This window comes from Hemiscyllium ocellatum, chromosome 21, assembly GCF_020745735.1.
Source record: "Hemiscyllium ocellatum isolate sHemOce1 chromosome 21, sHemOce1.pat.X.cur, whole genome shotgun sequence".
NCBI lineage: Eukaryota > Metazoa > Chordata > Chondrichthyes > Orectolobiformes > Hemiscylliidae > Hemiscyllium > Hemiscyllium ocellatum.
The window spans coordinates 21,113,029-21,257,207 of record NC_083421.1 but is presented as its reverse complement, the minus strand read 5'-3'; the positions used below and the strand labels follow the sequence as shown (position 1 = coordinate 21,257,207).

Sequence of the window (144,179 nt, the reverse complement as noted above, 5' to 3'; positions counted from 1 at the left end):
CCTGTTTCTCTGGATCACAATGACAAGGATGCTGGTTAAGAGAGGATTCTCCTCCATTCACATCCATTATGACTAAAATCCATACCCTGGTCTCTCCTGACAGAACTCCTTTAAACTTTGTGAGTAACCTTGTTGAGTATCCTCATTGTCCTGCATCTATGTATATTTGCTCGTTCATGGGATATGGGCATCTCTGGCTCTGTCAACATTGATTGCCCTGGAATAGGTGAGCTGCCTCCTTGAACGACAGTGGTCCTTGCACTGTGGGGATAGCCAAAGGGCTGTTAGGGTGTTCCTGGATTTTAACTCAGCAACAGCAAGGGAGCAATGATTTTAGATTTAGATTTTAGATTTAGATTATCTACAGTGCGGAAACAGGCCCTTCAGCCCAACAAGTCCACACCGACCCACCGAAGAGTAACCCACCCCTACATTTACCCCTTCACCTCACACTAAGGGCAATTTAGCATGGCCATGATATTGGTCCAAGTCAGAATGATGAGTGACTTAGAGAGGAAATTGCAGCTAGTGACATTTCCTTGTATTTGTTCCCCTTTGTCTTTGCTAGGTGATAGAGGTTGTCGGTTTGGAAGATGCTCTCAAATATGAAAGCATGGTGTCTAACCTCTCTGCAGATTAATGTTATCAAACTGGATAGTAGGAGGAGGCTTAATTTGAGAACTTTCCAGGCCAGCTTCTCCCTCTTGCTCACCATCTCTTCTGTCCCCCACTTGGCTTAATGCCTACACATGCACATCAAGAGATAGAAAGACTGCTCTAATATAATAATACAGCACAGCCAACACCTTTTCCAGTGATCTGGAGTGTCAATCAAATTACCGGTCATTTTAATAACACCATATGGCCCACCAAACTGTGCTTTCCACGCTGTAACCTGTAAAGGCAGTAATACTAACACCTCGTTGCCTGACTGACATTTCTTCATGTTTGTTTGCAATGTTCTAAGATATTCCTGAACATAAAGTGACATAAAATTGGAACTTTAATCTCCATCCATGTCAAGTGAAGAATCGGGTTAATTTCTCCACTGCTAACTTAGCTGTAACTGTTTTCAAACGAATGCCCCCTATGCACTGAGTAATCATAATCATAAGGTTATCCTGGCATTCTGGGTCAAAGCAAGGGCTGCAGATGCTGGAAACCTGAGTCTAGATTAGTGTGGTGCTGGAAAAGCACAGCAGGTCAGGCAGCATCCGAGGAGCAGGAAAATCGACGTTTCAGGCAAAAGCCCTTCATCAGGAATACAGGCAGAGAGCCTGAAGGGTGGAGATGTCCTCCACATCTACTAACACCCTTCCATTAAAGGTTCCTCAAATGCTGCTATAGGAATTAGAGTGCACTTTGACTGCGCATTCCCATAATCCAGCATATATGAGCTATTTTACAAAACTGCACCATGTCCCCGGGGTCTGGTACAGGCAGTCAGACCACATGTAGAGGCCCTGCCCTGAGTTGCTGCAATGTAACGTCAAGTTGAAATTCCCTACCTTAATGTCAACCCTTTGATGAGACCTATTTTTAACTTTAAGTGATGCAATTACATTTATTCCACTGCTGTATCCAAGATTTGTACTGAGGTACTTGTACCTAAGATGTCGCCATAAGAAGATGGACATTGTAAAAACTTTTCACTGAACTCCTACAACAGAGTGTATGGGACATTAAAAGGATATTCTATCTGTTATATTCCATAGAACCTGACCAGTAGACATGACGACTGCTACATGCTTGGATATTCCACATTCCCACATGTCCAATCATAGGAATTTCAGGAGATTACCTAAACATTTCCTGGTAATATCTGGGCAGTCCCACTATCTAGCAGACCACTGTCTCCTCTTTAGATTGGCTCGCACAGATCAATCTGAGAAGGCTTGGCTGAACACTTGCAAAATCCCCAAAGAATCGATTGTTCCCTTGGGGGCCATTTTCACCTCTGATGATAGATTCGGTCAGATTGCTACAAATGAAGGAAAAATCTTTTCCAGTAACTGCTGTGATTCCTTGACCACATTTGGCCTTTCTGTGACTCCTGGTGAATCCTACCCCTACAAAACCGTTCTGTGAGATCAAGTCAACTTTGTATTCGCATAAGCTGTATACTACCATGTTGGTTACAGTTGGTCACAATCCAGGTGCACCCAATATAAAACTGTGGGTATGGACTCTCGGCCAATACCATTTATGCCTTTCCCCAGTGAAAGGGTTTGGGTGAATCCTGTATAACAAGGTTCCCTCATTTGAGGATAAAGGAATTACCTTTTCTTTTGAGGAGATTTCCCTGCAGTTCTCTGGTGTCTTGTTCACCTTCCTCGCACTCACATCAGTTTTAATACTTGGCGTTAAAGCTGCAGTCAGAGTTACAACTCTGTCTTACTCCCACTCAGAGACTATTCTCTGTATTGACCTTGAGTTGCCCAATAAGTCCCTGGGATTGCCTTGCAACTGTCTTCGAACTAATTCAACTGACTCACCAAATGACTCGCCTTGACTCTCTTCCAGTTTACAATCCTGTGCTATTACCCCAAATATATTTGCTTTATATTTGGGGTAATAGCACGGAATTGTAAACTTATTGGAGTAAGAGGTCCCTGACTTGGGCTGTTACAATCAGGAAGCCCTGGCTGACAGATATAAACAGGAGTGTCAGAGATTCTCCTTCCTCTAAGGGCTGGCACTGAGCTGGCTGGTCAGAGTCCACATATTGAGCACCTGCAAATAAAGGGTGACTAAGTGATGGGATATTGGCCTCTGTGCAGTTATTTCACTGACGCTGAGAGAAAACAATATGCTTCTGAAGAAAATTCACTTGCAACAGTCGGCTTTAAGTTGGGGGAAGCATTTCTGGCCTCATGCTTTCATTTGCAAAACTCGACTCTTTGATCCTGTTGTCAAAGACTGGGCCCAGACATGTGCCATAATTAGCACCAATAAGGGTTTATACCAATGTGCAAGACTGCCATTTGGGGTAAGCATCAGCCTGTGCCCCTTGCCAGCAGATGATGGAGAACATTTTACAAGGGCTACCTCAGGTTACCATTTATCTGGATGACATGCTAATAACTGGGAAGGCCAATAAACAGCACTTGGAGAATGTGGTTAAATGGTTGTATCAGACAGGCGTATGCTTTAGAAGGGAAAAATGTATGTTCAATGCACCCCACGTGGCCTGATTGGGAGACAGTGTTGATAAAACTGGGTTACATCCATTTGAAGTGAAGGTGAGGATAGTCAAAGAGACCCCACCCGCTCTCACGGCTGTACCTGAGCTTAGGCCTTTCCTCTGGTTGGTGAATTATTACGGAAGGTCCATGTCTAAGCTGGCCTCCACCTTGGCACCCTTACACCTGCTATTGAAAAAGGATCAGCCTTGGAAATTGTCATGTGATCGAGAGGTAGCCTTCAGGGAAGTGAAAAGGCAGCCATTGTCATCGAAGGTGTTGTCCCACTACAATCCCAAGCGAGAGGTGGTGCTGACATGTGACGCCTCCCCACACAGTATCAGGGTGCTGTTGGCTCACTGATGTCCCAGTGGAGAGCAACGTCCAATAGCGTATGCTTCCTCGACCCTGGCTGACGCAGAATGCAAATATGCCCAAGCAATCATCATTGGTATTAGAACGCTCCACCAATACCTTTAGAGACGCAAATTTGTCATAGCAACAGATGACAAAGTCCTGCCAGGGCTACTTAAAGAAGACAAGGCAGTGCAGCCCATCGCTTCTGGTCAAACACAGTGGTGGGCCCCTATTCCCAGTGCATACAGTTACCAGTTGGAACGCTGTCTGGGAGGTCAAGTGGCAAATGCGGATGTCTTGGACTGCCTCCCGCTGGCTGATACTTCACTGGTGGTGCGTCCCCTGAAAAATTCCGTTCTGGTTTTAAACCTTCCAGTCACCACTGACAATATCTGACATAAAGGTCCCGTGCGAGTGAAACTAAGACAGCTGGTGGTGATGGGAGCTACAGAAGGGCCACTACAACCAGGACTGGCGAGATTGGAGAGGATGCCATGTTATTGTGGGGAGCAAGAGCAGTTACCGTGAGCAGCTACTGACTGAACACTCCACCACCAGGGTCATCCCCAAAATAAAAATGCTGGTGAGAAGTTATGTCTCGCGGCCAGGGTTGGATGGTAGGGAAGCAGCGCCAACAAGGACAGGAATTACCCCCAGCAGCTCCCCCACGTTCCTGGGAACGCCTGGGTAATACCTGAATTTGGTTACATGTCGTGTATGCTGGTCCTTTCATGGGTTCAATGTACTTGGTCATTGCGAGTGCCCATTTGAAGTGGTTGGACATGCATAGAGTTCACTCAGCAAACTCAGGGATAACGGTTGAGAAGCTGCGAGCTTCAATCATGATACACAGACTCCCAGAAGTATTGGTTACGGACAATGGGACATCATTTACCAGCAGGGATTTCGAGTATTTCCTCAAGCTGAATGGCATTCGGTCTGTAAGGACAGCTCCATCTCATCCGTCATCCAATGGTCAGGCAGAAAGAGCAGTCCAAATGTTGAAGGCAGAGTTAAAAAAAACAGCCTACAGTTTCACTTGGCATCAGACGTCCCAATTCCTGTTTGAGTAAAGGATCACTCCTCATGCAACTACAGGGATAACACCAGCAGAGTTGCTGATAGGAAGGAGACTCCACGCCTAATTCCTGGACATGGAGGGGAGAGTGAAACAGCAGCAGCAACACCAATGCTGGCCACATGCCTCCTCTGAGCGAGAAAGACAGGTGACTTCAGGGGATGAGGTTTGGTGTCAAAACTACAGAAATGGCCCTGTATGGCTGGGAGGTAAGGTCACTGCGAGGTCAGGTCCCGTGCCATACAAAGTAGGTGAGGCGGTTCTGAACAGCTTTTCAGATCACAAACGGGGGCAGGAGCAAAACATTCCCGACCCCTCAGAACAGCCAGAAACGCTGCCAGAATCCGTGTGTTCACCCCCTTCATCTTGCACTGAAGAAACCTCAGAGGCTGAGACAGATACTGTCACCACCAGAAAAAGAGGAGGAAACTCTCCTGAGACACCCTAGACACAAGGGATCGTCATAACAGATCACGGCAGACTCCTTCTCCCTGACCTGACACTCATCCCCGGAACATCTGGGTAACACAGATACCTATGTCGTATGTGTGACAATAATAAATCAAATCAAAGAGACAGGCAGCAGTCCAGTATACACTGCCCGTGTCCAAGTCACAGTCAGAGGAACCGGGCCTGGGGTGCAAATATCCCAGGAGAAGCTACCAGGCCTCCATCCCCAGGTATGACGGGGAGGGGAGGGGAGGAGTGATTGGAATGAGGGCTGGATGAATCTCATTGAGAATGAGATCCTTGATTGGGGTTGTTACCCTGATCTGACCAGGCTGACAGATCGAAACAGGAGTCTCCGAGATTCTCAGTACTGTAGAGAGTGGCACTGAGCTGGCTTGTTAGAGTCCATGGACTGTACTTATGGAAACAAAGGGTGACACGGTGATGGGATACCAACCCCTGTGCAGTTATTTCACTTTCCTAACCCCTACGTTTAATTTAAACGTCAGTTTGCCTGGCAATTCTAATAACCCAGCCTTGGATTTTTTTTTTGTACTAATTTACAAAAATATCAAAATTCCCCATTTCCAGAAAATTCCTGATAAATGCTGCCAAGCCACTTTGGCATCTTTTCTTTTATCATATTCCAATTATTATTCTCTCATTTCTACTTACATATTGTCAGCATTGGGTACCCTGCTGTGAACCCCAATTTTATTTTATAACCAAGGTGGATGGAATATACTGTCTACCTCACAAAGGTCATCAAATAAATGTAATTTTCCCAGACCACGGGAATCGAAAACCTGAGGGCATAGGTCGAAGGTGAGAGGAGAAAGATAAAAGGGACCTCAGGGTCAACCTTTTCACACAAGAGTGGTGTATGTATGGAACAAACTGACAGAGGGAGTGGTGAAGGCTGGTACAATTACAACATTTCAAAGGCACCTGGGTATGTAAATATGGGTTTAGAGGGAAATAGGCCAAAGGAACTAGATTCATTTAGGATATTTGGTCAGTATGGATGAGTTGGACCGAAGGGTCTTTTCTGGGCTGAACAACTCGATGACTCTAACTGTTTTGTCCATTTCAGTCTGCCCAATTGTATTCTTTCCTCATACTAGTGAGTGTTGAGAAGATTTATAGCTCAGGTTGAGGTTCTGGATGTAGGTTTGCTCGCTGAGCTGGAAGGTTCATTTTCAGACGTTTCGTCACCCTACTGGGTAACATCTTCAGTGGGCCTCCACACGAAGCTTCATCCAGAGGCTCACTGAAGATGCTACCTAGTATGGTGACGAAACATCTGAAAATGAACCTTCCAGCTCAGCGAGCAAACCTAGATCCTTTCTTCATACTGGACAGAATATAAAGATCCACCAACCCAGGTTTCTTCAATAAATGTAAAACTACTGATTTATATTAATCAAAATGTATTCAATGAAGATGCAAAACTGCTTAACAGCAGTTTGTAATGTGACAGAATAAATGCTTATTCCTTTAAATAAGCCAAAGTGTACACATATACACACTGAGGCAAACATCAGGTGAAGGGGGGAGAAAACAGATCTCTCCCTGCAGAGTTAATTCGAACAAAACATTTTTGGACAATTAGTTCGTGAAGGGAAAAAGAATATTTATGCAAGGTGCAGATGGCTGTTGACCTGGCACTCTGCTGCATAGACCAAACACATGCAGTTATCTCTGAAGTCCTGCCAGACACAACTTGCTCAGACTGTAACAGGAGTCTTCCAGGTATTGTTCAAGAGGACAATAAGGTTTCCAACTGGACTCTCACTTCACAAAGAGGGAGAGATGAACTGAATAGCCTTTTCCTCAGTAGGCTTTTCCACAACTGAAAACCCTGCCAAACCTATCCTTTTACCCCGTCATCAACTCAGTCACTTATATCCCAAATGTGCATCAAAGCAATTCAATTAAAGCATGTGACTTCCAAGAAATACCTTGTAAAGAAAAGATATCTCAAAAGAAATTGAAATAAATTATTTTTTCCACAATAGCTTTAAACACTTTAAGTATTCAAAAAGTATAGAATAGGAACCCTTCAAAATAATCAACACACACCTTTCACATACTCCACCTCCCTTATGTGGTGACAGACAGACACTGGAATACGTTAAGCACTTGATATAGCTTAGCAACTGCATCCCACCAAAGGCCACCATTGAAGAGGAGATTGAATATCAGATCAGCTATCTCGGCCTTCTACAAATTACAACAGTGATTGGCAACAAAGATCACCACGAGGTATCAAAGTCCTTGAGCATATAACGATTGTCGAATCCATGCTCTGGGGCTGCACTGAAACCTTGTCACCACTGTATTTAAGTGATGATTACTGTTGACTTTACAATGTTCAATGCCATTCCTGATTCATCAGATATCGAAGCCACTACTTTCACGCCCGGGCTGATAAGGAACAAGGGACAGTTGTGCCTCACCAGTGCCAGCTAATGACCATCTCTAATGAGAACAATAATTCCACCTCACCTTGCATTCACCAACACTGCCAGCAATGAATGCTACTTTGGTTCAATAATGGCATTTCTTTCCTTTTATCTTTTTCCAATTGTTATTACCCCACTTCAATGACATGTTGTCATTGTCTCCTCGATCTGAGAGACCATCAATGATCAGAAATTAAAATCAATTATAATTGCCCCTCACTGAGCAATTCAGTTGGTCCCCAATACCCCACTCGATCCCTGCACCCTGCCCACTCAATCCCCTTTTTGAAAGTTTTGGTCATTTCTGCTTCCACCATCCTTGTCAGCATCATTTTTCTGGTCTTTATCACTCATTGCATTAAAAAAATGTTTTTTAATCACTATATTTCCCCTATATTTCCTGCCCACATCCACTTGTCTTTGTTCCAAGCCAATGGGAATAGCTTCCCCTTGCCTTCCTTATCTGAACCAGTCACTGGCTCCTCTTAACCTTCTTGGATCTGAGAAGAACAATGCTAACCTCTTTAAATTAACCTTACAAGTACAATTCCCTGCATTCCCGAAGATAACCAGATATATTTGCCAAAGAAGAAGACAATCAGAGGCTCACTATTCCGATTCCAGGGATAGTAGGACTGTCCTACGAGGAGAGATTGAGGGTCATTATTATCGTGACTTTAAAGAATGGCAGATAACCTGACTGAAACTTTCAAAATACTGAATGCACTTGAAATGCAGAAAGAATGTTTCCCTGATGGCCTGAGGGAACAGGTTAGCATTTTGGAACTGGAGGACACACCAGGCCATTAGACTGAGATGTGGAGGAACGTCTTCATGCAGTGACGGTAGTGAATGTTTGGAATTTTCTCCTGTAGATGGTTGTGGAGCCTCTATCCTCAGCACATGCTCAAACTGCAGATTTCAGACTTGTTAATGAATCATCAGGACAACATGAGAATAAGGAAGTGCAGTAGATGCCCTAGCTTTAATCTGATTGATTAGATTACTTACAGTGTGGAAACAGGCCCTTCGGCCCAACAAGTCCACACCAACCCTCTGAAGCGCAACCCATCCATACCTCTACATTTACCCCTTTACCTAACACTACGGGCAATTTAGCATGGTCAATTCACCTGACCCGCACATCTTTGGACTGTGGGAGGAAACCGGAGCACCCGGAGGAAACCCACGCAGACACGGGGAGAACGTGCAAACTCCACACAGTCAGTCGCCTGAGGTGGGAATTGAACCCGGGTCTCTAGCGCTGTGAGGCAGCAGTGCTAACTGCTATGCTACCATGCCGCCGGTGAATGTAGAGGACATTGGTGAGGCCACTTTTGGAATACTGCGTTCAATTCTGGACTTCCTGCGATAGGAAAGTTAAACTTGAAAGGGTGTGGAAAAGACTAATAAGGATGTTGCCGGTGTTGGAAGGATTGAGCCACAGGGAGAGGCTGAACAGCCTGGGGCTATTCTCCCTGGAGCGTCAGAGGCTGAGGGATAAACTTATACAGTTTATAAAAGAATGATAGGCATAGATAGAGTGAGTAGCCATACCCTTTTTTCCAGAGTAAGGGAGTCCAAAACTAGAAGGCAAATTCGGTTCTGTGATAATGTGCGCTTCTTCAATGTGAATCGGCTGTAACGTGATTGAAGAATTTAGACCATTGTTTGGTGAACGCGAACTTTCTTTACCTGTATAGGCTATAACGTGATCCGGGTTCCATTAGTTTAAATGGTGCTGCTATTACACAATCTTCTTATAACACACGATCACAGGGGAATAGAACTGTCGTCTTATATCAGAACAGATTGTATATGTTTAAGGTGAAAGGGGAAAGATTTAAAAGGGACCTAAGGGGCACCGTTTTCCTGGAGATGGTGGTGAGTGTATGGGCATGAACTACCTGAGGAGGTGGTGGTGGCTGGTAGAATTACAACATTTAAAAAGCATCTGGATGGGGACATTCTTCTAGCCCGAGCACCACCCACTCCCTCCACCTCCTCCAAGACTTCCGTTTCCCTGGCCCCCAACGCCTCATCTTCACCATGGATATCCAATCCCTCTACACCTCCATCTGCCATGACCAGGGCCTCCAAGCCCTCCGTTTCTTCCTCTTCTGATGTCTCCACCGAACTGGTCCTCGCCCACGACAATTTCGCCTTTGAATCCTCCCACTTCCTCCAGATCAAAGGGTTAGCCATGGGCACACATATGGGCCCCAGCTATGCCTGTCTCTTTGTTGGCTACATAGAACAGTCGATTTTCCGTAGTTACACCAGCACCACCCTCCACCTCTTCCTCCGCTACATTGATGACTGCATTGGCGCCACCTTGTGCTCCCGCGAGGAGGTTGAGCAATTCATCAACTTCACCAACACATTCCATCCCGACCTCAAATTTACCTGGACCATCTCTGACACCTCCCTCCCCTTCCTGGACCTCTCCATCTCCATCAATGGTGACCGACTCAACACGGCCATTTTCTACAAATCCATCGACTCCCACAGCTACCTGGATTATACCTCCTCCCACCCTGCCTCCTCAAAAATGCCATCCCGTATTCCCAATTCCTCTGCCTCCACCACATCTGCTCCCAGGAGGACCAGTTCCACCACAGAACATACCGGATGGCCTCTTTCTTTAAAGACCATAATTTCCCCTCCCACGTGGTTGAAGATGCCCTCCAGCACATCTCATCCACGTTCCGCACATCTGCCCTTAAACTCCATCCTTGCAACCACAAGGACAGAGACCGTCTGGTCCTCACCTTCCACCCCAACAACCTCCGTATATTTCGCAACATCCTCCACCATTTCCGCCACCTACAAATGGACCCCACCACCAGAGATATATTCCTCTCCCACCCCATTCACTTTCTGTAAAGATCATTCCCTCCGTGACTACCTGGTCAGGTCCACGCTCCCCCCCACCCCCACCTCACAACCCACCCTCCCATCCTGCCACCGCAGGAATTGCAAAACCTGCGCCCACACCTCCTCCCTCACCTCCATCCAAAGCCCCAAAGGAGCCTTCCACATCCATCAGAGTTTTACCTGCACATCCACCAATGTCACTTATTGTATCCGTTGCTCCCGATGCGGTCTCCTCTACATTGGGGAGACTGGGCGCCTCCTAGCAGAGCGCTTTAGGGAACATCTCCGAGACACCCGCACCAATCAACCACACCGCCCCGTGGCCCAACATTTCAACTCCCCCTACCACTCTGCCGAGGACAAGGAGGTCCTGGGCCTCCTTCACCGCCGCTCCCTCACCACCAGACGCCTGGAGGAAGAACGCCTCATCTTCCGCCTCGGAACACTTCAACCCCAGGGCATCAATGTGGACTTCTTACCGGTTTCCTCATTTCCCCTTCCCCCACCTTATACCAGTTCCAACCTTCCGGTCAGCACCTTCCTCATGACCTGCCCCATCTGTCCATGTTCCTTCCCACCTATCTGTTCCACCCTCCTCTCCGACCTATCACCTTCACCCACCTCCATCCACTTATTGCACTCTCAGCTACCTTCTCCCCAAGCCCCACTCCCTCTCCCATTTACATCTCCACTCCCCCCCGAACCGTCAATTCCCCTGCTCCTGGGATGCTGCCTGACTTGCTGTGCTTCTCCAGCACCATACCCTCGACTCTGATCTCCAGTATCTGCAGTCCTCACTTTCACTTAAGAAAGATATGGACCAAGTGCTGACAAATGGGCCTAGATTAATGTAAGGTATCTGGTGGGCATGGACAAGTTGGACTGAAGGGTCTGTTTCGGTGCTGTATGGTTCTATGACTCTATGAAGGGAATGAAGGGCTGAATGGCCAGGTTCTGCTCCTCTGTTAAAGCAGCCAATTGGCCCATTGCATTTGTTCTGGCCCTATAAAACAACAAACCACTACTTGGTCTTTCATTGGAGCTTAGGAGGTAGAGATGTGATTGTAGAGAAGTTTATAAAATCATGTGGAGTTTGAATAGTTAATGGTAGTTGTCTTTGCCCAAGGATGGCAGATTTCAGGACCAAGGGACACATTTTTAAGGTGAAGGGAGAGATATTTCAAAAAGACATGGGGGCAGATTTTTTTACACAGAAGGTGGTTCGCGTGTGGAATGAACTTTCTTGAGGAAGTGGTGAATGGTTGATTGGTGCGGGGTGTCTCGGAGATGTTCCCTGAAGTGCTCTGCTAGGAGGCGCCCAGTCTCCCCAATGTAGAGGAGACCGCATCGGGAGCAACGGATACTATAAATGATATTAGTGGATGGGCAGGTAAAATTTTGATGGGATGTGGAAGGTTCCTTGGATGGAGGTGAGGGAGGAGGTGTGGGCACAGGTTTTGCAGTTCCTGCGGTGGCAGGGGAGGGTGCCAGGATGGGAGGGTGGGTTGTAGGGAGGCGTGGACCTGACCAGGTAGTCACGGAGGGAACGGTCTTTGCGGAAGGCGGAAAGGGGTGGGGAGGGAAATATATCCCTGGTGGTGGGGTCTGTTTGGAGGTGGCGGAAATGTCGGCGGATGATTTGGTTTATGCGAAGGTTGGTAGGGTGGAAGGTGAGCACCAGGGGCGTTCTGTCCCTGTTACGGTTGGAGGGGTGGGGTCTGAGGGCGGAGGTGCGGGATGTGTACGAGATGCGTTGGAGGGCATCTTTAACCATGTGGGAAGGGAAATTGCGGTCTCTAAAGAAGGAGGCCATCTGGTGTGTTCTGTGAACCTGCCTAGCTCCTTTTCCACCTATCCACTCCTCCGTCCTCCCTGACCTATCACCTTCATCCCCTCCCCCACTCACCTATTGTACTCTATGCTACTTTCTCCCCACCCTCCTCTGGCTTATCTCTCCACCCTTCAGGCTCACTGCCTTTATTCCTGATGAAAGGCCTTTTACTGCTTTTCCTGCTCCTCGGATGCTGCCTGAACTGCTGCGCTCTTCCAGCACCACTCTAATCTAGAATCTGGTTTCCAGCATCTGCAGTCATTGTTTTTACCTGCTTTCGGAACCTGTCCTGCCACCTTCAATGATCTATGCACCTGTACACTCAGGTCTTTCTGCTCCTGCATTCCCTCTAGAATTAATTGTGCCTTTTTTCATGTTTTTCCAACCAAAATGAATCACTTCATACATCTCTGCATTAATTCATCTACTGACTGTCCACCCATTCCAACAAGTTGTCCCTGTCCGTTCGAAGTTCGATATCTTCCTCCTCACAGTTCACCATCTTTCCCAGTCTTGCATGATCTGAACATGTTGATACCATGTCCTGTACAATGAGATCTCCTCACATGTCCTCTCGCTGAGGGACTGAGTTTTAGTGCACAGGTACAAGGCTTTGCTGCTTTTTAACCTCAAAGTGTCAACCCTAAGCAGGATTTCACTTGGTTCCAGTGCGTCATTGTTATTGTTTCAGTGCGTCATTGTTATTTCTCCAGTCCTAAATGTCACCCTTCCTTACTTTTATTGGTACTTTGGGATGGAAATATTGCCACTTTTGGATTGGAACCTGCAAGATTTTGTTCCTTTTCTCCTTTTGCAGGTTGTGGGTCCCATTGATGATTTTTGGTCCAGTCCTATTTGCCTCTGAACTCAATGGCTTGCTCAGAGCTATTTCAGATATGGGCCAACTCCACATTGCTGTGGGTCTGGAGTCACATGTAGGCCAGACCTTTCTAACCCTAAAATGGCAGTAGTGAACCAGGTGGGGTTATAGTCAGACTGGCGTGCACTTTAGTCTATGGCTTGTATGTGATGCAACTCTTTTAAGAATGAGTTCTCTTTTTAACAAAAAGTTTTTATTTCATTCTCGAGTTTAGGGACAAGTACCCTCAGCTTTTTTTCTCTCTCTCTCATTGTGTGCCGAATTCTCATCCATCTCTTTGTAAATGCTGTTGCGTTTTACTCCAAGCCCCTGATTACACTTTCTGGCCCTTCACAATTTGACAACATCTCAGGAAACTCTCTCTCTCTCTCTCTCGGATAATGGAATGCCGACCAAAGTTTTAAATTCAGTACCTTTAGCAACCTGGGTGTATATCGTTAAAAGTCACACAACACCAGATTATGTCCTTGGACCTGGTGTTGTGTGATTTTTAACTTTGTACACCCCAGTCCAACACTGGCATCTCCAAATCATGGGTGTATATAGGGGGGTTTATATCCACAAAGTTAGGTCTCGCAGTTAGGAATTATAATCCTTGCCTCGCTCACATTCACCTGGTCTCCCAGGTAAATATTTCCTATTCTGGGATTCATAAGGTAGCCCTTATTCTCTGTTTTATTTCTAACACTAGAACCCAGTTTCTCTGGAGATTTCTCCTCCTCATTTCACTCCAGCCTGGTATTTCTAATTCCCCTGGGTATGTACCTCTTACCTGGATATTATTGATCACTTCTCTTCCCGAGGTATCCTGTGTTCAGACTCCTGGGAGGGTGCCTACACTCTCTGCCCTGAACTCACCGTCATCTGGCTCGTCACTATCGCCTGGCCCCTCGTCACTATCGGGCCGGCTCATTATCATTCTCAGCAGCTCCCTCGTCCACATCACAACCAGCACCAACAGGCAATAATAACTCACCACCACACAGCTCTCTCAATACCCCTCCCCTGTTAGCCAGCTCAGGAGGATGTGTGTGCCTTTCAGACTGGGGATAATTCCCACCATCCCCACTCCCATCCAGGTAAAACAGACCCACTGGGGAGTCTCGGAGCTGCTGCTGCAGTTTAAACCCCAAGGGCCAGTTTCTAAACCATTGGTTCCCATTTCACTGTCTCCCGGGATCCCAGGCGTTAAGTGAAGTCAGTGGGTTTGCTTGGCCATTCCCAAAAGACAGATCAAAGTTAATCCCGTTCCTGGCCGGGTAGGGACGGCCGTTATCCCCCTCCCTCAGTGAAATAAGATTGTTTTTGACATCATTGAGCGATGGTTGTCATTGTCCCAATGACAGAGACTTGGCTGTATATCCCCAATTGTACAGGCTAGTTGTATCCTGTCCATCACAGAGACTAGCTTTATATTCCCAATTACAGACACTAGCTTTATACTTTCTCATACGGAAACTAGCTGTATATTCTCTATCAGAGAATAGCTGTATATTCCCAATTACAGAACCCACTGTATATTCCCGATCACAGAGACAGTCTACATATTCCCCATTGTAGAGACCACCTGAATATACCCAATACAAAGATTTGCTGTGTATTCCCTATTACAGAAACAACTGTATTTCCCAGTATAGGGACTAGCTGAATATTCCCATTGTAGAGACTAACTGTACATGAAACATTGCCCAGACTTTCTGTAATATTCCCCATTACAGAGACTTGCTATATAATCCTCATAATGGAGACTACTGTATATTCCCCATTACCTGCTGTATAATTCTCATAACAGAGACTACTTTATATTCTATATTTCAGAGACTCGCTCCAATTACAGAGACTAGATGTATATTGCTAATTACAGAAATTAACCATGACAGACTTGCTGTATACATTATTATAGAGACTAGATGCATATTCCCTATGACATAGACTACCGTATATTCCCTATTATAGGCTACTGTACATCCCCCATGACAGTGGCCTTTTATATATTCCCCATTACAGAGACTACTGTATATTCCCCATTGTCGAAACCAGCTGCATATACCCCATTACAGAGACTAGGTGTCTTTTCATAATTACAGAGACTGTTTGTACCTTCAGCATTGTAGAGACTAGCTGTATATTACCTATTACAGACCATATATTGCCCATGACACAGGCCTTCTGTATATTCCCTATTACAGAGACTAGCAGCATATTCCCCATTGTACAGCCTGGCTGTATATTCCTATTTTAGAGACCATCCATATCTTACCTATTACAGAAACTTTCTGTGTATTCATTATGGAGACGTGCTGTATATTCTCTGTTACAGACACTACTATATTACCTGTTACAGACTACTGCATACCCACCATGACAGAGGCCTTTTGTGTATTTCCCATTACGGAGACAAGTGACATATTCCCCATTGTAGAGTGTAGCTGCATATTCCCAATTACTGAGATTAGCTGTATATTCCCCATTGTAGACACTAAATGTATATTCCCCATTACAGAGATTAGCTGTATATTCCCTATTACAGAGACTACTATATTGCCCACTACAGTGACTTTCTGTATATTTCCCCTTATAAATGCTGGCTGCATATTTCTATTTTAGAGACAACCTGTACATTAACATTACAGAGACCAGCTGTGTATTCCCGATTACAGAGATTACTGTATATTGCCTGTGATAGACGACTGTATAACCCACATCTCACAGATCGTGTATTCCCCATTATGAAGGCTAACAGAATATTCTCCATTGTAGATATTAAAATATATATTCCCAATTACAGAGACTAGCTGTATATTCTCTATTATAAACTACAGTATATTCCCCATTGTAGAGACTAGTTCTGTATTCTTCATTACAGAGCCTTTCTGTATATTCCCCATTATAGAGACTACTGTATATTCTACATTACAGAAACTAGTTGTATGTTCCCAATTAGAGAGACGAGTTGTATATTCCCAATTATAGAGACTACTGTATATTCCTCATAAAAGGGACTACTGTACAAGGTACATTTCAGAGACTCACTGCACTTATGGAGGCTAGCTGTATATTCCCAATTACAAGAGACTACTATATGGCAGATATAGACTGTAGGGAAATAGATGGTGACACCTTGAAAATGTCCATATTACAGAGGAGGAGGGCTGGATGTCTTGAAATGCATAAAAGTGGATAAATCAGGTGGTACCCTAGAACTCTGTGGGAAGCTAGAGAAGTGATTGCTGGGCCTCTTGCTGAGATATTTGTATCATCGATAGTCACAGGTGAGGTGCCAGAAGACTGAAGGTTGGCAAACATGGTGCCACTGTTTAAGAAGGGCGGTAAAGACAAGCCAGGGAACTATAGACCGGTGAGCCTGATGTCGGTGGTGGGCAAGTTGTTGGAGGGAATCCTGAGGGACAGGATGTATATGTATTTGGAAAGGCAAGGACTGATTAGGGATAGTCAACATGGAAAATCGTGTCTCACAAACTTGATTGAGTTGTTTGAAGAAGTAACAAAGAAGATTGATGAGGGCAGAGCGGTAGATGTGATCTATATGGACTTCAGTAAGGTGTTAGACACTGATTAGCAAGGTTAGATCTCACAGAATAGAGGGAAAACTAGCCGTTTGGATACAGAACGGGCTCAAAGTTGGAAGACAGAGGGTGGTGGTGGAGGGTTGTTTGTCAGACCGGAGGCCTGTGAGCAGTGGAGTGCCACAAGGATCGGTGCTGGGCCCTCTACTTCTTATCATTTAGTGGACGGCGAAGAGGATTACCTCAGATAACACAGAATCTGGACCAGATGGGCCAATGGGCTGAGAAGTGGCAGATGGAGTTTAATTCAGATAAATGCAAGGTGCTGCATTTTGGGAAAGCAAACCTTAGCAGGACCTATACACTTAATGGTAAGGTGCTAAGGAGTGTTGCTGAACAAAGAGACCTTGGAGTGCAGGTTCATAGCTCCTTGAAAGTGGAGTCGCAGGTAGATAGGATAGTGAAGAAGGTGTTTGGTATGCTTTCCTTTATTGGTCAGAGTATTGAGTACAGGAGTTGGGAGGTCATGTTGCAGTTGTACAGGACATTGATTTGGCCACTGTTGGAATATTGCGTGCAATTCTGATCTCCTTCCTATCGGAAGGATGTTTGTGAAACTTGAAAGAGTTCAGAAAGGATTTACAAGGATGTTGCCAGGGTTGGAGGATTTGAGGTATAGGGAGAGGTTGAACACGCTGGGGCAGTTTTCCCTGGAGTGTCAGAGGCTGAGGGGTGACCTTATAGAGGGTTACAAAATCATGAGGGGCATGGATAGGATAAATAGGCAAAGTCTTTTCCCTAGGGTCGGGGAGTCCAGAACTAGAGGGCATAGGTTTAGGGTGAGAGGGGAAAGATATAAAAGGGACCTAAGGGGCAACTTTTTCACACAGAGGGTTGTACGTGTATGGAATGAGCTGCCAGAAGAAATGCTGGAGGCTGGTACAATTGCAACATTTAAAAGGCATTTGGATGGGTATATGAATAGGAAGGGTTTGGAGGGATATGGGCCGGGTGCTGGCAGGTGGGACTAGACTGGGTTGGGATATCTGGTCGGCATGGACGGGTTGGACCGAAGGGTCTGTTTCCATGCTGTACATCTCTATGACTCTATTCCTCATGACAGAGAATTTCTGTGTATTCCCATTGTAGAGTCTAGCTCTATATTCCCCATCACAGAGATCACCTGTACATTCCCAATTACAGAGATGACTGTATGTTCCCTGTTTTTTTTATTCATTTGTGGGACTTGAGTGTCACTGGCTGGTCAGCATTGATAGCCCACCCTTATTTGTCCCTGAGAAGATGGTGGTGAGCTGCCTTCTTGAATCGCTCCAGTCCACTTGCTGTGGGTTGACTTACAATGCCAGTAGGGAGGGAATTCCAAGAGTTTGACCCAACTACTGTGAAGGAACGGCAGTATATTTCCAAGTCAGGGTGGTGAGTGGCTTGGAGGGAAACTTGCAGGTGGTGTTCTGGAGTACCTACTGCCCTTGTCCTTCTAAGTGGAAGTGGTCTTGGGTTTGGAAGGGACTGTCTGAGGATTTTTGGTGAATTTCTGTAGTGTATCTGTAGTACAAACAGCTGCTACTGATCGCCTGTGGGGGAGGGATTAAATGTTTGTAGACGTGGTGCCAATCAAGCGGGTTGCTTTGTCTTGGACGGTGTCAAGCTTCTTGAGTGTTGTTGGAGCTGCCCCCATCCAGGCAAGTGGGGAGGATTCCCTCACACTCCTGACTTGTGCCTTGTGAATAGACTTTGGGGTGTGGGGAGGTGAGTTACTTGCTGCAGTATCCCTAGTCTCTTACCTGAGTTTGGAGCCACTGTGTTTATGTGGTGAGTCCAGTTGAGTTTCTGGTCAATGGTAACCCCAAGGATGTTGACAGTGGGGGATTCAGTGACTGCAATACCATTGAACGTCAAGGGGCATTGGTTAGAGTGTCTCGTACTGGTGATGGTCATTGTCTGGCATTTGTGCGGCGCAAATGTTACTTGCCACTTGTCAGCCCAAGCCTGGATATTGTCCAGATCTTGTTGCATTTGAACATGGACATCTTCTGTATTTGGGGGAGTCGTGAATGGTGCTGAACACTGTGCAACATCATTGGCGAACATACCCCACTTCTGACCTTATGTCTGAAGGAAGGTCATTGATGAAGCAGCTGAAGATGGTTGGGCCCAGGACATTACCCTGAGGGACTCCTGCAGAGATGTCCTGGAGCTGAGATCACTGACCCTCCACAACCACAACCATCTTCCTTTGTGCCAGGTATGACTCTAACCAGCGGAGTGTTTGCCCGTGATACCCATTGATTCCAGTTTTGCCAGGGCTCCTTGATGCCACACTCAGTCAAATACAGCCTTGATGTGAAGGAGTGAATCGGATTGGCCAGAGACGGGTATCTGTGATGCTGGGGACCACTGGAGGAGCCTGAGATGGATCATCTGACTGAAGATTGTTGCGAACGCATCAGCCTTATCTTTTGCACTGATGTGCTGGGCTCCTCCATCATTAAGGATGGGGATATTAGTGGAGCGTCCTCCTCCAGTGAGTTGTGTAATTGCCCATCACCATTCCTGACTGGATGTGGAAGGACTGCAGAGCTGAGATCTGATCCATTGGTTGTGGGATTGCTTAGCTCTGTCTATCACTTGCTATTTATGCCGTTTGATCTGCAAGTAGTCCTGTCTGGTAGCTGCACTAGGTTGACATCTCATTTTCAGGTACGCCTGATGCTGCTCCTGGCATGCCCGCCTGCCCTCTCCATTGAACCAGGATTGATCCCCTGGCTTGATGGTAATGCTTGAGTGGGGGATGTGCTGGGCCATGGGGTTGCAGATTGTGCTGGAGTACAGTTCTGCTGCTGTTGATGGCCCACAGTGTCTCATAGATACCCAGTCTTGAGTTGCTAGATCGGTTTGAAGTCTGTCCCATTTAGCACAGCGATAGTGCCACACAATACAATGGAGGTTATTCTCAATGTGAAGGTGGGACTTCATCTCCACAAGGACAGTGCGGTGGTCACTTTCACTTACACGGTCATGGACAGATGCTTTTGCAGCCAGCAGATTAATAAGAGTGAGGTTAAGTATGTTTTCTTCCTCCTGTTGGTTCCCTCACCACCTGCCGCAGACCCAGTCTGGCAGTTATATCCCTTGGGACCCGACCAGCTCCATCAGTAATGCTGCTGCTGAGCCACTCTTGGTGGTGAACATTGAACTCCCCATCCAGGGTACACTCTGTGCCCTTGCCAATCTCAGTGCCTCCTCTAAGTGTTGTTCAACATGGAGGAGTACTGATTCATCAGCCGAGGGAGGATGGCACATCGTAATCAGCAGGAGGTTTCCTTGCTCACGTTTAATCTGAAACCATGAGAGTTCATGGGATCCGGAGTCGATGTCAAGGACTCCCAGGGCCACTCCCTCCTGACTGTATCCCACTGTGCTGCCACCTCTACTGGGTCTGTCCTGCCCCAATGGGACAGGGATGGTAATGGTGGTGTCGGGGGTGTTATCTGTAAGGTATGATTCCGAAAGAATGACTACATCAGCCTGTTGCTTGACTATTCTGTGAGACAGCTCTCCCAATTTCGGCACTGTTCCCCAGTTGTTGGTAAGGAGGGTGTTACATGGTTGACGGGGCTGTTTGTGTTTTTGTCGTTGACTTTTACGGTTCCAAGGTCAATGACAAGTTTTCCATCTGGTTTCACTTCTTTGTTGTGACTTTCCAGAGGGCATTGCTGTGGCTCTGGAGTCACATGGAGGCCAGACCAGGTAAGGATGGCAGATTTCCTTCCCTGAAGGGCATTAGTGAACCAGATGGGTTTTTTCATGGTCATCGGTCGACTCTTAATTCCAGATTTCTTTTTTATTGAATTCAAATTCAACGTTGTGGGGTTCGAACCCAGTCCAAGAACATTATTCCAGGTTTCTACATTAATAGTTAAGCGATAATAATACCACTGGGCTATTGCTTCCCCTGACAGGCTACTGTATATTCCTCATGGCAGAGACTTTATTTTCATTCCCCATTGTACAGACAAGCTGGATATCCCTCATTAGAAACTGTCTCAATATTCCCCATTTTTGAGACTAGCTGCATATTCCCCAATACAGAGACTTTCTGTATAATCCTCAATACTGAAACATGCTGTATATTCCCAATTACAAAGTCTCGCTGTATATTTCCCATTGTAGAGATGACCTTGTGTATTCCCCATTGCACATATGCCTGATGCTGCTCCTGCACTCTCCATTGAACCAGGGTTGATCCCTGGCTTGATGTTAATGGTTGAGTGAGGGATATGCTTTCCACATATTCCCCATCACAGAGAGTTTCTATATATTTCCTATGGTAGAGTTTACCTAAAAACTCCCCATTTACTAGGTTTCTGCATATCCCACATCACAGATATTCCCCATTATGTAAACTTTACATTACTTTTTGAAAATTCCCCATTACAGAAACTTGCTGTAGAATCCTCATAAAGGGAATACTGTAGATTGTACACTTCGCACACAAGCTGCAATTACAGAGGCTAGGTGTATATTCCCCATTACAGATACTACTGTCAGGTTGTGATTGTGCTCACTGAGCTGGTAGGTTAATTCTCAGACGTTTCATCACCATGCTAGGTGACATCATCAGTGATGAAAATGTATTGCTGGAAAAGCGCAGCAGGTCAGGCAGCATCCAAGCAACAGGAGAATCGACGTTTCGGGCATGATCCCTTCTTCAGGAATGTGCAAGTGAGGACGGCAGATGCTGGAGGTCAGAGCTGAAAATGTGTTGCTGGATCATCAGTGAGTCTCTGATGAAGCGCTGGTGTTCTGTCCCGCTTTCCATTTATCTGTCTAGGTCTGTTAAGGGTGGTGTTACCACTTCCAGTTCTTCTTCTGAGGGGTTGGTAAATGGTGTCCAAATCCATATGTTTGTTAATGGAGTTCCTGTTTGAAGGCCAGGCCTTCAAAGACCAGTTTGTTGGTCTTTGTTTAGCCTGTCCTCGAATGGATGCATTGTCCTTGTTGAACTGGTGTCCCTCTTTGTCTGTATGTATGGATACTATTGATAATTGGTCAGGTCTTTTGGTGACTGGTTGGTGTTCATGTATCCTGGTGGCTAGTTTCCTGCCCGTCTGTCTGACGTAATGTTTGTTCAGTCCTTGCAGGGTAGTTTGTAAATGATGTTCATTCTGCTGGAGAGACAGATGACTGGTGGGGTTTGAACCTGAGGGTCACCACACCTCAGGTGAGGGGTAAGGTGGAGGAATCCTTCGCAGTAACCTCAGTCAATGGAGGAACGAAACTCTCACTGTTGGTGGAACTTTGCATCATAAACCAACCATCCAGCCGACAGTAAATCACTGGCTGTTGGTCACTTTAGAAATGTCCTGAGGATGCAAAGGTCCCTGCCAAAAGGCAAGTCTTTCTCCATATAAACTCACCCGCACGAGTCAGAAAGTGCTTAGCTTACTCTTCATTAATGATGAAGAGACAAAGAGATGTCAGAACATGGGCCTGGAAATTATTCTGTGCAGGAGGAATCAGGAATTACTGCATGTTTGCATCAACCCCAATGGCGAGGAACTCTCTGTCATTTACACAGCATGAGGTGGGCTTTCATAGGCATTATCGAGTCAGGGAAAAAGGGGTTGAAAGGGTTGGACTGATAGCTGAAAATAATGACATGGCATTGCTTACCTTGATTCACCCCCGTCTCTAAAGACTTGATGGCAGACCAACATTCCGCCCACAACATCTTTGTGGCATCCTTAAATACAGGTGAGCTGCCAGAGGACTGGAGGCTTGCTCATGTTGTCCCCCTGTACAAGGAGGGTAGTAGGGATATTCCAGGTAACTACAGACCAGTGAGCCTGACGTTGGTGGTGGGAAAGTTGTTGGAGAAGGTACTGAGGGACAGGATCTATTTATATTTAGAAAAGAATGGGTTTATCAGTGATAGGCAACATGGTTTTGTGCGGGGGACATCGTGCCTTACCAAATTAATAGAGTTCTTCGAGGAAGTGACCAAGTTGATAGATGAAGGAAGGGCTGTTGATGTCATATACATGGACTTTAGTAAAGCGTTTGAGAAGGTTCCCCATGGTAGACTAATGGAGAAAGTGAAATGACATGGTGTGCAGGGTGTTCTAGCTAGGTGGATAAAGAACTGGTTGAGCAACAGGAGACAGAGAGTAGTAGCTGAAGGGAGTTTCTCGAAATGGAGAAAGGTGACCAGTGGTGTTCCACAGGGGTCTGTATTGGGGCCACTGTTGTTTGTGACATACATAAATGATCTGGAAGAGGGCACTGTTGGTATGATCAGCAAGTTTGCAGATGACACGAGGATTGGTGGAGTGGCAGAAAGCATAAGGGACTGTCAGAGAATACAGGAGGATATAGATAGACTGGAGAGTTGGACGGAGATGTGGCAGATGGTTTTCAATCCAGACCAATGTGAGGTGATGCATTTAGGCAAGACCAATTCTAGAGCGAATCATACAATGAATGGAAGAGCTTTGGGAAAAGTTGATGGGCAGAGAGATCTGGGAGTGCAGGTTCATTGTACCCTGAAGGTGGCTGCACAGGTGGACAGAGTGGTCAAGAAGGCGTATGATATGCTTGCTTTCATTGGACAGGATATTGAGTATAAGAGCTGGCAAGTCATGTTAAAATTGTACAAGACATTGGTTCAGCCGCATATAGAATACTGTGTACAGTTCTGGTCACCACATTATCAAAAGGATGTGGATGCTTTGGAGATGGTGCTGAGAAGATTTACGAGGATGTTGCCTGGTATGGAAGGTGCTAGATATGAAGAAAGGTTGAATAGGTTAGGTTTATTTTCACTAGAAAAAAGGAGATTGAGGGGGGACCTGATTGAGGTTTACAAAACCATGAAGGGTATAGACAGGTTAGATAGAGATGAGCTTTTTCCCAGGGTAAAGGATTCACTCACGAGAGGTCACCCTTTCAAGGTGAGAGGTGAAAAGTTTAAAGGGGATACACGCAGCAAGTACTTCACACAGAGGGTGGTGGGCATTGGAATGCGTTGCCAGCAGAGGTGGTAGAGGCAGGCATGGTAGATTCATTTAAGATGCGTCTGGACAGATCCATGAGTAGGAGGGGAGCAGAGGGATACAGATGCTTAAGAATTGACCGACAGATTTAGACAGTACATTTGGATCGGCTCAGGCTCGGAGGGTCAAAGGGCCTGTTCCTGGGCTGTAAATTTTCTTTGTTCTAACACTAAGTGTGAGAAGTTCTGCCTTTCAGGTGAATGATTAATCTCTCAGGTGGACGGAGGAGATCCCACGGCCCACTTTCGAAGATGGCATAGGGATTTCTCTCCAATGTCATAGAGATCATTTCAAGTCCATAATGTTCAAGGTTGATCAGAGAGCTTGTTGCTTGTTCAGCGATTGTGTAAAGCATGCTCATCAGTGAACGGTTTCTGCCTGTCAGGTGTGTCAGAGATGGGAGCATTTGAGAGAAAGGTTACCGTTGAGGTACTGTAGGGTGAGCTGGAGAGTGGTCGGAGCGATGAGGTGAGGAAGGAGCAGTGTGGCAGAATTGGGACCAGTAGAATCAGGGGAGCAGAGAGATACGTGCAGGGGTCAATAAGAGATTGCGATGTCCGGACAGGCAGCCACGATTTCGCACGGTCATTCAGTCGGCGTAGATGGCCAGAGAACAGCACGGATAGCAGAAGGAGCTGTGGTCACGGTGCGATCCGATGAACTGAATTTCTTCCCTGTACAATGGGTGCCAACAGCTCATCACCTGCCTAGTCCTCCCCTCCAAAACCCCCCGATGGTTATATTCAGCCTAACCTCTGACTGCTTCAGGGCAGTTAAAGTAACAGGCCACACATATTTGAGGAAACACTGCATTCGAGCAAACCTTGGAGGGTCAGAGCTCACCTTAATACAGGACCTACCACAACCCTTCACCTGAAAATGTGCCTTACACTCAGCTAAAAGCCAAACCAAAACAGTTGCAGGGTCATAGCACATTTACCTCCTCAGCAGTTAAGGAAATGGAGCTGATCAGGGAGGAGGAATTAAACCATAACAAATGAGGGCTCCCTGTAAATATTCTTTTAAAAGGGAATTGGAGAAATACATATAAACAAAGGGTTTGCTGGCCTTGTGAAGAGCACTTGTGAGATAATACTACCAAAGGGCTAGTAAGGGCACAGTGGGCTGAATGATCTCCTGTGTTGCAAGATTGGTGAGTCTGCGTGCACTGGTGCTGGCTGAAGCTCACAAGGAGCCAGGCCCCCTCACACACCACAGGCCTGCTCTTGACCCCAGTGAGCTCATTGTCTATGCTTCTCTCTCACTTCATTCTCACTGCCCCAGAGTTGGAGGGTCACTGGTTAGTGCAGCATGTGCTATACAGATGGGATCACTAGCCGAGGGCATGACCAGTGATGCCTGTGCTCAGTATTACAGCTCATCACGGCCTCAGTAAAGTTAGCATATTGGATTGGATATACCCCACTATCAGACTTACCACAGACTACTCTTCAGAATCAGAGTTGACATCAGAGTGGTGCTGGAAAAGCACAGCAGATCAGTCAGCATCCAAAATCAACGTTTCGGGCTAAAGCCCTTCATCAGGAATGGAGGCAGGAAGCCTCCAGGATGGACAGATAAATGAGGGGTTGGGTTGGGCTGGGGAGAAGGTAGCAAAGAGTGCACTAGGTGAATGGGGGTGGGGATGGAGGTGATAGGTCAGTGAGGAGGGTGGAGTGGATAGATGGGAAGGGAGATTGGCAGGTAGGACAGGCCATGGGGACAGCGCTGAGCTGGAAGGTTGGAACTGAGGTAAGGTGAGGGGAGAGGAAATGAGGAAACTGGTGACGTCCACATCAATGCCCTGGGGTCGGAGTGTTCTGAGGTGGAAGATGAGGCGTTCTTCCTCCAGGCGTCAGGTGGTGAGGGAGCGGTGGTGGAGGAGGCCCAGGACTTGCATGCCCTCAGCAGAGTGGGAGGGGGAGGTGAAATATTGGGCCACCAGGCGGGGTGGTTGATTGGTGCGAGTGTCCCTGAGCTGTTCCCTGAAGCGGTCTGCGAGGAGGCGTCCAGTCTCCCCAATGTAGAGGAGACCGCATCGGGAGCAACGGGTACCATAAATGATATTGGTGGATGTGCAGGTAAAACTTTGATGGATGTGGAAGGCTCCTTTGGGGCCTTGGATAGAGGTGAGGGAGGAGGTGTGGGCACAGGTTTTGCAATTCCTGCAGTGGCAGGGGAAGGGACCAGGACAGGAGGGTGGGTTGTTGGGGGGATGTGGACCTGACCAGGTAGTCACAGAGAGACCCAGCTTGACAGGGTTGTTAAGAAGACATACGCTGTGTTAGCTTTTATTGGTAGAGGAACTGAGTTTCGGAGTCACAACGCAATGTTGCAGCTGTATACAACTCTGTGCGGCCACACTTGGAGTATTGCATACAGTTCTGGTCACTGCATTATAGGAAGGATGTGGAAGCTTTGGAAAGGGTGCAGAGGAAATTTACTGGGATGTTGCCTGGTATGGAGGGAAGGTCTTATGAGGAAAGGCTGAGGGATTTGAGGCTGTTTTCATTCGAGAGAAGGTTGAGAGGTGACTTAATTGAGACATGTAAGATAATCAGAGGGTTAGACACGGTGGACAGGGAGAGCCTTTTGCTTCGGATGGTGACGGCGAGCAAGAGGAGACATAATTTTAAATTGAGGGGTGATAGATATAGTACAGATGTAAGAGTTAGTTTCTTTACTCAGAGAGTAGTAAGGGCGTGGAACGCCTTGCCTGCAACAGTAATAGACTCACCAGCTTTAAGAGCATTTAAATAGTCATTGGATAGATATATGGATGAAAATGGAATAGTGTAGGATAGATGGACTTCAGATTGGTTCCACAGTTCCATGCAACATCGAGGGCCAAAGGGCCTGTACTGCACTGAAATGTTCGATGGAACGATCTCTGCGGAAAGCGGAAAGGGGAAATAGATCTCTGGTGGTGGGGTCCGTTTGGAGGTGGTGGAAACGTCAGCGGATGATATGGTTAAGGTGAAGGTTGGTAGGGTGGAAGGTGAGCATCGGTGGTGGGTTCTGTCCTTGTTACGGTTGGAGGGGTGGGGTCTGAGGGTGGAGGTGCGGGATGTGGATGAGATGCATTGGAGGGCATCTTTAACCACGTGGGAAGGGAAATTGCGGTCTCTAAAGAAGGCCATCTGGTGTGTTCTGTGGTGGAACTGGTCCTCCTGGGAGCAGATACGGCGGAGGCGGAGGAATTGGGAATACGGGATGGCATTTTTGCAGGAGGTAGGGTGGGAAAAGGTGTAATCCAGGTAGCTGTGGGAGTCGGTGGGTTTGTAAAAAAATGTCAGTGTCAAGTCGATCGTCACTAATGGAGATGGAGAGGTCCAGGAAGGGGAGGGAGGTGTCAGAGATGGTCCAGGTAAATTTAAGGTCAGGGTGGAATGTGTTGGTGAAGTTGATGAATTGCTCAACCTCCTCGCGGGAGCACGAGGTGGCGCCAATGCAGTCACCAATGTAGCGGAGGAAGAGGTAGGAAGTGGTGCCGGTGTAACTACAGAAGATGGATTGTTCTACGTAGCCAACAAAGAGACAGGCATAGCTGGGGCCCATACGTGTGCCCATGGCTACCCCTTTGGTCTGGAGGAAGTGGGAGGATTCAAAGGAGAAATTGTTAAGAGTGAGGACCAGTTCGGCCAAACGAATGAGTGTGTCGGTGGAAGGGTACTGTTGGGGACGTCTGGAGAGGAAGAAACGGAGGGCTTGGAGGCCCTGGTCATGGTGGATGGAGGTGTAGAGGGACTGGACGTCCATGGTGAAGATGAGGCGTTGAGGGCTGGGGAAACGGAAGTCTTGGAGGAGGTGGCTGGTGTCTCGAATGTATGTGGGGAGTTCCTGGACTGGGGGGGATAGGACAGTATCGAGGTAGATGGAGATGAGTTCGGTGGGGCAGGAGCATGCTAAGACAATGAGTCGGCCAGGGTGGTTAGGCTTGTGGATCTTGGGAAGAAGGTAGAATCGAGCGGTGCGGGGTTCCTGCACTATGAGGTTGGAAGCTGTGGTTGGGAGATCTTCTGAGGTGATGAGGTACTGTATGGACTGGGAGATGACAGTTTGGTGATGGGGGGGTGGGGTCATGGTTGAGGGGGCGGTAGGAGGACGTGTCTTCAAGTTGGCATCTGGCTTCAGCAGTGTAGATGTCAGTGCACCCCCTTTATGCGCTGGCTTAATGGTGAGGTCGGGATTGGAGCAGAGGAAGTGGAGGGCAGCGCGTTGTGAGGGTGAGGAGTTGGGTGGGGATGGGGGGTAGACAGGTTGAGGCGGTTAATGTCCCGGCAGCAGTTGGAAATGAAGAGGTCGAGGGCAGGTAATAGACCAGCATGGGATGTCCAGGTGGATGGAGTGTGTTGGAGGTGGGTGAAGGGGTCCTCGGAAGGTGGGCGGGAGTCCTGATTGCGAAAGTAAGCTTGGAGGCGGTGGAAGAAGTATTCGACGTCACAGCATGTATTAAATTCATTGATGCGTGGGTGGAGGGGGATAAAGGTAATGCCTTTGCTGAGGACTGATTGTTCGTCCTCAGTGAGGGGAAGGTCTGGGGGGATGGTGAAAACTTGGCAGGGCTGGGAGCTAGGACCTGGTTCAGAATCAGTTTCATTCTTGGACAGACTCATCTCCATCAAGGATGGAAACCTTAGCACTTCACTCAACTGCAAACCCACAAATAACCTCAAGATGCTTCACTTTTCTAGCTTCCACACTAATTATGTCAAAGCAGCCATCCCCTAAGGGTACGTCCTGCGTTTACACAGGATCTGCATTGAGGAGGAATGCCTCCGACAGATACCTACAGATGCTGAAAGATGCCCTCATAAGAACAGGATACTACGCTCAACTCATTCATCGACAGTTCTGATGTGACACAGCGAAAAAGCTCAATGATCTCCTCACAAGACAGACATGGGACACAACCGATAGAGTACTGCTCACCTTCCAGTACTTCCCGGGAGCAGAAACATTATGCCATGTCCTTTGCAGCCTTCAGCATGTCATTGATGATGACCACCTCACCAAGGCTATCCCAACACCTTCACTACTTGCCTTCAAACAGGTGCCCAACCTCAAACACACCATCGTTCATAGCAAACTACTCAGCCTTCAGGAGAACAGTGACCACAACACCACACCACCCTGCCAACCGGCAAAACATGTCAGATCATCGACATAGATATGACCATCAGATGTGGGAACCTCACCCAGCAGGTACGCCGTATGTACTCATGTGACTCGGCCAATGTTGTCCATGTCATACGGTGCAGGCAATGATGCACCGAGGCATGGTATATCAGCGAGACCATGCAGATACTACCACAAAGGATAAACGGACACCGTACAACTGCCAGGCAGTAACGTTCCCTCCCAGTCAGGGAATACTTCAGCTGCTGATCTTTGGGTTAGCGCCCTCTAAGGTAGCCTTCAAGATAGCATCTCGATCTCATTCCCAGCGCAGAATCGCTGAGCAGAAACTGATAGCCTAGTTCCATAGCCATGAAGACAGCCTCAACCGTGATGTCACACTCCGTGTAACCCCACCATACTGCTGTGTTTGGAAAATCTTCCTTTTCGTTCTGTTTTAATACCACAACCTTGTTTACTTGTGATTATCTCTCTAATTAGTTTTGAGTGTTTTGGATTACTTGTTCCATTGGTTAGACCCTCGTCATGGCACTCTGATACCTACTCATACTACTCCAGCCATTTGGGGTGTTTCTAGCATCATCTTATTTTTGATTATTTATAAATGTCTTTCTGCCTTAATTAATTGGTTTGTATTGTTGTGTAATCATTTCAGTGACTATTCAGGAACATCCCAAAAGGGAAATTGTTATAAATGACCTGGATGCGGGCGTAGAGAGAGGAGTTAGTAAATTTGTGGATGCCACAAAGGTTGGTGGAGTTGTGGACAGTGCGGAAGGATGTTGCAGGCTACAGAGAGACATAGATAAGTTACAGAGCTGGGCTGAGGGGTGACAAATGGAGTTTAATGCAGAAACATGAGCTGATTCACTTTGGAAGGAGTAACAGGAATACAGAGTACTGGGCTAATGGCAAGATTCTTGGTTGCGTCGATAAGCAGAGAGATCTCGGTGTCCATGTCTGAATGTCGCCACCCAGATTGATAGAGTTGTTAAGGCGGCATACGGCGTGTTAGCCTTTATTGGTAGAGGGATTGAGTTTTGGAACCATGAAGTTATGTTCCTGCTGTACAAAACTCTGGTGCAGCCACACTTGGAGCATTGTGTACAGTTCTGGCTGCCACATTACAGGAAGGATGGGGAAGCTTTGAAAAGGGTGCAGAGGAGATTTACCAGTACATTGCCTGTATGGAGGGAAGGTCTTATGAGGAAAAGCTGAGGGACTGGAGGCTGTTTTTGTTAAGAGAGAAGGTTGAGAAGTGACTTAATAGTAACATACGTGATGATAAGAGGATTAAATAGAGTGGCCATTGAGAACCTTTTTCCTCAGATGGTGATGGTTAGCACAAGGGGACATAGCTTTAAACTGAGGGGTGATAGATATAGGACAGATGTCAGGTAGGTTCTTTACTCAGGGAGTGGTAGGTTCTTTACTCAGGGAGTAGTAGGACATAGAATGCCCTGCCTGCAACAGTAGTGGACTCACCAACTTTAAGGGTATTTAAATGGTCACTGAATAAATATATAGATGATAATGGAACAGTGTAGGTTAGATGGGGTTCAGATGGGTTCCACAGATCGGCACACCATAGAGGGCTGAAGGGCCTGTACTACATTGTAATGTTCTGTGTTCATATTGGCAATTCAAAACTTTCTTTAAAATGATGTTTGAACACTTGTTATTCAGCTGTCGACACTTTACCCGCACTGTTTGATGCTCTTTTCACCTGCAAAGACTTGTTATTCAGCCTGTCACTCCAATCACACATCCTTCACTCCACCTCACAACGAAACAGCGCTCCAAAACTTTGTGATCTTAAGTAAACCTGTTGCTGTATAACCTGGTGTTGTGAGATTTTGACTTTGTCCACTCCAGTCTGACACCAGCATCTCCACCTCCTGGGGATGTTGGCTGTTCTTTCCAGAGATTAATTTTTAATTCTTGGTGAACCTGGAGAGTTCACAAGCATAGACTTGAAATAACTGTGGCATAGATTCCTGAATGAGGAACAAAAGCCATTGCAAACATGAGTGTGATGAAAATTAATTTTTATTTATTTCGCTTCAGAGATCAAAGGCAGTGAGAATTCTGTAGGAATTGTCCCAACAATGTCGATATATTACTGTACAAATTTGCAATTCACAGTTCAAACTCCACGGTTTGAGCCAAGAGCATTAGCTCCCTCACAGAGACTCAGTGGGCTCTCATTCACACGGTGTTTCACTGAGGACTGGAGGAGGAATGACAGCAACCCCACACCCAGTCTGGCAGATGAGTTCACATAGGCCCAAGGCTGAGTGAAATTCAAAGATGGTTAAAACTCAAAGGATTGAAATTAATTTCAATGAAGAAGTGAATTTACTTCTCACAGGCATTAAAAACATAAACACATTTCATTCCAGTCCCTTCTCTTAGACCTCACCCTTACAGACGACTGTCGTGTTGCCACTCCCCAGGAATTCCCCTTGATAAACTTGAAAAATGAATGAGTCACCTCCCCCACTGAATCAGAAGCACAATATCAAACAACTTACTCCCCACTCCTCAACCCCCCAAAAAAATCACATAGTACCCGGAACTCCACTCCCCAATGAAGCCCAGTGCACTAAACTTCACTCTCCAATCATGGGCGGCACGGTGGCTCAGTGGTTAGCACTGCTGCCTCACAGGGTCCCAGGGTCGATTCCAGCCTCGGGTGACTGTCTGTGTGGAGTTTGCACATTCTCCCCGTGTCTGTGCGGGTTTGCTCCGGGTGCTCCGGTTTCCTCCCACAGTCACAAAAAGATGTGCAGGTTAGGCGAATTGGCCATGCTAAATTGCCTGTAGTGTTAGATGCATTAGTCAGAGGGAAATGTAGGGGAATGGGTCTGGTTGGGTTGCTCTTCAGAGGGCGGTGTGGACTTGTTGGGCCAAAGGGCCTGTTTCCACACTGTAGGGAATCTAATCTAAATCCCTTCTACACTGACACCTGACCCCCTACACTCCACCACCCCCAAGACTGGCACCTAACCCCCTACACCCTGCCCCTGTAGGCAGACACCCAACCCCCTACACACTCCCATCAACTGACACCTGACCCCCTACACCCCACTACCCCCAAGACTGAGACCCTACCACCCTGCCCCCGGGGACAGACACCCAACCCCCTACACCACCACTCCCCCCCCTGCCAGACTGACACCCAACCCCCTCCACTGCCCCCCAAGGCTGGCACCCGACCCCCTACCTCCGAGTACTGACACTGGGCTGCATCAACACTTGATACCCAGCCCCTCCATGCTGACCCCCAACTCCCAGCCCCTCTGTGCTGACCCATCTTACCCCAGTGCCTCACTCCGCATCTGCCTTATTTCCCCCCACCCCAATGCTGAATACCCCCATCAGACGCACATTCTGGGTGTTTCCTGCAACGTCCATGGCTCCTGGAAGTTTTTCTGGGGAACATGCCAAGGAGAGGATGAGCAAGTGGTCACCCCCCCAGCCCCCTGCACAACCCCAAGGTAAAGAAAAGATGGCTGTGTGGGTGAGCCAGGAATAATCACCCAGCACTGAGACCACATCACATCAACACAGATACAACATGCATCCAATGTCTGGGAAAGTGTTGGCCACCTCGGGGGATACAGCATGCAGTTATGGGTGGGGGATGGGTGGGAGGTACAGGTACAGCACCCAGCATTTGGGGGAGGAGGGGGTAGGGCACATATAGCACCCAGCTCTGGCAGGGAGAGGGGGTACAGTGCACACGATAATAGGGATACTGCACTCTGTCCCTGCAGTGTAGGCAATGAGGGAGAAAGTCGTGGACCATGGGGGATGTATTGTCCACGCTGATGTAGGGGGGCTATAGACAGCTTGCCTCCTGCAGATTTGGTGGGGAAGGGTGTTAACAGTTGGGGGGGGGGGGGAGAACGGGGCAAGTACAGCATTCAATCTGGTGTCAATGGGGTCACTGTACACTGCACAGGAGTCCACCACATTTAACCTTAAAACATAGTGACCACACCACACTGATGTACTCAGTTGATTGTGGTGTCTACATTCTGATGTATAGTGAAGTCACCTCCCTCCCCTCTGCCTGGGCCTCTCTGCCCAGTTGTTAGTGTTGACCTTGCGTACCCTAACGTCAGTCTGCAGAAGCAATGACTGAACTAAGAAAGCAGTGCTCGTAAACGCCACAGGGAATGTTAGAGAAGTCATCTCGTGTACTCAAGCTACGGCCTTGTGCACGTCTCTGGGAATTCAAGTGTCAGACCTTGCAGGCTCGTCCAGCCTTGGCCTCTCCTGCATTCTCAGTGTCTTGGAAGCCACCTCGTCGTGCAGTTGCTTGCAGCCCCTGGCACCAGTTCCCCACCCAGAGGGGAACTGCCACGGGTCAGCGGACAGCTTGGCGGCCAGGAAATGCCGTCAGTGGAGAGGCCTGAGACGGAAACATGCGCTCATTACATGAGCAGTCACCACGGGCCAATCCTACGGCAGAAATGGCAGGAAGGCCAAGAGGCTGAGTCATTCACGGGCATACAGAAGCATGGCACAACGGCAGCAACCATCGCATCAGCAAGAAGACCCAGTTCCATCCCAGTCTGGAACCACTAGGCTGCATTGACAAACTGCTGCTGCTGCAGCAAGTGGTGGATCTGCAGAAAGCTGGGCCTGTCCTTGATGTCTCTACTCCAACAGCTAAGCATTAAATCAAAGATCTGTTTTGGACACACAGTTGGCTGTGACAGATAGACCTGTGGAGAGAAAGAGAGAGAGAGAGAAAGAGACAACAGAATTGTAAGAAATCCTTGGCAGCTCAAGAATTGCAGCCCCACAGTACCTGACACACAGACCGCACGCCCTGAACTAGTACCAGCTGTGGGTACAGCTGACAGAGGGATCGCTGGTGACCAGTGCAGTACTGACGGAATGCTGTACTGTCAGTGGTGCTGTTTACCAGTTGAGACATTACACTGTGTCTTGCATAGACGATCCCATGGCTAATACTCATCCAAGTCAGCATCACAATCAAATGATCTGATTGCTGTTTGTGGGATCCTGCTTTGTGCAAATATGTTGCTGCAGTTCCTACGTTTCATTATTGATGACATTTCAAAAACACTTCATTGGTGGTGACATCCTAAGGGTTTGGAAATGCTGACACAAAATCTATTTCTTTTGTACCCTTGTTTTGGGGAGAAACCAGTTCAAGCAGGGCCTGCCTTTGTGCTGCTCTTACCTGTCGCCCCTGATTTCGGAAGAACTCGCCTGTATTCTCAATGATCTGCTCATCAGACTGCTGAGAGTACGGCTGCTCCTTACAGAAGGTGAACATCTCCCACATTGTAACTCCAAAGGCCCAGACATCACTGGCTGTGGTGAATTTTCCCTGAAATGACAAGCAGGTGAGGCTAAGTGTCTGATATTGCTTCGCCCACAAACTTCCTTCCTTCCATCACTACACACAAACTGACAGCTACACCGGGAAATCCTTACTTGTACCCTCTACTTGACTATTCAGATGGCGTCCTATCTAGTTCTCAACTGTCATGCTCTGGATACATAACTCTTACCGCCCACATCCCCACCTTCCACTAAGACCGTTCAGTCATTACTCGACTTCTAATCCAGCAAAGCTCCAAAATAATCATAATCAAATCCCTCCGCAATCTCATCTGTTCCTGTCACTGGAACCTTCTCCAGCCCAAACAACTCTGAAATTCTTTGCTCTCCATTCGTTGTTGGTCATCCCAAATTTCCATCGCTCTATCATTTGTGGCTTTGCCTTAAGCTGCCCATATCTAAGCGCAGGAATTCCCTCCCAAAAACTCCTTTTCTCTCTCATCTCCTCCTTGCAAGCTCTCTCTCTGACCAGCAACGTCTGTCTGAAAACTCTCCTGTTAAGCACCGGCGGGGGGGGGGGAGCCTTTGAATGTTAAAGGGACCACATGAATGCACCGTGTTGTAAATTCAGGATGGAAGGGCAATTGCAGCTGGTTACGGTACCAACACTCACCAGCAGGATACTTTCCCACGCCATCCAGCGGATGGGCAGCACAGCGCGGCCCTGGATCCGGTAGTAGTCACCGCTATACAGATTGCGGCTCATGCCAAAATCGGCTATCTTGATAGTGCAGCGGTTCCCCACCAGGCAGTTACGGGTGGCAAGATCTCGGTGGACAACGTTAAGTGAGGAGAGGTACTTCATGCCCGAGGATACCTGGGTCATCATGTGCAGAAGGCATCGATAGCTGCGGGAGGGAAATAGAGAGAAAGTGAACAGCCTGATCTCGAGCGATCTAAAACAATTGTTCGCATTGCTTTTCTTTCTCCTTTGCAAATTCAACAAATGTCTGATTTGATTTCTTTATCATGGTCCTAAGCTTTAGTAAAAGCCACATGAGGATTGAGTATTGCCGACACTGTCATATTCTGGGATTATTGTTCTGATAAACTGGCGTTTGTGGTGATAGCTCTACCTATCAGAACACTCTGTAACATTAAGGAGTCTGTGGTCACATCATCTGTCCAGTTACTGATTCAAATTGTTTGTGATATTCATAAATAGAACCATTGAAATGAGAGAGCACAGAAGGGAACTATTCAGCCCATCTTGTCCATGCCAACCCAAAGACACTCAGATGCCCTTTCTAATCTCATCTTCCTGCACACAGTCATAGCTCTGCAGCTTACAGCACTGAAGGTGCAGATCCAGGGACTTGTTAAGCAGAGTTTAGGGTCTCTGCCTCCACCACCAACTCAGGCAGCAAATTCCTGACACCCACCACCCTCTACACAAAAAAAACGTTTCCCTTCACACCCACTCAAATCCTTCTGAAACTTAGCTGGACTCTGTGACCCCTCGTTTTTGAACTCTCTGCCAAGGGAAACAGGTTCCACCTGTCTGTTCTCTCTCTATCCCTCACAATTTTGTACACCTCAATTGTGTCACTCTTCAGTTTTCTCTATTCCAAAGAAAACAGCCCCAACCTCTCCAATCTCTTCTCGTAGCTCCAATCCTGCAGCCCTGGCCACATTCTGGTAAATCCTGTAGGTGAGAATGTGGTGGGGGGGTAATGATAAGTCAGTTTTGGATGCCACAAAGATTGGCCAAATGGTTGACACTGAGGTTACAGGAAGATTATGAACAGACTGCTCAGATGGGTAAATCAGCAGGTGGTGAGCTAACGTCTTGAACTGCTATGGTCCATGTGCTGTAGGTAGACATTAGGGAGAGAATTCCAGGATTTTGATTCCAGGATATTTCCACGTCAGTAGGGTGAGTGGCTTGGTAGTGAACTTCCAATCCCCATGCATGTGCTGCCTTGTCCTTCATGATGGAAGTGGTCATAGGTTTGGAAGGTGCTGTCAAAGGATCTTTGACAAGTTTCTGCAGTGCATCTTGTAGATTGTACACCACTGCTACTAAGTATCAGTGGTCGGAGGAGCAAATGTTTGTGGATGTGGTGCCAATCAAGTGGGCTGCTTTGTTCCTGGATAGTGTCAAGTTTCTTGAGTGTTGTTGGAACTGCACTGATAAGACTCCTGCCTTGTGGGTCAAGATCAGAGTGGTGCTGGAAAAGCACAGCAGGTTAGACAGCATCTGAGGAGCAGGAAAATCGACATTTCAGGCAGGAGCCTTTCACTCCTGCCTTGTGCCTTGTAGACAGCAAACAGCTTTGGGGAGTCAGGAGGTGGGTTACTCACCACAGTATTCCTAGCCTTTGACTTGCTCTTGTAGTCACTGTGTTCATATGGCTAGTCCAGTTCAATGTCTGATCATTGGTAATGCTCAGGATGTTTATAGCAGGAGATTCAGTGATGGTAACAACATTGAATACCGAGAGAGGATGGTGAGATTGTCTCTTATTGGTCGTGATCATTGCCTGGCATTTGTGTGGTGTGAATATTACATAACATTTCAGCTCAAATCTAGGTACAGCCCAGGTCTCACTGCATTTGAATATATCTGAGTCATGAATGATGCTGAACATTGTGTTATCATTGGCAAACATTCTCAATTCTGACCCATGCTGGAGGGAAGGCCATTGATGAAGCAGCTGAAGATGGTTGGATCTAGCTAATACCCTGCAGAGATGTCCTGGAGCTGAGATGACTGACCTCCAACAACCATAACCATCTTCCAATGTACCAACCAGCAGTGTGTTTGCACCCCCGGTACACACTGACTCTCGTTTTCCTGGAGCTCCTTGACACTGCACTCAGTTGAATGTGCCCTTGATGTTAAGGGCTGGAATAAGGTTAGGAGCTGAGTGGTCCTGACAGATCCCAAACTGAGCATCACTGAGCAGGTGCTGCTTAATAGCCCTGTTAATGACACCTTCCATCTCTTTACTGATAACTGAAAGTAGCCTGATGAGGCAGCATTTGGCTGGGGGTTGGATTTGTCCTGCTTTCTCTTTTGCACAGGGCATACCTGGGCAAAATTTCACATTGTCAGGTAGATGCCAGTATTGTAACTATACTTGCAAACAGTCAGGGATATCGCCTTTATCTTCAGGATTTGTTTAGCTGCTTCCATTTATCTTTTACCATTTAAATCAGACCCCTCATTCATCTCATATTGTTCACATTCAAAGCCTGGGACCAAGGCCTCAAACCTGAACTGTACCTCTTTAAACCCACACATGGGCATATTTGTTCACAAATAGGATGGACAGGAGAGATAAGACCAACAATCTTTTTTGAGGGATTACACAGAGAGAAATTGATGGAGAAACTCAGCAAGTCAGGTAGCACCTGTGAAGACAGAAACAGAGTCAACGCTTCAAGTCTAACATGATTCTGAAGAGCAGAATCAAATTTCAGACACTGAGGTTTTATTTCTGACTTCCAGCATCTGTGGTCATATTGTCATAGTCATTGGGTCACACAGTATGGAAACAGAGCCTTGGTCTAACCACTCCGTGCCAAACGTAAGCCCAAACCAAACTAGTCCCTCCTGCCTGCTCCTGGCCCATATCCCTCCAAATCTTTCCTATTCACGTATTTTTCAAAATGTCTTTTAAATATTGTAATTCTTCCTGTATCCAGCACTTCCTTAGGAAGTTCATTCCACATGCGAACCATCCTCTGTGCAATAAAATTTGCCTCATATCTTTTTAAAATATCTCTCACCTTAAAAATGTGATCTCTAACCTTGAAGTCATCCATCCTACAGAAAAGATGACCACCACTAAAAGCCTATCTGTCCCCCGATACGTACTGGTGTAGAGTTCCTGGTTGCTTACTCCTACCTGACACTCGGGATGTTCTTTGCCAGGGTGAAGTGGTTTTCCAGCTCCCTCTGGGACAGGAACTGATTGAGGTCCCCATTCTCCATGTACTCGGTGACCATGCAGAGTGGATTGTCACGGATACAGACTCCGAGAAGCCGGATAATATTGGGGTCCTTCAGCCGTGACATGATCTTCATCTCTTTGAGGAAGTTATTCCTGGAAGTGACGTACAGGGCTTGGTTGTCATACCTGTGCGTCTCTGATACAGCAGCATGTCATCCATCAACAAAAACAACTTCCCCAGGCATTCTCTGTCACATCACCTCTGGTACCTTGGAACTCCTGCAGCAAGCTGCGAGGGAGGTGCCAGCTTGTGCCAACCATACAGATCACATGACAGCATGATATGCCATTTATGGTGTCATGTGGGATGACAGGATATACCCTACACAAACAGGCATTTCCTCCCATCCAGCCTACACCAGCGTTCATTATCCACTCCAGTCACTCCCATGCCTTAACTTTCTTTAAATGATTCTGATTGAGACATATAAGATTATGAAAGGATTGGACACTCTGGCAGTAGGAAACATGTTTCCACTGATGGGTGAGTGCCGAACCAGAGGACACAGCTTAAAAATACGGGGTAGACCATTTAGGACAGAGATGAGGAGAAACTTCTTCACCCAGAGAGTGGTGGCTGTGTGGAATGCTCTGCCCCAGAGGGCAGTGGAGGCCCAGTCTCTGGATTCATTTAAGAAAGAGTTGGATAGAGCTCTCAAGGATAGTGGAATCAAGGGTTATGGAGATAAGGCAGGAACAGGATACTAATTAGGAATGATCAGCCATGATCATATTGAATGGCGGTGCAGGCTCAAAGGGCTGAATGGCCTACTCCTGCACCTACTGTCTATTGTCTATTCTCTCATCGTCACCCTGCACTCCCTTCTTCGTCCTATACTTGCCTCGTTTCTCCCCCAATGCCTCCACTCCATCCACATTGACCACTCTTGTGGTGTAGCGACTCATATTCTCTCACTCTTCTTTAGGAAGGTTTCTGCACAATTCTCAACTGGTTCTCTGGCTGACATGTTTATACGGATGGCCTCTGGTTAGGCTCAACCACACAAGAGGAAACCTCCTCTCTGTTTCCAATAGAAAGGAGGAGGAGTTGGTCATTCAGCCCATTAAGCCGGCCTGGGCAGCACGGTGGTTCAGTGGTTAGCACTGCTGCCTCAAAACGTCAGGTTTGATTCCAGCCTCGGGTGACTGTATGGAATGTGTATATTCTTCCCACGTCCGTGTGGGCTTCCTCCTTGTGCTCGGGTTTCCTCCTACAATCCTAAAATGTGCAGGTTAGGGTGGATTGGCCATGCTAAATTACCCATAGTGTCCAGGAATGTGTAGGTTAGGTGGGAAGCCATGGGAAATGCAGAGTTACAGGGATAGGGGAGGGGTGGGTGGGTTGATCTTCGGAGGATTGGTGTGGACTCAGTGGGCTGAATGGCCTGTCTCCAAACCGCAGGAATTCAATAATTCTGTGAATTAATCAAAACCTTCAAACCAGAGCCAGGAATGAATCCCTGCAGGGCATTTTGCTCGGGCTGTTGGGAAGGGCTTGGCCAAAAGGAGAGAAGATTTTGAAAGTGATTCCATGATGCACAAAATGCAGGGAGCAGCAGACAAACATTAAAGTAGAAACTGGTACATTAACAAGCAGAGATGGGGAAAGGGAGAATTATACCAGCCAGAGAGTTCACAACAAAGGATCACTGTCTCGGATACAGGGGAGGTGCATTCCAGAGTCAAAGAGTGCTGGAAAAGTACAGCCGGTCAGGCAGCATCCGAGCAACAGGAGAATCGACATTTCAGGCATAAGCTCTTTATCAGGAAGAGATGTTGTTGAATGATCTGTTGAATAGCAAAACAGACTTGATGGGCTGAATGGCCTAGTCCAGCTCCTAGTTTGTGTTTCTAAATCAGTGTTATACAGTATGCAGTACAGTGAGGAGGCCTGAGGAATTCACAGACACATCAGATGTGGGATTATCATGTGGTGATCATGGAGACATGGCTTAAGCAAGGAGGAATTGGGTGTTCATTATTCTTGGTTGCTCTGTGTTCAGAAACGACAGGAAAGGAAATAAAAAAGCGGGGGGTCGGGTAGTGTTTTATGTAAAGGAGGGCCTTGTACAACTGGAGAAAGAGGATGCTTCAGAAGTTGAAGAGTAGAAATGATGCAGCTGGAGCGAAGGACCAAGAAGGATGCAATTACATTGCTTATTGTAATCGACAGAGTACCAGCTACTGGGAACAGGAGAGGGACAAATCTCGCAGGGAAATTACAGAGAAGTGCAAACAACATCGAGTAGTTATACTGGGAGATTATACAGAGATGGTGGTAATGGCAAGGGGGCACTCAGGGGCAAGTATTCCTAGATTCAGGAGAATCTCTGACAGCAATTTGAAAGGAGGCACTGTTAGACTGGATTCTTGGGTAAAGTGGATCGAGTGACAGTGGGGGAAGGTTAAGGGGACAGCAATCATTGTATCAGCAGATTTAGAAAAGTGGTAGAAAATGGCAAAACTGGTGGACAGCAACTTCAACTGGGCAAGAGTGGGTCTGGAATGCACTGCCTGGAGATGTAATGATGGCAGGTTCAACTGAGGCATTCAGGACCCCATAGGATGATTATTTAAACAGAAACAGGGTGTAAGGTAATGGGGATAACACAGGAATATGGCATTAAGTGTTCAGAGATCCAGTGCAGTCTTCAGGGGGTGAATGGCCCCACCATAACAATTCGGAGATTCTGTCACCATTTTAAAAAGTGTCTATTATGCCATCCCCTGACTTTTCCCCAAGGCAAAAGAGACTGATCCATTCTGGACAGATATGACATCTGAAGTCTCAGGAGATCAGGCTCTAGGAGAGCATCTGGGACCGTTCTGCACACCTTTCATTGAGAGCCGCACGTATGAGCTCACTCCTGCAGCTACCCACCCAGTTTACTCACTGGATTCCCACGTGCAGCAACTCCAGTGAGAAGCAATCTCCCCCAAAGGGGCACCTACCTGGCACTGGTTGTGGCATCTGACCGCAGCATCTTCACTGCCACCAGGATAGGCCTGTGGCCCGTGTTGAAGAGGAAGTCTGGGCGATGGAACTCGTGCAGACTCACTGCCTCACACAGGTGAACCTGGAGGAGGAGGAGGAGTACAAGCATCATCACAACGTGCCAGTGCCAGTCCCAGTGCGAGACACGCACACTCCCTCCGAGTGGTACTCCTCTTCCCCCACCCCAGTCAGAACTACCCTCTGAGTGAGACACCACTCCTACCCTGACTGAAACCCCAGTCCATACCCACTGAACCCCTTCACTCCCTCCCCAACTGACCCTCATCAGGAGCACTCCTGTTTCCTGATCCTCAATCTCTCACTGTTTCCAATTAACATGGACACCTCCAGGATTAATCCTCTCATTCAATAACCCTCATACACTCAGTCCCAGTAGCTCTCATGACTGGAGATGTCAGCAAACTCCCATCATGTCTCGTTGGTACAAGGCACAGGCAACGAGCACATGCAAGCCGTACCTAAAACAGATTGGCAGACCATGTTAAAAAGCTCCTTACCTCCCCAAACTGTCCCTCTCCCAGTTTCTCCTTAAAGTGCAGCTGATGGCGGGAGACTTCCTCCACAGCGAGTTCCATCTTGACCAGAGAGTCCACGGTGAGTGCAGGAACAGCGTACGTGTTGTTTCCAGTCACCCCCTGAAGATTGACAATATCAGCCTCTGCGTAATGTGGCACATTACTCTGGAAACCCTGGTGCGGAGTGGTTTTTGTGAGGTCAGGTTCTGCATAGTCGCCACTACACACTGGGAAAAGGACACAAGGAAAGTTAGGTTGGCAGATGGAGAGAGGGCAATGAAAGATACAGCTTTATTAGCCCCACTCACCTCCTTCATTCCCTCTCAACTCACTCAATGTCCCTTTCAGTGAACCCGAGCCAATCCACTCCAGCAAACATCAACAGGAGGGTCAGGAGGCAGAGATTGGGCTGCAAGGGGGTCAGGGATAAGGAATGGATTGCGGCGAAATCAGGGTGGTCGCGCTGTGATAGGGTCAGGAGAGCAGAGGATCGGGCTGTGATGTGGGTGGTCGGGCTGTGATGGGAGAGGGAGGGCTGTGATGTGGGTGGTCGCGCTGTGATGTGGGTGGTCGGGCTGTGATGGGGGAGGGAGGGCTGTGATGTGGGTGGTCGCGCTGTGATGGGGGTGGTCGCGCTGTGATGGGGGTGGTCGCGCTGTGATGGGGGTGGTCGCGCTGTGATGGGGGAGGGAGGGCTGTGATGTGGGTGGTCGCGCTGTGATGTGGGTGGTCGGGCTGTGATGGGGGAGGGAGGGCTGCGATGGGGGTGGTCGCGCTGCGATGGGGGTGGTCGCGCTGCGATGGGGGTGGTCGGGCTGCGATGGGGGTGGTCGGGCTGCGATGGGGGTGGTCGGGCTGCGATGGGGGTGGTCGGGCTGCGATGGGGGTGGTCGGGCTGCGATGGGGGTGGTCGGGCTGCGATGGGGGTGGTCGGGCTGCGATGGGGGTGGTCGGGCTGCGATGGGGGTGGTCGGGCTGCGATGGGGGTGGTCGCGCTGTGATGGGGGAGGGAGGGCTGTGATGGGGGAGGGTGGTCACGCTGTGATGGGGGAGGGTGGTCACGCTGTGATGGGGGTGGTCGCGCTGTGATGGGGGTGGTCGGGCTGTGATGGGGGTGGTCGGGCTGTGATGGGGGTGGTCGGGCTGCGATGGGGGTGGTCGCGCTGTGATGGGGGTGGTCGGGCTGTGATATGGGTGGTCGGGCTGTGATATGGGTGGTCGGGCTGTGATATGGGTGGTCGCGCTGTGATGGGGAGGGAGGGCTGTGATATGGGTGGTCGCGCTGTGATGGGGAGGGAGGGCTGTGATATGGATGGTCGGGTTGTGATGGGGAGGGAGGGCTGTGATATGGGTGGTCGGGCTGTGATGGGGAGGGAGGGCTGTGATATGGGTGGTCGGGTTGTGATGGGGAGGGAGGGCTGTGATATGGGTGGTCGGGCTGTGATGGGGGTGGTCGGGCTGTGATGGGGAGGGAGCCGTGATATGGGTGGTCGGGCTGTGATGGGGAGTCGGGCCGTGATGGGGAGTCGGGCCGTGATGGGGACAGGAGATGGGCCAGGTCATTCGCAGGACAAGTTTTTCCCACCAGTCTTAGCCTCAGCCAACGTTCTGTTACAGTGAGTGCTCCCTAAATATCTTTCTGTCACAGTGTGATGCACAAATGCAGCCAGCAACTTAAACTGGCCCTGACAGGACAGGCCTCAGGCAGTGTCAGCACCTATGTCTGTCACATCACCCTCTGCCCATGTGAGACAGAGCAGGCGACAGAGGCTGGCTGGCTGCCCAGTGTGGTCCTTGGGTGGGTGGGGAACCTGAAAGTGCTGAGCCTATCATATGGTGAAGTTATTTGTCTAGCACTGACAGGGAGACATCCAGGATCATGACCAATAACAAAGAGATAGCTCATTTCGAGGCCTCTCCTCAGATGGGAGAGATTTATAACTCTCCTCATGCCCAAATCAACTCCAAACACCTGCCACTGAAGAACATTCTTCCTCATGAGCACAAATCAATATGGTTGCTAGAACCTGAGACACTCCGGAGTGATTTAGAATCATAGAATCCCTACAGTGCGGAAGTGTGCCATTCGGCCCATTGAGTCCCCACCAACCCGCTGGAGAGCATCCCACCCAAACCCACCATATCCCTGTAACCCTGCAGTTCCCATGGCTAATCGCCCTAACCTGCACACCCCTAGACACTATGGGCAATTTGGCATGGCCAATCCATCCAACTTGCACATCTTTGGTCTGTGGGAGGAAACAAGCCAAAACCCACAGAGACACGGGGAGAATGTGCAAACTCTACACAGACAGTCGCCTGAGGCTGGAATCGAACCTGGGTTCCTGGTGCTGTGAGGCTGCAGTGTTAAGTACTGACCCACCTTGCTGCCCCTTTACCCTACACCACCTGCATGCCCACCTCTACTAGCCCAGAATATCCAAATAGAGCCACCCAAACTGTAAGTCACAACCCGCACTGAATTCAAGATTGTGTGGGCACTACGGCAGCAGTTGTGGGGTTGTGAGGGCAGAGTGGGGGGATGGGTAATGGTGAAGCATGGGGAACTACGGAGCACTTAGCACTTTCCCCACATTGCCCTCCGACATACTAGAAGCGACCTACATGCTCAATTTCCGCAGCACCAACCTGAGTCTTCTGCACTCTGAGAAAGCTCTGGAAGCTTGCGTAGCAGCCTGGCAGGTTCCTGATATTCCAGGTCAAATGGAAAGACGCGCTCATAAGTGGGGTTGGTCTGAAATATCTGTGTCTGGTTACTAATGACGATAGTATCATTGTACAGGGATGGACGCATAGTCACATCCTCCTCCAAAATTCTCCGTGGAGCCTTAGCAAATAGCAGAGCGTGAACAGCATTAGACCTTAACAACCACAGACTAAGCCACCAGTCCTAACATGCTAAAGACCATAATAACTGCATACTCTGACGCCCTACACTCAACAGGTTACAGAGCTGGGAATAGAAAGCTGGAGGGCTTAAAGGCACTGAGGTGAACTGCAATGGTCACAGATGGCAGTTAAATACTGGCACCACACAACTCCATTCAACAGTAGGCATGTTGCAGGAGAAAAGGGCTCTGCTGCCGAGGTGCACGGAGTTTCGGAGGTGAATGGCCACAGATAAGGCTGGAACAGGAGGGTACATGTACAGGGAAATGAGACTGTGAGAAGGGTGAGAAAGTGGGAGATACTGTGACAGTATGAACAATTCCAGGATACTGAGGTTGTGAAGGCAGCACACATGGAGAGGAAGGGCCAGCTGTCACGGGACTGGTAGGGCTGTTGTTAAAGTGGCAGAGGGGGCTGTGCAAATTGGTGGTGTACACAGGATAGTGATGGGATGTTGTTAAAGAGAACACCAGAGGTGAAAGTTGGTAGACCAGACTTTAAATACCTACTTTTCTAGGCAGTTTTATTCCAACACAGACCTTACAAATCTCCAACACATTCCTCAGATCTCCACCCACCTCACCCAACAGCCATCTGTAACCGTCACCTGTTCACTGGTCCCCTTTGGTCTCAGGCAGCCCTCCTGGATGACAACAGATTCCCCCTTTATCTTTTAACAGTTTACCTTAGAAATGATTAAAAAGACTAAAATACAAATACAATTTAGTGTGCAGAATGTCAACAGTTATCTTCCTGCTTTAGTGTGTGCATGAGAGTTCTAAATGTTCTTAAAAGAAAATTCCTAATAATTTCTGAGAGCTTACTCCTTCCTTTGTAAAGTGACCAGATAGCTAACTGCTGTTTTCCACCCAATTCATAAAAAGATTTCTCTATTCTCTGTTTTAAAACTGCTATATAAATCCTTGAATGAAAAGTGTGTTTTTGAATTCCCACATTTTGTCAAATGTATCTGATCCCGTCGTGATTTATTTTTGATATAACAATAAATGTTGAGGTGAATCCCTTTTATAGAATTTCTTTCAATATTTTCTCTAAAATAAATGCCATATCCACCACTTCATTGAGAGTGAGTGTTTCGGTTGCTAAGGTTACTGCTATTCTGGTCTTTTTAGCTTCCCAAACAAAAGGAGAACATTTACCCCCTTTTCCAACAAGAAAAAGTATAAATCTTCCTGCACTTGAGAACTCGTCAGAGAGAGGTGCACAAGGACCATCACCAAAAACAAGCAGGTTCATGCTGCTGGCATCTCCCAATGATGGGCATTTCAAAACACTGCTCTATTTTACTTGCTCAATGTTTTGTTCACCCGAATAGGAATCTACCTAGGGATTTTTCGTAATCGTCTCAACTCGAAAACTTCTTGCTTAGATGTTCAGCTAATTCAGCTGTCCAATTTGCATTTCCTCTTTTTCAGTTTTGGAAGACGTCGCACCTTCTGAGGTCTTACTTTCATGGTTAACAATTTCCAAATGAGACTGCTGATGCAAATAGACACTCTTGATCCATTTCCAGTCCAATTAACTTAAAAACCTCACTTCCAATTTTGAACTCTGCATAAAGGCCATTAGTGACTATGTTTTCAAACTCACTGCTGCCATCCTACAAAAGATCAGACAGGGCTTTAGAGGATTACATGGTAGCTGGGAAGGAACTGAAGAATGGACTTAGGAGAGCTACGGGGGCATGAAAAAGTTTTAATGGGTAGGATTAAGGAAAACCCTAAGGCATTCTATACGTATGTGAGGAACAAGAGAACAGCCAGAGTGTGGGTAGGGCCAATCAGGGATAGTGGAGAGAACGTGCACCTGGAATCAAAGGAGATGGGGATGTCCTCAATAAATACTTTGCTTCAGCATTCACTTCTGAGAGGGACCTTGACGCTTCTGAGGACAGCGTGAAACAGATTGATAAGCTCGAACAGGTTGCGGTTAAGAAGGAGCATGTACTGAAAATTTTGAAAAATGTAAGGATAGATAAATCCCCTGGGCCAGACGGGATATACCCAAGGTTACTACAGGAAGTGAGGGAAGAGATTGCTGCACCTTTGGCGATGATCTTTGTGTTTTCACTGCACATTGTAGTAGTACCAAATGATTGGAGGGTGGAAAATGTTATTTCCCTTGTTCAAGAAAGGGTATAGGGTTAATCCTAGGAATTACAGGCCAGTCAGTCTTATGTCTGTGATGGGGAAAGTATTGGAGAGGATTCTGAGAGACAGGATTTATGACTATTTGGAAAACAATAGTTTGATTAGAGATAGTCAACATGGCTTTGTGAGGGATAGGTCATGCCTCACAAACCTTATAGTTAGCGAGTTTTGAGAAGATTTGTAGCTCAGGTCGAGGTTCTGGATGTGGGTTTGCTCACTCAACTGGAAGGTTCGTTTTCAGACATTGCATGAGCCTCTGAATGAAGAACTGGTGGTGTAGCCCGCTTTCTATTTATACGTTTGAGTTTCCTTGGGCTGGTGATGTCATTTCCTGTGGTCACATCATTTCCCATGGTGATGTCATTTCCTGTTCTTTTTCTCAGGGGGTGGTAAAAGGGATCCAAGTCAATGCGTTTGTTGGTAGAGTTCCCGTTGGAATGCCATGCTTCTGTTTGGCTTGTCCTAGGATGGATGTGTTATCCCAGTCGAAATGGTGTCCTTCCTCATCTGTATGTAAGGATATGAGTGAGAGGGGGTCATGTCTTTTTGTGGCTAGTTCATGTCATGTCTCCTGGTGGCTAGTTTTCTGCCTGTTTATCCAATGTAGTGTTTATTACAGTTCTTGCAAGGTATTTTGCTTGCACTATAACACACTAAAACAGCAGCTAATGAACTTGAAAGACCCTATACTGACAACAAGCAAAATTAATGTCATTTATAAATACCTTGCAAGATCTGCAACAAACATTACATTGGAAAAACAGGCAGAAAACTAGCCACCAGGATACATGAACATCAATTAGTCACAAAAAGACATAACCCACTTCCACTAGTCTCCTTACATATGGATGTGGAAGGACAACAGTTCGACTGGGGCGACACATCCATCCTAGGACAAGCCAACGGGAACTCTATCGATATACACATTGATTTGGATCCCATTTACCACTCCCTGAGAAAAAGGATCAGAAATGATGTCACCACAGGAAATGACATCACCAGCCCAAGGAAGCTCAAACATATAAATAGAAAGCGGGCCATGCCACCAGTGCATCATTCGGAGGCTCACTGAAGATGTTATCTAATATGGTGACAAAACATCTGAAAACCAATCTCCTAGCTCAGCGAGCAAACCTACATCCAAAACCTTATTGAATTCTTTGAGGATGTGACAAAACTCATTGTTGAAGATAGAGCAATGGATATGGTGGATGCAGATTTTAGCAAGTTGTTTGATAAGGTTCCCCACGGTAGGCTCATTCAGAAAGTAAGGAGGCATGGGATACAGGGAAATCTGGTTGGCTGGATACAGAATTGGCTGGCCCACAGAAGACACAGAGTGGTGGTAGGTGGAAAGTATTCAGCCTGGAACTCGGTGACCAGTGGTGTTCTGCAGAGAGTGGTTCTGGGGCCTCTGCTGTTTGTGATTTTTATAAATGACTTGGATGAGGTAGTGGAAAGGTGGGTTAGTAAGTTTGCCGATGGCATGAAGGTCGGAGGAATTGTGGAGAGTGTGAAGGGCCGTTGTAGGTTGCAATGGGACATTGACAGGATGCAGAACTGGGCTGAGAAATGGCAGATGGAGATCGACCTGGAAAAGGGTGAAGTGACTCACTTTGTAAGGTCAAATTTGAATGCACAATGCAGGGTTAAAGACAGGATTCTTGGCAGTGTAGAAGAACAGTGGGATCTTGAGGGTCCATGTCCATAGATCCCTCAAAGTTGCCACCCAGTTGATAGGGTGTCAAGAAGGCCTATGGTGTTTTGGCTTTCATTAGCATGGGGATTGAGTTTAAGAGCTGTGAGGTTATACCTCAGCTCTATAATGCCCTGGTTAGAGCACACTTAGAATAGTGTTTTCAGTTCCCATTACCTCATTAGAAGGATGTGGAAGCTTGAGAGAGTGTACAGAGGAGATTTACCAGGATGCTTCCTGGACTGGAGGGCATGTCTTATGAAGAAAGCTAGGGATGTTGAAGGAGTTAGGGCTTTTCTCATTGGAGCGAAGAAGGATGAGAGGTGATTTGATAGAGGTGTACAAGATGATGAAAGGCTTAGATAGAGTGGATAGCCAGAGACTTGTTCCCATGCTGGAAAAGTGGGCATAATTTTAAGGTGATTGGAGGAAGGTTTAGGGGAGATGTCAGAGATAGGTTCTTTACACAGAGAGTGGTGGGTGCGTGGAATGCACTGCCAGCAGTGGTGGTAGACTCAGATACATGAGGGACATATAAGTAACTCTTGGATAGGTACAATGAAGGAAATGTAGATTAGTCTAATCTTTGAAGTCCATTTCCTGTGCTTACCCACTTCTGTGGTAGGGCTGGCTGTCCCTTATTTGGTACCTCTGTCTACATCCCAAACTCTCTCCAGTTTTATAACCCTTTCTGCTTTGGCAGCTATTATTAATTTCTTACCTAACCTGCTTGTAAGCCATCAAGACTGGCCAAAACTTGAGCTTCTGTTCCTGGTGGCAGTCCTGGTCTGTAGCTTATTCCTTGATCTTGTCAACTACACCTTTTACCTTGCCTTTGACCTCATTATGTTCTCTTACTGTTTGACCTCACCCTCTCCCATTAAAAGAATTCCTTTCAACAGTCCCTGAATCTCTCTCCAGGGACATGTTCATTCCTAAAACCACTTTCCCCAGCTTACAAAAATAGAAGGAAAGAAAACAAGTTGTATGTTATGTTCACAATCCATGGATCTAACAGCTTTCCCCCATCCAGTGATATTATATTATATTTCCCAATGATTATCCCCACTCTGCTTCTAGTATGTTAATTTCTCCACTGACTAGGGCTTCTAGAAAATAAATGATTTAATTTCCCACATTTGGTATTTGGTCTCTGCGACCAATGAACACAGACCAGTGGCGAAGGGCTGTTAGATTAGATTAGATTAGATTACTTACAGTGTGGAAACAGGCCCTTCGGCCCCACAAGTCCACACCGACCCGCCGAAGCACAACCCACCCATACCCCTACATTTACCCCTTACCTAACACTACGGGCAATTTAGCATGGCCAATTCACCTGACCCGCACATCTTTGGACTGTGGGAGGAAACCGGAGGAAACCCACGCAGACACGGGGAGAACGTGCAAACTCCACACAGTCAGTCGCTTGAGGCGGGAATTGAACCCGGGTCTCAGGTGCTGTGAGGCAGCAGTGCTAACCACTGTGCCACCGTGCCACCCACGGTTAAAGCAGACTTGACCCAGGGGGCGGGTTGTTAAAGGGGGCATACCTTCTCGAGGATCCTCTTCCAGTGCTGCCTCCACAGGATAATGATGATGATGAGGAGGAGGAGGAGAATGATGGTTACCAAACAGCCAATCAGAATGGAGGTGCTGCTGTCCTCAACCTTGTTAATAGGTCTGCTGATGGTGTGAGGAGGGAAGCTGTCTATGGGGGCTGGGGGGAGAGAAAGAGAGAGAGAAAATGTGAGACAGACACAGAGTGCGAGAAAGAGGGAGAGAAAGAGGGAGAGAGTGGAGGAAAGAATGTGGAAGAGACAGGAAGAGAGACAGACAGAGCAGAGACAGACAGGGAGGGAGCAGAGACAGACAGGGAGGGAGCAGAGACAGACAGGGAGGGAGCAGAGACAGACAGGGAGGGAGCAGAGACAGACAGGGAGGGAGCAGAGACAGACAGGGAGGGAGCAGAGACAGACAGGGAGGGAGCAGAGACAGACAGGGAGGGAGCAGAGACAGACAGGGAGGGAGCAGAGACAGACAGGGAGGGAGCAGAGACAGACAGGGAGGGAGCAGAGACAGACAGGGAGGGAGCAGAGACAGACAGGGAGGGAGCAGAGACAGACAGGGAGGGAGCAGAGACAGACAGGGAGGGAGCAGAGACAGACAAAGAGAGCGAGACAGGAAGAGCAAGAAAGAGAGAGGGGAAAAGTGTGGGAGAGACAGAGAGAGGAGAGAGGAGACAGAGAAGGGGGGGTGGGGAGAGGGAGAGAGACAGACAGACAGAAAGAAAAAGAAAAAGAGAGAGAGAGTAGGATAAGGGGAGACGGAACATAGCAATGGTGAAGTTTTGCAAATCCCAGAAGCTCTTTACCAAGGGTGAGGGTAATGAGGTTGTTGACAGTATCATTCAGCGTGGGGCTAAGAAAACTGGTCGCGCTCAGTGTTGGTGAGAGGCTGGGCCTGGAGCCCAGGTCAAGGCCGGCATTTGGTCTGGGAGTACTCAGAACCGCTGGGATTTGGGAAGGATCCTCTCTCCAGGAAGGCTGAGGGTGTTCCAAAGGATTCGCTCCCCCTACATCTGTCAAAAGGCAAAATATCCAATTAAAAAGTTAATGACGAAGCAAACTCTGCAGAAATACATTGCTGCCTGCTCCCTTCAATTTCCCAGGCATTCTGTGTGCCTCCTGGGACTTTCCCATGATCCCTGGGACTGCCATTGCCAATGTTTAGGGCCTGACACTCCCAAATCACCTGGGAGCCAAAGCCTAGAGGAAACTCCTCAACAGGAACTAGAACTGCACCTTACAGCCTCCCCTCTAAAGATATATATTGGGAATTCAAAACTGCACTGCATGTTTTATCCACTTGATTCTACCATACCTACATGTACCAGCAAAGGGAGTCTACTACAGTGGTGGTAATAGAAGAAACAGCTGTCATCTAATCTGCTCTGAAGGAGTGCTGAACATCCAGTGGAACAATGGAACAGGTTAACCAAGGTTTGGGGGGGGCGAAATGGTTGTATAATTATAGGGAGTTAATCATCAGCAGGGGAGTGTTTTACCAAGTATCTTTAATTGAAATAAAGTTCTCAGCATAAAAGTGTTATCTTTTCACTCAAGTGTAGGAGATTGAGATTGAGAGGAGAAAGTGAGGACTGCAGATGCTGGAGTATCAGAGCTGAAAATGTGTTGCTGGAAAAGCGCAGCAGGTCAGGCAGCATCCAAGGAACAGGAAATTCGACGTTTTGGGCATAAGCCCTTCATTCATGCAGATTGAGATTGAGGCGCAACCTTCTATAAGTTTATAAAACAATGAGGGGGGCTAGATAGAGTTAATGGTAGTTGTCTTTTCCCTGGAGCAGGGAATTTCAAGACTAAGGAGCACATTTTTGAGGTGAGAGCAAAGAGATTTTAAAAAGACACAAGGGGAAGTTTTTTATCCAGAAGTGGGGTTCGTGTATGGAATGAACTTCCCAAGGAAGTGGTGGAGTACGTTTAAAAGATGTTTGGATAAGTAGATGAATAGGAAATGATTGGGACCAGGAACAGGCAGGTGGGACCAGTTTAGTTTGGGATTATGTTCAGCATGAACTGGTTGGACCAAAGGGTCTGTTTCCGTGCTGTATGACTCTATGATTATAAATAGTTTGTGCAGTTCCAGTTGCGAATGACTCTGGCTGATTATAAAACTTGTTTGTATTTGAAGAACCGCTCCCCAGTTGCTCCCTTTCAGACTAATATTCAGGACCCAATGACATCAGTGAACGCTGATCTTAATGGTCAAAAGGATTCTGGCTGTCTACCTATGAGACTGAGATAAAGGACAGGCCTTGGTTGCTGATGGAGTGGTGACAGTCATTACCTGCGACTGATGACTGGAAGGAGATCTCACTGAACAACATCCAGCGGTCTGCAAAGTAGAACCGGCAGCGGATCGCCTTACCCAGCCTCTGGCCTAGGGGTACAACAACGAACCGCGCACTTGGGTTCTTGTCGTCCATCACTGTGGTTACCCCGACCGACTCGGGCTCCCAGTTTGCCACCAGCTGCTGCTTGAAGTAACACTCAACCCGGTGGAAAATCTTCACCGATTTTGTGTACAGATTGTTACAGTGAACCTGTGGGAGAGACCGAGTCAGTCAAGGGAGAGACAGGCAGACAGAGAGAGAGGAAAAGGCAAGTGGATGAGAGGGAGAATACGACAAAAGGGTCAAAGAGGGAAATGAGAGGACAGAGGGATTCAGTCCGTCATAAAGACAAAGTCAGAGAGAGCGTCAGAGGAAAGAAAGAGAGGGAGCCCATGTGATTGAAAAAAGAGACCGTGTGGCACATTGAAAGGAAAAGGACAGGAACGGGAGGAGTGATCATGGAGAGTGGGTGAATTGGGGGTGGGGATGGGGATGATGGAGGATGAGGAAAGGTGGGGAAAGAGGATGGGAGACGAGAGGGATTGAGAACGGGGGTAAGCGATGGAGGACGGGGGGTTGACAATGGAGGACAGGAGAGAAGTATGGGGGGAGAGAGATGGAGAATGGGGTGACCATGTACAAAAGCTGAACTTGACGAGGTGGAGGGTGGCCTGTGGAGATGGTGTATCTCCTGAATTTATTTCACTTATTGTATTATGTGGGGGAGGGGGAGAAAGACAATTATCTGCTTAACTGGGAGTTTGGAACTTCAATCTGAACTCACGGTGTTCCCAGGCTTTCTGGAAGGTGTCAGTGAAAGCAGTTGAAGAACAGTGAGGTCATGGGGTGCTGAATAAATGGTCAGCAAAATAAATCCTCCAATCACTGAGACTTAAGTGACAGGTTTTGACTCTCAATGTTTTTTTAATTATTCATTCACAGGATGTGAATATTACTGGTTTGGCCAGCGTTTACTGTACTGAAAATGTCAGCTCACTGGTTTGGAGGTGGTTTTGTATATCTGATCAACAGCCTCCACGTGATAAACTCTGCCACGTTACCTTGCGCTACTTGCCACTCTACAGGATGAACAGAGAGAGACAGCTCAAAGGGAGCAGTGAACCAAGCACAGCGTTAACACACAGATTCTCAGTTCCTGAACAAGGCCAAATATTAGCACCCTGGAATGTACCTGTACAGGGGGAGACTGCTTTACCTTCCCCAGGTAGAATCATAGAATCCCTACAGTGTGGAAGCAGGCCATTCAGCCCATCAAGTCCCAATGAAGTTGAGGGTTAAATGAGTGAATTAACAACATAGCAGGAGACAATGATTCTGAGCATTACTAACTCCTGTTGATGCTGCTGAGCACTTTACTGAGGGAAAGCATGTTTCAGAAAGATCCCAGGATTCAGGAGGAGGTTGTAATGGGGAGGTACTCAGGAGAGTGGGCACAGGAGGTGAGAAATAGATCGAGGACCAGCCTGACAGTCAGCAGACCACTGGCTTCTTGCACACTGACCTTCATGCTGGAGAAGTTCCTGCATTGGTCAAACTCAAATTCCAGCTCCACATATTGGCCAGCGAAGGTCTCGTTGCTCCAGCCAATGTAGTCGTAGCCTGGCCACACACGGTACTCATGGCTCTGGGTGAAATCATCCAACCCCAGGACCCCGTCTGTCAGCTGACCCAGACCATCCTGACTGCGCCTAGGCAGAGAGTGGCATCAGTCAGACCTCAGCCAAGATCAGACCCAAGGTGAGAGCTAACAAGACGTTAACCATCCATCCAGCCCTCCCACCCATCTCTTGGAGCTGCATCACTGAGGGTGAGAAGCCTGATCACACACTGTGTAGGCAATGGATGCTGTTGAAGTCTCTGAAGTTAGGTAGTATACGGATTACAAGGTAACCAGAACCAAAAACTACTCCAACAATTTCTCAACATCTTTACTCTGCATTGACCAGACATTGGCACAATCAAACCACTTATGAATGACAGGAACAAACAAGTGCATTCAATACCCGATGTATCCAGACACTAATCTTGGGTCATATGATAAGTACTGGTTAAGACATCTCTATTATCACTTCTTCACTACCGTAGCATAAAGGCTCACCTGGAGTCTTGAACACCGTCATAGGTGGAGTCATTGAGGTAGACGACTGCTGCCCCTGGCTTTCCGATGGTCTGTCCCACAGGCCCACTGTACGAATACAGGCCATCTGGACACAGATATCAATGAGAAAATCAGCTTCTCTCTCTCTCTCTCTCTCACTCACACACACACACACACACACACACACACACACACACACACACACACACACACACACACACACACACACACGTATGCACTCACATTCACTCTCAGGGGAACCGGGACCCAGGAAAAGAATTCCACTTGAAATAAACAGATTCTAACCATTATCTGAATGGCCTGCTTCAACAGAAGAACAGGAAAAAATAGGGGCAGGAAGAAATCATTTGGCACCTAGCTTCAATAAGATCATGAACCAACTGGAATTGTGGCTTTAACCACCTCCCTGCCTGTGCTCCTTGGCTCCCTTAAAGAATACTTATCTGACTAACACAGCCTTCAATATCCAGTGAATGAACCTCCACTGCTCTCTGTGGAAGAGAATTTCAGAGCTTACCAGCTCAGAGCAAAGGAATCCCACACCCACTCCCCTTGTAACACATTTCCATTACTTTCCTAATCACTTGTCGTGCCTGAATACTAACCTGTTGTGATTCATGTCCAAGAACACCCAGGTCGAGCTGCATTTTGCAGTCTCTCTCCGTTTAAATAACTATCTGCTTTTCTTGTCTTCCTGCCAATGTGGACAACTTCACATTTTCCCAAGTTGTACTCTATCTGCCAATTTGCATATTTATCACCCCAAAATAGCATGCACCTTTTTCCTGGATTGTGACCTTTTATAGTTTGTGAATCAAGATGCACTACATCTATCGGCTCTCCTTTATCCACCCTGCTCATTTCATCCTCAAAAAATTCCAATAAATTTGTCAAACCATGTTGACATTTTTAAATAAAAACATAACCCACTGAAACAAAGTCCAGTTATTATTTGTTTAATAATAAACTATTGCAATTTCTCAATGCTAGATATTAGACCAGCTGGAATTTAGTTTTCTGCTTTCTGACTCCATCCCTTCTCATGCTGTTACATTTGCACTTGATGTATATTAAATAAGGAGCCCAGCAACCCTGGACATCACAGAGGGAATCACAAACTGTTTGGAATAATGTTACAGCTCACTGTAACACAAGGAGCGTTAGATGCTTTAAACTACAGGCAGGGACATGATGGGGGGGTGTTGGACTGGGGGGTAGACAAAGTCAGGAATCACACGACACCAGGTTATAATCTAACAGATCCAACCTGACGAAGGGGACTACTTGTGATTTCAAATAAATCTGTTGGACTATAGACTGGTGTCGTGTGATTTCTGACTTTGCAGGGAGGGAAGATCAAGGAAGACTCACCAGCCCAGGCACAGCCGTACAGCTCAACCCGCATACACACACTCGATGGCTGCTCAGTCACTGGGATCACCCGCACGTAGCGGGCAATGATCGGAGGCCGTAAGTCCTTTAGTACAATATCATAAGTGTTGACATTTCCAGGAATAATCTGTAAGATAAAAGGACATGCCAGAGATTAGAAGGCTGCAGGTTGGTACAGGGCTTGTACCTGTATAGAAAAGCAGCAGAGAGGGTGAAGCTGCAGACTGAGCAAACACATTTAGCTCAACATTTCACCAAAGTCTACTGACCTATTCCCCTCTCATAGTGCACGCTCCAACCCCATCGCAGTGAGGCATCATGGGTCATTGACAGCGCTATCAAATAGCACTTTCTCAGCCACGGAATTATAAAAGAGGTGGCAAATGAAGCAGTTGGTGCATTGCTGTTAATTTACCAAATTCACAAACTTTTGGTAAGGTGCCAACAGGCTTCAAAGTAACAGATGTAACTCCCCTACTCAAGAAAGGAAGGAGGGAGGCAGCAAGCTATAAACCATTTAACTTGGCATCTGTCACGGGAAAGGTGCTAAAACTGATCACTGAGGAGGTTATAGTTGGGCATTTACAAAAAAGACAAAGTAATCGAGAAAAGTCAGCACAGTTTTTGTTTTATGAAATATAAATCATTCTTAACTGGTTTATTTGAGTTCTTTGAAGGAGTAATGCAGTGTGGATAAATGGAAGCCTGTAGACTTATTATACATAGATTTCCAGAAGACATTCTAAAGGTATCACACAAAAGAGTTGTGCAGAAAGGAGGAGTTCACAGTGTGAGCAGTAACAAGTTATGTAGCTAGGAATAAACACACACTGAAACTGCTGGAAAAACTCTGCAGGTCTGGCTGTATCTGCTGAGAGAAAGCAAAGTTTACATTTCAGGTCGGGTGAGGCCTTTTCAGAACTAGAAGCATCTCGGTGGTATCCATACTGATGACAGTGGGGGGTGGGAGGCAGGAGGACTGATGGATAGGTCGACGCACAGAGAGAGAGAGAGAAAAGGTAGGCAGACAGAAGGATTGTTGATAAGAAGCCATGGAAACAACAGAGTCCTTCAGTAGTTTTAAGGCGGAGGTGGATAGATTCTCGTTAGGTACAGGAATCAAAACTTCTCAGAAGTAGATAGGGATGTGGAATTCAAACCACAAACAGTTCAGCCTCCTTCAGGGTTGGAGCAGATGGTATGGGTAAGTATTTAATTCAGGGATGGGGGGATTACAATGCCATTAGGCAGGAACGGTGGAGCACAAATTGGGAACAGATGTTCTCAGGGAAATGTCCAACAGAAATGTGGAGGTTGTTTTAGAAGCACCTGCTAATAGAGCTGGACAGGTTTGTCCCACTGAGGCAGGGAAGGGGATGGTAGGGTGAAGGAACCTTGGATGATAAGGGATGTGAAACATTCGGTCAAGAGGAAGCTTACTTAAGGTTGCAGAGGCAAGGATTAGACAGGGCTCTAGAGGGTTACAAGGTAGACAGGAAGGAACTGAAGAATGGTCTTAGGAGAGCTAGAAGGGGGATGAAAAAGCCTTGGTGGGTAGGATTAAGGAAAATCCTAAGGCATTCTACACTTATGTGAGGAACAAGAGGATGGCCAGAGTGAGGGTAGGGCCAATCAGGAGAGGACTTGCGCCTCGAGTCAGAGATAGGGGAGGTCATTAATAAACACTTAGCTTCAGTATTCACTAGTGTGAGGGACCTTGACGTTTCTGAGGACAGCGTGAAACAGGATGATATGCTAGAACAGGTTGACGTTAGGAAGGAGGATGTACAGAAAACTTTGAAAAACATAAGGATAGATAAGTCCCCTGGGCCGGACAGAATATACCCTGGGTTACTACAGGAAGTGAGGGAAGAGACTGCTAGGCCTTTGGTGATAATCTATGTGTCCTCACTGTCCACTGGAGTAGTGCCAGATGATTGGAGGGTGGCAAATATTATTCCCTTGTTCAAGAAAGGGAATAGGAATAATTCTGGGAATTACACACGTGTCAGTCTTATGGCCGTGATGGGCAAAGTATCGGAGAGGATTCTGAGAGACAGGGTTTATGATTATTTGGAACACCATAGTTTGATAAGAGATAGTCAGCATGGTTTTCAGAGGGACAGGACATCCCTCACAAATCTTACTGCATTATTTGAGGATATGACAAAACACATTGATGAAGGCAGAGCAGGTAAGACTGATAAGGTTCCCCGTGGTAGGCTCATTCAGAAAGTAAGGAGGCATGGGATACAGGGAAACCTGTCTGTGTACAGAATTGGCTGTAATCTTCGAGTAAAAAGTGAGGTCTGCAGATGCTGGAGATCAGAGCTGGAAATGTGTTGCTGGTTAAAGCGCAGCAGGTCAGGCAGCATCCAAGGAACAGGAAATTCGACGTTTCGGGCATAAGCCCTTCATCATGCCCGAAACGTCGAATTTCCTGTTCCTTGGATGCTGCCTGACCTGCTGCGCTTTAACCAGCAACACATTTTCAGCACAGAATTGGCTGGCCCATAGAAGACAGAGGGTGGAAGTAGATGGAAAGTATTCACCCTGGAGCTTGGTAATCAGTGGTGTTCCACAGGGATCAGTTCTGGGGCCTCTGCTCTTTGTGAATTTTATAAATGACTTGGATGAGGAAGTGGAAGGGTGGGTTAGTAAGTTTGCCGATGACATGAAATTGGTGGAGTGGTGGATAATGTGGAGGGCTGTTGTAGGTTACAACGAGACATTGACAGGATGCAGAACTGGGCTGACAAGTAGCAGGTAGAGTTCAACCTGGAAAAGTGAGAGCTCATTCACTTTGGAAGGTCAAATTTGAATGCAGAATACAGGGTTAAAGGCTGGATTCTTGGCAGTGTGGGGGAACAGAGGGATTTTGGGGTCGATGCCCATACATCCCTCAAAGTTGCCACCCACGTTGATAGGGTTGCTAAAAATGCATATGCTGGTTTTTATTAATAGGGGGCTTGAGTTTAAGAGCTGCGAGCTTATGCTGCAGCTCTACAGGGTCCTTGTTAGGCCACGCATGGAATATTGTGTTCAGTTCCCATTGCCTCATTATAGGAAGGATGTGGAAGCTTTAGAGAGGATGCAGAGGAGATTTACCAGGATCCTGCCTGGACTAGAGAGCATGTCATATGAAGAAAGGTTGACAGAGCTAGGAACGAAGGAGGATGAGAGGTCACTTTATAGAGATCTACAAGATGTTGAGAGGCTTAGATAGAGTGGATGGCCAGAGCCATTTCTGCCCTGAGAAAAAGTCTATCATGGGGGGGCATAATTATAAGGTGATTGGAGGAATGTTTAGGGGAGATGTTAGAGGTAGGTTCTTTACAAAGAGAGTGGTGGGTGTGTGGAATGCACTGCTAGCAGTGGTAGTAGAGTCAGAGACATTAGTGACATTTAAGCAACTCTTGGATAGGCACATAGATGATAGTAAAATGAAGGGTATGCAGGTCAGTCTGATCTTAGAGTTGGATAAAAGGTCGGCACAACATCGAGGGCCGAAGGGCCTGTACTGTGCTGTACTGTACTATGTTCTGTGATCCTACTGAATGGACAGCAGAATTGAGGGGCAGGGTTGGAGGGCTTGTGCTATAGGGTGAGGCTGAATAAGCTGCAGCTATTTTCCCTGGAGTGTCAGAGGCTGAAGAGTGACCTTATAAGTAGTTTATAAAATCATGGAGGGCATTGACAGGGTGAATAGCCAAGGTCTTTTTCCCAATGGTAGGGGAGTCGAAAACTAGAACATCGGTTTAGGGTGACAGGAAAAAGATTTAAAACGGACCTAAGGGTCAACTTTTTCATGCAGAGGGTGGTGCGTGTATGGAATGAGCTGCCAGAGGAAGTAGTGGAGGCTGGTACAATTACAACTTTTGAAAGACATCTGGATGCGTACATGAATATAAAGGGTTGAGGGGGACATGGGTCAAATGCTAGCAAATGGGACTAGATTAACTTAGAATATCTGATCGGCATGAATGAGTTGAACTGAAGGGTCTATTTCCATGCTATCCATCTTTACGACTCTCTAGAGCCAATTCCTGCTCCTAGTTCATATATAACCTTCTCACCGACGCTAAACTTGGGTTCCATTCAGCTCATGCCATCATTATAGCCTTGGTGTAAACGTAGATAATGAAGCTGAATTCTACAGGCGAGGTGACTGATATTTATGCTGCATGTGACCAATTGTGGCATCGAGAGATCCTTCAAATCTAGAGTCAATGGGAATTGGGAAACTCAGCACTGGAGTCAAAGCTGGATATAGCAAGATAGTTGTGGTTATTGGAAGTCAATCACCTCAGCTCTAAACTATCACTGCAGGAGTTCCCCAGGATAATATTTTCTAATCAACCTGTCTAAAGGTGTTATTAGAAATGTGTGAAGCAGGTGGGACTTGAACCCAAGTCTCTTGACCCAGAGTAAGGACACTATCACAAGGTGAGATTTCCTCAAAGGAATACTCAAGCTCTGACCATTTTCAGCTGATTCATCAATGACCTTTGTTCCATCAGAAGGGCAGAAGTGGTGGAATGTTCACGATGACTGCCAAACGTTCTGCACTACTCACAACTCCTCGGATTCTGAAACAGTCCATGTTCAAAACCAACAAGACTGGGACAACCTGCTGATTGAGCTGATAAATGGCCACGAGCAGTTTTTTTCTCAAAATTCATGTGTGGGATGCTGTCTGGCCAGCATTTATTGGCCGTCTCTAGTTGCCCCCTGAGAAAGTAGTGGTGAGCTGCCTTCTTGAACTGCTGCAGTCCACCTACTGTGGGGTGACCCACACTGTCCCTTAGGGAGGGAATTATAGGATTTTGACTCAATGACAGTGAAGAAACGGCGATATATTTCCAAGTCAGGATGGTGAGGGGCTTGAGAATGCCACAAGTACCAGGCAATGATCATCTCCACAGGAGAGAATCCTTGACATTCACGGTATGACCATTGCCTAAACTGGGTTAGCACTGCTGCCTCAGCGCCGGGACACGGGTTCAATTCCTGCCTTGGGTGACTGTCCGTGTGTAGGTTGTACATTCTCCCCGTGTCTGCGTGGGTTTCCTCCGGGTGCTCCAGTTTCCTCCCTTGGTCCAAAGATGTGCAGGTCAGGTGAATTGGTCATGCTAAATTGCCCGTAGGGTTAGGCACTTTAGTCAGAGGTAAATATAGAGTAGGGGAATGGGTCTGGGTGGGTTACTTTTCAGAGGATCAATGTGAACTTGTTGGGCTGAATGGCCTGTTTCAATACTGTAGGGAATCTAAACCCTCCACTATGAAGATCATGGAGGTTAACATTGGTCACAAATGATACTGGACGAGCCACATAAATACTGTGACTACAAGAGGCTGGGAATCACGCAGCGAGTAATTCACCCAGACTCCACAAAACCTGACCAGCATCTGAAGGAACAACATAGGAGAGTGAGGAAATTCTCCGTACTTGCCTGGATGAGCACTGCTCCAACTACACACAAGAAGCTCTACATCATCAATTAGAAAACAGCCCACTGATTGACACCCTCTCCACCACATTCAACTTTCCCTCTCACAACCACTGAGGCCCAGTGGCAGCTGTGTGTACCATCTATAAGATGTACAGGTGCAACTTACCAAAGGACCTTCACAAACTACGTTAAACCTGACTTCAACCACTTGGAGGAACAAAGGCAGCAGATGCATACACATACTAGTATTTGCAAGCTCCCTTCCACACACTGTCCTGACTTGCAAACAGATCACAGTTCCTCCAGTATCGCTGGAACAAAGCCCTAGAACTCCCTGCCTGACGGCATTGTGGGTTAATCTACAGCAATGTGGACTGCAGCAGGTCAGGAAGGCAGCTCGCCCTCACAGGGGAAATTAGGGACAGGTATTAAATACTGGCCCAGCCAGCGATGCCCATGTGCCTTATGTGTTTGAGGTTCCATGAGGAAGCAGGTGTGTGGGTGGAGTGGGCAGCGTTTTCTTCACCTGTTTCCCCTGGCGATCCTTCCAGGTTATCCAGCGCCTCCCATCCCGGCTGTAATCCAGTTGGTAAGCACGGGCAAACTCATTGCCATTTCCGTAAGCGTGACGCCCCTGTGTGCCAAGCAGTGTGATGAAGGTGAGGGCATGAAGGTCAATCTGCAGGTATTCCACACTGTCAGGGTACAGGAGGTCGACTGGACACCAGGCTCCATCACCCCGCTCCTTCTCCAGCCTGAAAGACAACACAAAACACTTACATCACTGTCACAGTACCAGGAGGGGGCAGTAAGACACCACACTAACCCACCAGCAGCACTTGCAGTTAGTCAGCATGGATTAACAGGCCCTTATAGCTCTCACATTTATTGCACAGTATCTGCAACCAGGGCAGCTGGCATGGCACCTACCAAGCAATGTGGAAGTTCTCCAACAATCCTCACCACCAGCACCGCCTGTTACAGCAGAGTTCAGCACGAGTGGCATGCCAACACTAAGTCCAGGTGAACATACACCGTATGTGATACCGGGCAGGCAGAGGATTTGACTGAGAGAGCAACAAAACCAAGCCTCAAACTTGGGTGAGTGCTCACAAAGGGGTAGAGTTACACACACGTGCGTACAGGCAGAGTAACAAACATGGGCCACATGAACACAAAGTAACACACATGCACACAGAAAGACAGCATCATTTATATTTACTTCTCAGCTCTCCCTCATCAACTCTTATGTACACATACACATCCAATTCCCTCACACACACACACACACCTTCAACTCTCCCTCAAAAACACACACCCACTACTCTACCTCACACACATGCACCCCCAACACCCCCACAAAAACACACACCCACTACTCTACCGCACACACACGGACCCCCAACACCCCCACAAAAACACACACCCACTACTCTACCTCACAAAAACACACACCCACTACTCTACCACACACACACACACACACACACACACACCCTACTCTCCCACAAAAACACACACCCACTACTCTACCTCACACACACTCACCCCCAACTCTCCCACAAAAACACACACCCACTACTCTGCCTCACACACATGCACCCCCAACTCCCCCACAAAAACACACACCCACTACTCTACCGCACACACACGGACCCCCAACACCCCCACAAAAACACACACCCACTACTCTACCTCACAAAAACACACACCCACTACTCTACCACACACACACACACACACACACACACACACACACACACACACACCCTACTCTCCCACAAAAACACACACCCACTACTCTACCTCACACACACTCACCCCCAACTCTCCCACAAAAACACACACCCACTACTCTGCCTCACACACATGCACCCCCAACTCCCCCACAAAAACACACACCCACTACTCTACTTCACATACACACATCCCCTGCTCTCCCACAAAAACACACACGGACCCCCAACACCCCCACAAAAACACACACCCACTACTCTACCTCACACACACTCACCCCCAACTCTCCCACAAAAACACACACCCACTACTCTACCTCACGCACACGCACCCCCAACACCCCCACAAAAACACACACCCACTACTCTACCTCACACACACACACACCCCCAACTCTCCCACAAAAGCACACACCCACTACTCTACCTCACGCACACGCACCCCCAACACCCCCACAAAAACACACACCCACTACTCTACCTCACACACACACACACACACCCCCAACACCCCCACAAAAACACACACCCACTACTCTACCTCACACACACTCACCCCCAACTCTCCCACAAAAACACACACCCACTACTCTACCGCACACACACGAACCCCCAACACCCCCACAAAAACACACACCCACTACTCTACCGCACACACACGAACCCCCAACACCCCCACAAAAACACACACCCACTACTCTACCTCACACACACTCACCCCCAACTCTCCCACAAAAGCACACACCCACTACTCTACCTCACGCACACGCACCCCCAACACCCCCACAAAAACACACACCCACTACTCTACCTCACACACACACACACACACCCCCTACTCTCCCACAAAAACACACACCCACTACTCTACCTCACACACACGCACCCCCAACTCTCCCACAAAAACACACACCCACTACTCTACCTCACGCACACGCACCCCCAACACCCCCACAAAAACACACACCCACTACTCTACCTCACACACACACACACACACACCCTACTCTCCCACAAAAACACACACCCACTACTCTACCTCACACACACGCACCCCCAACACCCCCACAAAAACACACACCCACTACTCTACCTCACACACACACCCCCTACTCTCCCACAAAAACACACACCCACTACTCTACCTCACACACACACACCCCCAAACACCCCCACAAAAACACACCCACTACTCTACCTCACACCCACACCCCCTAGTTTCCCTCAATAACACATGCACGCCCGCTCTCCCTCATATATGCACATTCTCTCTCCCCTCTCATACACACACCCCCACTCTCTGTCACACACACTCCCATTCTCCAACGCGCATGCGTTACCCCACTCTCTCACGCTCACATGCGCTGTCCCCTCATGCTCACATGCTGCACCTCCCACGACCCTCTGGTTGCCCACTCTCGCGCACACACACACACACACACACACCCACTCTCTATTACTCCCTCTCTCGCACCCAATTTCTATTACCCCCCTCTCATATACGTGCCCACTCTCTATTACCCCCTCTCACACACACACACCCATTCTCTATTACCCCCTCTCTCACACACGCGCCCACTCTCTATTACCCCCTCTCACACACACGTGCCCACTCTCTATTACCCCCTCCCACACACACACGCCCACTCTCTATTACCCCCTCCCACACACACACGCCCACTCTCTATTACCCCCTCCCACACACATGCGCCCACTCTCTATTACCCGCTCTCACACACACGTGCCCACTCTCTATTACCCCCTCTCTCACACACGTGCCCACTCTCTATTACCCCCTCTCACACACACGTGCCCACTCTCTATTACCCCCTCCCACACACACGCGCCCACTCTCTATTACCCCCTCTCTCACACACGGCCACTCTCTATTACCCCCTCTCTCACACACACACGCCCACTCTCTATTACCCCCTCCCACACACACGTGCCCACTCTCTATTACCCCCTCTCACACACACGCGCCCACTCTCTATTACCCCCTCTCTCACACACGCCCACTCTCTATTACCCCCTCCCACACACACGTGCCCACTCTCTATTACCCCCTCTCTCACACACGTGCCCACTCTCTATTACCCCCTCCCACACACACGGCCACTCTCTATTACCCCCTCCCACACACACGTGCCCACTCTCTATTACCCCCTCTCTCACACACGTGCCCACTCTCTATTACCCCCTCTCTCACACACGTGCCCACTCTCTATTACCCCCTCCCACACACACGGCCACTCTCTATTACCCCCTCCCACACACACGTGCCCACTCTCTATTACCCCCTCCCACACACACGTGCCCACTCTCTATTACCCCCTCCCACACACACGTGCCCACTCTCTATTACCCCCTCCCACACACACGTGCCCACTCTCTATTACCCCCTCTCACACACACGCGCCCACTCTCTATTACCCCCTCTCTCACACACGCCCACTCTCTATTACCCCCTCCCACACACACGTGCCCACTCTCTATTACCCCCTCTCTCACACACGTGCCCACTCTCTATTACCCCCTCCCACACACACGGCCACTCTCTATTACCCCCTCTCTCATACACGTGCCCACTCTCTATTACCCCCTCTCTCGCCCACACGCACCAATCTCCATTACCCCCTCTCACGCACACATGCCCATTCACTATTACCCCCTCTCTTGCACGCACACACCCATTCTCTATTACCCCCTCTCTTGCACACATGCACACACCCATTATCTATTACCCCCCTCTTGCTCTCACACGCCCACTCTCTATTACCCCTCTCTCGCGCACACGAGCCCACTCTCGATTACACCCTCTCTCGCACACACGTGCCCGCTCTGTATTACCACCTCTATCGCACAAACATGCCCATTCTCTGTTACCCCCTCTCTCGCACACACCCGCGCACTCTCTATTACCCCTCTCTCACACACACGCCCACTATTACCCACTCTCTCACACACGCCCACTATTACCCACTCTCTCACACACGTGCGCGCCCGCTCTCTATTACCCCTTCTCATGCACACATGCACCCACTCTCTATTACCCCCCTCTGACGCACACACGCGCCACTCTCTATTACTCCCTCTCCTGCACACATGCGCCCATTCCCTATTACCCTCTCACACACATGTGCCCACTCTCTATTACCCTCTCATACACACACGCACCCACTCTCTATTACCCCCATCTCACACACAAGTCCGCTCTCTATTACCCCTCTCTCACGCACACGCGCCCATTCTCTATTGTCCTCTCTCTCGCACACACCCATTATGTATTACCCCTCTCTTGCTCACACACACCCACTCTCTATTATACCCTCTCTCGCGCGCACACACGCCAACTCTCTATGACCTCCTCCCTCGCACACACACGCACACTATTACCCCTCTCTCACACACACACGCACACTATTACCCACTCTCTCTCACATACGCACCCACTCTCTATTACCCCCTCTCATGCACACACGCGCCCACCTACTATTACCCCCCTCTCGCACACGCGCCCATTCTCTATTGTCCCCTCTCTCGCACACACCCATTATCTATTACCCCCTCTCTCGCTCACACATGCCCACTCTCTATTATCCCCTCTCGCTCACACACGCCCACTCTCTATTACCCCCTCTCTCGCACACACACGCCCACTCTCTATTACCCCCTCTCTCGCACACACACGCCCACTCTCTATTACCCCCTCTCTCGCACACACACGCCCACTCTCTATTACCCCCTCTCGCTCACACACGCCCACTCTTATTACCCCTCTGTCGCTCACACACGCACCCACTCTCTATTACCTCCTCTCTCGCACACACACGCCCACTCTCTATTACCTCCTCTCTCGCACACACACGCCCACTCTCTATTACCCCCTCTCGCTCACACACGCCCACTCTTATTACCCCTCTGTCGCTCACACACGTGCACTCTCTATTAGTAAAAAGTGAGGTCTGCAGATGCTGGAGATCAGAGCTGAAAATGTGTTGCTGGTTAAAGCGCAGCAGGTCAGGCAGCATCCAAGGAACAGGAAATTCGACGTTTCGGGCTAAAGCCCTTCATCAGGAATGAGGAAAGTGTGTCCAGCAGGCTAAGATAAAAGGTAGGGAGGAGGGACTTGGGGGAGGGGTGATGGAGATGTGATAGGTGGAAGGAGGTCAAGGTGAGGGTGATAGGCCGGAGTGGGGTGGGGGCGGAGAGGTCAGGAAGAAAATTGCAGGTTAGGAGGGCGGTGCTGAGTTCAAGGGAATCGACTGAGCACCCGCATGGGTCCCAGCTATGCCTGTCTCTTTGTAGGATATGTGGAACAGTCCATCTTCCGCAACTACACTGGCACCACCCCACACCTTTCCCTCCGTTACATCGATGACTGTATCGGCGCTGCCTCGTGCTCCCACGAGGAGGTTGAACAGTTCATCCACTTTACCAATACCTTCCACCCCGACCTCAAGTTTACCTGGACCGTCTCAGACTCCTCCCTCCCCTTCCTGGACCTTTCCATTTCTATCTCAGGCGACCGAATCAACACAGACATCTACTATAAACCAACTGACTCCCACAGCTACCTGGACTACACCTCCTCCCACCCTGCCCCCTGTAAAAACTCCATCCCATATTCCCAATTCCTTCGTCTCCGCCGCATCTGCTCCCAGGAGGACCAGTTCCAATACCGTACAGCCCAGATGGCCTCCTCCTTCAAGGACCGCAGATTCCCCCCAGACGTGATCAACGATGCCCTCCACCGCATCTCCTCCACTTCCCGCTCCTCCAACCGCCACCAGGACAGAACCCCACTGGTTCTCACCTACCACCCCACCAACCTCCGTATACAGCCTATCATCCGCCATCATCCCCACTCTCTATTACCACTTCTCTTACACATGCGCCCACTCTCTATTACCCCCTCTCTCGCGCTCACACACACCCGCGCACTCTCTATTACCCCCTCTCTCACACACACGCACACTATTACCCACTCTCTCACACACGTGCGTGCCCCCTCTCTATTACCCCTTCTCATGCACACATGCACTCACTCTCTATTACCCCCTCTGACGCACTCACGCGCCCACTCTCTATTACCCCCTCTCATGCACACACCCGCCCACTTACTATTACCCCCTCTCGTGCACACGCACCCACTCTCTATTACCCCCATCTCACACACAAGTCCGCTCTCTATTACCCCTCTCCCATGCACACGCGCTCATTCTCTATTGTCCCCTCTCTCGCACACACCCATTATCTATTACCCCTCTCTTGCTCACACATGCCCACTTTCTATTACCCTCTCTCTTACTCACACACGCCCACTCTTTATTACCCCCTCTCTCGCGCACACACATGCCAACTCTCTATTACACCCTCTCTCGCACACACGTGCCCGCTCTCTATTACCTCCTCTCTCAAACACACACGCCCACTCGCTATTACCCCCTCTCTCTCACACACACACACGCCCACTCTGTATTACTCCCTCTCGCATACACACAGGCCCACTGTGTTACCCCTCTCTCGCACACACACCTCCACTCTCTATTACCCCCTCTCTCGCACACACATGCCCACTTCGCCAATACCCCCTCTCTCGCACACATGTCCGCTCTCTATTACCCCCCTCTCGCACGCACACCCACTCTCTATTACCCCCTCTCTTGCACACACGGGCCCACTCTCTATTAACCTCCCCCACACACACATGCCCACTATTACCCCCTCTCTCACACACATGCGCCCGCTCTCTATTACCCCCTCTCTCGCGCACACCCACGCCCATTCTCTATTGCCCCCTCTCTCGCATACACAAGCACATTCTCTCTATGCTCCACTCAAATGCCCACATGCTCCCCAACACACCTCCCCACACCCCTGCTCCTGAGCACATATGCCTCCGTCATATGCACACATGCCCCACCTGACACGCACTAATGCCGCCCCCACGTCCCGCTCTCACACACGTGCACACATGCCTCCCCCACATCCTGCTCCCACACACGTGCACACATGCTTCCTCCACGTCCCGCGCTCACACACGTGCACACATGCCTCCCCCACGTCCCGCTCTCACACACGTGCACACATGCCTCCCCCACGTCCCGCTCTCACACACGTGCACACATGCTTCCCCCGCGACCCGCTCACACACGTGCACACATGCCTCCCCCCCGTCCCGCTCTCACACACGTGCACACATGCCTCCCCCACGTCCCGCTCTCACACACGTGCACACATGCTTCCCCCGCGACCCGCTCACACACGTGCACACATGCTTCCCCCGCGACCCGCTCACACACGTGCACACATGCCTCCCCCCCGTCCCGCTCTCACACACGTGCACACATGCCTCCCCCACGTCCCACTCTCACACACGTGCACACATGCCTCCCCCACGTCCCACTCACACACGTGCACACATGCCTCCCCCACGTCCCGCTCTCTCACACGTGCACACATGCCTCCCCCACGTCCCGCTCTCACACACGTGCACACATGCCTCCCCCACGTCACACTCTCACACACGTGCACACATGCCTCCCCCACGTCCCGCTCTCACACACGTGCATACATGCCTCCCCCACGTCCCACTCTCACACACGTGCACACATGCCTCTCCCACGTCCCGCTCTCTCACACGTGCACACATGCCTCCCCCACGTCCCGCTCTCACACACGTGCATACATGCCTCCCCCACGTCCCGCTCACACACACGTGCATACATGCCTCCCCCACGTCCCGCTCACACACGTGCACACATGCCTCCCCCACGTCCCGCTCTCACACACGTGCATACATGCTTCCCCCGCGACCCGCTCACACACGTGCACACATGCCTCCCCCACGTCCCGCTCTCTCACACGTGCACACATGCCTCCCCCACGCCCCGCTCACACGCACACATGCCTCTCCCACGCCCCGCTCACACGCACACATGCATACATGCGCCCACTGTCCTTGTCCCCTCTGTTGGACACACACACCTACTCTCCCTTGGACACACACACCCATCTTCTCTCGACCCTTCTCACAGACGCACGCTCACTCTCTATCTCTCCCCCTTAAGTGCATAAACACACCCCTCACATGCACACCCACTGTCTCAAGCCCCATCTCATGCCCAGTCTCTCCCTCTCCATCACACACACATGCCCACGCTCTCTGACCCCGTCTCTCAATCAGCCACACGCCTACCCTCTCTCGATCAAATACATGCTCCCACTCTGTCGCGTGCACACATATTCTGCCCTCTGTCACATGCAGGCAACCCCCACTCCCCTACTCTCTCTCACGCCTAGCCCCCCACTCAAGCACACAGCCGCCCCATTCTCTCTCTCTCACACACAGCTTCCACACTCTCTCTCTCCCTCACACACACAGCTCCCCCACTCTCCCTCACACGCGCAGCCCACTCCACTCTCTCTCACACGCAGCCCCCTCCACTCACTCTCTCACACGCGCAGCCCCCTCCACTCACTCTCTCTCACACAGCCCTCTCCACTCTCTCTCTCTCACACACACAGCCCTCTCCACTCCCTCTCTCACACAGCCCTCTCCACTCTCTCTCTCACACAGCCCTCTCCACTCTCTCTCTCACACAGCCCTCTCCACTCTCTCACACACACAGCCCCTCCACTCTCTCTCTCTCACACACACAGCCCTCTCCACTCCCTCTCTCACACAGCCCTCTCCACTCTCTCTCTCACACAGCCCTCTCCACTCTCTCACACACACAGCCCCCTCCACTCTCTCTCTCACACACACAGCCCCCTCCACTCTCTCTCTCACACACACAGCCCCCTCCACTCTCTCTCTCACACACACAGCCCCCTCCACTCTCTCTCTCACACACACCCCTCCCCTCTCTCTCTCACACACACACCCCCCTCCACTCTCTCTCTCACACACACAGCCCCCTCCACTCTCTCTCTCACACACACAGCCCCCTCCACTCTCTCTCTCACACACACAGCCCCCTCCACTCTCTCTCTCACACACACAGCCCCCTCCACTCTCTCTCACACACAGCCCCCTCCACTCTCTCTCACACACAGCCCTCTCCACTCTCTCACACACACAGCCCCCTCCACTCTCACACACACAGCCCCCTCCACTCTCTCTCACACACAGCCCCCTCCACTCTCTCTCACACACACAGCCCCCTCCACTCTCTCTCACACACACAGCCCCCACCACTCTCTCTCTCTCACACACACACAGCCCCCTCCACACTCTCTCTCTCACACACAGCCCCCTCCACACTCTCTCTCTCATACACAGCCCCCTCCACTCTCTCTCTCTCACACACAGCCCCCTCCACTCTCTCTCACACACACAGCCCCCTCCACTCTCTCTCACACACACAGCCCCCACCACTCTCTCTCTCTCACACACACACAGCCCCCTCCACACACTCTCTCACACACAGCCCCCTCCACACTCTCTCTCACACACAGCCCCCTCCACTCTCTCTCTCACACACAGCCCCCTCCACTCTCTCTCTCACACACACAGCCCCCTCCACTCTCTCTCTCACACACACAGCCCCCTCCACTCTCTCTCTCACACACACAGCCCCCTCCACTCTCTCTCACACACAGCCCCCTCCACTCTCTCTCACACACAGCCCTCTCCACTCTCTCACACACACAGCCCCCTCCACTCTCACACACACAGCCCCCTCCACTCTCTCTCACACACAGCCCCCCACTCTCTCTCTCACACACACAGCCCCCTCCACTCTCTCTCACACACACAGCCCCCTCCACTCTCTCTCTCACACACACAGCCCCCTCCACTCTCTCTCTCTCACACACAGCCCCCTCCACACTCTCTCTCTCACACACAGCCCCCTCCACACTCTCTCTCTCACACACAGCCCCCTCCACTCTCTCTCTCTCACACACAGCCCCCTCCACTCTCTCTCACACACACAGCCCCCTCCACTCTCTCTCACACACACAGCCCCCACCACTCTCTCTCTCTCTCACACACACAGCCCCCTCCACACACTCTCTCACACACAGCCCCCTCCACACTCTCTCTCACACACAGCCCCCTCCACTCTCTCTCTCACACACACAGCCCCCACCACTCTCTCTCTCTCTCACACACACAGCCCCCTCCACACACTCTCTCACACACAGCCCCCTCCACACTCTCTCTCACACACAGCCCCCTCCACACTCTCTCTCACACACAGCCCCCTCCACTCTCTCTCTCACACACAGCCCCCTCCACTCTCTCTCTCACACACAGCCCCCTCCACTCTCTCTCTCTCACATACAGCCCCCTCCACACTCTCTCTCTCACACACAGCCCCCTCCACACTCTCTCTCACACACAGCCCCCTCCACTCTCTCTCACACACAGCCCCCTCCACTCTCTCTCACACACAGCCCTCTCCACTCTCTCACACACACAGCCCCCTCCACTCTCACACACACAGCCCCCTCCACTCTCTCTCACACACAGCCCCCCACTCTCTCTCTCACACACACAGCCCCCTCCACTCTCTCTCACACACACAGCCCCCTCCACTCTCTCTCTCACACACACAGCCCCCTCCACTCTCTCTCTCTCACACACAGCCCCCTCCACACTCTCTCTCTCACACACAGCCCCCTCCACACTCTCTCTCTCATACACAGCCCCCTCCACTCTCTCTCTCTCACACACAGCCCCCTCCACTCTCTCTCACACACACAGCCCCCTCCACTCTCTCTCACACACACAGCCCCCACCACTCTCTCTCTCTCACACACACACAGCCCCCTCCACACACTCTCTCACACACAGCCCCCTCCACACTCTCTCTCACACACAGCCCCCTCCACTCTCTCTCTCACACACAGCCCCCTCCACACTCACTCTCACACAAAGCCCCCCTCTCTCCCTCACACACACAGACCCCCTCTCTCTCTCACACACACAGACCCCCTCTCTCTCTCACACACACAGCCCTCCCTCTCCCTCACACACATAGCCCCCCTCTCCCTCACACACACAGCCCCCCTTCCCTCTCTCCCTCAGACACACAGCCCCCCTCTCTCCCTCACACACACAGCCCCCCTCTCTCCCTCACACACACAGCCCCCCCTCTCCCTCACACACACAGACCCCCCTCTCCCTCACACACACAGACCCCCCTCTCCCTCACACACACAGCCCCCCTCTCTCCCTCACACACACAGCCCCCCTCTCCCTCACACACACAGCCCCCCCTCTCCCTCACACACACAGCCCCCCTCTCTCCCTCACACACACAGCCCCCCCTCTCCCTCACACACACAGCCCCCCCTCTCCCTCACACACACAGCCCCCCCTCTCCCTCACACACACAGCCCCCCCTCTCCCTCACACACACAGCCCCCCCTCTCCCTCACACACACAGCCCCCCCTCTCCCTCACACACACAGCCCCCCCTCCCTCACACACACAGCCCCCCTCTCCCTCACACACATAGCCCCCCCCTCTCCCTCACACACACAGCCCCCCCTCTCCCTCACACACACAGCCCCCCCTCTCCCTCACACACACAGCCCCCCCTCTCCCTCACACACACAGCCCCCCCTCTCCCTCACACACACAGCCCCCCTCTCTCCCTCACACACACAGCCCCCCCTCTCCCTCACACACACAGCCCCCCCTCTCCCTCACACACACAGCCCCCCCTCTCCCTCACACACACAGCCCCCCCTCTCCCTCACACACACAGCCCCCCCTCCCTCACACACACAGCCCCCCCTCTCCCTCACACACACAGCCCCCCCTCTCCCTCACACACACAGCCCCTCTCTCCCTCACACACATAGCCCCCCCCTCTCCCTCACACACATAGCCCCCCCTCTCCCTCACACACATAGCCCCCCCCTCTCCCTCACACACACAGGCCCCTCACACACACAGGCCCCTCACACACACAGGCCCCTCACACACACAGGCCCCTCACACACACAGGCCCCTCACACACACAGGCCCCTCACACACACAGGCCCCTCACACTCTCTCTCTCTCACACACACTGCTATCCCTACTATCTCTCTCACACACAGCTCCCCCACCCTCACACACAGCTCCCCCACCCTCACACACAGCTCCCCCACCCTCACACACACAGCTCCCCCACTCTCTCTCTCACACAGACGCCACTCTCTCTCTCTTGCTCTCACACAGCCCCCTCACACTCTCTCTCACACAGCTCCCCCCTCACACAGCCCCCCTCCCTCTCTCGCACACAGCCCCCCTTTTCTCACACACTATCCCCCCTCTCTCTCTGACAGCCCCCCCTCTCTCACACTGCTATCCCCTCTCTCTCACACAGCCCCCTCACACTCTCTCTCACACACACACACACACACCTATCCCCTCTCTCTCTCTCTCTCTCAGCCCCCTCACACTCTCTCTCTCACACACACACAAACACTGCTATCCCCACTCTCTCTCACACACACAACCCCCTCCCACTCTCCCTCACATACACAGCCCCCACTCTCTCTCTCACACACACACTGCTATCCCTACTCTCACTCACACAGCCCCCCTCTCTCACTCACAGCCCCCCCGTCTCTCACACAGCCCCCCCTCACACACACAGCCCCCCCACTCTCTCACACACATCCCCCCCACTCTCTCACACACACCCCCCCCACTCTCTCACACACACATCCCCCCCCACTCTCTCACACACACATCCCCCCCCACTCTCTCACACACACATCCCCCCCCCACTCTCTCACACACACATCCCCCCCCCACTCTCTCACACACACATCCCCCCCACTCTCACACACACACATCCCCCCCACTCTCTCACACACACATCCCCCCCACTCTCTCACACACACATTCCCCCCTCTCTCTCTCTCACACAGACCCCTCCTCTCTCTCACAGACCCCTCCTCTCTCTCTCTCACACACACAGACCCCCCTCTCTCACACACACAGCCCCCCACTCTCTCTCATACACACAGCCCCCCCTCACACACACAGACCCCCCTCTCTCTCTCTCACACAGACCCCCCGCTCTCACAGCCCCCCCTCTCACAGCCCCCCCCACACACTATCCCCTCTCTCTCTCACACAGCCCCCCTTTCTCTCACACAGCCCCCCCTTCTCTCACACAGCCCCCCCATTCTCTCACACACACAGCCCCCCCTCTCACATACATATCCCCCCCTCTCACATACATATCCCCCCCTCTCACATACATATCCCCCCCTCTCTCTCTCTCTCACAGACCCCCCCTCTCTCACACACAGACCCCCCTCTCTCTCTCTCTCTCTCTCACACACAGACCCCCCCTCTCTCACACAGACCCCCCCTCTCTCTCTCACACACAGACCCCCCTCTCTCTCTCACACACACAAACCCCCTCCCTCTCTCCCTCTCTCAGCCCCCCCTTTCTCTCACACAGCCCCCTCTCTCTCACACACAGCCCCCCCACTCTCTCTCATACACACAGCCTCCCCTCTCTCTCTCACACAGACCCCCCCTCTCTCACACACAGACCCCCCTCTCTCTCTCTCTCACACACACAGACCCCCCTCTGTCTCTCACACAGACCTCCCCCTCTCTCTCTCTCACACAGACCCCCCTCTCTCTCACACACAGCCCCCCCTCTCACACACACAGCCCCCTCTCTCTCACACACACAGCCCCCTCTCTCTCTCACACACAGCCCCCTCTCTCTCACACACACACAGCCCCCCCACTCTCTCTCATACACACAGCCCCCCACTCTCTCTCATACACACAGCCCCCCCTCACACACACAGACCCCCCCTCTCTCTCTCACACAGACCCCCCGCTCTCACAGACCCCCTTTCACAGCCCCCCTCTCACAGCCCCCCCACACACTGCTATCCCCTCTCTCTCTCACACACACATCCCCCCCACTCTCTCACACACACATTCCCCTCTCTCTCTCACACAGACCCCCCCTCTCTCTCACAGACCCCTCCTCTCTCTCACAGACCCCTCCTCTCTCTCTCTCACACACACAGACCCCCCCTCTCTCACACACAGCCCCCCACTCTCTCATACACACAGCCCCCCCTCACACACACAGACCCCCCTCTCTCTCTCACACAGACCCCCCGCTCTCACAGCCCCCCCTCTCACAGCCCCCCCACACACTATCCCCTCTCTCTCTCACACAGCCCCCCTTTCTCTCACACAGCCCCCCCTTCTCTCACACAGCCCCCCCATTCTCTCACACACACAGCCCCCCCTCATATACATATCCCCCCCTCTCTCTCTCTCACAGACCCCCCCTCTCTCACACACAGACCCCCCTCTCTCTCTCTCTCTCACACACACAGACCCCCCCTCTCTCTCTCACACACAGACCCCCCCTCTCTCTCACACACACACAGACCCCTTCCCTCTCTCCCTCTCTCAGCCCCCCCTTTCTCTCACACAGCCCCCTCTCTCTCACACACAGCCCCCCCACTCTCTCTCATACACACAGCCTCCCCTCTCTCTCACACAAACCCCCCCTCTCTCACACACAGACCCCCCTCTCTCTCTCTCTCACACACACACACAGACCCCCCTCTGTCTCTCACACAGACCTCCCCTCTCTCTCTCTCACACAGACCCCCCTCTCTCTCTCTCACACACAGCCCCCCTCTCACACACACAGCCCCCTCTCTCTCACACACACACAGCCCCCCCACTCTCTCTCATATACACAGCCCCCCCCTCACACTCTCACACAGACCCCCCGCTCTCACAGACCCCCTTTCACAGCCCCCCCACACACTGCTATCCCCTCTCTCTCTCACACACACATCCCCCCCACTCTCTCACACACACATTCCCCCCTCTCTCTCTCTCACACAGACCCCCCCTCTCTCTCACAGACCCCTCCTCTCTCTCACAGACCCCTCCTCTCTCTCTCTCACACACACAGAACCCCCTCTCTCACACACACAGCCCCCCACTCTCTCTCATACACACAGCCCCCCCTCACACACACAGACCCCCCTCTCTCACACAGACCCCCCTCTCTCACACAGACCCCCCTCTCTCTCTCTCACACAGACCCCCCGCTCTCACAGCCCCCCTCTCACAGCCCCCCCCACACACTATCCCCTCTCTCTCTCACACAGCCCCCCTTTCTCTCACACAGCCCCCCCTTCTCTCACACACACAGCCCCCCCTCTCACATACATATCCCCCCCTCTCACATACATACCCCCCCCTCTCACATACATACCCCCCCTCTCACATACATATCCCCCCCTCTCACATACATATCCCCCCCTCTCTCTCTCTCACAGACCCCCCCTCTCTCACACACAGACCCCCTCTCTCACACACACAGACCCCCCCTCTCTCTCTCTCACACACACAGCCCCCCCTCTCTCACACACACAGACCCCCCCTCTCTCTCTCTCACACACACAGACCCCCCTCTGTCTCTCACACAGACCCCCCCTCTCTCTCTCACACACAGACCCCCCCTCCCTCTCTCCCTCTCTCAGCCCCCCCTTTCTCTCACACAGCCCCCTCTCTCTCTCACACAGCCCCCCCTCTCTCACACACAGCCCCCCCTCTCTCTCTCATACACACAGACCCCCCTCTCTCATACACACAGACCCCCCCTCTCTCTCACACACACAGACCCCCCTCTCTCACACACACAGACCCTCCTCTCTCTCACACACACAGACCCCCCTCTCTCTCACACACACAGACCCCCCTCTCTCTCTCTCTCACACACACAGACCCCCCTCTGTCTCTCACACAGACCTACCCCTCTCTCTCTCTCACACAGACCCCCCTCTCTCTCACACACAGCCCCCCCTCTCTCTCACACACAGCCCCCCCTCTCACACACACAGCCCCCTCTCTCTCACACACACACAGCCCCCCCACTCTCTCTCATACACACAGCCCCCCCCTCACACACACAGACCCCCCCTCTCTCTCTCACACAGACCCCCCGCTCTCACAGACCCCCTTTCACAGCCCCCCCTCTCACAGCCCCGCCACACTGCTATCCCCTCTCTCTCTCACACACACATCCCCCCCACTCTCTCACACACACATTCCCCCCTCTCTCTCTCTCACACAGACCCCCCTCTCTCTCACAGGCCCCTCCTCTCTCTCACAGACCCCTCCTCTCTCTCACAGACTCCTCCTCTCTCTCTCTCACACACACAGCCCCCCACTCTCTCTCATACACACAGCCCCCCCTCTCTCACACAGACCCCCCTCTCTCACACAGACCCCCCTCTCTCACACAGACCCCCCTCTCTCACACAGACCCCCCTCTCTCTCTCTCACACAGACCCCCCGCTCTCACAACCCCCCCTCTCACAGCCCCCCCACACACTATCCCCTCTCTCTCTCACACAGCCCCCCTTCTCTCACACAGCCCCCCCATTCTCTCACACACACAGCCCCCCCTCTCACATACATATCCCCCCCTCTCACATACATATCCCCCCCTCTCTCTCTCTCTCACAGACCCCCCCTCTCTCACACACAGACCCCCCTCTCTCTCTCTCTCACACACACACAGACCCCCCTCTGTCTCTCACACAGACCTCCCCCTCTCTCTCACACACAGCCCCCCCTCTCACACACACAGCCCCCTCTCTCTCACACACACACAGCCCCCCCACTCTCTCTCATACACACAGCCCCCCCTCACACTCTCACACAGACCCCCCGCTCTCACAGACCCCCTTTCACAGCCCCCCCTCACACTGCTATCCCCTCTCTCTCTCACACACACATCCCCCCCACTCTCTCACACACACATTCCCCCCTCTCTCTCTCTCACAGACCCCTCCTCTCTCTCTCTCACACACACAGACCCCCCTCTCTCACACACACAGCCCCCCACTCTCTCTCATACACACAGACCCCCCTCTCTCACACAGACCCCCCTCTCTCTCTCACACAGACCCCCCGCTCTCACAGCCCCCCCTCTCACAGCCCCCCCCACACACTATCCACTCTCTCTCTCACACAGCCCCCCTTTCTCTCACACAGCCCCCCCATTCTCTCACACACACAGCCCCCCCTCTCACATACATATCCCCCCCCTCACATACATATCCCCCCCTCTCTCTCTCTCACAGACCCCCCTCTCTCTCTCTCTCACACACAGACCCCCCTCTCTCTCTCTCTCTCTCACACACAGACCCCCCATCTCTCACACAGAGCCCCCCCTCTCTCTCTCACACACAGACCCCCCTCTCTCTCACACACACACAGACCCCCTCCCTCTCTCCCTCTCTCAGCCCCCCCTTTCTCTCACACAGCCCCCTCTCTCTCTCACACAGCCCCCCCCTCTCTCACACACAGCCCCCCCACTCTCTCTCATACACACAGCCCCCCCTCTCTCTCACACACACAGCCCCCCCTCTCTCACACACACACAGCCCCCCCTCTCTCACACACACAGACCCCCCCTCTCTCACACACACACAGACCCCCCTCTGTCTCTCACACAGACCTCCCCCCCCTCACACACAGACCCCCCCCTCTCTCACACAGACCCCCCTCTCTCACACAGACCCCCCTCTCTCTCACACACACAGCACCCCCCCTCACACACACAGCCCCCCCCTCTCACACACACACAGCCCCCCCTCTCTCTCACACACACACAGCCCCCCCTCTCTCACACACACAGCCCCCCTCTCTCTCTCTCACACACAGCCCCCCTCTCTCTCTCTCTCACACACAGCCCCCCTCTCTCTCACACACACACACAGCCCCCCTCTCTCTCACACACACACAGCCCCCCCTCTCTCTCACACACACAGCCCTCTCTCTCTCTCAGACACACAGCCCCCCTCTCTCTCTCACTCAAACACACACAAACCCCCCTTTCTCTCTCTCACACACACACAGACCCCCCCTCTCTCACAGCCCCCCACTCTCTGTCTCACACAGCCCCCTCAAACTCTCTCACAAACAGCCCCCATCTCTCTCTCTCTCTCACACAACCCCCCACTCTCTCCCTCTCACACACAGCCCACCCACTCTCTCTCACACAGCACCCCCTCACACAGCCCCCCCCTCACACACAGCCCTCCTCTCTCACACACTGCTATCCCCCCTCTCTCTCACAGTCCCCCCTCTCACACACAGGCCCCCCCTCTCACACACAGACCCCCTCTCTCTCTCACACACACAGACCCCCTCTCTCTCTCACACAGACCCCCTCTCTCTCTCACACACATAGACCCCCTCTCTCTCTCTCACACACACAGACCCCCTCTCTCTCTCTCACACACACAGACCCCCCTCTCTCTCACACACACACACAAATCCCCCCTCTCTCACTCACACACACAGACCCCCCTCTCTCTCTCAGCCCCCCCACTCTCTCTCATACACACAGCCCCCCCTCTCATACACAAAGCCCCCTCTCTCTCTCTCTCTCACACACACACACACTCACAAACCCCCCCACACACACACACACACAGACCCACCCCTCTCTCTCTCACAGCCCCCTCTCACACAGCCCCCCCCTCACACACACAGCCCCCCTCACACACACAGCCCCCCCACTCTCTCTCTCACACACACACAGCCCCCCCTCACACAGCCCCCCCACTTTCTCTCTCTCTCACAGTCCCCCCTCTCTCTCTCTCACAGCCCCCTCCCCCTCTCTCACACAGCCCCCCTCTCTCACACAGCCCCCCCCCTCTCTCTCACACAGCCCCCCCTCTCTCTCTCACAGCCCCTCCCCCCCTCGCTCTCACACAGCCCCCCCTCTCTCTCTCTCTGTCACACAGCCCCCCCCTCACTCTCACATAGCCACCCCCTCTCTCACACACTGCTATCCCCCCTCTCACAGCCCACCCTCTCTTCTCACACACACCTCTCACTCTCTCTCACACACACACACTGCTATCCCCCCCTCTCTCTCTCTCAGCCCCCTCACACTCTCTCTCTCACACACACTGCTATCCCCTCTCTCTCTCAGCCCCCCTCTCTCTCACACACACACAACCCCCTCACACTCTCCCTCACACACTCTCTCTCTCTCTCACACACACACACCGCTATCCCTACTCTCTCTCTCTCTCACAGCCCCCCTCTCTCACACTGCTATCCCCTCTCTCTCACACACACAGCCCCCTCTCTCTCACAAGACCCTCTCAGATACTGCTATCCTCTCTCTCTCTCTCTCACAGCCCCCCCTCACACAGCACCCCTTCTCTCACACACACACAGCTCCCCCTCTCTCTGTCACACACAGCCCCCCCCACTCTCTTACACACACGCACAGCCCCCCCCACTCTCTCTCTCAGCCCCCCTCTCTCTCACACACACAGCCCCCCCTCACACACTGCTATCCCCCCTCTCTCTCTCACAGTCCCCCCTCACACAGCTCCCTCCTCTCACACACTGCTATCCCCCCCTCTCTCTCACAGCCCCCTCACACTCACTCTCTCACACAGCCACCTCTCTCTCTCTCACACACAGCCCCCCCCTCACACACACACACACTGCTATCCCGTCTCTCTCTCTCTCACACACAGCCCCCCCACTCTCTCTCTCTCTCACACAAACCCCCACCTCACACACACACACAGACCTCTCTCTCTCTCTCTCACAGCCCCCATCTCTCTCACACAGCCCCCCCCTCTCTCTCAGCCCCCCCCACTCTCTCTCTCACCCACAGCCCCCCCACTCTCTCTCACACACAGCCCCTCCTACTTTGTCACACACAGACTCCCCTCTCTCACACACAGACCCCCCCTCTCTCTCACGCACAGCCCCTCCCTCTCACCCACAGCCCCTCCCACTCTCTCTCACACACAGCCCACCCACTCTCTTTCTCTCACAGCCCACCCACTCTCTCTCACCCAGCCCCCCCTCTCACACACTGCTATCCCCCCTCTCTCACAGTCCCCCCTCTCTCTCACACACAGACCCCCTCTCTCACACACACAGACCCCCTCTCTCTCTCACACAGACCCCCTCTCTCTCTCACACACACACAAACCCCCCCTCTCTCACACACACACAGACCCCCCTCTCTCTCTCACAGCCCCCCCACTCTCTCTCAGACACACAGCCCCTCCACTCTCTTACATACACAGCCCCCCCTCACACACAAAGCCCCCCCTCTCTCTCACACACACACTCTCAACCTCCCCCTCACACACACACACAGACCCCCCTCTCTCTCACAGCCCCCCCCACACACACAGCACCCCCTCTCTCACACAGCCCCCCACTTTCTCTCTCTCTCACAGTCCCCCCCCTCTCTCTCTCACACTGCCCCCCTCCCCCTCTCACAGCCCCCCCTCACACACAGCCCCCCCTCTCTCTCACACAGCCCCCCTCCCTCTCTCTCACACAGCCCCCCCTCTCTCACACACAGGCCCCCCTCTCTCACACACTGCTATCCCTCTCTCTCTCACCCAGCTCCCCCCTCTCTCTCACACACTGCTATCCCTCTCACTCACACACACATCTATCCCCACTCTCTCTCTCAGCCCCCCCCACGCTCTTTCACACACACAGCACCCCCCCTCACACTCTCTCTCTCACACACACACACTGCTATCCCCACTCTCTCTCTCTCACACACAGCCCCCCCTCTCTCTCTCTCACACACAGCCCCCCTCTCACGCAGCACCCCCGCTCTCTCACAGCCCCCCCTCACACACTACTATCCCTTCTCTCTCACACAGCTACCCCCTCTCTCTCACATAGCCCCCCCACTCTCTCTCTCACACACACAACCCCCCCACTCTCTCACACACAGCCCCCCCCACTCTCTCACACACACAGCCCCCCCACTCTCTCACACATACAAACCCCCTCTCTCTCTCTCTCACACACACACAGACCCCCCTCTCTCTCTCACTCAGACCCCCCCTCTCACACAGACCCCACTCTCTCTCTCACACAGCTCCCCCCCTCACACACTGCTATCCCCTCTCTCTCTCTCACAGCCCCCCACTCACTCTCTCACATAGCTACCCCATCTCTCTCACATAGCCCCCCACTCTCTCTCACACACACAGCCCCCCCACTCTCTCACACACACACACACCCCCACTCTCACACACACACACCCCCACTCTCACACACACACACACCCCTCTCTCTCACACACACACACACCCTCTCTCTCACACACACACACACCCTCTCTCTCACACACACACACCCCCTCTCTCTCACACACAGACCCCCTCTCTCTCACACAGCCCCCCTCCCTCACACAGACCCCCCTCTCTCACACACTGCTATCCCCTCTCTCTCTCACCCTGCCCCCCCTCTCTCACACACTGCTGTCCCTCTCTCACACAGCCCCCTCACACACACACACACATCTATCCCCACTCTCTCTCTCTCAGCCCCCCCACGCTCTTTCACACACACAGCCCCCCCCTCCCACAGCCCCTTCACACTCTCTCTCTCACACACACACTGCTATCCCCACTCTCTCTCTCACACACAGCCCCCTCTCTCACACACAGCGCCCCCCTCTCTCACACAGCCCCCTCACACACTACTATCCCTTCTCTCACACAGCTACCCTCTCTCTCACACACAGCCCCCCACTCTCTCTCACACACAGCCCCCCACTCTCTCTAACACACACAGCCCCCCACTCTCTCTCACACACACAGCCCCCCACTCTCTCTCACACACACAGCCCCCCACTCTCTCTCACACACACAGCCCCCCACTCTCTCTCACACACACAGCCCCCCACTCTCTCTCACACACACAGCCCCCACTCTCTCTCACACACACAGCCCCCCACTCTCTCTCACACACACAGCCCCCCACTCTCTCTCTCACACACAGCCCCCCACTCTCTCTCTCACACACAGCCCCCCACTCTCTCTCACACACACAGCCCCCCACTCTCTCTCACACACACAGCCCCCCACTCTCTCTCACACACACAGACCCCCACTCTCTCTCTCACACACACAGACCCCCCACTCTCTCAGACACACACAGACCCCCCACTCTCTCAGACACACACAGACCCCCCACTCTCTCACACAGACCCCCCTTCTCTCTCTCACACAGCCCCCCTTCTCTCTCTCACACAGCCCCCCTTCTCTCTCTCACACAGCCCCACCTCACATACTGCTATCCCCTCTCTCACAGCCCCCCACTCTCTCTCACACACAGCTCCCCCCACTCTCTCTCACAGCCCCCATCTCTCTCTCTCTCACACAGCCCCTCCCACTCTGTCACACACAGACTCCCCTCTCTCTCTCTCACACTCACAGACCCTCCCCTCTCTCACACACAGCCCCTCCCACTCTCTCTCTCACACACAGCCCCTCCCACTCTCTCTCTCACACACAGCCCCTCCCACTCTCTCTCTCACACACAGCCCCTCACACTCTCACTCTCTCTCACACAAATCCCCCCCTCCCATCTCTCACACTGTTATCCCCCCTCTCTCTCTCACAGCCCCTCCTCACACACTGCTATTCCCCCTCTCTCTCTCACAGCCCCCCCTCACACACTGCTATTCCCCCTCTCTCTCTCACAGCCCCCCCTCTCACACAGCCCCCCCTCTCTCTCTCTCACACAGCCCCCCCTCCCTCTCACACAGCCTCCCCCTCACACATCCCCCCCTCACACTCTCTCTCACTCACACACACACAACTATCCCCACTCTCTCTCACAGCCCCCTCACACACACTGCTATCCCCTCTCTCTCTCTGACCCCCCTCTCTCACACACACACAAACCCCTCACACTCTCTCTCACACACACACTGCTATCCCTACACTCTCTCTCTCACCCACAGCCCCCCCACTCTCTCTCTCACACAGACCCCCCTCTCTCTCTCTCACACAGCCTCCCCTCTCTCTCTCACACAGCTATCCCCTCTCTCTCTCACACAGCTATCCCCTCTCTCTCTCACACAGCTATCCCCTCTCTCTCTCACACAGCTATCCCCTCTCTCTCTCACAGCCATCCCCTCTCTCTCTCACAGCCACCCCCCCTCACACACACTGCTATCCCCCCTCTCTCTCTCTCAGCCCCCCCCCTCTCTCTCACACAGCGCCCCACTCTCTCTCACACACTGCTATCCCCTCTCTCTCTCACAGCCCCCTCACACACACACTCACGTACACACTTCTATCCCCACTCTCTCTCACAGCCCCCTCACACTCTCTCTCTCTCTCTCTCTCACACACACACACTGCTATCCCCACTCTCCCTCTCACAGCTCCCTCACACACACTCTCACACACACTGCTATCCTCTCTCTCTCTCACAGCCCCCTCACACACTCTCTCTCTCTCTCTCTCACACACACACACACTGCTATCCCCAGTCTCTCTCTCTCTCTCTCACAGCCCCCTCACACACTCTCTCTTACACACACACTGCTATCCCCTCTCTCTCACACACACGCACAGTGCTTTCCCCACACTCTCTCTCTCTCACACTGCTATCCCCACTCTCTCTCTCACACACTGCTATCCCCACTCTCTCTCACACACTGCTCCCCTCTCTCTCACGCATACAGCCGCCCATGCACGCCACCCCGCTCTCTCTCTCCATCACGCAAACGAGCCCACTCACTCTCTCCCTCACACACACGACCCTGCTCTCTATCCCTCACGCATGCGACCCCACACTCTCTCTCTCTCCCTACCTATCTCACGCACACAACCCCACTCACTCTCCCTCACACACGCGACCCCGCTATCTCTCTCCCTCACGCACGCGACCCTACTCTCTCTCTCCACCTCACGCATGCGACCCCACTCTCTCTCTCCCTCACGCACGCGACCCCGCTTTCTCTTTCCCTCACGCATGCGACCCTACTCTCTCTCTCCACCTCACGCATGCGACCCCACTCTCTCTCTCCCTCACGCACGCGACCCCGCTTTCTCTTTCCCTCACGCATGCGACCCTACTCTCTCTCATTTCTCCACGCAACCCCACTCTCTCTGCCTCACGCACGCACGCGACCCACTCTCTCTCATTCCCTCATGCACTCGACCCCACTCTCTCTCTCCTTCACGCATGCAACCCCACTCTGTCTCACTCTCCCTCACACATACGACCCCACTCTCCCTTCCTCACGCATGCGACCCCACTCTCTCTCTCTCCATGACGCACACGAGCCCACTCACTCTCTCCCTCGCACACGCGACCCTGCTCTCTACCCCTCACGCATGTGACCTTGCTCTCGCGCTCTCCCTCACGCATGCGACCTCTCTCTCTCTCTCTCCCTCACGCATGTGACCCCACTCTGTCTCTCTCTCCCTCACGCATGCGACCCCCCTCTGTCTCTCTCTCCCTCACGCATGCGACCCCACTCTGTCTCTCTCTCCCTCACGCACGCAACCCCTCTCTCTCTCTCTCTCACCCTCATGCATGTGGCCTCATTTTCTCTCTCACTCATGCACGCGACCCCACATTTTCTCTCTGTGAGACCCTCCCTCGTGTGCGCGGCCCCTGGTTTTTCCCTTGCGTGCGCACCCCTACTCTCTCCCTCGTGCGTGCGGCCCCTTGTCCCTCACGCCCCTGGCAGACGCTCCTGCCCTCACCCTCTTTCAACCTCCCCCCGCCTTCTTGCCTCCTTGATCTCTACCCGGCGCAAATTCTCCTCAGCCCTCACACGGCGCCTCACAATTCTCTCTCTCACACATACGTTCATACACATGAACTCTTAGATACAGCCCCTTCATTCCTCTCTGTGGTACACACACATCAGCACACAGATATGACCACATGTCCTGTTTTATGGAGTCACTGGCTAGGATAGCATCAGGAATGCCAACTGAGAACAGCTGTACCAGTCCTGTAAGGAGAGGCAAGACCATTTGTCTTGTAATCATCCTGTTAGAGATCCCACCAACTCAGTCACAAAACACACGGGTGGCAAAATTCCCTTTCTGAGCTTGCCATCCCACCCAATTACTGGAATGGAGGGAAATTCCAGTGTTTAAGGAAAAAGGATGCAGTCAGACCCCTGTCTCCAGATTAACTCAATCCAAATGCTCGCAGTCCTCAAAGCTCGAGGGAGGAGCCAAGCCACACTGAACAGTTGTGTAAAGTGTGGTTACGGGAAGGACTGTGCTTCCCAGTGCAATGTAACTGACTGCTTTACCAGTAACAGCTCAACCAGTAAACATTAATGCTTTAAGTATAAACGCAGACAGTATGATTAAGAATTTGCCGATGATTCCAAACATATACATAGAAAATACACACAGAAACAGGCCATTCAGCCCAACTAGTCCATACTGTTGTTTATGCTCCACAACAGCTATCTCTAATCTTTCCTCACCAATCTCTGCTATCATGCTCCTTTATTCCCTTCTCTCTAACAGACATGTCTGTGTCCCACATAAATACTATTTACTTCTTGAGTAATGAGTTCCACAATCTCACTATTCCTTGGCTGAAGGGGTCGATTCTGAATGCCTGAAGAGGTTTCTTCCTGACTGTTTTATATTGACAGTTTCTGTTTATGCTGTTCCCATACATTCACTCAGGATCCACAACTTTAAAGACCCCAATTAAGGCTTCAGCCATTTTAATTACAAAAACAGGTCCTGTTGAGTCTGTTGTGAAACCAACTCTGCACTTTTTCCAGCACCTCCATTTTCTTATAATGTGACAACAGGAAGTGTGAGCAGTACGGCAAAAGTGAGGACTGCAGATGCTGAAGACCAGAGTCTACATTAGAATGGTGTTCAAAAAGCACAGCAGCTCAGGCAGCATCCGAGAAGCAGGAAAATCAACATTTTGGGCAAAAGCCCTTCTTCAGGAATGTGAGCAGTACTCCAAGTGTGTTATAACTGACGTTTGACAAAGGATTAACACACATTCCCTACTTTTCAATCCTATCCTTCATTTTATCTTTAAGGTCTCAGAACCTTCACAAAACACAGGAAATTCAGTCTGTCAAGTCTACGCTATATGAAAATATAAGTAGAAGTTGAAGTCTGTTATTCAGCCTTTTAAAGTGACTCTATGGGTGATCCTCTTCAACATCTTGACTTGCACTAACCCCATGTATAGCCCTTGATACTTTCAACAAATCTCTTGATCGCAGTCTCACACAGATTCAAAACCAGAGCCTCTGCAGCCCTGTGGTGCAGTGAACTTTGTAAGTTTCAGCACTCTTTCCGTGAATGAGTTCTCTCATTTCAGTCCTAAACATCTTGCTTTTTATTGTGTGTGTCACGGAATCCCTGCAGTGCAGAGAGACCATTCCACCCATTGAGTCTGCACTGACCTTCTGAAAAGCATCCCTTGTAGACTCAGCACCCCCCACCCCATCCCTGTAATTCCACATCGGATTTTTTACCATGGCTAACTCACCTAACCTGGACATCCCTGGACACGATGGGACAATTTTTTTTAAAGCATGGTCAATCCACCTAACCTGTGGGAGGAGACCGGAACACCTGGAGAAAACCCATGCAGACACATGTGGGCGGCACGGTGGCACAGTGGTTAGCACTGCTGCCTCACAGCGCCTAAGACCCGGGTTCAATTCCCGACTCAGGCGACTGACTGTGTGGAGTTTGCACGTTCTCCCCGTGTCTGCGTGGGATTCCTCCGGGTGCTCCGGTTTCCTCCCACAGTCCAAAGATGTGCAGGTCAGGTGAATTGGCCAGGCTAAATTGCCCATAGTGTTAGGTAAGGGGTAAATGTAGGGGTATGTGTGGACTTGTTAGGCCGAAGGGCCTGTTTCCACACTGTAAGTAATCTAATCTAATCTAAACATGGAAAATGTGCAAACTCTGCACTGAAAGTCACCTCAGGCTAGAATCAAAACTGAGTCTCTGGTGCTGTGAGGCAGCAGTGTTAACCACTGAACCACCGGGTCCCCTGGTTCTAGATCTCCCCAGCCAGGAAGAAACATCCTTCCTGTATCTACCTTGTTGAGCACTGTAAGGATGTTGTGTGTTGAATGAATCACCTATCATTCCTCTAAACTCCCAAGAATATAGGCCCAGCCTAGTCATTTGTCCTCATATACAATCATCCATCCCAAAAATGTGTATAGTGAACCTTCACTGCACTCTCTTCATGGTGAGCAGCAGCAAAATTAGAACCACATGCAAACTCAGTGTGTTCTCACTAAGACTCGGTAGAGTTTTTTTTTACATTACTTACAGTGTGGAAACAGGCCCTTCGGCCCAACAAGTCCACACCGACCCGCCAAAGTGCAACCCACCCATACCCCTACATTTACCCCTTACCTAACACTACAGGCAATTTAGCATGGCCAATTCACCTTTGGACTGTGAGAGGAAACCGGAGCACCCCGAGGAATCCCACGCAGACACGGGGAGAACGTGCAAACTCCACACAGTCAGTCGCCCGAGGCGGGAATTAAACCCGGGTCTCTGGCGCTGTGAGGCAGCAGTGCTAACCACTGTGCCACCGTGCCGCCCACAAAGTTGTAGTAAGACAGCTTTAAACTATCCCATACGCAAACCTATTTGTGATAAAGACCAACATATGATTTGTCGTCCTAATCGCTTGTTGTATTATACACCTGTATATTAACTTGAAGTGATTCATGAACAAGGATATTCAAATCCCTTTGAAGTTCAACATTTCCAACCGTTCATCGTTTAAAAAACACTTGGTGTTCCGTTGTTCCTACTAAAGTGGTATGACCTCACTTTTTCCACACTGTATTCCATCTGCCAAATTTTTGTCCGCTCACTGTCTAAATCCTCTTGCAGCATCTTTTCACAATCCTCACTACTCACATCCAGCTCTGTGCCACCTGCAAATTTGGAAATATTACATTTAATCGTCACACCCAAATCAGAATGCTAGCACTGGGCAAGCAGCACAGCCTTCTGTATTCTTGCTGTCAACTGCACAGTATAATCTCCACCTCTCTGAATACACTGTCTCGAATGCCATTACATTCCTTTTAATTCTCTCTGTGAATGGCGTTGAGTACTAAGATGCCATGGTCAGTCTGCTCAGCCACACTGCAGCCCTCGCTCTTATCCGTGCAAGCTACAAGAACCTTGGATTTATTGTTCAGTGCAAGGTCGAAGGCTCCTTCCGCCTCACGTTCTTGATCTTCTTACTTGCCTGACTCAGAGTTAGGCATTCCTGTTCCTGATCACCGGCCAAATCAGAAAAAACACTCAGAGTGGGAGTACCTCCTGGAAGAAAGGGTCCAGGCAATTTTCCCAATGTCTGTAGCTCAACATCCAGCTGACTGACTTGAAGGTGAAGCTCTTCAAGGTACAGACACTTCCCACAGATGTGGCTGCCTTGGATTTCAATGCTGGCTCTCTCCAGAAGCAATTCACTGAGCACCACTTCTATCTTTCCCCATTGGTATACACATTCACAATACTCCAATTACCTCTCGAGTATCTCAACTGACCTTGCCTCCAAACACACTCTGGCAGTGCATTCCTGATCCTAACCAATACTGCCTCATAGCTTTGTTGCTTCTTTTACCAATCACCTCAAATTTGTGCCCTCTGGTTCTCGATCTTTCCACATCTCAACTCATTTTTCTCTCAACCTGGTCTTCTCAAAGAACAATATTCCTGGATGAGAGAATCTATCCATGTAACTAAAGTCCCTCATACCTGGAGCTATTCTCATGAATCTTTCCAGCACCATTTCTAATATCTAACCTTTGTTAAAGTGGAGCCCAGAACTAGACACAATACTCCAGCTACACAGATTTAACATAGTTTTCTTGTTTTTGTATTGTTTTAGTGAACCCAGGATCCTAGATGTTTTTATTAACTTCTCTCCCAATCTGTCCTACTTCCTCGGAGGATTGATGCACACATATATCCAGGTCCCTCAGTTCCTCCACCCCATTTACAATAGTGCCTTTATTCTATATTGGCTCCAAACTCTTGTTCTTCCTCCCAAAATGAATCACTTCTTGTCACCTGTGACACAACGTTGTGATTGCTGACTATGTATCGTGTCATCCCTTCATTCCTTTACCCCTACCCCTTCTCCCCCTACATGGACTTGCACCTTCCAAGTAATACGACCTCCCTATTCTCCCCATTAAAATGTGCAACCTCACATTTATTGGTGTGGAACTTAATTTGTAAGTTTATTCTCTAGTAAGTTGATGCAGTCCTCCTCAGTACTCCCAGTCCCTCAAGTGGGTGTCATCTTTAAACATTGAAATTACAAACATAATTTCTATGTGTAAATTGTTAAAATAAATGGTGAATGGCAGTGGTCCCAATGCTGATCCTTTATGGAACACCTCACTTCCCACCTCCTGCCACTCTGAGCAACCACCCCTTCCTCTCACTCAGCTCTCAAGGGCCAGTTGACAATCCATTCTATGTCTTGCCCCAAATCCACATTCTCAACTTTATTTGTTATTGGCACCTCATCAAAGGCCTTTAGAAATCTGGATAAATTACAACAACCACTCAGGACAGTTGACCAGGCAACAGCTGTCACTTTTGAAACCCACACTGACCATACATCATTATGTTCTCATTTCTAGATGTTCTTTCATTCTGTTTTTCAATGAGAATTCCATTGTTCATGTTTGCACTGACGTTAAGACGACTGGTCGATGATTTCCCGAAAATATTCTATTCACCCTCCTAAAACTCTCAGAATTACATTAACTATCCATTAGACCTCTCCCTCCACTCTTACTGAAACAAGGGTAAACAGGAGTAGCAATATCCTGCTATCACTACCCTAGATCTTTGAAAAATACATGGATGCTGGTTATCTGTGAATTTATCCTGTGTTTATTTAGCTTATTCAATACATCTCATTTTACAAACATTTTAAATACACTCATATCATGATTCATTGTTACATCTGATCATTCTACTTCCTTGATAAATACCACAGTAAAATAAATATTTAATATTTCTGTCATCTTTCAAAACGGCCCTACTCCCAGGCTTATGCCCGAAACGTCGATTCTCCTGCTCCTTGGATGCTGCCTGACCTGCTGCACTTTTCCAGCAACACATTTTCAGCTACTCCCATCACAACCTTCCTTCTTTTATCAATTTACTTTGAAATATTTTACTACTTGGTTTCATGTTGCTTGATAAATTACTTTATTCGCTCCTTTGTCTCATTTTTGTCTTAACTCCTGATCTCTTCACTTATCCTCTCACTCCTCAGCTCTGTGTGTACTTCATGTTTATCATTTTTCTAACCTTCACTATTCCCTTGTATCTTTACCTATCGTGTCACACTGGTGTTTAGTTTGTTCTTTTGTTTTAGCACATTATACATATCATTTATTTTTAAGTTCATCATGAGGCACTAGTGTCACTGACAAATTCAGCATTGATTACCCAGCCTAATAGCCTTTGAGGTGGTGGTGCCGAGTGATATCCTTAAACCACTTTAGTTCTTGAGGTAGTGGGACACCCACAGTACTGTTAGGAAGGCAGGCCCAGGAATTTCACCCAGTGACAGTGAAAGAACAGTGATATATTTCTGAGTCAGGATGATGGGTGACTCGGAGTGGAGCTTGTAGGGGATGGTATTCCCACATGCCTGCTGCCCTTGTTGTTTTAGGTATCAGATGTTATGGATTTGGAAGATGCTGTTGAAAGAGCTTTGGTAAGTTGTTGCAATGTATCTTGTACATGACCTACATTGCTGCTACAGTGTGCAATGGTGGTGGATATAGTGAATCAAGTGCCAATCAAATTGTCCTGGATGGTGTTGACAGCCTTCACTGTTTATGGAGCTGCACACATCCGGCCAGTTGAATACTGTTTTAAATGTTGCCCTTCATTCTACATTGCTGGCCAACTGTTCTGCCATTTCATTTTCCCCAGGTTAGAAGCTCAGCTCCTCAAAATACATTTTTCTCCAAGCTATTGATTTGTTTTATGTCACTCTTATGTCCTACTCTATCATCATCTGAAAACATTGTGGGCAGGATTTTCCAAAATCCTTCCTTTTTATGAGAGAAGGGAGCTCCATGATTTCTGAGAGGAGATGCTGCTCAGGGCTCCCTCAGAAACACAGAGCTGTATTTCCATTCTGACTGGGTTTTTTTGTAGTGTATACTTATCGCGGGATGACAAAGCTCACCTCATTGCCACAGCAATGGCTGCCACTTTCTGAAAGTCCTGACAGTCACTTTGACAACTGCATAAGGCATGGGTGAAACTAGGGTGCAGGGAGGTTAGAGTGCCAGCTGGATTGAGGGTAAGGTGCCCAAGAGTAGGATGCCAAGTGGGTAGCCAGAGTGTGCCACATGGGGAGAGGGTAGTGTCAGGTTTATAGGACACGGGTCTGCACCTGTGTTTACACGTGTGTCTACATGTGCCTGTGCTTGTGCATGTTTCTGGCTACACGTGTGTCAGAGAGACAATCTTTTTTATCCTGCAATTTTCTTCCAGTGGCATTATGATATTGTGAATCAGTCCAGCTAGCCTGCCTCCCCATTTTGCTTCCTCTGCTGTTTCTGAACATATTGCACAAAAGAAATGCTCAATTCCCAGTCCTAATGTTTCTGCAGTCGTGTCTCAGTAACTCCCAATGGTTTCTCCCAACGCCTGATTACCACCAGCTAGCCACTATGTGCAATGATGTACAGAAACTGCACATTCTTATCCTCTCCCTCTAAAGGGGGAGATAGCTGGACAGCTAGTTTGTGATGCAGAGAGATGCCAACTGTATGGGTTCAATTCCCACACTACTTGAAGGTCTATGAAGGACTCTCCTTCTCAAACTCTCTCCTCGCCTGAGGGATGGTGATCCTCAGGTTAAGCCACCACCAGTTTTCTCTCTCTAATGACAGCAGCGTATGTCTGATAGGATTATGGTGACTTTACCTTTGAACTCTCACTTTATGTGAACCACCTTTTTAAGAGTTCTGTGTTATACTATTTACTGTATACCTGCCATAAAGACCCTGCCTTATTTCCTTCCTTCCAATGCTCCTCTGCCATTTTGTTTACTTTTAGGCTGCTTACGCTTTTTTATCTGGGTACCTTATTAGTTTGAAGCCTTTATTTGATTTTCTGGATTACAGTGCAGATTAAAGCTGTAATCTGCAGCAAAGTGGCAAACTGAATTCAACCTGGAGAAGTGATGGGCTGAGGCGTACACACCTGGCATTGAAATCCATCTACCATATTATCCATTTGGGTCAAGGGCAGGCCACCTTTATGACTCCTGTCAGTGCTCAATGTCACTTGTCAGCTTCGTCTGTTATTCAAACAGTTATTACAGCTTATACTTCCAGGGCAATCTAAAGTGGACTGGTCACTTTTTGGGACTGAAACTGATGGCTTTACTTTTCTTTATTGGCTGAGGACTAGAACAGAGATGAGTTGAAAATGTGTTGCTGGTTAAAGCGCAGCAGGTCAGGCAGCATCCAAGGAACAGGAAATTCGACGTTTCGGGCATAAGCCCTTCATCAGGAATGAGGAGAGTGTGCCAAGCAGGCTAAGATAAAAGGTAGGGAGGAGGGACTTAGGGGAGGGGCGATGGAGATGTGATAGGTGGAAGGAGGTCAAGGTGAGGGTGATAGGCCGGAGTGGGGTGGGGGCGGAGAGGTCAGGAAGAAGATTGCAGGTTAGGAGGGCGGTGCTGAGTTGAGGGAACCGACTGAGACAAGGTGGGGGGAGGGGAAATGAGGAAACTGGAGAAATCTGAGTTCATCCCTTGTGGTTGGAGGGTTCCCAGGTGGAAGATGAGGCGCTCCTCCTCCAGCCGTCATGTTGTTATGTTCTGCCGGTGGAGGAGTCCAAGGACCTGCATGTCCTCGGTGGAGTGGGAGGGAGAGTTAAAGTGTTGAGCCACGGGGTGGTTGGGTTGGTTGGTCCGGGTGTCCCTGAGGTGTTCTCTGAAGCGTTCCACAAGTAAGCGGCCCGTCTCCCCAATATAGAGGAGGCCACATCGGGTACAGCGGATGCAATAGATGATGTGTGTGGAGGTACAGGTGAACTTGTGGCGGATATGGAAGGATCCCATGGTGACTTGGAGGGAAGTGAGGGAGGAGGTGTGGGCGCAAGTTTTACATTTCCTGCGGTTGCAGGGGAAGGTGCCGGGAGTGGAGGTTGGGTTGGTGGGGGGTGTGAGACGGGCCGCTTACTTGCAGAACGCTTCAGAGAACACCTCAGGGACGCCCGGACCAACCAACCCAACCACCCCGTAGCTCAACACTTTAACTCTCCCTCCCACTCCACCGAGGACATGCAGGTCCTTGGACTCCTCCACCGGCAGAACATAACAACACGACGGCTGGAGGAGGAGCGCCTCATTTTCCGCCTGGGAACCCTCCAACCACAAGGGATGAACTCAGATTTCTCCAGTTTCCTCATTTCCCCTCCCCCCACCTTGTCTCAGTCGGTTCCCTCAACTCAGCACCGCCCTCCTAACCTGCAATCTTCTTCCTGACCTCTCCGCCCCCACCCCACTCCGACCTATCACCCTCACCTTGACCTCCTTCCACCTATCACATCTCCATCGCCCCTCCCCCAAGTCCCTCCTCCCTACCTTTTATCTTAGCCTGCTTGGCACACTCTCCTCATTCCTGATGAAAGGCTTATGCCCGAAACTTCGAATTTCCTTTTCCTTGGATGCTGCCTAATCTGCTGTGCTTTAACCAGCAACACATTTTCAACCGTGATCTCCAGCATCTGCAGACCTCATTTTTTACCTGACTAGAACAGAGAACCAGGGAGCTTCTGCTTGAAACATATAAAGGACCATAGCTAGACGATTACACGCAGTCCTGACCGCCAAGTTACAGGGAGGACATGACCACATTAAAGAGGATACAGAGCAGATTTACAGGGAGGTTGTCAGAAATATGGAAATCTAGTGACAAAACAAAGTTGGAATAGGCTGGGTTTGTAATCTCTGGACAGAGAAGGCTGAGAGGAAATTTAATTGAGGTGGACAAATTTATGAAAACTAGGAAGGACTTATTTCTGTCAGCTGAGGTTCAAGAACAGAAAGATCAGTTTTACAGTTGCTGGTAAGAATTAGAGGAGAGTTGAGGAGTCTTTACTTTCACTCAGGCCTGATGGTGCCCAGCTTGAACTAAATCAGACTCTCAGGATATTGGCCTGAGCAGAACACAAAGTGAGGCTGCTGTTGAGCCAGCCTTGGGGAAGGAGAGGACAGTTTGTAGAGTCCCCACAAAAGCTAATCCCACACTCCAGAGCCTGTTCTGAAGAACATGAAACATGTGGTCCGGAGGTCTGAAGTGATATAGCAGTGAACGCAATGGTGAAGATGGTTGGTCACAGAAATCTGAGCATTGTAACTAGAGAACTAATAGCTAGTACATAGGCAGTGGTTTCTTAGGACGAGGGAGCTGAAGATATCAAGGATAGGAGCAAGTGACACCATCATAATCCAGGTCTGATGTATGTGTTCAACACACTGTACTAAATGAGGTGAAGACAGAGTGATGAAGGAAGCCTGACACAGTCATGCAGAGGGGGCCCCCCTGAGGAAGTGTGAGATTTTGGGTATTTCCTAACAATGATCCCTGTTGGGGGCAAAGGTAATACCTGTGACGATGGAGGATTGGAGTTGTTCCTTCACTATCCAAGCTTTTAAAGGGTGACACAGATATTGACGTTGTACCCTCACCTGCCAAACCGAGCTGCTGTTGACCCATACCACTCACTGGAAGCAGTGATGTCTTCATCAGCAATCGTACCATCCTGCATTCCCAATGCGTAACGACACAGGCCTGTGGTAATAAAGAACACCTCAGTGACAAGTAAACTGTCTCCAAGAGAACTGCAAAATTACACTTTATATGCCGCACTGAATACATCCCATCTAACATGGCCACTGTGTTCTGCTCTATCAAGAGATTTGAGAGGAGTCAGTGACTATAGAAAGAGAAGGTCCATCAGCCCACTGAGCTTGTGTAAGCCCTTTGCAAAAGCTCACCAACTGGTCCCTGTCAAATAGATTATAACTAGAACTGTCCCCAAGTGTGTATTATTGAATTAGTAAAGAATCCCGAGAGACTTGAAATCCACTATGACCAACAGTGAACTTAAATAGTGTTTAAAAGAACACTGCTTTGGGTCTAATCAGCAAACTGAGTGCTGATGATTGTTCTAGTTTTCCAAAGTGAAGTGACTGGCCCACTCAACCTAATTTTTGTAGAATCATAGATGTGAAATATTTCACGAACCAATACAACTGGGCAGCGTTTTCCAAATAAATTGCCTTCCCTTTGTATTTAAAAATCATTTCTAAATTAGTTGAGTGTGATGAATCTGTTGCATTTTTAGAATATAACTGGATGTGGGTTTATTGCAAAAAAGGAATGCTGTTTAATCAGTATCTCATTCACAAACTAAAAATGACCCTAATAAATTCTTTGAAATTAGCAAGATGCATGTAACCAACTGAAAAGGTTGCAGAAACCTTGTTGGTGACAATTCCTTTGATTTGCAGCAAAGTGTCCAGGAGAAATCAGTAAACCCAGCGCATATTCAAGCAGGACAGTCTCAGACCACTGACCATTAAACTACCAGGTTGTTGGAAAATCTCAACAAGTTCATGGACATATCTTTGGGCAGGAAACTTGCTGATGTACTTACCACATTGACCTAGATAACCCAATTGCACTCTCACACAGTAATCCAGAGGATCAAGATAATGCCTGGAAACATGGGTACAAATTCCAGCGGGTAGAACTTAAATTCAATAACTTAGTAAATCTAGAACTGAAAATTACAATGCTGGAATTGAACAGGAAACTATCACCAATTGTTGCAAAAATTCATCTGGCCCACACAAGGAAATCTGCTATCCTTACCTGGTCTGGACTACATCTGGCTCAGTGGTTAGCACTGCTATGTCACTGCACCAAAGACCCAGGTTCAATTCCAGTCTTGGATGACTGTGGAGTTTGCACGGTCTCTGTGTCTGCGTGGGTTCCCTCTGGGTGCTCCGGTTTGCTCCCACAGTCCAAAGATGTGTAGGTTAGGTGGCTTAGGCATGAAAAATGGGGAGTTTCAGGGATAGGGTGGAGGACTGGGCTTGGGTGGGATGCTGTTTGGAGGGTTGGTGCAGACTTGATGGGCTGAATGGCCTCTTTCCTCAGTGAAGGGGTCCTATAGATCTATGGTCGTGGGGACAAGCCATATGTGTGACTCTTATCTGCCCTTGAAATGGCTCTAGCAAACCCTTGGGATGGCTAACAAATCCTGGTCTTGTCCATCTCCAATTACAGAATTAGAGAAACAAACCTGATGTTTAACTACCCTCCGAAGTTGTTTAGCTCTCTGTTCAGTTGTAGCTAACCACTGTCACTAGGTTCTAAAAGGCTCACTGACACTTTTGGGAACAAACAGCAGGAAGTGGGAGTAAAACTAAACCACATTTATCACTCTCTAGTAATTAAGGAGAAATGCTGGCAGTAAGGCAATGTCACTGAAGCAGCCAACCATAGGGCCAGGCTCATGCTCTGGGGACATGAGTGCAAATCCCATCATAACAGGATGGAACATTAGTCCAACGGCAACCATGAAACCTTGTTGATTGTTGTTAAAACCCATCTTGCTTCCGAAATGGCTTCCAGGAAAGGAAATCTGCCATCCTACATGTGACTCCAGACCCATAGCAATGTGCTTGATTCTTAGATGGCCCAGGAAGCCACCCAGCTGTGTCAGACTTTTATAAAAGTCTGGACAGCCCACCCAGCATCGAACTTGGCACCAGAGAAAAAGAACAGCAAACACAGCCATTTCGAGCTTGTGCCAATATTGGGAGAGCTGTCCCACAGACTAGTTAAGCATCAGACTGATACTATCTGGCTGGTATGATTCATTGACAATGATATGTCCCAGATGTGACTGCCAGCATTCCTGGGTTATGTTCCGTCTCACTAGCAGAACAAACCTGATAGAGTTGGTGGTATAGTGGTATACAGTCAGGAGGGAGTTGCTCTGGGTGTCATTATTGACTACAGAATCCATGAAGTCTCATGCCATTGAGTCAAACAGACAAGGAAACCTCCTGTTGGCTACTACATACTGCTCTTTCCTTGGTTGATGAATCAGTACTGCTCCACTTGAACAATTGAAAGAGACAGCGAGAGTGGCAAAGGTATAGAATGGTCTCTGGGTTGGCAGGGGCTGGTGGTGGTTATTCAACGTCCATCACCAGGAGTGGCTCACCTAAAAATAAAATGTCAACCTGGTGAAGCTGCAGAACAGCTTCTTGACGACCTTTGTGTTGAACATGAGAAGTAACAAGTGACAGACAGAGCGATTCAACAACCAAAGGGTCAGATCTAAGCTCTGCAATCCTGCCCCATCCAGTTGTCAATGGTGGTGGACAATTAACAACTTAATGAAGGCAACTCCATAAATATCCCCCTCCTCAATGATGAGGGAGCCCAACACATCAGTGACTGTAAGAAGTGAGCAGATGTAGGCCATTCAGCCCATCGAGTCTGCTCTGCCACTCAATGAGATCATGGCTGATCTGATATTCCTCATATTCACTTTCCTGGCTGTGAGTTTGCTCGCTGAGCTGGTAGGTTTGTTCTCAGACACTTCGTCACCATGCTAGGTGACATCATCAGTGAGCCTCTAATGAAGCACGGGTGTTCAGTCCCACTTGTTATTTGTGTGTCTTGGTCTAATTTGTTTGTAGATCTTGCCGTTGGGACACCAATCAACGAGACGCCTATGGGATCACCAATATCAGGACTCTCAGCAGAAGCAGTTAGGCAGAGGTTAGAATGAACAGCCCTTCCCACAATCCAGCCCAAGCTTTGGGTCTGCTATGTGGATGACACCTTTGTCATCATGAAACGCAACAAATTAGAACAAACCCACAACACATAACAACATCCTTACTGGTATAAAGTTCACTAAAGTGGAAGAGAACAACAACAGGCTCCCCTTCCTGGATGACACAGTAGAACAAAAAGCCAATGGAGAGCTGCAGACCAGCGTTACAGGAAAGCCACACACACTGACCAGATACTCAACTACAGGAGCAATCATCCCAACACCGAAAAACGGAGCTGCATCACGACATTATTTAAACAAGTCACAACACACTGTAGCACCCAGGAACTACAAGAAGCTGAAGAAAAACACTGATACAACATATTCAGGAACAGGGAATACCCGATAAGCACAATCCGCCGATTCTACACAAGACGTAAACAAGAAGACACAACACGCTCAGAGACTCTAGCCACCCTGCTATACACTAAAGACATCTCAGAGATGATGACCAGATTAACCACAAACCTACCACCACACTGAAACAGCTCCTGATGAATTTAAAGGACCTCATATCAACCATCAGCAGAACAAATGTCATATACAAACTACCCTGCAAGGACTGCAACAAATATTACATCATGTAGCCAGCAGGATACATGAACACCAACTAGCCATCAAAAGACATGACCAATTATCACTGGTATCCATACACACAGACGAAGAGGGACACCAGTTCAACGTGAACAATGCATTCATCCTGGGACAGGCTAAATAAAGATATGCAAAGAGGGATATCAAATCGACTTGGAAAATACATCCATCTTGGAACAGGCTAAACAAAGACACAAATGAGAATTCCTAGAGACCTGGCCTTCAAACTGGAGCTCCCTTAACAAACATATTGCTATGGACCCCATTTACCAACCTCTCAGAAACAGAACCAGAAGTGATAACACCCAAGACACACAAATAGCAAGCGGGACAGAACACCAGAGCTTCACACTGGAGGCTCAGTGATGTTACCTGGTGTGATGATGAAACATCTGAGAACAAATCTATCAGCTCAGTGAGCAAACTTACAATCTGATCCACCACCTGAACTACAATTCTCCTCCAAAATCACATTCACTTTCCTGCCTTTTTCCCATTATCCTTAATTCCCTCAATGATTAAAGATCTGTCTAACTCAGTCTTGAATACATTTAATGATCCAGCTTTCAACAATCCCTCTGAGGTAAAGAATTCCACAGATTCCCCAGCCTCGGAGGGAAGAAATTCCTCATCTTGATTTTAAATGGGCAACACCTACTCTGAGATGATTCCTTCTGCTCAGAGGCTGTCCCACGAAGGAGAACAACCTCGCTACCTCTACCCTGTCAGGTCCCCTTATCATCTTACATGTTTTAATAAAGTTTCCTCTCATTCTTGCAAACTCCAGTGAGTACAGATGCAACAACTCAACCTCTCTTCATAAAATAGTCTCTCCATTCCCAGGATCAACCTCGTGAACCTTCTTGTGTTCTTCATCAACAACACTGGGCTGAAGGGCCTATTTCCACGCTGTAAGTCATCTCATCTAAAAATCTAAAAACAGTGCATCATTCCTGAGATCAGGGAACAAAAACTGTTCGCCGTATTCCAGATGTGGTCTGATTATTGCTTTGCATAGTTTCAGCAAGACCTCCAAACTGTTATACTTCATTCCCTTTTAAGTAAAGGCCAAAGCAAAGGTGCAAAAGATAAGGCTGAAGCATCTGCAAAAACCTTTAGCTAGAAGTGCCAAGTAGATGGTTCATCTCAACTTCCTATGCCACTCTTCAGTTGTTTCGTTTCATTCCTTATGGTATCAAGAAATGGCTAAAGGCACTAAATACTGCAAAGGTTATAGGCCCTGACAACATTCCAGTTCTAATACTGAAGACTTGTGCTCCAGAATTTGCTGCACCTGTGGCCAAGCTATTTCTGTACAAGTATAACTCTGGCTTCTACCTCCAATGTGGAAAATTACCCAGCCTATTCTCCATTATCAGTAAGATGAAGGAAGGGGTCAACAACAGTGCCACCAAGCAGCACCTGCTCAATGACACCCAGCTTAGGTTCCACCAGAGCCATTCAGCTCCTCACCTCATTATAGCCTTGGTTCAAACATGGACAAAAGAACGAAATTCCAGAGGGGAGGGAAGAGTGACAGCCCTTGATATCAAGGCTGTATTTGAGTTAGTGTGACATTGAGTCCAAGCAAAAGTGGACTCAATGGGTATCGGGGGCAAACTCTCCACTAGCTGTAGTCATGTGTGGCACATAGGAAGTTGGTTGTGATTGCTGGAGGTCAGTCATCTCAGCTCCAGACATCGCTACAATAGTTCCTCAGGGTAGTATTCCAAGCCAATAACCTTCAGCTCCTTCATCAATGATCTTTCTCCATTGGAAAGTCAGAAGTGGGGATGTTCACTGACAATTGGACAGTATTCAACACCATTCGTGACTCCTCAGATACTGCAGCAGTCCATGTCCAAATGCAGCAAGACCTGGACAATATTCAGGCTTGGGCTGACAACTGGCAAATAACATCCATGACACACAATTGAATCAAATTGAATTGACTTGACTGTCACATGTACCGAGACACAGTGAAAAGCTTTGTCTTGTGAGCAATACAGGTAGATCACAGAGTTAAGTAGCATGGATAGTAAATAATAGGTAAACAGTGGCAAATAACAAAAACACAGGGACAGGTGAATGTTAAGAGTTTGTGAGTCCATTCAGTATTCTAACAACAGTAGGGTAGAAACTGTTTCGAAACCGGCTGGTGTGCGTGTGTTCAGGTTTCTGTACCTTCGCCCCAATGATAAAGGTTGTAGAAAAACATTGCCAGGGTGGGATGGATCTTTGAGAATGCTGGTGACCTTTCCTTGATAGTGGGTCTGGTAGATGGATTCTATAGATGGGAGGTTGGCCTTTGTGAATGTCCAGGCCGAGTTCACCACTCTCTGTAACTGACTCCGATCTTGAATGGTACAGTTACCATACCAGGTAGTGATACATCCAGACAGAATGCTCTCGATGGCGTCCCTCTAAATGTTGGCAAGGGTATTCACCGTCATGGCAAATTTCCTCAGCTGCCTGAGGAAGAGGAGACGTTGTTGGGCCTTTGTAACCAGTGCGTCCTCATGAAGAGTCCAAGAAAACTTGTTGTGGATGACCACTCCCAGGAGCTTGACACTCTCCACTCGTTCCCCCTCTGTGCTGTTAATGTATTGGGGGGGGCATGAGTGACATCCCGCCGAAAGTCAATAATGAGTTCCTCGGTTTTGCCGGCATTGAGAGGTAGGTTGTTCTCAGTGCACCGTTTTTCCAAGTCTTCCACCTCCTGTCTGTAATCTGTTTCGTCGCCATCTGAGATTCGACCAACTATGGTGGTGTCATCAGCGAACTTGTAAATGGCATTAGTCTGGTATTTGGCGATGCAGTCAAGGGTATACAGTGAGTACAGTAGGGGACTGAGTACACACCCCTGGGGGGCTCCCGTGTTGAGTGTTAGTGAGGATGAAATATTGTCCCCATTCTTCACTGATTGTAGCCTGTGGGTCAGGAAACTGAGGGTCCAGTTGCAGAGAGTGGGGCTTAGTCTGAAATCACTAAGTTTAGTAATCAGTCTTGGGATAATAGTGTTGACGACTGAACTGTAGTCAATGAGTAGGATTCTTATGTAGCTGTTCTTGGTGTTAAGATTTCTGAACAATGGTAACCCCCAGGATGTTGAGAGGTGGGACATTCAACAGGGCAATGTCAGGCTATGACCACCCTCCAACAGGACAGAAGCAAACCAAACATCCTTAACATCTAATACCATTATTACCACTGACTGCCCCACTCTCAACATCCTGAGGTTATCATTGTTCAGAAATTGAACTGGACTGGATACATAAATATTGTGGTTCCAAGAATAGGTCAAAATAGCTCGGAGTCCTGGGATGAGTAACTCACCTTCTAATTCCCCAAAGCCTGTCCACTTTCTGGAACAGGAGCACAGCAGGTCAGGCAGCCTCCAAGGGGCAGGAAACTCAATGTTTCAGGCAAAAGCCCTTCACCAGGAGTCTGTTCCTGATTAAAGGCTTTTGCCCAAAACATTGATGTTCCTGCTCCTCAGATGCTGCCTGACCTGCTGTGCTTTTCCAGTGCCACTCTAACCTTGATTGTAATCTCCAGCATCTGCAGCAGTACCCACCTCTACCCACCTTCTGGAAGACACAAGTCTGCAGCGTGATGGAATACTCCCCATTGGTCTGGATGAGTGCAGCACTGACAAGGTCTAACATCATCTAAGACATAGTATCCAAATTTACCTTCATAAAACCTTCAGCAGGTTTCCAGAGGGAATGACTGTATCTTTTCAGGAAAAACAATCTCCCCAGCTTTAACCATTACTTCAGTCACCACATGGCCCAAAATTGAGAGCAGCCAACTCGAGCAGAACGAGTCATATGTGCTGTGTGTATCAGTCACTCACTGCATGAGCAGGTCCCAGTGATTAAAGACAGGTGCAATCAACCAGACCATCAAATCATCAGCATCTACAACTTCTTACCAGGATTGACTTGAGCTTTAGAATTCCCGGGATATTGAAGCATTAGCAGGAAGCACCAAAGCATTATTGGTAGGAAGGCACTGTTCAGACTGAGAGAGAGTTGACTTTGCAGCAAAAGGGTTTCAGGTCTACATCTCTCTGTAAGGAAGGAAAACAAGCACAATAATTACCAGGAATATCAAATAACAAATGAACACGATGGTAACTAGTAACAAAAAGCAAGGATCACAAGCAGTAATCACCAGGAATATGAAGCAGTGAATGTGAAACTGGAGGGTGTCTCTGTGTTTGTGCCCATGCAGCTGTACAATAACAAGCTTTGTTTCCATCCTTGCTTCTTGTGTTGTCCAAGTTCCGAGTCTCCCTTGACTCAGTGATGGATGTAATAGCTCTGGTCAACACTGCGCAAACACAAGTTTGGCAGCTCCCAGCAAATTCCTATGCTTGATCCCTTACAGCTTCTCTTCCCCTCTCTCTCTCTGTCAGGCTTGGGCTCCTTCCAACCGAGCTGATGTCACGTCAGAAACTAAAGGATACTAAACAATTTGCCATGGTCATGTATTCGGGTCAGAGGATGTGACCTGTCCTAACTCCTTCGACCTGCAAAATGAGAACAGGAGAATAGCCCAAACCATTGCTTGGTGATGAATCCTGAACACGTGGGCAGTGGCAAAGGTGAGCCTATACCAAGGAATGTGCTGTTGTTTGTGTTTTGCAATCAGCAGGCTGCACTCAAGTCACTTTGCATACAAATCAACATTTCATTAATCTCAGAGCGTCCTCCTAGATAAACACACAGTCTGTTACAGGCACAAGGGCTGCTGACTCTAGTGACCTACCAGCCTGTCGAGGAACAACGTGTCCCTCTTGTCAGTTTAAACACTTTGTTGGTTTAATGGAAAGTAAAGAAAATGCACTGATTGAAATGAATTAGCCATCCATCTCAGTGCAGATCATCTCAAACCGGACCACTGTTAACAGAGTTCATCGTGAATCAATACAGGAATAGTTCATTTCACAAACAACTGAAGTGGGGATGCCAAAACCAGAATGTCAACAGAGCATATGAACAGACCATGCCTCCTGCAGTACCCACTCCCTGGCCCTCGGCTGCCATGAAGCCAGTTATTTCCTAAAGTATTCCCGATCCCCTCTTCACCAGTTTTCTGACCATTGGAATCAGAATTGCCCAGGAATTCCGAGAGATATTGGTTAACCGCAAGCTCATTGGTGGTTAGTCATTCCCCATGATATCTGTCCAATCTTCTCCCCTGGCAGCAGAACATTAAACAAATTTCGGCAGAACCAAGTCTAAAGGTCAACAGGGTACTGGAGGCCTCCTGCGTGAAAGCCAAACTAGCCACAGTCATAGTTCTCACCCTCCTCTTCACCACTCATCCCTAATTGCTCAGAGGGCAGTTAAGAGTTAACCACATGGCTGTGGTCTGGAGTCACACATAGGCCAGACAATGGGCAGCAGCTTCTTCCCTGAAGGATGTCATTGAGCAAGTATGACACAAAGTGTTGGGGATCGTTCTTCTCTGAACAGTTTATGTACTAGCAGAAATGTGCCAGCAGAAATAAACACATTATTGGTAGGCCCACTCTGCCATTTCATATTATTTTCTTTCTAGTAAATCTGGACTTTGAATGATATAATGTCCTCCATCTGTAATACTCTCCATGGGGAATGTTGGACGCTGAGCTGGATTGTCTGTACTCTATATTATCGATGATACTAGGGAAGAATGAGGACCCTGTGGTTAATAACTCTGTTTCACTCTCTTAAGGGAACAGAAAAATTTGAGATAAGTGTATCACAGTTGCATAGCACTTTAGCCTTGAATGGTGGGAGCTAAAACAAAAACAGAAATTGCTGGAGAAACTCAGCAAGTCTGGCAGGATCTGTGGAGAGAAAGGAGAGTTCAGTGACCCTTTTTCAGAACTACAGTGGCTAAGTGCTGATGCCAGGGGATGGAGGGGGAAGGAGTGGGCAAACAGATGGAAACAGAGCTGAGAGGGAGAGACAGAGTTGAGCGGGACCAGAGTTAATCCACCTCCTCTCACTTCTACTGGACAGATTGGGAGTCAGTGGGTTTGTAATGGATATCTATGACCAGCTTATCCCCAGCAATGGAAACAGAGATGTCGAGGAAGAGAAGGGAGGAGTCAGGAATGGACCAGGTGAGGGTGGGAGCAATATGGAAGCAAAATTGATCATTTTTTTCCAATTCTGAACGAGAGGGAGAAGCAGCATCGATGATAAAGCGTTTTGAGTAGGGACTCAAGCAGAATTGGGACTCAAGCAGAATTGGGACAAGCAATGTTCCATGTACCCCACAACAATCAGACATAACTGGGGCCCACGTGGATTCCAGTGGACACACTATTGATCTGAAGAAAATGAGAGCAGCTAAAAGAAGAAATTGTTCAACACAAGGACAAGCTCAGAGGAGGTTTAGGAAGGAGCAGAGAGCCCTGAAACTATCCTGATGAGGGATGGATCTGTAAAGAGATTGCATGGTCATGAGGTGCACTTCCTGTTGTCCTGGCTAATATTGATCATAAACAGATTATTTGGGTATGATCACATTGCTTTTTGTGGGAGCTTGCAATGCACAGGATAAGTGCAGCTTTCCTACACATCAACAGCAATTACACTTCAAAAGGTACGCCAATTGGCTTAAAGCCCTGAAACTGTGATCGGCACTATTTAAATGCAAAGTTTTTTTACTCTATTGTCAGAATTGTCACAAACACTAGATAGGAAAGATGGACTGAAGTTTAAAAGAAATTCCACAGGAAGTGAAGGGTTAACTGCTTTCCATGCCCAGAGTGAACATGTGGAATGAATTATTCAGCGCAGCACGGAAACAGAGGGTGTGAAAAGATTTCAGGGCAGATCGGAAAGATCATTGAGAGACAAGGGAGCGCACTCAGACTAAATCAACCTGGCAGGCTTTAGCACAAGTCAATCCAATCCGGCCTGAGACTCACACTGCATTCCACCCCAAAACGTGCCTTCAGTTAGGTCAAAACTAATTTGTACCCCACCCCCACCCCACAACAATAATGCTTGAATTCTATAATTCTCCATCTGATCCGCATCAGTTAACTCTTGCAGCCCAACTCAGCGCATCACTACTAGGACTCTCCCCTCCTGCTCTCCCTTTCACTGTCCCACTGACCAATCTGCTATTATTCCCTCCCCCCAACCGATGCAGCCTCTCACTCAGTTGTGTGTTAGATAAGTTGAGCTATCAATGTGCAATTTCAAGACCAAGTATTGTTCCAAATATTTAACAGAGGGCACAATTCCTTCTCTCTGACAAGTCTTGCGTTTCCACATGACGCGGTATCCGTCAAGTCTGTTTAAGCACTGGGGTGGGGGTAACTTAAAGAAGAGAGGACTCCTCACCCTGTCCAGTAGGAGTGAGAGGAGGATCCTCCCCACCCTACACTCCTCAAATCCCAATAACTCCCCATAAACCAAATGGTACGAGCACACCAGTCCATCGCAGAGAGGTAAGTCCCTTTTTGACTCCTTGGGCCTGATCAGGACTCCACAGACCAACATGACCTTCCATGAGAACCACCAGGAGTCATCACAGCTCAGGCACTCGACTCATCCTTAGCAAGCTGAGCAGGAGTATGCTCCGTCATTTTACAGGCCTGAACTTTGACATCAACTCAGATTTCATATGCCTGATCCTCATATCTCTCAATTACCTTCAGAATCCAAAGAATCTTTGCTGGGTATTGACTCAATGACTCAACATTCCCTGGGTAAAGAATTCCAAACACTCTCAACCCTGCAAGTCAAGAAATCTCTCATCATCTCAGTGCTAATTGACTACCCCTATTCCTAGGAGAAAGTGAGGACTGCAGATGTTGGAGATCAGAACTGAAAATGTGTTGCTGGAAAAGCGCAGCAGGTCAGGCAGCATCCAAGGAGCAGGAGAATCGACGTTTCGGGCATGAGCCCTTCTTCAGGAAACATCGATTCTCCTGTTCCTTGGATGCCGCCTGACCTGCTGCGCTTTTCCAGCAACACGTTTTCTACCCCTATTCCTCGACAGTTAAGTTTCTAGCCATGGAAACAGCTCCTCAGCATCAACCTGGTGAAGTCCGTACAGAAGCTTGTATCTTTCAACGTGATCACCTCTCATTGTTCTGAGCTCCATAAGCTCATTTTAGTCAATTGCTTCAAACAGGGCAGCCCAAACATTGCAGGCGTCAGTTATGTGAATTTTCACTGCACTCAATCTAATGCAAGTACTTGCTTGGGCATGGAGACCAAAACACCATGCAGTACCCCAGATGCAGCCTCACCAAATACCTAGACAATTACAGCAAGATTTACTCTAACACCACTGCAATATAGAGCTGACATGTCAGGTGTCGTTCTGACTGCTGGCTGTGTCCGTACATTAAATTGATGTTTTGTGAGCAAGTAGATTCAGATTACACTGTCCATCAACACTTCATAATTTCCTAACATTTCAAAACTATACTAATTTAATAACCTTACTGAGATAGACAAGCAGGAGGCTGGAGAAACACAGCAAGTCAGGCAGCATCAGGCGGTGAAGTCAACGTTTCAGGTGTAATCCTTCTTCAGGACTGGGGGGGTACAAGGGAGCTGCAGATAATGGGTCGGGGAGCGTGAGGTAGCTGAACATAGGTAGAGTGTACACCTGGTCAATAATCTTATTCACAACCTCACAATTCCCCACATTTACATTCTCTTGCAGACTGTGCCCTCCTCACGGCTTAATGCCCAATCTAATTGTGTCATTTGTAGATTCTGATAAATGGATGCATTACACTCAGCCTTTACATGTACATGTTTGGCATAAGTTGCAATAGCTGAAGCCCCAGCACTGATTTTTACAGCAGCCCAATATTCACAAATGACCCATTTACAGTATTCCTACCAGCTTTGTCCTTTAACCAAATCTCGGCATAATCTATTGTATTAGTCTCTACCATAAGCACTTATTTTGTGGAGTCACAGCATGAAGAGTGAGACTAATGTGTATCTATAAGTGGCTAAAATGACTACAGATTAGAACATGAGACCTCACAGGGAGTGGTAAGACCCAAGACCCTGAATTCGGAAGGAAATAGCCAACTCCATGCTGTTGAGCTTTTGAATATTGAATGAAATAACACAGAGAGACACCATTTAGCCCATTCTGTCTGTACTGACCCTTCAAAAGAGCGGTCCAGTTCGTGTCAACTCCTCTGGTTCACCTTCGGCCCTTCCCTTCTCTCCAATTCCCTTTGAAAGTTCCAACCAAATTTGCTTCCACTACCTCATCAGGCAGTAGTCCCTGCAACTTGCAGCATAAGATTTTTCATCGCTCCTTTTTGAACCAACATTAATCTGTGACTTAGGATCTTGTGGTACACTGGTAGCATCCCTACCTCTGCATCAGAAGTTCCAGGTTCAAATCATGCCTGACCCATGCGTCATTATATGTCCAAATAGGTCGAAAAAAATTATTTTTTAAAAATCCGTAGCCTCCGATCACTGGTTGTTTGTCAATGGAAATAGAGTTTCCTAATCAACTTCATCAAAACCTTTTCAACGATCTAGATCAAATCTCTCCGATTCTTCTCTGCTCAAAGGAGAAATGGTTTCTTCAGTTTTTTGCCAGTGAAGTGGAGCCTCCCACCTCACGGAGCACCCTGAAACGTAACAGGCCGGGCTGCAGCCACCCGGGGCTGAAAGTGTTAACAGCTCTGCTTGCAGTGAGTGGGTTGACGGGAGGGAGAAACGCAAGCTAATTGACTGCAGCTGAAACCCTGAACGGAATCAGACTGAGCTGCCTAGGGAACTCGGGCAGGATTCACTCAGAGAAGCCAACAAAACAGGGCCCAGAAGGTGGAACAGATGGTTAAGGTCATGGAATTGGTTCCCTCTGCTGTAAGTTCATCACAAATTCCACTGTCATTCGCCCTTCCCCTCCCCCCCACCACCTCTCCAAGCAGAATCTATGCAAACTTACAGACTGGGAACTCGATCAGTTGAACTCTTACTTTGTTCAACAGGAAGGCAGAGATGCTCAAAAATCTTCAACTCAGCGTCAGCGTGAGGACTTCAGAATGACAGAGAATGAACCGCCACAGTTCCTAGCCACATTAAACACGGGATGAGGCCATTCAGCCCTTCTGACCTATTCCACCATTCAGATCAGAACTGAACCACAGCTGAAATTCTCACCTTTATTCCAAAAGTCTCGATATCCTCAGCCACAAAAATCTGTCTTTAACGTCGACAGTCTTTTAACATCTAACATACAAAAAGCCCTTAACATCTACAGCCCTTCCAGATTTACACGTGCACTTCCAGACTCCCTCCTGAATGGCCTGGCTATACTTTCATGATGATTCTGTTTACAAAAGAACACAAGAAACAGGAACAGGAACAGTCTTAGGCCATTCAGCCTCTCAAGCCTGTCCAGTCATTCCACAAGACCACGACTGTTCTCTGGTGCCAGCTCCCCATAGCTATCAACACCTCACAATTTCAATAATTGATATACCTCCTCTTGAAATAGCTTTGTTGCTTTAAGGAACATCACTCCTCCACTTCCTCTGGGCTTCCCCAACCCATCGCCATGGGATATGTGACTCACCCCACCACATCACTAACCATCTTAACAAGAATCATCAGGTCAAAATGGCTGCCAAGACAACCATTACCACATGTGTAAAACAAGACAATTTGTGTCAGGCAGTGCCCATCTTTGGGAGCAGAAAACAAGCTTGAGGGTACAGAGACTTCCTCTGAACCAGGAACATTCAAAAGGTCCTTTTGCCTTCAATACTCCTTGAAACCAGAGACTCACATTTTCGTACGAAAGTTTGGGCGGCACGGTGGCTCAGTGGTTAGCACTGCTGCCTCACAGCACCAGGGTCCCAGGTTCGATTCCAACCTCGGGCAACTGTCTGCATGGAGTTTGCAAGTTTGCACGTTCTCCGTGTCTGCGTGGATTTCCTCCGGGTGCTCCGGTTTCCTCCCACAGTCTAAAAGATGCGCATGCTAGGTGAATTGGCCATGCTAAATTGCCTATAGCGTTAGGTGCATTAGTCAGAGGGAAATGGGCCTGGGTGAGTTACTCTTCAGAGGGTTGGTGTGGACTGGTTGGGTCAAAGGGCCTGCTTCCACACTGTAGGGAATCTAATCTTATCTTACATGGGACAGAGGAATGGAAGATTGAGCATGTGGTGGAGTGGGGTAGTTACTGAGACAGGGGGCGAGAAGACAGAGAGTGTCTATCAGGTTAAATAACAGTAGATCAAAGTACAAAGAAAGGAAAATGGTGAGCTGGATGGAGAAGGAAACACATCAAGTGGAGTGAGTGGCTAGACATGGGACAACAGAGAGACACCAGAGCTAGCCATGCAGTCTGTAGTGGAAAGCAGCAAGCAAGGAAGGATCAGCAATTGAATTACAGTGCAGCAACCATTTGACCCTACAGTTCTCTGCTGCTCCTCCCACTTCAACTCACTTGAGCAGCATATTCATCACTTCCTTTTACCCTTGCACATCCTCCAGCTTCCCATTAAACGTACTAATCTCACTTACACCAGAATTTCATATACTGATCATTCTGAGTAAGAAAGTTTATCTGAATTTCATTCAGAGATTTATTAGTGACTAGCTTTTGTTTACAGCTCCTAGTTCCAGGCTCCCCTGCAAATGGAAACATTATCTTTACATTCACTAATCAAATTCTTCCATAAGCTGAACTACCTCTTACAGGCCTCCCTTCCAGCAAAAGGAGCTCCAGTGTTTAGAAATGGTCATCCTCAGTGCCAGCTTGATGAGTCCACACTCAGGCCCTTTACTGTCTGGGTTCTGGAGGAACGAGTGTCGTCCATCCCAGCAGACTCTACGAGTATCAGAATTCATCTGGCTACCTGGCAGCCCTCTGTCTCCAGCTGAGAGTGATCAAACTTTTCAAATACAGTGCTGCTGACTAGGATCGTTTATCAACCAGCCATTTAATTCACATTCTGATGTCTCTTGCAGACTCCAAGTGTCTCGCTGGGAGTTGAGTCACCAGTCAATGTGGGACATTAGGCTCCTGCCTAAGACCTTGTCCTCCTCTTTGTGACACTTTTACCTCACAACTTGGGTTTACCCATTAGCCAATTGAAGCCCTCATTCCTCTTGCCTGAGAAGCAAAACTGAGAGTGGCTTCCAGTTGGTCAGTATTCACTGCAAACAGCAGCACCCAGACATTTCACTGAGGTTTCTCTTTATTCACTCATGGTAAGTGGGCATCCCTTGCTGACCAGCATTTGTCAGTCTCCAGTTGTCCTGAAGGTGGTGTTGAGCTGCCTTCTTAAACCACTGCAATCATATATTGTAGACTAACCCACAATGCCATTAAAGAGGATTTCATCCAGTGACAGCAAAGGAAGATTGATATATGTCCAAGTCAGGACGGTGCGTGGTTTGGAGGGGAACTTGAAAAGGTGGTGGTGTTCCCTTGTATCTGCTGCCCCTGGCCTTCTAGATAGAAATGGTTGTGGGTTTGGAAGGTACTGTCAAAGCATCTTTGGTGAATTTCTGCAGTGCATCTTGTAGGTAGTACACACTGCTGCTACTCACCATTATTGGTGGAGGGAGTGGATGCGTGTGGATCTGGTGCCAATCAAGCGCGTTGCATTGTCCTGGATGGTGTCAAGCTTCTTGAGTGTTGCTGAAGCTGAACTCATTCAGGCAAGTGGGGAGTATCCCATTACACTCCTGACTTGGGCCTTGTAGATGGTGGCCAGGCTTTGGGGAGTCAGGTGGTGAGTGACTTGGCCATAGTATTCCTAGCTTTTGACCTGCTTGTGTACCCACTGTGTTATATGATGAGTCTAGTTGGGTTGCTGGTCAATGGTGACCCCCAGGATGTTGATATTGGGTAAAGGGATAGTGGTTGAATTGTCTCTTACCAGAAACGGTCATTGTTTGGCATTTGTGTGGCGTGACTATTACTAGCCACTTGTCAACATAAGCATAAATAGTGTGCAAGTCTTGCTGCATCTGGACATGGACTGCTTCAGTATCTGAAGAATCAGAAATGGTGCGGAACATCAGTGAAGATCTCCAAATCTGACCTTATGTTGGAGAGAAGGTCATTGATGAAGCAGTTAAGATGCCAAAAGAGAAAATGCAGGAAAATCTCAGCAGGTCTGGCAGCATCTGTAAGGAGAGCAAAGAGCTGACATTTCGAGTCGAACTGACACTTTGTCAAAGTTGTTTGAGTCAGTTAGACTCGAAATGTCAGCTCTTTTCTCTCCTTACAGATGCTGCCAGACCTGCTGAGATTTTCCAGCATTTTCTCTTTTGGTTTCAGATTCCAGCATCCGCAGTAATTTGCTTTTAAGCAGTTAAGATGGTTGGGCCCAGGCCATTACCCTGAGGAATGCCTGCAGAGATGTCCTGGAGCTGAGATGACTGACCTCTAACAACCACAACCATCATCGTATCTATCAGGTCTACCCCAATACCCAGTGATTCCAGTTTTTCCTGGGCTCCTCGATGCCACACTTGGTTGAATGTGTCTTTGATGTCAAGAGATGTCACTCTCTCGTCACGGCAGAATTCAGCTCTTTCATCCAAGGCTGCAATGAGGTCAGGACCTGAATGGCCCTGGCAGCACCCAAACTGGGCGTCACTGAAGAGGTTATTGCTGAGCAGGTGCTGCTTGAAGGAGATACAGAGTTGCCCTTAACCCATAGCTTAATACTGACTGTCTCAAACTGTTAGTTCAGTGAGCAGGAAGGATTAGCAGCTGAGAATACAGAGAATGAATTCTAACGTTGAGGTCAAAATCTTCCCTGGGGGATTTGGGCTGGAATTCAGCAGCAATGCTAGATTCAGCCTTACTATGCTGGAGTTCAGTGTCAGCATTCTGGCTACAACTGGAGTTCAACTTTACTGTCTGGTGATGAGTTTGGTGCCACTGTCCAAGCTGGTTAGCTACGGATTGCTTTCTTCAGCCAGTCTGGCCAAGGTTGGGTGGTTTGGCTTCGATGGGTTGATTATGACTGTATTGGGTTTTTGAGCTGGATCAAGGTTCACTATCCAAGCTGCAGAGAGGTCAGTCCCGAACCCTCTCATAGGTAAAAACAATGACTGCAGATGCTGGAAACAAGATTCCGGAATAGAGTGGTGCTGGAAAAGCACAGCAGTTCAGGCAGCATCGAGGAGCAGGAAAATCGACGTTTCGAGCAAAAGCCCTTCATCAGGAATACAGGCAGAGTGCTTGCACCAGTCTATTCGTGAACCTTCTCATCACCACTGGATGCCTTCTTACACACCTTGGCACTACATTTAAACCCTGGCCAATTTCTATCAGGGGTCGTCTCAGCCATCTCCATCTTTGAGACTCCCTTACCCCCAGGGAAGACAGAAATAAGAAGGAAGAGACCATGGAATGAACTGTTCTAGATGAAGGGTGTGATGGGGAATATAAGGATACTGTCAGTTAAGAGGAGACACTTTCCCCATCATCGCACTAACAGCTCCAGCCTTTGAAACCAACATCATAAGTAGTTGAAATGCAAATACAGTTAACATGTGCTGTGAGCCTGACTCTAAACAAGCACTTTCTGCCAGGTAAACAAGGCAATGAACCAAGTACCGTTCCCTGGCCTCTCCAGCCAGCTCGTCCATTACAACGCACAGTATCACTTTGAAATGCTGGGCGAAACATCAATAAAGTGTCACTCATCTCCAAATGGCAAGAGTAAGACCCAAACATTCATACCTCCACCTCATACCAACACAACTCTCTCAACAAACATCATTGCAACCCAGAAATAAAGTTAAAGTTGTACTCATACAAAACAGTGTTCAGTACAGTTAGTGGGTACCTCACCAGTAATGGTCCCAGCCCAGTCTGGACCCTGGTGACAATGCCAGCAATGGTCACTGCCCAGTCTGGACCCTGGAGACAATGCCAGCAATGGTCACTGCCCAGTCTGGACCCTGGTGACAATGCCAGCAATGGTCCCAGCCCAGTCTGGACCCTGATGACAATGCCAGCAATGGTCCCAGCCCAGTCTGGACCCTGGAGACAATGCCAGCAATGGTCACTGCCCAGTCTGGACCCTGGTGACAATGCCAGCAATGGTCACTGCCCAGTCTGGACCCTGGTGACAATGCCAGCAATGGTCACTGCCCAGTCTGGACCCTGGAGACAATACCAGCAATGGTCCCAGCCCAGTCTGGACCCTGGAGACAATGCCAGCAATGGTCACTGCCCAGTCTGGACCCTGGAGACAATGCCAGCAATGGTCCCAGCCCAGTCTGGACCCTGGAGACAATGCCAGCAATGGTCACTGCCCAGTCTGGACCCTGGAGACAATGCCAGCAATGGTCACTGCCCAGTCTGGACCCTGGAGACAATGCCAGCAATGGTCCCAGCCCAGTCTGGACCCTGGAGACAATGCCAGCAATGGTCACTGCCCAGTCTGGACCCTGGAGACAATGCCAGCAATGGTCACTGCCCAGTCTGGACCCTGGTGACAATGCCAGCAATGGTCACTGCCCAGTCTGGACCCTGGAGACAATGCCAACAACGGTCACTGCCCAGTCTGGACCCTGGTGACAATGCCAGCAATGGTCACTGCCCAGACGAGACCCTGATGACAATGCCAGCAATGGTCACTGCCCAGTCTGGACCCTGGAGACATTGAGAGCAACGGTCACTGCCCAGTCTGGACCCTGGAGACAATGCCAGCAACGGTCACTGCCCAGTCTGGACCCTGGTGACAATGCCAGCAATGGTCCCAGCCCAGTCTGGACCCTGGAGACAATGCCAGCAATGGTCACTGCCCAGTCTGGACCCTGGAGACATTGAGAGCAATGGTCACTGCCCAGTCAGGACCCTGGTGACAATGCCAGCAATGGTCACTGCCCAGTCTGGACCCTGGTGACAATGAGAGCAATGGTCATTGTCCACACCATGCGTAAACACAAAATGAACCTTGCTCAGCTTCAGTGTCGTTTAGGAGCTTTCAAGAACTGAATCAGTGTGGTGCCAAAAAAGTAATGCCAACAAATTGTGAGAGAGCAGCGCAGAGAATTGGAGCCCAGGTTATGAAGCATGGCAGAGAACCGGCAAGTCAACCTTGAACTCAATTGCATCCATGCCCTCTGCCACCTTTAGAGTCGACTGTTCCAACACTTTCCTCACTAGTCTCCTGTATGCTAGCCTCTGTAAACAGGAGGTCAGTCAGTAACCCCCCACCAAATCTTGATCACCATTTCCATTTTTGTGCTGCCTCCCCACCACAGATTGTTTTTTCATTTCCAGTGTCTTATCGCTTCATCCCTTCTCTTGTAGGTAAAAAGGGTCAGACTAGTATTTGAAAAGAAGCAAAGTGCAGGGTGATGGAGAGAAGGAAGGAGACAGGCAGTAAGTGAGCTGTACACTCAGAGGGCTGGTGCAAACACTTTGAGCTGAACAGGCTCCTTCTGGGCTGAAATACTCCTGTGATTTCACTTTTTTCACTTTAGCTTCCATGAAAACAGGAATGTAAAGGGTTAATACTGAGGAATGAAATAAGCACTGCCAAGTATGATAATGTCACATGGACTGGGATGGGAGAACAGCTCTGGATCTCAAGACTGAACACCAAGGTCTCCCTCAGTCTCAATGATAATGTCTCGCACACTAATGTAACTTGTACCTAGTTGCTGTCAGACATGAAACGGCAAAAAAAATCCAAACATTTTTTGTTCGATGCCTTATACTATATGTAAAACACTGGTCATTTTCTAACCAAACTGCATCGTTTAACGAGAGCATCCTCTCGTTAGACTATCAGGTAGCTTTCCTTGACCCGACCAGAGGTTGCAGACCCTATAGATCCCAACCCTGCAAGAGGACAGTGGTACTAAATCTACCAGAGGGATCCTACCCTCATGTGATGAGGATCCATCTCACAATGCAGTGGGAAGTGGCACAGACTCCATTTAGCTGCAGCAACAAAATGCAGGCAGTCATGCAGATATGAGAAATCCTCAGGCACAGCTTTACAAAGGCAGCCAGGCAGTCAGCACTGAAGGTGAACATTAAAGAACTCTGCAGAAGAGAGTTTTGAGGCAAGATGCAACAAGGCAGAGCCCTCAGTTGGCAGCATAAAACATTTCAGACCTGGAAGGAACTTGCAGCAATGAGGATCTCCATGGTGCTGGAACAGATTTTGTTGAGTTCTGATCATCTGCAGGTTGAGGTTCGTCCAGAGGGTGAACGGACATCAGAGGCTCGGTCGGTAAATTCAAATCCCCTGTCAGCAACAGAAACTACAAAATGGTGCAACTTAACAGGCTGGGCAGGTGAGAAGTCAGCAAAGCTCAGACAAAGCAGAACACTAGCACCATGAGGCTCCAGTCAGGGGAATCAAGGATCGCAGAAGCAATTTAAAATGGGGTTGCACACCAAGGAATGTCTCCAAGTCAGAATTAAAGGGTAAAGGGGAAAATGAGAAAATTAGGAGACTTGAGATTGAAGAGGAGGTGACAAATCCATTACTGTAACCATGGTGTAGGTTCAAAAACTTACTGCATTTGCAGAATTATCCAAGAAGCAATGAATATTCTTATTCAGACAGGAGGAATGGTCAAGAACAGATGTGCCCTCTGATTAGTCCTGGGAGGTGGGTGACTGGAGAGGTTGGTGAGAGCGCCCATTTGGAAGACCTTGAGAGATACTCCAAAGGGGCTTGTCCAACCCTCTGAAAAGATCAGAGGCGGAGGGGTGACCTTATAGAGGTTTAGAAAGTAATGAGCCGCGTGGATAAGGGGAATGGCCAAGGAGTTTTTCCCAAGCTGGGGGAGTCCAAAACTAGACGGCATAGGTTTAAGATGAGAGGGCAAAGATATAAAAGGGACCTGAGGGGCAATGTTTTCATAGAGAATGCTGTGTGTATGGTGCAAGCTGCCAGTGGAGGTGGTAGAGGTGAGTACAATTCAAACATTTAAAAGACAGTTGGATGGGTGTATGAAGAGGAAAGGTTTAGAGGGATATGGGCCAAATCGTGGCAAATGGGATTACCTTTTAGAGTATCTGGTCAGGATGGATGAGTTCGATGAAAGGGTTCGTACACCTCTATGACCCACAACTGCATCACAAAGTCCATGCAGTACCACGACAGATCATTATGTTCTACACAGCCACATTATTGCACCATGTACCCAAGAAAGCCCCATTACAGCACCCTGGTCACCCACACAACCTCACTACAGCACTCTGTTCACCCGCACAATCCCATTGCAGCACCATGTTCAGCTGCCAATCCCATTAAAGCACTCTGCTCACCCAGACAACCTCATTACGGCACCTTGGTCACCCGCACAATCCCATTACAGCACCTTGTTTATCTGCGAACCCCACTAAAGCACTCTGCTCACCCACACAACCTCATTACAGCACCCCGTTCACCCGCATAATCCCATTACAGCACCTTGGTCACCCGTACAATCCCATTGCGGCACCATGTTCACCTGCCAACCCCACTACAGCACCCTGTTCACCCGCACAATCCCATTACAGCACCTTGTTCACCCGCACAATCCCATTGCAGCACCATGTTCACCCGCACAATCCCATTACAGCACCCTGCTCACCCACACAACCTCATTACAGCACCATGCTCACCCACACAACCTCACTACAGCACTCTGCTCACCCACACAACCTCATTACAGCACCCTGCTCACCCACACAACCTCATTACATTACCCTGCTCACCCACACAACCTCATTACAGCACCTTGGTCACCCACACAATCCCATTGCGGCACCATGTTCACTTGCCAACCCCATTAAAGCACCCTGCTCACCCACACAAACTCATTACAGCTCCCTGTTCACCCGCACAATCCCATTACAGCATCCTGTTCACCCACACAATCCCATTGCGGCACCACGGTCACCCGCACAATCCCATTACAGCATCCTGCTCACTCACACAAACTCATTACAACACCCTGCTCACCCACACAACCTCATTACAGCACCCTGCTCACCCACACAACCTCATTACAGCACCCTGCTCACCCTCACAATTCCATTACAGCACTCTGCTCACCTGCACAACCTCATTACAGCACCCTGTTCAACTGCACAATCCCATTACAGCGCCATGCTCATCCACACAATTCTATTAGAGCACCCTGTTCACCCGCACAAACCCACTGCAGCACCCTGTATCTCATCTGCACAATCCCATTACAGCACCCTGCACACCTGCACAACCCAGTGACAGTACCCCGTACCACACACAACACCTATCAAAGCACTCTATACCTCCCACAATCTCATTACAGCACCCTGTACCACTCTCAACCCCATTACAGCACCCTGAATCCCACACAACCCCATTACAGCACCACACAATCCCATTACAGCACCCTGTATCCCACACACCACCATTACAGCACCCTGTTTTACACACAACCCCATTACAGCACCCTGTATCCTACACAGCCCCACTACAGCACACTGTATCCCACACAGCCCCCCTGCAGCATCCTGTATCTCACACAACCCCACTACAGCACCCTGTATCTCACACAGATCCATTACAGTAACCTGTAACCCACACAGCCCCAGTATATCACGCTGTATCCCATACAGCCCAATTACACGACCCTGTATCCCACACAGCTCAGTTACAGCACCCTGTATCCCCCACAGCCCCACGACAGCATCCTGTATCCCACACATCCCCACTGCAGCACCCTGTATCCCACACAGCCTCATTACAGCACCCTGTATCCCACACAGCCCCACTGGAGCACCCTGCATCCCACACACCCCATTACAGCACCCTGTATCCCACACAGCCCCACTGCAACACCATGTATCCCACACAGCCCCACTACAGCACCGTATCCCACATAGCCCCACGACAGCACCATGTCCCACACAGCCAAATTACAGTACCCCACACACTGCAACACCACTTATCCCACACAGCCCCATTACAGCACCCTGTATCCCACACAGCCGCACTGCAACATCCTGTATCCCACACAGCCCCAATACAGGACCCTGTATCCCTCAGAGTCCCATTATTGCACCCTGTAACCCACACAGCCCCACTACAGCACTGTGACCAACACAGCCCCATGAAAGCACCCTGTATAACAGACAGCCACATTACAGCACCCTGTGTCCCACACAGCCCCACTACAGCACCCTGTGTCCCACACAGCCAAATTACAGTACCCTGTATCCCACACAGCCCCATTACAGAACCCTGTATCCCACACAGCCCCAGTGCAGCACCCTGTATCCGACACAGCCCCAGTACAGCACCCTGGGGCCCACACAGCCCCAGTACAGCACCCTGGGGCCCACACAGCCCCAGTACAGCACCCTGGGGCCCACACAGCCCCAGTACAGCACCCTGGGGCCCACACAGCCCCAGTACAGCACCCTGGGGCCCACACAGCCCCAGTACAGCACCCTGGGGCCCACACAGCCCCAGTACAGCACCCTGGGGCCCACACAGCCCCATGTCCCACACAGCCCCAGTACTGCAACCTGTAACTCTCACAACCCCAGTACAGCACCATGTATCCCACACAGCACCCTGTATCCCATACACCCCCCACTACAGCATCCTGTAACTCACACAACCCCACTGCAGCACCCTGTATCCCACACAGCCCCACTACAGCACCCTGTATCCCACACAGCCCCACTACAGCACCCTGTATCCCACACAGCCCCACTACAGCACCCTGTATCCCACACAGCCCCACTACAGCACCCTGTATCCCACACAGCCCCACTACAGCACCCTGTGGTCCACACAGCCCCAGTACAGCACCCTGTGGCCCACACAGCCCCAGTACAGCACCCTGTGGCCCACACAGCCCCAGTACAGCACCCTGTGGCCCACACAGCCCCAGTACAGCACCCTGTGGCCCACACAGCCCCAGTACAGCACCCTGTGGCCCACACAGCCCCAGTACAGCACCCTGTGGCCCACACAGCCCCAGTACAGCACCCTGTGGCCCACACAGCCCCAGTACAGCACCCTGTGGGCCACACAGCCCCACTACAGCACCCTGTGGCCCACACAGCCCCAGTACAGCACCCTGTGGCCCACACAGCCCCAGTACAGCACCCTGTGGCCCACACAGCCCCAGTACAGCACCCTGTGGCCCACACAGCCCCAGTACAGCACCCTGTGGCCCACACAGCCCCAGTACAGCACCCTGTGGCCCACACAGCCCCAGTACAGCACCCTGTGGCCCACACAGCCCCAGTACAGCACCCTGTGGCCCACACAGCCCCAGTACAGCACCCTGTGGCCCACACAGCCCCAGTACAGCACCCTGTGGCCCACACAGCCCCAGTACAGCACCCTGTGGCCCACACAGCCCCAGTACAGCACCCTGTGGCCCACACAGCCCCAGTACAGCACCCTGTGGCCCACACAGCCCCAGTACAGCACCCTGTGGCCCACACAGCCCCAGTACAGCACCCTGTGGCCCACACAGCCCCAGTACAGCACCCTGTGGCCCACACAGCCCCAGTACAGCACCCTGTGGCCCACACAGCCCCAGTACAGCACCCTGTGGCCCACACAGCCCCAGTACAGCACCCTGTGGCCCACACAGCCCCAGTACTGCAACCTGTAACTCACACAACCCCAGTACAGCACCGTGTATCCCACACAGCACCATGTATCCCATACACCCCCCACTACAGCATCCTGTAACTCTCACAACCCCACTGCAGCACCCTGTATCCCACACAGCCCCACTACAGCACCCTGTATCCCACACAGCTCCATTACTGCATCCTGTATCCCATACAGCCCCACTACAGCACCCTGTATCCTATACAGCCCCACTATAGCACCCTGTATCCCACACAGCCCCATTACAGCACCCTGTATCCCCCACAGCCCCAGTACAGCACCCTGTATCCCACACAGCCCCACTACAGCACCCTGTATCCCACACAGCCCCACTACAGCACCCTGTATCCCACACAGCCCCACTACAGCACCCTGTGTCCCACACAGCCCCACTACAGCACCCTGTGTCCCACATAGCCCTACTGCAGCACCCTGTATCCCACACAGCCCCAGTATATCACCCTGTATCCCACACAGCCCCACTACAGCACCATGTATCCCACAGAGCCCAATTACTGCACCCTATATCCCACACAGCTCCATTACAGCATCCTGTATCTCACACAGACCCACTACAGCACCCTGTTTCCCACACTGCCCCATTACAGCACTCGGTTCACCCACACAACTCCTGGACTGTACCCTGTACCCTACACAGCCCCATTATAGGACATTCTTCACCCAAGCAACCCCATTACAATACCCTGTTCCCCACACAATCCCATTACAGAACGTTGTTCACCCAAGCAACCCCATTACAACACCCTGTACGCCACACAACTTCATTACTGCAGCGGTACTCCACCGCCCAATTTCTGCACTCTGGAATAAAGAGCATCATTATTGCACTCAGTACCCTTCATATGCTATTGCGCCACACTAAAATAATGGAAGTTCCATCACCACCCGCTGAATCCTACAGGGCCTCATGATTGCACCCTGCACTTCACACAATCCCACTCTCGGGCCCAATGTCCAAAACAGCCCAGTTACTGTGCCATGTGCCCCTCACAGCAACTAAGAAGCAACCTGTGTCCCTCTCAACAAAATTACAGCTCCATGTGCCAATCTCAACAATATCATAAACAAAATGGGAATGTGGTGGTGTTGTGGCAATGTCTCTGGACTAGTTATCCAGGACTCCAGGAAAATATTCTGGGGATAGAAGCAAAGTATTGTGGATTTTCAAAATCTAAAACAATTACAGAAATAGCTGGAGAAACCCAGCAGGTCTGGCAGCATTTGTGGAAAGACAAACAGAGTTAAAATTTTGAATCCAATAGACGTTTCTTCAGGATACACCGTTCCGAGAACATAGGTTCACATACTATTCGGGCAGACGGTGAAATGTGAGATGCACCTTCTAGAGGGGAGACAGTCAGACCTTCAGGAGTGAGCCCTAACTGGGCAGAAGATAAAGAGAAGGCAAAGCTTTGAGCCTTTACTCCTTTTCTCCCCCAGCCCTGCCAATTTACTGAAGACTAGGAGAAAGTGAAGAAGCAGATGCTGGAGATCAGTTGAGAGTGTGGTGCTGGGAAAGCACAGCAGGTCAGGCAGCTGAGGACAAGTATAACCAAGACTTTTGAGCATAAGTCCTTCATCAGTTTAGTGGGGACACCTAGCGAGAATCATTGAAACCACCAAACCCTTGCCCCAAATTTGAAAAGACTGACTGTAGCGATTGTAACGAGGTCAGCCAGGTGGATCTCATACAGTATGAGTTCTCTGATTGAGGCTATTAATCTGACCCAATCAGGGAGCCTTGACTGAAAGAAATGAACAGCAGTATTGTTGGAATTCTTTTAAACTCATAATGGTTATGAATAATAGAATGAAGAACTTTAATTTGTTTAATGCTTTGCAATTTTAATGCTGAAGAATGCAAATCTACATTCTAGTTAAACATTGGAATGGAAAGTTGAAAGCATACTTGTGTCCTATAAAATTGAACAGTCATTTGAATCATCACCCATAATAATTAAATGGATTGGAGCTATTAGTTAGCCAGCCATTCAATGTTCAATACCATTTTGGGGTTATATTTGGCTTACAGTGAATGAGTAGCTAATAGCTCTAATGTTTTTTTGTTTTGTTAACTAATCTTAGAAGTCTCATCTGGATGTAAGGGTAAAAATTCATGACAGAACTTGTGTATATTTAATGACCCAAAGACTCTACTGGAGCTTGTATGTTCAAAATGATTAATCTGTGTAATAAACTGATTACTAAAGTCAAAACAAAACAGCAGTATCAGATCCAGGCAGCGGGCCGTGGAGGGGGTCGTTAGGGCCGACTGCCTGCCCCTCTTCCGCGGTTACGTTAGAGCCCGGGTGTCCTTGGAGAAGGAGCATGCGGTGTCCACCAACACCCTGGAGTTTGTTCAGGGAGAGGTGGGCACCTCAGGGAGTGGAGTGCATTATTTCCCCATCCAACTCTATTTTCATTTAATCCCTGCCCTCCCCTTCACTGTTTGATCACACAGCATTGCCCTTTGATGTGAAGGGCTTGTCACTGGCCACCCGGGCATTTTCCTGTCTTCCTGGTGGTGGAAATTTGAATAAAGATTTGTGCACCTTGTGTCTCTCACTGTGTCTCACACCTGCACACACACACCATGGGTGCTGGGGAAAAAATAAGCACTACCACAGTTAGGTGGTAGTGTGGGGGTAATAAGAGAAAAAAGAACAGCAGTATCAGACAGCCTATTCAGTCAGAGCTGCTTTGAGACAGCTAGATCAGTGTGAAGGACTCTCCATGTGGAAATAAAAGGTGATGGAATACTTATGTCTGAGGAGTTATTTCAGTGGAGGTGGGAGAAAAGCATGCTCTTGAAGACATTTGTTTGAACCAGTCATCTTTGAATTCTGGCATCATGCCATTGTTTGGGAAGTTTGATTCATTCGATCCTGCCATAAAAGACTGGGCCCAGTATGTGGGAAGAATGCATTTCTTTCCCCAGGTAAATGACACTGGGGCAGATGAAAATCAATGAGTAATTCTCCTTCGATGACCGACAGCTTTTTTGGTTATTAGGAGCCTAACTTTCCCTGAGACATCAGTTACTAAAACCTTCCAAGAGTTGATCTATTTAAGGAATATTATGACATTAAGTTTCCTCGAATTCTGAGATGCTATCGGTTTTACTCAGCAATTTGAGAACCTGGCAAATCTGTATTGGGATTTTTGACGAGGTTACAATGATTGTCAGAGCTGAAGATACCTTGGAATCTGAGATGGACACAGTGGATGTTGCCACCTCAATGCCTTTGCTGCCTGAAGAAGAGAATGAAATTCTGCCAAGAAACTCTGGGTGCAAGAGGTGAGCTACTGTGCATTATATGCTGCCTGTATTTGAGACAGAATTGGAGGAATCTGACCCAGTCCTAAAACAGCCCAAGACGAGCTACAAAAAAAGAACCAGCCTATGTCGTGATCTCAGAGGAGGAGGGATCTGGTGAATGTAACCAGGTTAGCCAGGTGGGACCTATAGAATTTGAGTTCCCTGACTGGGGCTGTTAATCTGGTCCAATCAAGAGCCCTAGATGACTGATAAGAACAGCAGTGTCAGATATCCTGTTCAGTCAGAGCTGGCTGAGGGAGTTGGATCAGTGTTAAGAACTCTGCATGTATAAATAAAGGGTGAATTGGTGATGGATAACAGCCTCTATGAAGTTATTTCACTGACAAAAGTGACAAAGGCAGAGCAGAGAATTGATTATTGGGAATTTGTTCTTGATTCACTACAAAGAAAGGGGCTAGCTATTAGAGTATCTTTTAATTGGTTAAAGCCTATGCACTCTCGTGTTTTAAGATAGGATGCAAATTTTGATAATCTTAAAGTAATACATTATAACCAATGAGTGAGTGAATAAAACAACTCATAAGGACAGTGGTGCAGGTAGTATGCCAAAGCTGCAGGATGTGAGAGCTCATGGATTCCATTATGAAGCAAGGCAAACATAACTGTGGTAAGTGTTTGACATTTGAGCAGATTTGGTCAGAGTTTAACCTGCAAGTTGAACTACACTCACAACAAAACAGCAGGGACGGTTAAAGTTACCTGGATTCTTTATACCAGGAGGCAGTCACACCTCTTAGGATACTAGGTTCTGGTGTGGTCAGTGTGTCAGGGACAAGAGGGTGTGACTGCAACTGAGGAATGTTAGGCTCTTAGCAGACAGCAGCATCAGCCTCTGAAAATGGGTCTGTGGTTCTCTGAGCTTGTTTGGATGAGAGTGGGGCCGGTGGGCTGAATAAGTGAAATCAGCATGGTATCGTGGTACAGGAAGACATTCATGCGGGGGAGCCAAAAGGAATGAAGTGGGGTATTAGGCGATAGTCAGGGGGATTGGCACAGTTCTCTGCGAGAGCCCACGTGACTGTGTTGGCTGCCTGATGCCAGGATTCAGGTTACCTGCCCTAGACTGGAGAATTACTTGCAGTGGGAGGAGGAACATCCAGCACCATGGTCTATACAGGCACTAATGACATGGTAAAGCTCAGAAAGAGGTTCTGTGTAGGACCATAAGTAGACCATTCGGCCCTTTGAGGCTGATCATACCGTGTTTCTGCTTTCATTCCTTTAGCACTAACAACTATTGTCGTCTTCAACATATTCATTGGCCTTGACTGCTTTCTGTGGCAGAGAATTCCACAGGTTCATCACTCTCTGGGTGAAAAGATCGCTCATCTAAGTCCTGGTCAGGAGTCCCCTTCCAGTATTTATTGTCTAGTCCTGCTGGAATTTTAGGTTTCTAGGAGATCACCCTTATTCTTAACTCCTGTGAATATAGTCCTAACCAATCTAGTCTTCGTTCATATGTCAGTCCTGCCACCCCAGGCACCAGCCTTGGTAAACCTTTGTTGCATTCTCTCCATAGCCAAAACATCTTTCCTCAGATTAGGACACCAAGACTGCACACAATATTCCAGGTATGATTTCACCAAGGCTCTGTGAAATTGCAGCAAGATATCTCTGCTCTTGTACTTGAAGGCCAACATAGCATGTGTTTTCTTTACCGCCTGCTGCACTTCTAATGCTTACCTTCAGTGAGACACAGGTTTTGTTGCACCTCCCCCTTTCCCAGGCTATCGTCATTCAAATAATAATTTGTCAGCCCATTTTTGCTACCAAATGGGATAACTTTACATTTATCCACATTGTACTTCAATGCTCGCTCACTCACTCAACTTGTCCAAATCAAACTGAAGCAGCTCTGCATCTATCTAATGATGCTCACACTTAGCTTTGTGCTGTCTGTAAATATTAGTTGGTTCCCCTATCTAAGTTATTCATATATGTTGTAAATAGCTGTGTTCCAAGCACTAATGTCTTCAGTACCCCACTAGTCACAGACTGCACTCAGAAAAAGACCCATTTAGTTCTATTTTTTGTTTCCTATCTGCCAACCAGTTCTCTATCTATCAATATGTTAACCCAATCCCACGAACTACAATATACATTCTTATGTAAGATCCTGTCAAAAACCTTATGAAACTCCAAGTAAACTACATATATTGACTCCCCATCATCAACTCTACTGTTACATCCTTGCTAAGTTCCAATGAATTTGTCAAGCATGATTTCCTCTCTCTGTTTCTGTCACTGTTTGCCAAGTGCTCTTAGTAAATCTATGGTGGTTGCCTCGAGTAATTTCCCTATTACCAACGTCCAGCTAGCTGGTCTACAATTCTGTTTTCTCTCTCTATCATTTTTTTGACTACTAGGGTTACATTAGCTACCCTCCAGTTGTAAGAACCATTTGAATCAATAGTATCTTGATAGATGACCATCAATGCATCCACTATTTCTAGGACAACTTCCTTAAGTATTCTGGGATGTGGATTATCAAACACTGGGAATTTATCACCCTTTAATCCCATCAATTTCTCCCAACAAACACTGGTTTCCTTTCATTCCTCCCTTCCACCTTGTGTGCCCCAACATTTCTGGGATAATATTTGTGTTTTCCATTGTGAAGACATAACCAAAATATGTATTGAATTGTCCTGCCATCAAGTTGTTCCCCATTTTAACTTCTGTTTCTATCTATACAGAGACCTACATTTATCATCTTTGTCTCTTCACACACCTATAGAAGATTTTACAATCAGTTTGTAGGCTCCCCACATGCTTACTCTCGTACTCTATACCCACCTCTTAATCAGTCCCTTTATCCTCCTTTGCTGAAATCTAAACTGCTCCCAATCCTCAGGTCTCCTCTAGTTATATCTGTACTTTGTCTTGTTAGCCATGATCAGACCATTTTTTCCTGTTTTGTAAGGGGCTAGTCACCAAATTAAGAAGCAGAACCTCAAAGTTAGTAATCTCTGGGTAATTATCTGTTCATATAAGTTGCCATAGGTAAGCACGGTTAGAGAGATGAATGCGTGGGTAAAAGACTGGTGTGGCAGAAGTGGGTTCTGGTTTGTGGGACACCGCAGCTTGCAAAAAATAACAAAAGGACAAAACTGAAGGCATTGTGTTTGAGAATGCATAGCCTTCAAAATGAAACAGATGCATTAATCATACAAATTGAGATAAATATGATCTTGTGGGATTATTGAGACCTGGGCTAGACTGGGACCTGTGACACTTAACGATGGACAGGAAGCTAGGAAAGGGTAGAGGACTGGCTCTATTAACTAAGTGATATCAGCACAATAGAGAGAAAGAGATGACCTAAATTCAGGAAACCAAAATATAGAAGCAATCTCGGTACAGATGGGTAACGATAAAGGTAAGAGCTGACTTATGGGAGTTGTCTACAGTAACCCTATGCTAGGACAAGGTATCAAGGAAGGAAAAAAATGGGACCTTGTTAAAAGGATACAAAATAACATGTGGGATTTAAACATACTGTACGTAGACTGGAAAAATCAGATGGGGAAAGAAGTAATCTAGGGTGAGGAATTTATTGAATGTTTCTGGTGCAATTGCTTAAACCAGCATGTTATGGCACCAACCATCGAACAGGCTAGACTCTATCTAGTTTTGACCAATAAGGTAATATTACTTATTGACCTCATATGAAATCATACCTGGGAAGCAACCACCATGACATTAGTTAATCTTTACAGAGTGTTTAAGGGAGAGAAGTGTGGGTCCAAGACTACGATTTTGAACTTAAACAAGGGCCATGAGAACAGAAAAGCACAGCTAGCAAAAAGTTAAATAGCAATTTACATTGAGGAATAGGTCAATATAGATGCAGTTGCACACCAAGACAATATCAAAAAGAATACACATATTATTGTAAAGATAGATGGCAGGTCAGAAGATTGGACAGAATATAAAAAGCAAAGAATTACAAAAGATAAAGGAGGAGGTAAAAATTTAAAAGTGTGACGGAAAATTAGCCAAAAAAAAGACAGGAAAAGTTTCTCAAGACTTATTTTTTCGAAAGAACAGTGAGGAAAGTAAGTAGTGGTCTTCGTAAAAATGATGCCTGTGAAAATTAACAGCTATTGTGTTCGTCCTCTGAAGATAACTGTAGAGGGAGAGAGGAACTCCAGAAAATTATAACCACCAGGGAAATAGTTCCAAAACTCATTAGATTCAGGGAAGGTCCCTATAAACTGAAAAACAGCTGATGTAGCTCATTTATTCAAAGAGACCAGGAGGTAGAAAGTAGCCAACTACAGGCCAGTTAGTTTAACATCAGAGGGAAAATGTTAGACTAACTACTAATAGGGCACATGGGTAAATTCAAGGTAATCAGGTAGAGTCACATTGTTTCCTTGAGGGAAATTATTTAATTAACTTACTGGAGTCCTTGAAGGAGCACCTATGCTGTGGGTAAAGAGGAACGAGAGACCGCATTGTACTGAGATTTCCAGAAGGCATTTGATAAGGTCCCACATGAAAGATTACTGTGGAAAATAAAAGTGCATAAAATAAAAGAAAATAAAAACAGAGAACAGCCAGGGAATTCCTAGAGGCATTGCACTCATCCACAGATTCAATCAGTAAGCACATCGACCTGGACCCAATATACCGACCAGTGCAGCGGACAGCTGGAACTGACAACTGGAAGCGGCAGATTCAAACCACTACGAATGGCGGAGGAAAGATCACAGAAGCGCTTCACAGGAGGCTCCCAAGCTCCTAGACAGGGGACGAAACGTCTGCAACACAAATTCCCAGCTCGGCGAACAGAACCACAACAAAGTGCATGTGTTGGCAGGAACAAATTGGCATGGATACAAAATTGGCTGGATAACAGGAAACAGAACAGGAATAAGTGGATCTTTTTCAGGCTGGCAGGATATTGGAAGTAGACTGCCACTGGGGTCAGTTCTGGGCCTTCAACTCTTTCCAATTTATATCAGTGATTTGGAGGAAGGGATCAAAGATATGGAGCTAAATTTGTTAATGACATTAAAATATGTAGGAAAGTGAGCTGTGAGGAGGACACAAGGCACAGATCTGGCATATCGAGTATAAAGCGGGCAAAGTGTGAAACTGTCCATTTTTTTTGGCAGTCAAAATTAAAGAGGCTAATTATTTAAATGGTGAGAGTTTGCAAAGCTTGACACACAGATCTGCAGGTCTTGGTACATGAATCACAGAAGGTTAGCAAGTAGGCAAGGCAAGAAATCAAAATCTAACACTATGTTATGTTTTATTGTGAGGGGAACTGAAGGCAAATGTAAGGAGGTTATGCTTCAGTTATACAGGGCATTGGTGAAATCCCATCTGAAGTACTGTGTGTAGTACTGCTTAGTGTACTTAGAGAGATGTTAGTGCATTGAAAGCAGTTAGAGAAGATTTACTAGACTAACACCTGGAATGATTGGATGGCCTTGTGAAGAAAGGCTTGGCAGATTAGGACTGTATCGTCTGGAATTTGAAAGAATCAAAGGTGACTTAACTGAAGCATCTAACATCCTGCGGGGATTTGATGAGATGAATGTAAAAAGGCTATTCTCAGGAAGGTCACTGGGTCTGAAATGTTAACTTTGATTTCTCCTCACAGATGCTGCCAGACCTGCTGAGCTTTTCCAGCAACTTGTTTTTGTTTCTGATTTACAGCACTTGAAGTTCTGCTCCTTTCTCCAACTGTGTTTCCATTCAAATCTTTCTCCTTGTCCGCTGACATTAATTTCACTGTCGTTCCTGGTGTTTGACTAGGTATTTGCTAAACTTCGTTTCCACAGCCACATCACATTCCTCAGCGACTGCCTCCGGCTCAGACTCACCCCACATGGATTTCAACTCACAGTATCATCCTTCGTGCTTTGAATCCACCCAGGATCACAGGTATCTCCATGATGCTCAACATTCCACAGAAAACTGCTCTCTCTGTAGCTTGGGATCCACACTCAGTGCTACATGGTGACATATGCACACACTCTGCCTTGCTCTCCAACAGCATCACAACATGCTGGCTTAGGACTGCACCACTCCACAGCTCCAATTCATCCTCCAGCTCATTCGCCACGGTAACAAGAAATGTTCTCTTTTCCTTTCAGGCATCAAGGCCCACAAGATACAACAGCTCAAGGATACCTGTGGCCTTCTGGAACCTTCCTCCCCTTCCCCAATCCCACCTCCTGTCAGGTATTCACCATCCCTCCTGAACTTCCACTCTCCAATACTAAATATTCCGTACTCAGTGTTATCTCTCTGCAACGCCACCTAATGACTTTTGGGCATGACGTAATGTTGAACCCTTCTTCCACTGTCTTTGCCTCCATGCCCATTTCTTTGGACAAGAGTTCTCTCCCCATCGCACAAATCCCTTTGCTCAGCTCCAACACTCTCTCTCCACCTGGACCCCTCCCTCTAGCCTTTTACCTGCACTTTATCTGGTCTATGAGAACTGTCAACATGACATTGGTCACCTCAATTCTCTGCCTCCCCCTCACCCTATCCAACTTATCTCCCTCTGAACGAAGTGCACTCCACGTGCTTACATCCAACCCAGTTGAGGAGGAAGAGTCACCGGACCCAAAACGTTAACTTTGATTTCTCTGCACAGATGCTGCCAGACCTGCTGAGCTTTTCCAGAAATTTCTGTTTTTGTAAAAAGGCTGTTACCTCTTGTGGGAGAATCAAAAACTGCAGGTCATAGTGTTAAAAAGAGACTGCCCACTTAAGACTGAGATGTCGCAAAAACATTACTCTGAGAGTGAATGTCTTTGGAATTTTGTACTCCACATAGACTAGTTACTACAGCCTATACCCTGCACACTGCAAATACTGCAGCTGGAACTTAGAGGACACAACTGCTTCACGCATTCCCATCGGACACTCTGCATCAGACAGCAATATATACACTTACTTTCCTGGTACAACACCACACAACCCCATTACAGAACATTATCCTTTATATAGCCCTTTAAGGCACTCTGTACCCCACACTGCCTCACTGTGGAACACTGTACCCCATACTACTCCATCAACTCCACACAACCAAACTAGTGTGCAGTGTTCCTCACAGCCCCAATGCTGCACCCTGACCCCACAAAGCATTATTATTGTACCTTGTAACTGATGCAGCCCCACAAACATGCACTGAATCCCACACTACCTCATTGTAAAAAACAATAAATCAGACATCCACATTATAGAACACTATTCTGCACCTACCCATTTATGCACCCTGTACCCCAATGCAGGATGCTGTGCCCCACATCCACCTGTCACAGGACATTGTAAGGCACAAGGCAACAGTGTGATAGAACACTCCCTACTTGTCTGGATGGGTGCAACACTCTCATGAAGCTTGACATCTACCAAGACAAAACATCACATTTGATTGACACCATATCCACAAGCATCCACTCCTTCCACCACTGAAGCTCAGTAGCAGCAGCGTGTACTAGCTATAAGATGCACTACAGTATCACCAAGACTTCTTCAACAGCACCTTCCAAACTCATGGCCAATACCTTCGAGAAGGACAGCAGTAGCAGATACTCTGGAGCACCACCACCTGCAATTTCCTTTTTTTGTTAAGAATTATGAACATTTTACTTGCTAAACTAAAGTGGGGAGGAGTTCCAGTTTGTTACAGAGAATGAACCAGTTGTGGAATTGTGTGGTGTTAGGTTGCTGGAACTGAATTTCAACTGTTTTGTGGGACACACTGGCACCAGATATCTTTGGAAAAAAAACACTAACTGCTTAGCAACAAGGTTTGGATTGATTTAAGTACAGTTTATCGCAGACCTGAGGGACAGTTAGATCACAGACCCTTCTCTGCCTTTCTTTTTAATCGGAGTAGAAACAACACTCAGACTTTGAAAAATCAAAAAAAAACTTCTCATTCAAGTCAAGACCCAAGTTCCACGAACCAGTGATCGAACTCAGAATCGCTAAAGTTGACAATTGTGCGATATCACCACCAAAACCCAAAGAAAAACTGTGAGAAAAGGCACCTCAATCCAACCCTTGTTGTGTGGATTCTGATGCACACAATTTGTTCATTTTTGCCTACATTTTCCACCCACTACATTCCCAAAAAAACTTCTTGTCCTATCTTATTTTTGAATGAATGTGTGTGTTTAGATCGAAGTTGGTAAAGTTAAGTTTGCACATTAATAATTAATTCTCCATGTTAAACAATATTTGTCCTAATAAATACATTTTAGCTTTCTTATTCCTTGATGAAAACTGATGAGAGTTTCTTTAATCTTATGAGTGAGCCATCCTAGTGATTAAATTGGTCATATGTCATATTTGGGACAACTCATGGAAATGGTGGGGCTCAGTTTCCAGCACTATTCTCACCAGGGCTCAATCTTCCTCATGGACCCTTTCCTGTCTGTCCACCATTAGCAGTGTGGTGATATAAAATGTAATGACTCTAGCTGGAAACCCCCTCACTGACTGTTCTGGAATCTTCCAACACTGGCCATAACTGAAATATCCAGTCCTGACACCAGGCTCAGTCTCCGGTAATGATTTTGCTTGAAATTCTGACAAAGAAGCCCAGATAAAACAGCAGCATTGACCGTAGTCAGAACCTCTGGGAGAGAGCCTGGCTGCAGCTTCCTGCAATGACCATCACTGAAACTCAAACAGTGACCCTGACAACACTGACCGTGACCCTGGCAGGCACCTCCAGCACTGACCACGGCCCCAGATGCCAACTTTGGCCCGATCCTTTGACAATGACCCTGGGCTCAATCTCCGAAGCTCTGGCACTGCCCGTTTGATCAATCCCATAGTAACCGTGAGTATTGCCCCTGTCTGGAATCTCCAGCACTGACCCCCCCCAGATCAAACACAAGCTGTAAATGCTCAGCACTCAGACTGTGGTAAGGGACCCCCAGGGCTGGAATGGTGACCCTGATTGTTCAGGCTCACCCTGACCACTGTCCCTGGGCTCGGGCTCAGTCCCTGGGCGCTGACCCTCGGGCTCTGTCCCCCGGGCTCTGGGCACTGGGCTCTGTCCCCCCCCGGCTCTAGGCACTGCCTGCCCCGCTGGGCTCTGTGCAATGTTTCTTCCCCCCCCCCGCTCTGGGCACTGCCCCCACCCACCCCAGCTCTCTGCCCCCCACCGGGCTCTGGGCCCTGTCGCCCCCCCGGGCTGTGGGCTGTCCGCTCCGGGACAATGTGAAGCCTGTGGCCGGAGTCGGTCAGAACAACAAACCGGCGGGAGTCCCGGTCGGTGCCCAGCTCCGGGGTGCCCCCCCTCCCCGCGGTGTGGGGGGTGGTGGGTGTGGGGTAACTGTCCCCCCCCCCGGGCCCGGGCCCGGGCCCGCGGGTCGGTTACCTCACTGTCTCTCGGTCTCTCCCTCCGCCGCTCGCGCTCCGGAAGCCGCTGTGAGAGCGCGAGAGCCGACCCTCCAACCGTCACACACTGGGACAGCCCCGCCCCCTCTCCACAACCAACACACACCCCCCCCACACCCCCCACACACACACACACCCCCCCCCACACACACACCCCCCACACACACACACACACCCCCCACCCCACACACACACACCCCACACACACACCCACACACACACCCCACACCCCCCCCCACACACACCCCCCCCCCACACACACACACACACCCCCACACACACACACACACCCCCCACACACACACACCCCCCACCCCACACACACACCCCCCCCACACACACACACACCCACACACACACACACCCCCACACACACACACCCACACACACCCCACACCCCCCCACACACACACCCCACACCCCCCACCCCACACACACACACACACACCCACCCCCACACCCACACCCCCACACCCCACCCCACACACACACCACACACACACCCCCACACACAACCCCACACACACATACCCCCACCCCTCCCACACACACACACCCACCCCCACAACCCTTCACACACACACACACACCCCCACACACACACACCCCCACACACAACCCCACACACACATACCCCCACAACCTCTCACACACACACCCCCCCCCAAACCCTTCACACACACACACCCCCACACACACACCCCCACACACACCCACCCCCACACACCCCCACACACACATACCCCCACAACCTCTCACACACACCCCCACCCTCCCACACACACCCCCCACCCCCACAACCCTTCACACACACACACCCACCCCCACACACACATACCCCGACAACCTCTCACACACACCCCCACCCCTCCCACACACACACCCCCCACCCCCACAACCCTTCACACACACACACACCCCCCCCGCATACACCCACCCCACCACACACACCCACCCCCACACACACGCTCACACACAACCCCACACACACCCCCACCCCTCCCACACACACACACCACACCCCCACAACCCTTCACACACACACACCCACCCACCACACACACACACCCACCCCCACAACCCTTCACACACACACACACCCACACACACACACACCCACACACACACAACCCCACCCCCACACACAACCATTCACACACACCCCCACCCACACACCCACCCCCACACACACACACACACACACCCCCACCCCCCCCACACACACCCACCCCTACACACACACACCCACCCCCCCACACACACCCCCACCCCCCACACACACACCCACCCCCACAACCCTTCACACACACACACCCACCCACACACACACATACCCCCACAACCCCTCACACTCTCACACACACCCTCACACCCTCACTCTCTCACACACACCCTCACTCTCTCACACACACCCCCACCCCCTCACACTCTCACACACACCCTCACACCCTCACACACACCCCCACCCCCTCACACCCTCACCCCCTCACACTCTCACACACACCCTCACCCCCTCACACCCTCACTCTCTCACACACACCCTCACACTCTCACACACACCCCCACCCACACAACCCCTTACTCTCTCACACACACCCCCACCCTCACAACCCCTCACTCTCTCTCACACACCCCCACCCCCTCACACCCTCACACTCTCACACACACCCTCACCCCCTCACGCTCTCACACACACTCTCACCCCCTCACACCCTCACTCTCTCACACACACCCCCACCCCCTCACACCCTCACTCTCTCACACACACCCTCTCACACTCACACGCACACCCACCCCCTCACACCCTCACTCTCTCACACACACACCCCACCCCCTCACGCCCTCACTCTCTCACACACACTCTCACACACACCCTCACTCTCTCACACACACCCTCACACACACCCCCACTTCCTCACACCCTCACTCTCCACACACCCCCACCCCCATAACCCCTCACACTCTCACACACACCCCCACCCCCTCACACCCTCACTCTCACACACCCTCACCCCCATAACCCCTCACACTCTCACACACACCCTCACCCCCTCACACCCTCACACTCTCACACACACCCTCACCCCCTCACACCCTCACACACTCACACACACCCTCACACTCTCACACTCTCACACACACCCTCACCCCCTTACACCCTCACACTCTCACACACACCCCCACCCCCTCACACCCTCACACACACCCTCACACTCTCACACACACACCCCCACCCCCTCACACCCTCACACTCTCACACACCCTCACACTCTCACACACACCCTCACCCCCTCACACTCTCACTCTCACACACACCGCCACCCTCACAACCCCTCACTCTCTCACACACACCCCCTCCCCCTCACACCCTCACTCTCTCACACACACCCTCACCCCCTTATACTCTCAGACACACCCCCACCCCCACCACCCCTCACACTCTCACACACACACCCACCCCCACACCCTCACTCTCTCACACACCCCCTCACCCCCTCACACACACACACCCTCACCCCCTTACACTCTCACACACCCCCCACCCCCTCACACCCTCACTCTCTCACACACACCCTCAGTGCCTCACACTCTCACACACACTCCCACCCCCACAACCCCTCACACTCCCACCCCCACAACCCCTCACACTCTCACACACACCCCCACCCCCACAACCCCTGACACTCTCACACACACCCTCACTCTCTCACACACACCCTCACCCCCTCACACTCTCACACACACCCTCACTCTCTCACACACACCCCCACCCCTCACACCCTCACTCTCTCACACACACCCTCACCCCCTCACACTATCACACACACCCTCACTCTCTCACACACACCCCCACCCCCTCACACCCTCACTCTCTCACACACACCCTCACACTCTCACACACACCCTCACCCCCTTACACTCTCACTCTCTCAAACACACCCTCACACTCTCACACACACACCCCCACCCCCTCACACCCTCACTCTCACACACACACACCCACCCCCACAACCCCTGACACTCTCACACACACCCTCACACCCTCACTCTCTCACACACACCCTTACCCCCTCACACCCTCACTCTCTCACACACAACCCCACCCCCACAACCCCTCACTCTCTCACGCACACCCCCACCCCCACACCCTCACTCTCTCACACACCCCCTCACCCCCTCACACACACACACACACACCCTCACCCCCTTACACTCTCACACACACCCCACCCCCTCACATCCTCACTCTCTCACACACACCCTCAGCGCCTCACACTCTCACACACACTCCCACCCCCACAACCTCTCACACACACCCCCACCCCACAACCCCTGACACTCTCACACACACCCTCACTCTCTCACACACACCCTCACCCCCTCACACTCTCACACACAACCTCACTCTCTCACACACACCCCCACCCCCCACACCCTCTCTCTCACACACACCCTCACCCCCTCACACTATCACACACACCCTCACTCTCTCACACACACCCCCACCCCCTCACACCCTCACTCTCTCACACACACCCTCACACTCTCACACACACCCTCACCCCCTTACACTCTCACTCTCTCAAACACACCCTCACACTCTCACACACACACTCCCACCCCCTCACACCCTCACTCTCACACACACACACCCACCCCCACAACCCCTGACACTCTCACACACACCCTCACACCCTCACTCTCTCACACACAACCCCACCCCCACAACCCCTCACTCTCTCACACACACCCCCACCCCCTTACACCCACACACCCTCCCCCATACCCCACCCTCACACACACAACCAACACACACCCCACCCCCACACACCCTCACCCACAACCCCATATACACACACACCCTCACCCCCACCGCCACCCCCACCCCTTACAGTTCTCATCACCCCCCCACTTCCTCCTCCTCACTCCCACCCCTTTCTCCTCATACGCCCACTCTCTCACACTCCCACCCCTCCTCCTCACTCCCCTACCCCCTCAAACCTGCACACCCATCCCCTCACACCCCCACCCGCTCCTTCGCACACCCTCACCTCCTCACCCCACCCACCCCCACCTCCTCATACGCTCACTCTCTCACACCCCCACCCCTCCTCCTCACCCCCTACCCCCTCAAACCTCCACACCCATCCCCTCACACCCCCACCCGCTCATTCGCACACCCCCACCCACCCCCTCCCCCGCACACACCCACCCTCTCCTTCTCACACCCCCCACCCCCACCTCCTCACACCCCCACCCCCTCACACCCCCACCCCCTCACACCCCCACCTCCTCCTCACACCCTCACCCCCACCTTACTGCTCATCACATTTCCCCCATCCCCTCACACACCCCTCCCCTCCTCCTCACAACCCCACCCCCTCCTCCTCACCCTCACACCCCCACCCCAACTTACCGCTCTCCCCACCCACTCCTCCTCACCCCCCACCCCACTCTCCCCTCACTCCCCCACCCCCCTCTCCCCTCACTACCCCACCCCCCTCTCCCCTCACTACCCCACCCCCCTCCTAACCACTTCCCTCACCCACTCCATTCCCCCCTCACCTCCCCTACACCCCTCTCCTCCCCTACACCCCTCTCCTCACTCCCCTGACCCCTGCTCTTCACATCATCTCTTACCGGCCTCCAACTCCTCACCCCCTCCATCCGCCCCTCCACCGCTCCTCCTCACACCACCTCAACTATTCTCACCCCTCTTTCCCCCTCACACTCTCCATCCTACTATGTCCCATCCCCATGCCCCATTCCCTACCCTCCTCCATTCCCTAACCCCTCCACACCTCATCCCCCCAACTCACCCCCTCCATCTCCCTCAGATCCTCCATTGCCCCTCTATTCCCGCAACCCCGCCAACTCACTCCTCATTCCCTTCATCACCCTCACACCCTCCATTTGCCTCAGACTCTACATTGCCCCTCCCCCTCCTCACCCCCTTCATGCCCCACTCTCACTCTCCACAACCACACCCTCTACATCCCATCTCACACTCACCCCCTCCATTCCCCCCTTCACCCCTCCATTCCTCCCTTCACCCCTTCATTACTCCTCATCCATCCCGCACCTCCATCCTCCACACCCATACTCACACCCTCCATTATCCCTCACACATCCCCCCATCTCCAACCCCCCATCTCCATCCCCCATTCTCACCCCCTCAATCATCCCTCCTCACACCCTCCATCGCTCCTCACCCATCCCCCACTTCCATCCCCCCTCCTCACCCCCTCTGTCCTCCCTCCTCACCCCCACTGTCCCCCTCATCCCCTCCGTCCCCCCCACCCCCTCCATTCTCCTCACCACCCTCCATCCTCCTCACCACCCTCCATCCTCCTCACCCTCACCCCACCTCCAACCCTCAAACGCCACCTCCATCCTCCCTCCTCCCCACCTCTATCCTCCCTTCTCCACCCCATTCCTCCATCCTCCCCCTCCTCACCCACTCAATCCCCTACCTCCATCTCCATCTCACTGCCTTCATCCCCCATCTTCCTGCCTGCAACCCCCATCCCCGCCTCCATCCCCTCCTTCCCTGCCTCCATTCCTTCCTTCCCTGCCTCAATTCCCCTTTTCCCCTCCTCCATCCGCCTCCTCCATCCCCCATTCCTTCGCCTCCATCTGCCCCTCACCCCCTCCATCCCCCCTCACCGCCTTATCCCGCCCCCAGTCCTTCCATCCCTCTCCTCACCATTGTTCCCTCTCCCTCATCACCTCCCAATTATTCATCCCCATTCCCCTTGTTCTCTAATGCTCACACACTCCATTGTTCTGTTGTCTTCCATCAATTGCCCCCTCCTCCTTCCTTTTCATTTCTCCCCTCACTTTCTATCCAATCCCCTCATCTTCTCCCCTCCCTCTCATTTTGCCCTTGACCCCTCACCCCTCTTTGTCGTTTTTATCCACTTCTCCCTCTTTGTCCCCCTCCTCTCTCTTTGTCCCCCTCCCTCTTTGCCCCCTCCTCCCTCTTTGCCCCCTCCTCCCTCTTTGTCTCCCTCGTCCCTCTTTGCCCCCTCCTCCCTCTTTGCCCCCTCCTCCCTCTTTGCCCCACCCCTCCCTCTTTGTCCTCCTCCTCCCTCTTTGTCTCCCTCGTCCCTCTTTGCCCCCTCCTCCCTCTTTGCCCCCTCCTCCCTCTTTGCCCCACCCCCTCCCTCTTTGCCCCACCCCTCCCTCTTTGTCCTCCTCCTCCCTCTTTGTCTCCCTCGTCCCTCTTTGCCCCACCCCTCCCTCTTTGCCCCCTCCTCCCTCTTTGTCTCCCTCGTCCCTCTTTGTCCCTCTCCTCCCTCTTTGCCCCATCTCCCTCTTTGCCCCCTCTCCCTCTTTACCCCGCCCCTCTCTCTTTGCCCCCCCCCGCTTGTCTCCCTTCGTCCCTGTTTGTCCCCCTCCTCCCTCTTGTCCCCTCCTCCCTCTTGTCCCCTCCTCCCTCTTTGCCCCGCCCCTCCCTCTTTGCCCCCCCCTTTGTCCCCTCCTCCCTCTTTGCCCCTCCTCCCTATTTGACCTGCCCCTCTCTCTTTGCCCCCCTTTGTCTCCCTTCGTCCCTGTTTGTCCCCCTCCTCCCTCTTTCCCCCCTCCTTCCTCTTTGCCCCCCTCTCCTCCTCCTTTGCCCCCATCTCTTTCTTTGCCCCGTCACTCCCTCTTTGCCCTTTCCTCCGTCTTTGTGCCCCCTCCTCCCTCTTTGCCCCCTCCCTCTTTGCCCCCTTCCTCCCTCTTTGCCCCCTCCCTCTTTGCCCCCTCCCTCTTTGCCCCCTTTGCCCCCTCCCTCTTTGCCCCCCTCCTCCCTCTTTGCCCCCTCCTCCCTCTTTGCCCCTCCTCCCTCTTTACCCCCTCCTCCCTCTTTACCCCGCCCCCTCTCTTTGCCCCTCCTCCCTCTTTGCCCCCCCTTTTGCCCTCCTCCTCCCTCTTTGCCCTCCCTCTTTGCCCCCTCTCCTCCCTTTTTGTCCCCCCTCCTCCCTCTTTGCCCCTCTCCTCCCTCTTTGCCCCTCTCCTCCCTCTTTGCCCCCTCTCCTCCCTCTTTGCCCCCCTCCCTCTTTGCCCCCTCCTCCCTCTTTGCCCCCCTCCCTCTTTGCCCCCCCTTTGCCCCCTCTCCTCCCTCTTTGTCCCCCTCTCCTCCCTTTTTGTCCCCCCTCCTCCCTCTTTGCCCCTCTCCTCCCTCTTTGCCCCCCTCCTCCCTCTTTGCCCCCCTCCTCCCTCTTTGCCCCACCTCCTCCCTCTTTGCCCCCCCTCCCTCTTTGCCCCCCTCTCCTCCTTCTTTGTCCCTATATGAGAGTCTCTATTTTGAAGAGGGTGGGGCTGCCTGGTGATGGGGTACCCTCTGCTGGGTCAAGCTGTGTCCAATAACTGGAGAGACTCCTAGAAACCCATGGTATACCGAGGCCATTTGGTCCATTGTTAGTGGCCTGGCTCATTGGCCATGTTCATCAATAATTGTCACGTTTCTACTCTGTCCCCATGGGGCACTCTAACTGTCTCCTCTTCATGTAATTAACCAATTCTTTACTGAATGTTATGATTGAAACTGCTTCTGCCATCGTTTCACCTTCACCTTCCAGATCACCACAGCATGGTGTGTAATTCCTCCGCGTCTCTCCTTATTTCTTTAGGCCAGTTTCTTCCACTCTGTGAATTTTGTTTACCTGCCCTTGTGCCAGTGGAGATCATTTCTCCTTATTTACCCGATCAGACCTTGTGCAGTTTTGATTCTCTCTCCACTTGGCTCTGTTCTCTCTGCCTGAGGTCACAGAATCCAAAAAGCAGAAAACCTCACAAGGGCCAAGACTAACGATTAACATGGGCTTAAGAGAGCTGGGAAAGACAGAGTAAACTCATGGGTCTGCTCATAAATAATAGCTGATGGTCACTGATCCTGTCATAGGACACGTTTAACAAAGTGCAATGAAGAATATAATCCCAGGAACTTCTTGAGTTGGGACATTAGCAGTGCGTGTACCCCTTTAAGAGATTCCAATCGTGTGCTCTTGCATTAACCCGGAGAACATTCCTGCTGTAAATCTCCACGGGAGTGATGGGAAAATGCAGACGGATTTATGGGCCCTCCCGTTGGCCTGAGCTCATGGTGATCAGTGGAATCTTGCCTGGATCGCCTCAGCTGACTGACAGTGTGCAGTGTGACAGAGCAGCGCAGGGTCAGGCTCCAGCACCACTGTTAACCCCTCAGTGTTAACCCCTTATTTCCACAGTCATCTGAATGATCAGACTCTCAGAGTAAAGAAAAAGGAACAGGGATAGGCCATTTGGCCCTTCGAGCCTCCTCCATTGTTCCACACGATCGTAGCTGATCATCCAACCCCTAACCTTGTTTCAGCTTCCCTGCTCCCCCACCCCATCTCCTGCCAGCCCTTTAGCCACGAGGAGTATTTAAAATCATTCAAATCAACTGCATTGTTTAGTAGAGAATTCCCTCAGCTCAACATTGCCTGGAGCCTTTTCAGCATAGGTTGCTGGATGTCGTCTCCCCCAGACCCCCCAAGTTTGTCTTTGTATACACAGCTCCTCAGATGCTGCCTGACCTGCTGTGCTTTTCCAGCATCACACTCGCGGCTCTGATCTCCAGCACTTTGTTCCCTTTCTTTGTTTCATTAATCCTTTTGTCATTTAGTCTCTGCTGACATCCTCTACACGGCAAGCCTTCAGCTTCCCATCCCCCGCTCCTACACTTGAAATTTAGGAAATCTCATTGATGTTGTCGTTCTGAGAAAAGGTCACCAAGTGGAAATGTGAACTCTTTCTGTTCACTGATGTCACTGTGAGGAGACTGCAGCTTATATAGAATGCACTGCAGATAGGGGAAGCAATGGGGCTTGAGTGATACTGGGCTACAATGACTGTCTGACTTTCAAAGGTATGATGATAGTGGACATGATAGACATGGCAATTGTTTCACTGCCAAAGGTGGGGAGATAGTGTCCACATCTGGGACACGGTGAGGGTGTCCACACCAGGGCACGGTGAGGGTGTCCACACCAGGGGCACGGTGAGGGTGTCCACACCAGGGGCAGGGTGAGGGTGTCCACACCAGGGGCAGGGTGAGGGTGTCCACACCAGGGGCACGGTGAGAGTGTCCACACCAGGGGCACGGTGAGGGTGTCCACACCAGGGGCACGGTGAGGGTGTCCACACCAGGGGCACGGTGAGGGTGTCCACACCAGGGGCAGGGTGAGGGTGTCCACACCAGGGGCACGGTGAGGGTGTCCACACCAGGGGCAGGGTGAGGGTGTCCACACCAGGGGCAGGGTGAGGGTGTCCACACCAGGGGCACGGTGAGGGTGTCCACACCAGGGGCAGGGTGAGGGTGTCCACAC

General features: G+C 49.7%; 1 protein-coding gene across 3 annotated transcripts; it reads right to left on the bottom strand.

Annotated features, from left to right (window-relative positions):
* Nucleotides 1-32,104: 32,104 nt before the first annotated feature.
* Nucleotides 32,105-134,895, bottom strand: ddr2l (discoidin domain receptor family, member 2, like). Of its 3 annotated transcripts, none has more exons than XM_060841269.1 (17): nucleotides 134,825-134,895; nucleotides 104,421-104,558; nucleotides 96,717-96,819; nucleotides 61,939-62,167; nucleotides 55,939-56,086; nucleotides 54,547-54,652; nucleotides 53,950-54,136; nucleotides 52,382-52,637; nucleotides 50,889-51,095; nucleotides 50,068-50,234; nucleotides 44,387-44,585; nucleotides 41,720-41,964; nucleotides 41,159-41,283; nucleotides 38,102-38,299; nucleotides 34,861-35,095; nucleotides 34,084-34,233; nucleotides 32,105-33,598 (listed from the first exon to the last, which is right to left on the bottom strand). In XM_060841269.1, the coding sequence occupies exons 2-17, from the start codon at nucleotides 104,482-104,484 to the stop codon at nucleotides 33,455-33,457; spliced, it is 2,763 nt and encodes a 920-aa protein (XP_060697252.1). In that variant the 5' UTR covers nucleotides 104,485-104,558; nucleotides 134,825-134,895; the 3' UTR covers nucleotides 32,105-33,454. The 3 variants fall into 3 exon arrangements, with proteins under 3 accessions (XP_060697252.1, XP_060697254.1, XP_060697253.1); XM_060841271.1 differs by lacking the exon at nucleotides 134,825-134,895 and adding an exon at nucleotides 117,596-117,614; XM_060841270.1 differs by lacking the exon at nucleotides 134,825-134,895 and adding an exon at nucleotides 104,663-104,735.
* Nucleotides 134,896-144,179: the final 9,284 nt, after the last annotated feature.

Excerpts from the sequence above, each read along its gene's own strand:
- ddr2l (XM_060841269.1), bottom strand. The coding sequence starts at position 104,484 with ATGCTTTGGTGCTTCCTGCTAATGCTTCAATATCCCGGGAATTCTAAA. Across the intron at positions 56,087-61,938 it reads AGGATCGCCAGGGGAAACAG|ATTATTCCTGGAAATGTCAA; the intron begins GTGAAGAAAACG and ends TTTATCTTACAG. Across the intron at positions 54,137-54,546 it reads GACGGTGTTCAAGACTCCAG|GCGCAGTCAGGATGGTCTGG; the intron begins GTGAGCCTTTAT and ends CTCTCTGCCTAG.